Genomic DNA, 134,371 nt, shown 5'->3' on the forward strand with positions numbered 1-134,371 from the left:
CACTTGTAGCAGGTGTCTCAAAAGACAGTGCTTTTGCCCATTTCTTAATTGGGTTGTTTTGTCTTCCTGGTGTTGAGTTGCATTAGTTCTTTGTATTATTTTGGAGAATAAATCCTTGTCAGATGCACCACTGGGAAAATGTTCTCCCATACAGGGGGCTCCCTATTTGTCTTGCTGATGGTTTAAGCTGTGCAGCTTTTCAACTTGATAGAGTCCTATTTGTTTACTTTCTCCTTTGTTTTCAGTGCTCTAGGGGGTGTATTGGCAAAAATATTGCTATGTGGGATATCTGACAATTTACTGCTTATGTTTTCTTCTAGGATTTTTATGGTTTTGTGACTTACATGTAAGTCTTTTATCCATTTTGTTTATTTTTGTGCAAGGTTTAAGTTGGTGGTCTACTTTCAGTTTTTTTTGCATGTACCGGTCCAGTTTTCCCAACACCATTTATTGAAGAGACTGTCTTTACTCCATTGTATGCTCTTCCTGCCTTTATCCAATATCAATTGATCATAAAGCTGTGGGTTTATTCCTCAGCTCTCTCTTCTGTTCCATTGATTTACATGTCTGTTCTTATGCCAGGACCAGACTATACTCAATACAGTGGTCTTACAGTATAGTTTGATATCAGGAGTTGTGATACCTATCCTCAATGAGATACCACTGTACACTGTCAGAATGGCTACCATTAATAAATCAAGAAACAACAAGTGTTGGCGAGGATGTGGAGAAAAGGGTACCCTAGGGCACTGTTGGTAGGAATGCAGTATGGTGCAGCCGCTGTGGAAAACAGTGTGGAGTATCCTCAAAAAATTAAAAATGGAACTCCCTTTTGACCCAGCAATTCCAGGTCTGGGGATACAGCCTAAGGATTATGGAACAGCAATACAAAAAAACATATGCACCCCTGTTTATAGCAGCGCTATTCACAATAGCCAAGATTTAGAAACGGCCTAAGTGCCCCATCAACAGATGGGTAAACAGAAAAGCTGTGGTACATTTACACAATGGAGTACTACACAGCAGTAAAAAAGATAAATTCTTACATTTTGCAACAGCATGGATGGACCTGGAGCGTATTATGCTAAATGAATTAAGCCAGTCAGTGAAAGACAAATACCACATGAATCTATTTATATGTGGAATCTAATGAACACAATAAGCTAAGGAACAAAATAGTAACAGAAGCTTAGATAGATGAAACAGACCGACAGCTGCCGGAGGGGAGGGTGGGGAATGGGATGAAAGATGGGGAAGGGATTAACCAAAGAACATTTATGTACAACCCGTGGATGTGGACTTACTTGGGGAGGGGAGAGGGTGTGGCTGGGTGGAAGTGGTCAAAGGGAGAAACAGTGGGAACAACTATAACAGCATAAACAATTTTCAAAAACAGACAATGCTTGTCTTCCTAAAGAGCAACCCATACCTCCTCTCTTTGAACTAAGGCCTCAGCAACTGTGGTGACAGCACAGCACGGCCTGAGCAGAGGAAGAGAGTGCCTACACCAAAAGAAAACAGTCTTCTCAGCCAAAGGATTCTAAGACCTGAGCTAACATTAGGACCAGGAACTGAAGAAACATGTGGAAGTAGATCTTGAAAGTACTGGAGCAGCAAGACCCAAATAAGCCTACATAAAGAACAATTTATTAACACAGTAGCATTCTCTAGTGATTTAAGATGTAAAGTATTAGCAAGGAGCCCTGGAGGCAGTCCTGATATCCTCCTTGAAACTTGGTCTGGCAAGCTGTGTTCCTTGGGGAGCACATTTTAGACGGAGATGAACATGCAGGAAATGTATTAGTGAGTGCTCTTGGAATCAAACCCTTGTGAAAGGAATCAGAACTGAACCAAGGAAGTAGGTGGGTCACAGTACAGCCTAAACGAAGGCACCCTAAGGACCTTTGAAGATGGCATGGTCCTTCAGAGTTGCTGAGGTGGACTCAGACCGATCCTTTATATTGCACAGGTATTGGATGTAGGTGCCCCACTGGAAGGGGTCCTTTGGGGCTCACAATGCTGGCGTACAAAGATGCATCACATTGGTGTGAGAAGGTGTGGTTGTAGCTACACAACAGGAGGCAAGAAGAAACCCTTCTGGAACCCACGGGATGCACTGGGCACCTCTTTGTTCTCTTATGCCAGGGGATGAATGGGCTACTTCAGTAACCATTGCCCAAGAAGTATAAAAATTCTGTCGGGGTGAAGGTCTGAGTCACCCTTTCTTAGGGAAGCAACATAGACCCACTGATGTGTTGGTGCAAAGCTGAGTAAAATTTGGGGTGTATAATGGAAGCAGGAAGATGACAAATATAGCCTCAGAACCAGCCACAGCAGTGGGCTGTACCTTGCTCCACTAGTCCTCCATATTTGGTTGATGTTGTAGCCTGTCGTGGCCTAGATGGCTGTGATGAAATGGACTTAACAGTGGGTCCAAACAGATCCCAGTGGCACAAGGGGCACACTGTGGAACTCCACTGCCCGGCCTCACATGAATTCTCAACTCTTAACTCTCACCACTGTCTTAGAACCAGCTACACACAAATACAACTTAATAGCACTTTGCCTCAGCCACACTAAATGTGTTTTCTGCATCCCACCACCCGTCTCCACTATTATTGTATAGGACACCAGCAGGAACCTGCTTAGTGAATTTGACTGGTGCACAAACACGGACAGGGAAAGGCATAAACACACATGGAATACCTGTTTCCTCATGGGAGATGGAGCGTGTAAATAAATGCTTTCCTCTCGCATCCTTCATGAGAACAACATTCTAGTCTGCTCCTCAGAGGGTCTGTGGCAGCTTGATGAACCACGTGCCCACATGGGTGACCAGCTCAATAACGCACCCTTGACTTGACTTTCTCTCCTTCCCAGTTTTCTTCTTCTTAGTCCCCCACACTGCTTTCATGGGATCACTTCTCCAAATAAACTGCCTGCATTCAAGCCCTTGTCTTGGTGTCTGTTTTGAGAGAACCACTTCATGAGATTTAGTTTCTTATATCCATTTTACCCATGAGGATACATTTTGTCCAAGTCACATAATGAACTGCAAAGACACTTGGTGAATGGCATGACTGCCGTATCTTAGGAGTCTCTTCTTTATAAGGCAGTATGCTAAAACTTGGTTCCTTCAAGATCCACTTCAGGGGTGAGTGCTTCTGCTTTGTTAGAACTTCCTACAGGCTGGACAACATCAAGGCCTCTGTAGAGAGAAGGTCCTCGGGGTCAATGCCATGCTCACATTGAATGCTCGGTAGGGAAAACAATCTGTAGGCACAGAGCTTTCAGCCTCAAGATTTGTTGATGTCAGCAATCTGTTCCCAAGTCAGCTGCCATTATCTTCTGTAAGGACTTGGTAAACTGGACAGTTGGGTTTTTGTTGTTGTTTCACTCTCTTCAAGAATAATCTGGCCTCTGTCACACCCTATCTCAGAATCACAATTCAGCTGGATATCCCTACACGTAGTTTTCAGAATTCCTAATTATTTTACCATACCCTTCCCTTCCCCCTTCCAAGATTCTAAGACTTTTGATACCTTTACTCTGACTAAAACACTTCAATATCTTCTCCTGTGTCAGAGATAGAAGAGGGTTTGGAATGTGAATTCTTAGAAGACAGGGAGCTTCTCCATCTTATATACCCCAAAACACCTTGTTCACGGTAGATATTTGTTTGTTGAATGAACTTACTCTAGTCTTGGCAGGTTGACCTGTCGATAGTGGTAGCTCAGCAGATTTATCTGAGGATGTCTAGTGGTCAGGATGGCTAGATTATGCCTTAGTAACAAGCTTTTGTTGTATTAAGACACTACTCTTTTAGCAGTTATTTCACACACACGACACGTCCTCTGTAGGTCAGTATAGGAGGTCTGCTCATCAGTCACTCAAAGATCTAGGATGAGGTTTGATTTCAACATGTTTCTATGATCACCAAGGCAAGGAAAGGGAAGATGGCAAATTGCACACTGGTTCTTAAAGTCCCACTCAGAACTGACAGAGTTCCTTCTACTCATATCTCTTCGGCCAAAGTAAGTCTTCATAACATGACTAACTTCTGAATTGATTCTAGACAAAGTATTGCTTGAGTAATAATGTCATTTTCACCAGAAAAAAATAGCATAAATTTGTAATATTTTCCCTGAATTACCTGGGTTCGCCCTACTTTGTAAGAGATGTACTGACCTAAAGGTAGACAGTTAACTGCACACATGAAGAGTAAAAAACCAACACAAAGCTATGCAGTTGCAAAATGGCCATTTATTGCCTACAGGGGAAGAAAAGGGAGAGAAGGAGAAGTACACAGGTGCAAGGAAACAAGCATATATTTAGCCCTATACATCATGTGTGAGCAGTACCCAATCTCCAAAATGGAAAAAAGTATTTTGTCATCTGACATAGTAGTTAAGATTCTTAAGCACCTCCCTTCTGAGCTGCCACAGATTTAAAAGGCAGGACTGCTTTGTTTAGTCAATGTTCACATTAATGAAAAAATACTACCACCCAACTGTGTCCTTTTGCACGCACATTTTGTACAGTGTCTATTGTGAAAAACATCTCAGCTGAGCAGCGTGGTCAGGATTCAGACCTCATCAACTGTTTGACTGTAATAAATAGAAAAATAAATCAGCTGGTGATTTTGTCAGAGAGAATGTGTTCAAGAAGTGTGGAATCACTTTCTCCAGGGATGACAGACTGTTAAATGGTTAGAATACTACAAAACCAATCCATTAAACATTAAACACTAGTAAGCTACAATTACATGGCACTTAAAGTCTTCTAATTAAAAAAAATCTTAGATTTTAAGCTGATTATTAGAGCACAGAAACAAACTGATTTAGTGCGAGACTTTTTCTTAGGACAAAAGCAAAGTAAATACACAATGTAAAACCGATTTGTCTTGGAAAAATATCAATAGAAACTTCTATGTACTCAGGGAAAAAAATCAAAACAACTTGCTCAGTTTTAAACTCATGTGCTTTGCTTTCCAACCATTAAATTAGCTACAAAAATGCTTTATAGGCCACAGAATGACTCAAATGTATGCAAAACAATGAATTTAATGACAAGTATGAAAATAAATGAACCCTTCTCAATTCCAGTGGTAAACTGAGTAGAAGAGCAGGTCATCTCATGGACAGTGAGTTGGCACTTGTTAAATAGTTGAAAGAAATCGTGACAGAAGATACAAATTAATTCATGGTGAATTTGACCAACACCCTGACCCTTTCCTAGAGAAAAGGTGGTGTATACAACACTTTCTCTTAAAAAGCAAAAACAAAAAACCAAAAGAAAACAAAAAAGCAACCTCCGTTCATACCACCTCACTGGAGAGACAAAAAGCAAAGTTGAATGTTCATCCTCCTCAAAATATTCCAAGTACTTCAATAAACTCTATTCCTCAGCTTCTCCTAGATAAAAGAATTGCTTGCATTTGGACAACTGTACGAATGCCCATAGTGCACTTCTCAGTGCTGCTGGTGTTTAAGAAATTTGCCACTCAACACTGAACAATTCCCAATCCAGTGTGCGGTAACACAGCCATCCAAACCCCTCCCTTCTCTAAAAGTTGGCAAAGCACCGCTCAGGAATTTCACAGGTAAGGGAATATATTTTTAGCAAGTTAAGCACAGAGAAAGGACAGTACAGTTTCTGCATAAACACCCAGACTACTGTATCACTTACTGCATTAAGATTGAAACGAGTAGCAGGAAACTAAGCCAGTTCAGTAACAAGCAAAGCCATTATTTGACACATCAACACTGAGCCAATTGTATGAGTTAACTAATTAAACAAACGCGGTACGTATAACCACTGATAGCTTGAAACAAAACACAGTCATGTATCAGGAGTTAGAGATTAACACAAAACTGAAATGAGCAAGAAAGAACCACTTCCAAGGGGGAATCACCATGATTCTTATGCTTCAAAGTTAAAAGTAAGAAACATACAAACAGGAAAATTACCTAAATTCAGGGAGACTGTTATAATGAAAAGTACTAATAGGCACCAAACTGTGCCTCCTGAAAGTTTCTGAAAGCAAATGTACCGATGCCAAAAGAGTCATATCACTTGGCATCTGCACACCTTTTTCACAATGATTTATTTCTGATGACACAACTTCTAACTTCAATACAATGCTGAGTTAATACTATGTGCCATAAAAAATTAACATTTAATAGGCAAAAATGTCCTTATTTCATATGCTTTGAAAGTAAAAACTATTTCACTTAAAAACTTCCATTGCTTCAATGGCATCATGTTTGTTGAATAAAACCTCAACATGTTCATTTTCCTTTGGTTCCAAGAATAACCTAAGTCTAACCAAACAAGCTTATGCCAAATGAAATTACTAACTAGGTTAATAAAGCTTGCATTTCCTGGTATCTCCCTATTTCTTGCTGTAAGACTTATGATTTAACAGAAGGTATTTGGTTAAAACAAGGAAAATGTATGCTCTCCCTTACCACCTCCTTAAAAAGAAATGTTTGGGTTTTTTTTCCCCTTTCTGAGGATCTCATTTAGAACACCCTGCAGTAGAGCTACAAGGGTTTTCTTTCTTTTTACCTTTAAGCTTTAAGATGACAGTTCTACAATAAAGATTTATATATCATTCTGTAAAATGAAAGATGCTCTTAACATTCTGTTCTTAAACAGAGTACAACTTTTGGTGAATAAGCCAGATTATAGACGTACTAATTTACTTATGTTTGAATTCAAATTCAAAGGCGAAGAGGAAGCTATTACAAATCTTAAAGCAACCATAGTATAAGATTTCTCATCTGTGTACAATTTCAAAACTTCAGTTGAAGTTCCTGGCTTAGAAAAATAATTCTCATTTCCCTATAGTTCAGAGTTCTGCAACCATGACCCAGTTCAGAAGGAAAAGGTGAAATATATCTTCTACACGCATTCAGAAAGGTGATTTTTTTTTAAAGGAGAGAGTAGAGAAAGAGACTACCTTACAAATGTGAAAATTCACATTTCTGTCAAAAATATAAGCATGGATGAGTGTGCTATTTTGAAAATGTGCCATATAAACCATTTGCTTGATATAAACCATTATTCTCATGGCCTGCCAAAGGTATCAGAAATGATGATGTTGTCTGGAGCTACTGATCACTCAATGTATTTTATAAAGCCATTAAAATCCCTCAGAAACTCAGAATGTAAGACCTTAGAAATAAGTAAGTATTGGGATACAGTCAATTTTTATTGCTAGAAAGTCTAGCCGTGCATTAGGAATGATGAACCATGTCTCTGGTTCCATCAAAGAACACATTTAACTTATTTTTTCTTGTGCTTTCTCTATGCCTTGCTATTTGATTTGAAAGTAGAGCTGGCATTAGTGATTTTTAGAAACTCTTGGAAATTCAAATACAAACAACTTTTTACCCATTTAACTAAGGAGATACAATTTTAAAATGGAGCACAATATGTTAGCCCATGTTCCAGTTTTAATGCGCCACATTCTCAATTCTAATATAACCCACCATAGAATCAAGTGATAGGAGCCTTAGATATCTTTCAACTTTCTCCCTTGCTTCTCTGTGATTTAATATATGACTCTAAGACACCAAAGAAAAGGGACAAATTAGAAATGAAGCTTTATATTTCTGCAAACTACAACACTAAAACACAATGGTTCCTTCAATACATTCACACAGGATGCTTATTAGTAAAATTAAATATTTGCCTATGAATATCAGAAAAGTAATTTGAAAACAAAGAACTTGGAACAAGGCAAATGGGAGGGGAAAGCTGGTCTCAGAACCCATTGTGCCATACCTGACTTTAACATGTGATATTCAAACAATCGTTCACACGCCTTACATCAAAGAAATGAAACAAAAATATTTAGCTACGTTGTACAAAAATTTTTTTTACATAAAACATCATAAATCTTGAACAGATTTACTATATCTGAATTCTAAAAAGTTGCCTACAGAATGGTGCTGGGATTCTGTTCTCTGCTTGCTTTTAGGCAGTGCTGTTGCTTAAAAGTTGACACCAGGCACAATATTTTAAAACAAAGTCAACAAGCAAGGAGCAGTAAGTGGATCTGAGCCTTTCCCAGATGTCAGTCCTGAGGATGCTGCGATATTCCCCATCACAAGGTGTAAAGCTATGAGGCGGAAACTGATGCCTGAGAGAGTAGGTGACGACATGCACTTGCATGACTGTTGTAATGGCAAACAGTGCAGTTTTTCCTTCCTCAAACAACACTGTTTTAGTAAATTTAAAGAACACTCCAGTTCTTAGATAAATATCAGAAATCATATTTAACAGTTAACACATTAAACCACAATCTAAAAATGCCCAAATTTTATCTTCAGATAAAATATGCAGCAGCCCCATGGCATAAAGCTTATTAACTTATTCTGAGAACTAGAAAGTATATGAGCATAAATATTTTATTCTCGTTGAATATATACCATATGTCATTCACCTCTTCCTTTTGGCTTCTGACTGCCGAAGTTCCAAATGGCATGGTTTTTAACAAGACAATACTGAGGAGAGCAGCATTTCTGATCATCTGAATTGTCAGCTCAAAACAGATACCACTCCTTTTACAAAGGGAACAAAGGGTGAAGGGTGTGTGAAATTTGGGCAGTGGGCTAAAGGGAAACCGTGCACATGAAATTTGGGTCACCATGCCCCAAGTATGTGTGCCACCCAAAACATAACACAATTACCTACTTCAACAGAGCTACTGCCAACATTTACTAAAACCACATTAAAAATACACAGGATAATGAATGGTCTGAAAGAGTGCATTTGGAAGCAGAGAGAACCCAATTACACACCTTCCTGCAACAGAGTGCCTCGATCATACACAAAATAAACTTAAGCTGTTTACAATGTTTCCCAATTTTTTTTATTTTTCCCTCTACATTTAACTATTAAAAAAGTTTTTATTAATAAATGGGCTCCTCTGTGGTTCATATACAATCATAAGTGAACTTTAAATTCCATTTTATACAAACATCTCAAAAAATATTGGGAGTGAAGTATGGTAGGAAATATTGCTCACGTTACTAATTAACATGCGTATATGAAAGGAGGAAAATGTTTTGTTAGTGCATATACCTCCAGAGCAGAAAACCCACTGAAAACAAAAGATTTAAAATAAAACATACAGTAGCTGATTACAAAAAAAGGTAATGTCCACAAAATTAAGTTTTTCATGCTATTCTACTTTCCAGTACTATGCTTCAGGTAATCAATTTGCATGGCTAGGTGTTGAATGGTTGAGGTATATAAGAAGGGATACCTGCACATTGAGGAAAATCTGTCATCTTAAGGGTTGTCTCTTTGTGTGTTTGCTTATTCTGGTACTTTAACATTTTTAAAAGAATATTTTATTTACATCAAACTTCACTCAACTACAATGACATTCCAATTATAATAGATGACAAACAATGCCTCATCACTAGGCACTTTTAAAAGGGAGTTTAGGCTTTACAGAAACCTTCTGATGCGATCCCATATATGATATTACATCATCCCACCACCCTCATCCCAGTAAAATTACCCTTCAGGGAAATATATTATATAGCCTGATTAATTTACTATGGGAGAAATTAGTAAAAAATGACCAAAGGAAAAGCATCATTTAAGACTACTAAAACAGCCTAAGATGTCAGGTTTGAAAGAGGAGACAAATTGTATATATTTAAAACTAATTAAATAATTTAAATTTGACTTGTACTTTATATATTAGTGAGACACAAATATAGGCTATTTTCTTTTAAAATTTCATTCACATAATGGAAAGTTTCTTGTTTATTAAAAATATCACATTTTGAGACTAGAAACAGTAAAGTGCATGAAAAGTTAAAATATAAATTTCAGAAAACTCTTATAGCAGCAAAAAAGCAGAATAAAGAAAAACTTAAAAACACAGACACAACCTTTTCCTGTTACTTGTGCCATAATTAACATCAAGTAGCCAACCAATTTTTCCCCCACAAAACTGTATTATCATCACTGCCTCGAGTCACAGATTTTTAACTGGCCCCTGGGGCAAAAAAAAAAAAAAAAGAGAAGATTCCAACATATCTAAACAGCATCAACAGTTGGGAATAAACCAGTAGCTTCTTAATTCAACCCTGACAGACAATGAAAACAAAGATTTAAAGCATATAATGGCCATTTGGCAACTAGAGTCAGGAAAAATGATCCAAGGTTTTCAACTATTCCCTGTCCGCTCTCTCCCCAAATCCTTTCTATTGTCACCTCAAAAAGCCAAAACCAACAGCCACTTGACCTACTTTGGGAAACATATGGAATATCTGAATAGCTTTCCCTTCTAAAACTTTGATCAGGGACTCTTCATTGCGTAGTTGTTGTTGTTTCTTTAACATTTGACTGTAACAGCAAAAATGGCATAGATCATACAGTATGTTTCTCCAGCACAACCAGGCAGAAAAAGGTAGTTGGGAATAATGAAAAATACTGGACTCTAATTTGTGGGTCTCCTAAATATACCAAATTCTATTTGGAAGATGTGTGGCAGTAAAAATTACCTGCTGTTTCCCTATTAATAAACTGGAGAGACAGGCTTAGAATTAATATTTCCAATAAGGCTAAAACATACAGAACAAAATTCAGAGTGATTCCTTAAAAAACAAAATAAACAAAAAACCAACAAGTGCTTGCCCAACAAAGTATCATGTGCTATTAACTGTTTGATTCTGAAAGCATATTGTGCAACCATCTTTAATTTTTCAATTTCTCTTATTATGGCTAGAGGCTATATAATAGTTTGTGTACAGATCGAGTAAATTTAAGTGCTTTGTTAATGTGCAAATAGCTTTGGGAGCCAAAGATCAGTTTGTTATAATGGAAAACAGAAATTCAAGAAAGTTTTCCCTGTAAGGCATACCATCAAGTTTAAAATCTTACATAGTTTTTAAAAATTGCCTTTTACAAAAATGGTTGGGTCATTTGAAACAATTGAAATGAAAACATTTGTTTTTGGAAAAACAAAAACACTGTTGTTGGGCCTGGAATTGGTGATTTATCAGTTATGAATGCTGACTCCTAATACAATATGAAGAAGGTCCAATTTAAAAACATATTATAAATTTAAAATTTGGAAAGAGAGTAATACTTTGGTTCCAGCCCTAGTGCCAAATGATACCAATATGCACAAAAATGTACAAAATCTTATAGCAAACACATAATGAAAGGAACCTGAAGAAGCGGCCATACTTCACTCCTACATACTTTGATTTACAACTGTACAGGTCCATAGCAACAGGTCCCCGTCTTCGCGGGGCAGTACTCCACTACCTCCGATTAGGCAAGTGAACACCATTGACAAGAGGCAGGAGTGGAGGGTGGAGTTCAAGTTGTGTTAACAGTGAGAAGTGGTCTGAAGGGATGTGTGGGTGTGGACACCCAGTGATGTTGTTCTCAACCAGCCATTGAGGATCTAAAGGCCCCAGGACACCAAGCACGTTCATATGAGTCTTGGAATAGAAAATGTAGTCAATCACGCCCTGAAAAGAGATTGAGGGTTGGGGAAGAAAAGAAAAATATATGCTTAGAAAAAAGAAGAACTCAATATATATAAAGAACAATCCACAATTTGCAAAAGCCAACCTGAGTGATCTGTACTTATGGTTGTCTTGACAATGGGCAAAATAAGGCTCAAGTCTTCAATTTGTATTACATGAAATAAAGGTACCTCAAAAGGGAAACACAGTGCCCCACTGGAATCACAAAGTCTTTCACTTATTTATAAATGATAAGCACACTGAGAAGCTAAGCATATCAAATTATATCTAGGCATCTTTAGAATTTGCTTATTTGGTTAGTGAAATCTAATATACCAGTGTGGGCATTATGAAAATTGCACTGACTCTAACAGTTACAATAAGTAGAAAATAAGGATGTTTACATAAATATACAAATAATAAAAACATATGACTGATTAATTCCTTTAATGATAACTGGAAATATTTTTAATTGTTTGCACATCAAAATATCCAAACACATCTGAAAGAAGCCATGGTAAAACATGTTTTCAGACTTGCCAATCCTACTTCAGCCTTCCTGTCTATTACATACATACAAAATACTACATATAGTTCATTGTTCTAATCCGTTCTATAGTTTAGAATACTCATTTTCACAAATCTTCATATACTTTAAATTCTGGATTCCTCAATGCATAAATAATAATACCCTACCAAAAAAAATATTCAGCAGGGACCACATAGATTATCAGCTGTGTCACTCAGAGTTTGATCGGTAAGTTTCAAAACTATTGTGCTTTTACTGCCCAGACTGCGTATGCAAGGGTGAAGTCAAATTTTCTTCCTACCCACATCAAGACAGCCTGAACCCAAGTATGGAGAAATATTCCCAGATCTGGAAGCACCTACTTACAAATACTGTACACAATGAGTCCCAGCTAATATTTTATATGGTATCACAGTGAAATGGGATACTTTACAAAAAAATAAAAAAAATTTTAATTAAAAAATTATACTGTAAAATACTAGAAATAATTACCTTAGTTTGTTGATTTTGACATGACCAAGACCAAAATAACAAAACAGCTCCTTAACTTGACTTAACCATAAATTAATAGATCTACTTGAGTCCAGGGGCGAACTTTCTGCAACTAATACTCCAAGTCAAGAAATGCTATGAGTTACAGGTATTATCCCTTCATTTGGTTAATGCCTACTTTTGCAGTGACATTTTAGGAAAATGGTTAACTAAGGTCAGGGTGATCTTACTTTTCTTTATGAGGCTACCCTTTTCTTGAACTATAAAGTAAACAATATACAAGTGAAATATTCTCAATTACTTAGGTTCAACAAAACATTCTATATCCTATCACTTTATTAGACTGTCACTGTGCACATCAGTAGCTAGTTAGAATCCTTGGCAGACATAGGCCCCAGGAAAAATGTTGGGCACTCTGGAAAGTATGATGTATTTAATTGGAAGCAGTACTTGCAACTAATCTCTTGGTCTGAAACATCAGAGTACAAGTTCTTATCAAAACACTTAGCAAGGTCATGTCTGTGAACCTGCCCAAATATCTGTACATACACATGTACAGTTGTCCATTGTGTCATATTTGCAAAGGAGGTTATACACTAATGATTCTTAACCTTTTTTGATTCAAGCTATCTTTTTTTTTTAAAAAAGACTATATACTATGGGGAAGCAGTGTTTATATTAGTAAAGACTATAGTAAGTCTATAGAATTGTATTTGAGAAAAAAAGTAAAAATGATGAAAATAGTTTATTAGCTAATATAATGCTTCATTTATAAAAAAGGGGGGAGAATATTATATATCATAATTTAATGGAGAAAGGTTTACTACTTAACATAATAGGAAGACTGTCCTCCCTCCTTCCATTAAATGGTTGTTTCACCTTTAAATTTAGGGAGTGGGGCGAGGAGAGCAGCAGCAGAAATTCTGAATTAAGCTGTTTATTCAACTTATGGACTAAATGTATGTGTACCCCCAAAATTCATATGTTGAAATCCTAACTTCCAATGTGATGTGGGAGGTGGGGCTTTGAGAGGTGATCAGGTCACGAAGGGGATCAGTGCTCTATAAAAGAGACTTGAGAGAACACTCTCACCCTCTCTGCCATGTGAGGCTACAACAAGACAGAGCTGTCTACAATTCAAAAAAGGGCTTTTGCCACAATCGGACCATGATGGCACCCTGATCTTGCATTTCCAGCCTCCAAAACTGTGAGCAATAAATTCCTGTTGTTGTATAAGCCCATACAGTCTGTGGTATTCTGTTATAGCGGCCCAAAATAAAACACCTAGTCTGCAAGTAATTCTAACTGCTTCCCCTTGGGTTTCCTCCAAATCAGTTCTAGATTAGATAAAACTGAGTTCTAAATGCTCTTCTGCATTTTTAACTTACTCAAAGACAAGAAAGTAAACAAATGCTAAGTCAAGTGAATAAAACTTAACAACATTCCATTGATGCAATAGCAGGATACTGAATTGAATGCTAATCACAGGACATTTTTATACCTGATATAACCTATCCTTTCTTAAAGATTGCTTTCAATACTGGTACAGCATTAATTATTTCCTATACATGCCTCTTTCCCACAGATAGCCCTGCACTTCGTTTTCATCCTCTCCTGCATGTTCAAACAGCAAACATTCTCTGAGTCATGTACTTTTGGTTCTTTAACTGTACTTATTTGGGGATGTAAATGGCTCGATACGATTTTTGATTCAATTATTAACACATGTAAGATCTTTTGAAAAACATCAACAAAGGATTTTAAAAGAATACAGTTGACTGAGGAAGATGACTGAGGGTAATATCCCAAATTTTGACTTTATGACTAAGGCAAAAGTAACCTTTACAAAAGCCCAGTAGTGGTAGAAATGATTTGGTCTTTTTCCCTACATGTATACATACCAAACCAATAACTGTTGTGCAGTAGAATTGTTAAACACATATTTTGGGGAACTTCCTTTTAGGTTTACTGGGATTGTGCTGGCAGAGATGTATAACAAAGATGGATCATTTGTCTTTGTGTCTCTATGTATTTGTGTTTAGTATATTCCACTAAAGTCACAAAAATAGAAATTAAATCTATAGTAAATTGTGTATCATTCAACTTAGAGGTTTTCCTTTAAGCTTATACAAGAGTAACGGTATGCTAGAGTTGGCCAGTACCTGCTTTCTTAACACTTTGTCCCATCTCTGTGTTCAATGGTATCATGTTGGGAGCTTGAAATATACTACAGTGTGAATACTTATACCACAGAAATCAGTCAACACTACAGATTAGGGCTTCCTTTTCCCAGAAAGCTATCTATTAAATATTTACTAGCACATCACTACACATGGGCAATCTGAACAAAACCAATTATTGCTGGATAGTATTATCTAACAACAAAAATACTAAAAATCAGATTCAACTACTGAGCAATATTTTTCTACTTCATAATTACAAATGCAGACTAATTACATCAGTACATGAGTTTCCTTTCTTTTTCTTATTGTTTGTTTCTTGGAAAGTGGCTAACAAGCACTGAAAATGAAAAAAGGTTACTGGAGATGTGTAAGAGCCCATTTCATACATTTCCTTTGATATTTTACTAAATTCCCTGTAGGCTTCTTATACCAAACCACTTCCTAACATCTGCATTTTTTTCAGAACAGTACAAGATTTAGGATAGATGCCTGAAATGCTGGAAAATCAAGCAGAGGTACAATAGAAGAACTATGGGCAGGTAGAACAATCAGAAAATTAGCAAAGGGAAAAGGGTTAACTATAGGAAACCACTATAGTCAACCTTTCTAAAGAAAAACTGGCCTTGCATAATGGGCCCTCTACAGGACTGTCTTTTATTAAGCTGGAGTGTTCCACTGCCCAGGAATATCATAGTATGATATGACTACACGGATGTAAAACAGACCCTGACTACAACCATCTCTAACCCCATCTCCCAAAGAAACCTGGAAAACTTAAAGATAAGTAAGATATTGAGCAAAAATCCCAAGAAAATTTTGAGAGAACACTATATAAATTCATTCAAGGTGAATTAGCTATATCAGGTTGCTTATTATTTGGATCCTTACTGAAAGTTAGAGATGGTATGCACAAGTGAAATTTAATTCTATTAATAAATGTAAGTGCTTCCAATGCCTGGCACATAGTAAGCATTTTGAAAGTTTTTGCAATTATCCATGTAATTTGAAATTTGAACAAGGGTTTAAAAAGTATTCTGAAGTCAACACTAACAATCACAAAACCTAATGAACCTCCTTACATTTAGGTGTATACTTAACCAAGACATTCTGAGAATCTAAAAATTCCTGAAGAAAATGCAGTTAAGCATAAATAATTTAAACTTTCCTTGTCACATTTGTATTTAAAATAATTTTTATAGTAGCCCAGAGCAACCACTCACTTTGAAATCAAAGGTGTAATTGGTATAAGGCATCAAGTTATTTTCATAGGCGCTCTTCAGTTGGAAGCCATGTGTGATTCTCCCTTCTGAGCTTCCATTCTTTCCATTGCAGCTGAAGTTCATAAGACACTCATTGTACCTTAGTTCCTTGAAGTCTTTATGGTTGTCAGCTACTCCTCCATTACTTAAATATTCCACAACACCTAGGAGAATAAAGAAGACAGAAACACTACCATTTAGCATTTAGACCTTATATAAAATTTCATGTCCAAAATCCATGGCCATGTGAATGCACCTGGTTCAGAGTGCTTTTTATTAGGTCAAGCAATATGAAGGTGCCTTTTTGTTGTTGTTGTTGTTATTTAAAAAAAATCCAGTTTTATAAATTTCATATGGTTGATTCAAACTGAAGGCTATTTGCCCATTTCAGAGCAAAGTATCAGGATCACCCAGAAATATCCTCAGTGTTCTTAATGGTTCTTCAGGCTCAAGAATTCCCAAGGCTAGGATGGCATTCACCAGGAAGGTCTTGAACCTAGGTGTGTGTTTTTTTTAAGTTTGTTTGTTTTTTTTTTTTTTTTTAAGAGAGAGGGGAAGGGAGGAAGAAAGAGGGAGAGAAACATTGATCGTTGCCTTTGCTACACATCCTGACTGGGGACCCAACCCACGACTCAGGCACGTGCCTTGACCGAAAATCAAACTGGCGACCTTCTGCTTTGTGGGTTGACACCCAATCAACTGAGCCACACGGGTCAGGGCTTGACCCTAAATGCTTTTAGAATATTATCCCAAACCACCATCTTGTTAGTATTTCACCCTCTTATGTAGTCAGTCAACAACTTTGGGAATACATAAAATATAGCATAAATATAGTAATTTAAAAAAATCATTAGATTTTGCATTTTCAACATTTCAATGTCTAGTTCCATCCAGCTATACAATGTCATTCTTTATTTTAGAGCTACAGCAATTTTTTTCAGTCTGGTATTATAAGGACAAAAATAGTAGGTGTGTCTAAAAAGCCAAAGAGAGTAGAAGCATTAAAAAAAAATACACTGCTGATGCCCTGGCCAGGTGGCTCAGTTAGTTGGAGCATCGTCCCATACATCAAAAGTTTGTGGGTTTGATTCCCGATCAGGGTACATCATCCTACGTTGTGGGTTCAATCGATGGTCAATCGATTGCACACGGGAGGCAACCAGCCAATGTTTCTCTCTAACATCAATTTTTCTCCCTCTCTCTTTCTCTTTAAACATATCCTTGGGTGAGGATTAAAAAAATGAAAAAAGTGCACTGCTTCCACTGAATAAATAAATATAAAAATATTACAACCCATCTGCTCATGATGATGGTTAGTGAACAATGTTAGCCGTCTCTATTTGTGATCAGAAATGAGAGCAACACATGGTAAGTGATGAGCATATTATTCATATTGTGAATAACTGAAAGGAGCTACCATTTATCTACCATTGACTACACGCCAGGCACTGGTCTAAGAGCTTTTACACTTAAACCTCACAAACAACTCATGAGGCAGATAAAATAATTATCTCTTTATTATAAAATGAGGAGCTAGGTCTTTAATCGCATAGTTTGAAAGTGGCAGAACGAGGATCCAATCCTGACAGTCTAGCTTTAGAGTCAGCTCACTATGCTATGCTGCCAAGTAAATTCATCAGCTTAAACAAATCAAATAAGATGGGGAAAATCTGTACATGAGAGCAAATGTAATTTTAAAAAATTAGGAAAAGAGGACATGGTTAAGGTGCCAGTGTGGCTAGGGTGTAAAGACAAACATTTGTGGAAGGATGGGCTCAGCATTTATTTGTTAAGTAGAAAAAGTAATGTTTTTCTAAATTTGTGACTTCTGTAAATAGTTCAAGTATAAGCATTTGGGTTATTTTATATTTATTGTTGTGTGATATCCTAGAAGAACTCTGATCATGCTTCTGTAATATTAAACAGTATTCAAATTATCACTTAATGAGTTCACTTAAAAGTTGCAGCATTATTAAGCTAGATAGCTATCTGTGCTGAATATTTTCTGGCTGCCTCTTCAGATCTGTTTTCACTACACTCTGTGCCTGAAATGCAGGAACTGCAAACCTCACCCACCCCCACGGCTTCTAGTTAGATACTGGTAGGAAAGCAAAGAACAGGAACAGAGTGAGGTAGGGATACACAAGTCCACTGGCTCTCTTTTTGTTGGTTTGCCAGGAATTGGCCACATCACTTAATTCAAAGCTATTACCCCTATTACATGACTCTCTCATTATGACTACTCTTTCCAAGTTCTGATAACAGTTCCTATCACCTTCCCCCCAGGCAAAGGCATGGTAAATGGTCCCTAACTCCGTTAGTGGCAGAGTACTGTTATCATTCATTGTTTTGTTTCTCTTAATCCTGCACACACCTTTAGAAATAGTTCCTTTACTCAATTCTCTTCAATTACCCCATGTCCCATCCCTAGGATTCTTACTAATACATTCCCTAATTTAGAAGAGAAATTCTCTACTCACAAGTTAAGAGCTAGCTCGCCTTTCAACTAGAAGTAAAAGCAAAACTGAAAGCAATAAAGAAATGATGTTATAATACCTGAATCTGGCAATGAGTTAAGATCTGCACATAGCACCAGCGGGATGGAATTAGGATCTGCAGTTGGGCTGCCAGGCCTACTAGAGGCTTTCTCCAGAATGTTTTTAACCTCTGAGACAAACATCATGGTCTGGATGAGTTTCACATCAGAATATTCTGGGTCCCAATGCATGTGGGCATTTGCCACTATAAGCAGCTGTTTGTCTGCAGCATGAATAGGCTTCATACCTAAAACATTAGAAAAAGGAGGATAAAGTTATGCTTTATGTATCAAAAAGGTTTTCTCCCCAAACCTATAGCCACTTCTTTACTCTTTTCCATTAATCTATACCTTCTACTTTACTTAATAAAGTAGTTCTCAGAAGCTGAAATGCTGAGATTCTGGTAATCCCAACATAGGCATTCCCTAGATTTAGTGACAAACTGTAGCCATGGGTTAAATCTGGCCCACCGTTTTTGTGCAGCCTGTGTGAGCAAAGGCTGGTTTTACATTTCTAAATAGTTCTACAAAAAAAATGTTTACAAGACTGTGCTAGAAACCGTATGTGGCCCTCAGGACCTAAAATACTAACTATCTGGACCTTTACAGAAAGTCTGCTCATTCCAACTCTATATGCCTTAGTTAGGAATTTTACCATGATATAGTCAATATTTTATTATAATACCTTGATTTGCTGTCTTCTTAGTATAAAAAAGCACTTTAAATATCTCTGTCATTTAAATAAAAAGATAACCTAGTGAGGCAGGTTCTCATTTGAGTTACCTAAATCTTAATTTAAATTCTTCCTGCTGCCCAATACTCACTCACCTTGTATTGCCTGAGAACATCAGTGATAGGTTCCTAGTAAAAACAGGTGATTTAAAAAATGAAAATTAGGGAATAGTGTGCTCTCAAACTCTAGACACTTGGATTTTATTCCTGGCTTTGTTACTAATTATTTTGTATGGTCTTCAGCCACTTACTTTTTTGTTGCTTAGGTGCATTTGAACAATAAGACATTCAACTAGAAAATATCCATTTTTTTCCTTAAAATTCTGTTATTTAATTTTGTCATAATAAATATTAACATAGTATTTTCAAAATGGTGGACAGAATAATCACTTTAAAATTGTGAAAATTAAGCTTAGTTAACATGTAAGGCATAAAGCTCAATATGCATATTATGATTCCATTTAAATAAAACTATACATACATATATTAGTAATGTGTAAAGAAATGAACAAGAACTTCCTACAGAATATAAATAAGAAGTCCTCTCATTTTTTATTTATATACTTTTGTATTGTTGGAAAATTAGTGAACACACAAAATTAATTTTTCCTTTGAAAATTTTTTTTTGAAATTTCTATAGAAGTGTCTCAAAAATGTTTATATTGAAAAAATAAGTGCTGCAGAAAAGACATAATTTCCTAAGTCTACTATTTTTGTAAAGTTCCCTTCTGTCTTACTAAGCTATAATTATCTTTGATGTTGCATAAACAAGTAACTGATGCATCTGTCATATGTGACAGAAACAGTCATTTTAAAAGCAATTTGATCACAGAAGAAAAACCTGCAGCAGAAAGTCTCTAAGTTCTATTCTTTTCCTAGAAGTTTTATGTCACTTTGGCTGTAGATTAAATAAATATTCACTGTATTAAATATTAAAAACCTGCCCCTCCAAAGGAGTTATAAAGAACCTCCTCTAATATTAAACTCTTCTTCTAGGAGTACAAGAGTGACATAGTTCAGTATGTGAAAATGTCCACTGTATAATTTATAGTTACTCTTCTGCAAATTAAAGGAAGAGTAAAACTCCAAAAGAAATTCAGTTTTCATATTGCCCACTCCAAAATGTGCCAAACTTTTGAGAAGAATGAGACTGGAAAAGACATAAAAGTAGTAAAAATGGAGAGGCTAAAAAAAAGAAGAAAATTTAAAATATCAAAGATTGTTTTTGATGATGGATAAACTGAATAATGGTGAAAAAAGGAGGTTTGATAGATGTGTATGGTCTGAATAAGTTAAATAAATATTCAAAGCAAAAATATTTTCTTCTACAGCTAGCAAGCAGAAAAATGTACAAATAAAAGCCCTGATGTGTTCTTACAGCTTCTCCTTACTCTTGCCTAAAGCATAATTAAACAACAAAATGCTCAAAGGCAGCCAGGAGAATGGAGCAAAAAGGTCTGGATATGCAAAATACATAATAAGTTTCTGACTTTGATGGAAGCCATAAAAAATCCAAAATACAAAAGTAGCAGGTAGACAAAAGATCCAGCTCTTACCCTGACAATGACTTAGCTATAACAAAGAAATTAGAGAGAATGTGCCAAGTACTTAAAGACAAAAGCTTTCACTCTCAAGAAGCTAAAAATATGGCTGAGAAGCAACTCATCATAATTTCTAAATTCAGCCTAACTAAAACATTTCCTATTTCAAATAACCTTTTGGAATTAATGGCATACTAAAAACTTTCTTTTTACAGATTAACTGGTAATATCCCAAGAAATATATGATGCTTTACAAAATTAGTGCTATTTTTTCCTGCCATTCTCCCTCAACTTTCCACAAAAGACAAGGAAAAAACTGTGCAATAAATAATAGCAAGATTCTCAGTACTTGTTTGCAGTGGGAAAACTTGGGGTGGCGTTTATTTTTAGCAAGAATATTTTAAACTGCACTCACCTGCTCCAAATAGTTCTTTGTGGACCTCTAATACCACAGCAACACCAATATTATCCTTTGTCATCACTCTGTTCAGCATAGCTTCGGATCCATCTGAATTAGCCATTGCCACTTGGTTAAATTCCACTGTATGCTTCTGCACCAATGTAAATCTACAAGGTACAATACATTGTTATTATGATATTAGGTACTTGGACTATGGTAAAAGACATTAAATGGAGCACAAGATACAGACACTATTCACCGTCTCCCTAAACATTTTCTAGCTGCAAGGGGCCATGTGATAGATACAGTTCTGGATCAGATGTAAAAAGTCTGATCGCCATAAAAACTTTCTTGGAAGCACCACCTAGTAATGATGGCATATAAATCCCTTTGCCCTTTTTGTCTATATGGTGAGAAGCAGGAGGGCAAAAGCCAAACCACTATGGATGGGGAAGCAGCTGAACCAGTTCTGAAACTGTCATTTCTGGAGTTGCAGTGTGAGAAAATTACCCTTCTCCCATTTCTTTAAGCTACTGTTGGGATTTCTAGTATTCAAAGGTAAACAGAACCTTGACTGAGTCAGCAAGTTAATGAGAAAGAAGAGAATAAAATCTGTGTACCCTGTTTGCAGTTCTATTCCCACAACTTCAAGAGATTTGTCAAGAAAATACAGGGACACATCCTTATCTCAGCTAAGGAGAAGCCAGTTTTTCCCTCTGTCTTTTACTGAAAAGCTAAAATTAGATGTGTGTAAGTGATCAGAGAAACAGATTCTGTAAGATGAAGAATGGCTCTCCTTGTGATTATAGCTTCTGCACTAACAGTATTTTCTTTCCTTAGTGCCAAATTAAGTATTGTAGAGTTGTAGGGCTTAAAAGAACACAGTCTAGCACTGTCATTTAACAGCAAATATGACCTTGGTCAAGCTACTTACCCTTATTCATACTACTTTTATTAAGTATGTGAAATACTTATAAATGACCAAAACCTAATAAATATACTGTTTCCTTTTCACTAGGTGTCAAGTAGAGAGAAGACCTCTTTGTTTTTATAACAGGCTGTCACCATATCTTCCTTCTAGTTTTGAAATAGAAACATGCATACATCCCTCCAAAACTATTGACCAAAGTCTTATTATGCCATTAGGACACTGCGCTAGATGAAACGGTACTCATTCTCCCTGCTTCAATTCTGAATATCTCAGATGCTCTCAGAAGGTTGGGTCACATACCTAATTCTAACCTAGAGTGATTAAAGGGAGTATGGTTTCCACCCTTTAAAAAGAAACATGAAGGATGATGAGTTACCTGAGTGAAAAATGGGATTAAAAGCATTCCAGACAGAAGAAGAATAAAAGGCTCTGAGGCAGCAAGAGCTTTTTGTATGTTTACAGGTTGGAAAAAGATGAGAGGAAGAGGAACAAGGTTCTAAGCAAGGATGCCATACCGGATTTATATATTTTTAAGATCACTCCAGCTGCTTTGTGGATTAGAGGAGCCCAGAATGATAATTGTAAGATCGATTAGAAACTTTCTGAGGTTATTTGGATGACAGTTGATGGTGGCTTTGACTATGGCAACAGAAATAAAGAAAAGTAAGCAGATTCATAGGTTCCATAGGTAAAATCAACCATCCCCCATATCAGACTTTTTCAATTGTCTTTAAGCAGTGAAATACCCTTTTCAAACAATTTCTGGTAAGATAAAATAGATCAAAGAAGTATTATGTTTAAATAAATCAAGCACTAAAAACAACTAATGTGTTTTGAATATAAAAATATGAACTCAACCCTGGCTGGTGTGGCTCGGTAGACTGAGCACCGGATTGTGAAGCAAAGGGTTGCTGGTTCAATTCCCAGTCAGGGCATGTGCCTGGGTTGCGGGCCAGGTCCCCAATGGGGATTGCAAGAGAGGCAACCACACCTTGATGTTTTCTTTCCCTTTCTTTCTCCCTCCCTTCCCTTCTCTCTAAAAATAAGTAAAATCTTTTAACAAAATATGAAATCAGAGTGTATGCTAATTACTGTCTTAGTATCAGTATCCATTTTATTTATGTATTTTGTTTTAGTTACACGGTATTAATAAAAATCACGATTCACATGGACACACAGATACAAGTGGTAAATAACTGTTCTTGACCTCAGAAAAATAAAGCAAGCAGGCAAAAATTCAATTTGGAGGTCTGCACCAAATAAGTCAACTAAGCTGTATAATAGAAATATGTTATTGACTTCCAAAGTGTTAAAATTTGGGTTTAAAACATGTGAATGATCCTGTTATTTTTAAATTAGTTTAATTATTTGTTTTTGATTTTTAAAATATCCTATAAATATTTACAAAAATCTTCAGGCTCATTTGTAGGAACCTACGGTTCTGTGGGAAAGCCTGCAAGTCCTTCTTAATGATAATATTTTTAGTACTGAAATGTTTTACTCCTACTAAAATCTGGCCATTATCAGGCAGGGGGAAGGATGCTATCTAGTTTTTAGAAATATCTCTCTTAACTGAAATTTGGTTTTCTGTATCTTTCTTCCATTATACCTAGATCTAGATCTTTTCTTTAAAAGAATATAAAATAAATCTAATTTCTCTTCCACCTGACATTATAGTTGAACAGCATAGAAGTTAAAGGCACCAATTCCCAGCACAGTTGAAAATCCATGTATAATTTTTGACTCCCCCAAACTTTAGTTGTCCCTCAGTATCTACAGGGAATTGGTTACAGGATCTCCATGAGTACCCAAATCCATGAATGTTCAAGTCCCTTATATAAGAGTGTAGGACAATGAACCCAGCTGGCCCTCTGCATCTGCAGACTCCAACTGTGAATCAAAAACACTGTTAGTAATGTTTGAAAACACTGATTAAATCCATGGATGCAAACCCTGGGGATACAGAGTGCCTAATGTACATCCATTGAAAAATATCTATTTATAATTGGATCTGCATAATTCAAACCCCTGTCATCCAAGGGTCAACTGTACTTTAAATATACCCCCAAGTCTTTTCTAGAAAATAAATGATGAATTCCTTGTATGCTATAACTCAAGTTTACCCAAAGGTACACTACCTGGAATTGGGCATAAATGAATTACTACCTTTTTCATTTTGGACTGTACTTTTTTTTAATAAAAACTTGGGGACATTCATATTAATTATAAGTCAAATAAGAAGTAATACAGATCTAAAACTTTTTTTTTACATTCTTACACCAGGTCTCTTAGTCTTGCATTTACAGATGCTAAAAACAAACACGTGGAAAAAATGATTTTATTATGCTATATATTTTTATTATAGAGATTTGGGAATGAGGAAAAATATAAAAAAATTTAAAGTCACCTATAACCCAACTTCTCCAATAAGTCAATAACTTTGTTCCCCCAGACTTTTCTCCATGCATATACAAATATTTTATACACTGAAGGTAATACTCTAAGTTTATATTTCAGCTTATTAATGAACATTCTATGAGACATTTTCCTATAAAACTAAATGTTCTTCCAAATCCATTTTTATGATTATATTGTAGTTCACTATACAGATTCACCATAATTTATTTAACTATTCTGTGTTAGGCATTTAAGTTACTTCTGATTTGAGGTATTAATTAATTACTGCCATTATGCCATTATGAACATTTTTGCATATAAATATTTTTTTGTACTCTCAAATGATTTTATCCCTCCCTCTTTCTCATCCTTTAATAATGTAAGAGCAGCAGGCTTTACCTATTTCTGTTAAGTATCATTTCAGGAGCTTCTGCTCATTAATTCATCCATTCAGATATAAGGACACTGTGAAACTTCATTCCATTTTTCCAAAAGATTAAATAGCTCTGCCAACTTTTTTTTTAAGATTTTATTCATTTATTTTTAGAGAGGGAAGGGAGAGAGAAAGAGAGACAGACATCAATGTGTGGTTGCTGGGGGCCATGGCCTGCAACCCAGGCATGTGCCCTGACTGGGAATCGAACCTGAGACACTTCGGTGCGCAGCCCACGCTCAATCCACTGAGCTACACAAGCCAGGGCAACTTTTTCGTTTATATAAATCTTTTTTTTTTAAGATTTTATTTATTTATTTTTAGAGAGGGAAGGGAGGGAGAAAGAGAGCGAGAGAGAGAAACATCAGTGTGCGGTTGCTGGGGGTCACGGCCTGCAACCCAAGCATGTATCCTGACTGGGAATCGAACCTGCGACACTTCGGTTCACAGCTGGCGCTCAATCCACTGAGCTATGCTAGCCAGGGCGGTTTTTATAAATCTTAAATGAATATTTGTCTTTTTTGAAATAATCAAAATTCTAAATAGGACACAACAAATAATAAAATAAAAGCTGCCCATTGTTGAGGGTCTATGTTATATCAAGATCTGTGATAGGTACTTCATATATACTAGTCCTAAAATATGCAAAAGCTTTGCAAAAGGTGGACATGGAGGTATACTGCCCAGATTCCTCATCAATTTTTCAGGAATTGCTCTAGTTGCAGAGTACTGCCTCACCAAAGGGGTCAAGTACTTCTGGGAGTGGCCTGCATTCAATTACATATCATAAGGAAAGACAAAGGTCTGTGGATTTTGTCCCTGCCTGGGTTAATTCTCACAGGTCATTTCAGCTCCAAAGCTATAGGTGGGGCCAGTGGGGGTTGTCAGCTCTGCAACACATCTCTCTTCTCTGTGTCTAATTCTGCTTCTTCCTAGTTCCTTTCCACAGTTGTTGATCCCTTATAACTATTACTATTACTATTACTATTTATTACTATTTATTTCCATTACTATTTATTTCCATTACAAAGATGAGGAAAACTGAAGTTTGGCAATTCTTTTTGAAAAGTGAGATGGTTCATTCACCTCCAACATCCTAGAACTTCTCCTCAACTCCAATATTCATAATAGATTACTCATGACAGTTCTCTAATCATACTTTTACAAGATCTTTTAGTACCATGGGATACAATTATCTTGATTTGGAAACCTAACTAGTTAAGGCGGTTTAGTGACTCTCTTTGGATTACCAATCTCATGTTCTTGGTTTGCCAGTCTCCTCTTCACCTGGCCTTAGTCTTTCCACTTTGAAGATAATTCTAAATAGAGATCATGAATACAAAATAGAAGTTGCATACCTCCCAATCTCTGATTAATGATTACACAATCTAAGTGCTTCCGTAGCGTAGTGGTTATCGAGTTCGCCTGACACAATCCATAGTGGCTGTATCTATCTATCCCTCCTTCTTTACAGTGCATAATGTTATTTTAAATATCTTCCTGGTTATCTTACCACTTTCACCAAACCTTTGCTATCTCTTAATTTTCTTGGTAAAAATCTTGGTTATTAACTTTTCTTCATTAAAAAAAAAATCCCTTTAAAATGAATCCAGAACAGTTACTGAGTTTACTAGATGCCTCAACCAAATACCCCTCCAACTTTCTTCCTCATTAGTATAATCTATGATTGTATTCTCCAACTTTGACTTTTAAAAACTTCCCAGTCTTCTTGAGGTATTCTTTTGTTAATGTATTTGCTTTCAAAAAGTGCAGAAAAATAAAAAACAGTTTTCCCAGAGTACAGATGTCATCATAATTAACATTCCTTCCCTTAGCACTTAGCAACATTAAAAGGGATAAAGTCACACTCAAGTTTTACCATTTCAGCTTCACCAATACAGCCATACAGTGCTTAGTGACATGAATACATTCTGAGAAATGCCTAGTTAGGCACCTTCATTGTTGTGTGAACATCATAGTGTGTACTCACACAAACCTAAATGGTATGTAGCCTATTGCTTCCAGACTACAAGCCTGTACACTATGATACTGCATAAAATGCCACAAGATTAAATCAAGAACAAGAGAAAATGATGTGATCAAGAGACATGGTAAACATGAAATGTATAAGCTGCTGTATACTGTTTTATGGCAAACTTTTTTTTAGAAGTACAGAAAGTATACTCTAAAATAATGATAAAAAGTACAGTAAATATATAAAGCAGTAACAGTCATTTATTATCAAGTATTATGTATGTGCTAAATTTTTAGTATAGCACAACTGGTAGTGCAGTAGGCTTATTTACACCAGCATCTACTTTATTACAGCTGCAACAGCACTAGGTGATAGAAAATACTCAGCTCCCTTATAATCTATCAGACAACCATTGCATATGCAGCCCATTGTTGACAGGGACATAGGCAGCACGTGACTGTACATGCGGCTGAAAAACCAAAAAGATACTTGAGAACTAAGGAACCAAAGAAAGTTCCTTCTTTCCAGTGAGAATCAAATAAGAACACAGCTATACTTCTTGAAACTTTAAGAAGTTTTAAAGTACTCTGCTTTTAGAAAATGAGATTTCCAACACTTGGATAGGTAGCTGTAAGCTCCTACAACTTGTTTCTGTGTTTAATACTATATTTATCATTATAATACATTTATAATATAGCAAGAATTAATTATCTATATTCTACCTATACTACCTTAACAATACTTTATACTTTCACCTTGTACACACAACCAAATGCAGTCTACTTTATTTCTGCCTTCTAACAGATTTCCATACAGGTGATACTTTGACATATTGAGGTCTTCCTCCATTCCTTATGTTAGATATTTCCTTTAAATAAGACATACTGGTTTATAGTTACTTTCTATTTGTCAAGACTTGGTAATGTGTAAAATCTCAAGCCTGTCTATTTCAATTCACTTTATTATTCCTACTTTGTAGCAAGTACACAGACACTGTAAGTATTATTCCTGATGCTATTTTATTTTAGTCTAGTAATTCTTCTGTACTTTCTTCATCTTTTTAAAGATCTTATTTCACTGATGATTAAATGGATATGAGAGATCATTATAATGAAGATTAATATGACCAAAAAACAAAGAAAAAAGAACCCACCCTTCTTATATCATTTGAGAAAAATTATTAGGCTGAGTGTTTCAAATACAGGAAGAATATGTCCAAAACAGCCCTTCAAATAGAACAAAGAAATAACTCAATTTCTTATTATCTTGTGATACAGTAGTAATTTTATGTGCTGTGATTAAATTAATGCTAGAGACAGGACAGTGAACACCAACTATGACAGTATTATAATACCATATAATTTCACTTATATGTATATGGAATCCAAACAACAAAATGAACAAACAAAATCAAACAAACTCATATATGAGGGGGTTACCCCCCCAAAAAAACCTGGAATTATCTTCTGGAGGGCAGTCCCCTCGTAGTAGAAGCTTCCCCCACTAGGTGAGTGTTCTAGGATCCTATCTTTATCAGTGTACCAACTGGCATTGTTGTGAGAGGCTGCATTTGGCTTCAGTGAATTTCTTTGAAGACTTTTTCAATGTGTTTGCCCATTTCATGATGGGTGGTTTATGAGTGCACCTGTCCAAATTGTGCTTAGTGTTCAGCAGTTTTTAACCAAAAACAGCATGAACCCCACGCCCCATCCTCCCTATCCACCCTGATCTTACCCTGAGTGACTTTTTTTTTTTTGTTTCCCCAGATGAAAAGAGTCTTCAAAGGGAAATGTTTTGCTGTTGTGGAAGAGGTGAAACAAAAAGTGTCAGAAGCACTAAAAGTCATCCCAATCAACAAGTTCAAAAACTGTTTTGAGCAGTGAAAAAAATGTCTCGATAGGTGTACTGCATCAAATGGAGAGTGCTCTGAAAGTAACTGAAGTTTCAACATGCAAGAATAAATACACAATTTTTTATAAATAAATTCCCCCCTTGTATACAGAACAAACTGATGGTTGCCAGAGGGGTGGGGGTGGGAACTGGGTAGAAAAGGGGGAGGGAAATAAGGAGTACAAACTTCCAGTTATAGGTCTCAGGAATGTAATGCACGGCACAGGCAATACAGCCAATAATATCGTAATAACTATGTATGATTTATTGTGGTGATTACTTCATAAGGAATATAAATGTTGAATCACTATGTTGTATACCTGAAACTAATATGATATTGTATGTTAACTATAATTAAGGAGCAAAGACAAGTAATATTACCTCCTTGAATTCATTTATGAGTCAAAGAGAAGAAGGTAGTATATAGTCAAGAAGAGCATTACCACACAAAAGTTAATTATGACCCCTTCTGGATCATATCCTTGCACTCTTAAACCTAAACTGAACAGAAGTATTTATTGTGTATTCAGTACTACAAGGTGGTATAAAATGTGTTCTTGAGTCCCTTTAAGTAATCACGGGAGTGCCAGAAAATAATTTACTAGGAAAGATAAGCTTAGAGACTGGATAAATAGGAAATAAAAGTGGATATACACTATACTACCTGTATTTGTACAACTCTTTTAACTACTGAAAACACTTTCACTTTCTTGTTTGTTTTAGCCCCATAAGAAACCTCTGAAGTTAGGTGGAACCGTTACTATTATCCCTAATGGAAAGGTAAGGGAACTGTGGTAAAAGCAATAATTTTATGTTCAAGATTAAATTAATGGTCAAGTTAACATTAGAAACCAGATATTAAAATCTGTTTTTTAAAAAATCACATCGACAAATTCTAAATGAGACCACCACATAAAAGAGAGGAAATTAATAACTGAGAAACCAGTGAGACAGGATTATCATAACAGGTCATTTTGGGATGATACTATAACCTCTGTATGCCCTCTTCTCAAACACAAAACTACCTGTTATAATGTAGTAAGGAAAAGCAAAGACCTGGCTTTAGCTGATACCTCTAAGACTGGAAACAAGTTAGAAAGTAGAGGCAATACAGCAAGGACTAAGCACCACCACTGACTAGTTCCCAATCCTATTGGAATAGACAGCCTTTTCACAGTGTCCTAAAACTGCTGTTCTCATCCTTCCCTCTCTTACTGATTTTAAATAAAGCAGGATCAGATCAGAACTGCTAACCTTAGGAACAACAAGCAAGTCTAATCTAGGTCTGGTGTCATCTCCATTTTTCTCCACTTAGAGTTTCTGCAAATTGTGTATCTGGAAGACTCCACTTCTACTAACTCTTATGTCTACTCTATAGGACAAAATGTGCAAAAAGAAATTCAAATTTCCTAGTATAAAAATGTATCTATAACAACAGTCTCTCTATACACACATGAACAAATACATGTGCATGTATTTTATAAAACACTTTAGACTGAAGATAATACTTATTTAGGTAAAGAACAAAGCAAAAGCATTTTATCAATCCAATCTTAATTTCTGGTATCTCTATGTATCTACCAAAAAAATGTTTATAATGATGACCAAAAGGTACTGCCAAATCTTAAAGGCCCTCTGAATCCCCAAAGATTAAACTAGAATATGAATGGTTTAAAAAATATTTTATTGTATCTAATTCCCTCAATATTGTTAATCCATGCCCTAGCCTTCACTAGGCCATATCCTACCTTTTTATCATAATGGATGAGATCTTTCTTATGGCATTTGGCCAAAATAGTAATTACTACAGTTTCCATTATTGTTACCTCCTCTGTACCACTATTTTCATTGAAGTGAAACAAATGGCATCAGCAAAAATTAAGACTTATCAGGTACTCTGGTTTTAGAAGAGCAAGACTTTGAGAATGAGTATAGATAGTAAGTCCCTTCCATAGCTAATGTCTGACATGTTAGCTTTATTGACTATCTGTTATCTATATACAGAATTACCTTATAAGGTAATATACAAACATGTACAAATGAAGAAATAAGCCCAGAAAGGACAAGGGAATCATTCAAGATCACACATAAGTAAGTGAACAACCTGGCTTCAAAAGTGTCTTCCTTTGTACAGTATTGTCCCTCCAATTTGAAGAAATAATAGAATAAAGGCAAAGTAGTACACTTTGTGTTGAATTCCAAATAGTACGGCATGGTATAGTTTTAGCTAATATGGATGGCATCAATAAGTATTTACTTATTCACGTACACTTCATGTACTGTTCAAAAGAGGTAGAATGTAATAATGAATCACACCCAAAGTCTTTATCTGTTGCTGGATCCATGTTACTATTAAGGCAAAAAGATTTGAGGAAGGAAAGAAATCCAAATGATGCATCTTAGAGTTATCTATGTATTCATCTCTTAACTAATCAACAATTTTTTTAAAAAATTCAAGCATCAGCCCTGGCTGGCGCAGCTCAGTGGATTGAGCGGGGGCTGCGAACCAAAATGTCGCAGGTTCGATTCCCAGTCAGGCCACATACCTGGGTTGCAGGCCACGGCCCCCAGCAACTGCACATTGATGTTTCTCTCTTTCTCTCTCCCTCCCCTCTCTAAAAATAAATAAATAAAATCCTAAAAAAAATTCAAGCATCAATTTTCAAATCTCAGTTGTTTCAAGTTTCCTAGATAACAGGTTTGCTAGTTCAAAATCTTAACTACCTAGTAAAATCAGGGCGTTTTAGATTTTTCTCTCAAAACCATGAAGGGAATGATAAAAATTTTCTGTATTAGCTTCATCCAGAAAGAAACAATGGCAAATGGAAAAAGAGCTTGATACAGATATCTCAATGCTATTCACTACTTTTTTATATTACGGTGTTTTAAAAAACTTTGTATATGAGTATAGGCAACAAATACAAAATATAAGGCAACTTTCCTAATGAGGTAACCTTGTAAGAGGTACAAGTTAAATCAGGAGCTCAACTAAGAAGCCTAAAGATTCCATTTAGTACACTGGTTAAAAGCACTGACTATGAAGCCAGACTACTTTCAGTGCCTTGTTTTCCTCATCTATAAAAATGAGGAAGTGCTGGTACTTCCATTCCTACCTCTGAGGGTTGATTTAAAAATTAAAGATAATACATATAAATAAAAGACCTGACACATAAACACTATGAAAGTAATTGCTATTATGCAATTACTAGGTGAAAATTCTTCACCTAGAAGAATTTTGTATATTTTGACCTCAAATATTATAGGGCTGTGTACTAATTATTAACTAAAATCAGAATGTCTCTACTAAAAATTCACAGAAAAGATAGGGAGGTAGGTTCAAATTAATGAAAAGTAGACCAAATGTCTTTCAAATTCATTTACTTCATTTATTTAAAATAACATGCTGGTAATATACCTATATCAATAAAAACATTTAAGTGGCTTTGTTATAATAGGTATTAAACAGGAAAATAGTCGTAAGCATGTATATGCTTATCCTGTAAGTAGATGATTCTCTAACTAATGTATTAAACCCAAATTATTATTCATGAGGTTCAACCCCTATCAGACTTCACATATTTCAGTCTTCTATTAAAGGCCCCTCCAAATTTTCTACTCTACAATTGGCAGCCTTCATGAGGCAAAAATACTCTTCTCTCTTTCCTCATGATGATAACCAAAAGAATCTGCCTCTAACCATCTAGTCACTCATCCAACACTCAAGGGATATCTTCTAAGCATGTGACAGCTCTGCACTCTCAAGTAGGAAATGCAGTTCTAAATCCAGGGCACACAACATAATAAACCCAATAAGAGAGAAGTAATAAAAATACAAATGACTACAGAAACAGAAATATGATAACAAAAACATGTCCAGGACACTTAATAGTTTACAAAGTACCTAGCCCTTCATTACCTCATTTAATTCTTGTAACTACTTCTGAAGTAAGGAGGCTGAGTGCAGTTTTCCATTTTAAGCTCAAGAATATTAAAGCACAGAGGCCTCTACAAGATCATTTATGTATTTTAATAAGTAGATTCATAATATTCTCATTTTGACTGTATTGTAATCAACTATATTAACAGCCCCTCTACTACCCCCCCCAAAAAAGCCACAGGTCATGTTTTCTTTATATTTGATGACTGCTTTCCACTATCTTGTTTCAATCTTTTAATTCCCTATTTCCGTAAGCTCTGGGCCTCTCTTCTGTCTTGCCTTATTTTAATGCCTATTTTTATCTTATATACCATATTATCTTGTGATTTTCTTATATGCTTACCTTTTCCTACTAGACTACAGCTCTCAGTGGAATTAATAACTGTCTTATCTATATCGGTATCAACTGTGACTAGCACAGTACTTGTCACAAAGCAAATGCTCAGTAATCATTTAGTGGTTAAATAAATGTATAAAATGTTAACTGAAAAAGAAGAAAAGGTTGATAAAATGAATGATTCTGAAAAAGGCCAAATAATAAAAAAAAATCACAGGAAAAAATTCAAAACTTATTTCTAATTTTAAACTGTATTAATTTCTTTTTTACACCAAAACTAGTATTTTCCTTCATGTAAATATATTTAGGCATGATTATGACACCACCACCAAGTGTATGAATTTACTTAAAATTCAATTTTTATATCAGTTGTTTTCTAGCTCTTTATTTTAAAGGGTCAAATCAAAGACAATTTCAAACATGGAATAATTAAAGAAATAAGTTTACACTATTTTGCTTTGTTTCCTTAACTCACTTTTCTGTTTTGAAGAATATTGCACAACCATCCACATGCTTTCTCTCCTGCTCAGACATGATTTTGGCACGTGACTTTGGAGAAAAAAACCCATCATATCCACGCTCCTTCAATGCTGGCAGAAAGAGAGTGAAGTATTGCTCTGTTTCCACTTCCTGAGATAAAAGAAAAGTTATCACCCACATGACAGAGGAAAACGCTAATAAAGATATAAAAATGTTAAGCATTATGAGTAAGTTGTGACTAAGTTAACAATATTATCTCTTACCTTACTGCTAACACCTGCCACTTCACAATGGCAGCTTTGTAAGCCTGAAAGAACCAGGTATTACATGATTTTCTCATGCTCAAACAGCTAGTGGAACCCAAGCCTCTTGATTCCCAATATAGAGTTCATTCCACTATACTTCACTTCCTCACAACTGGTAATTAATCAAAGACAGTTGGTCATATTATAGATTAAGTGGTAGGGAATAGTAAATTTTATATATAGAAAGGTAATTTTAAGAATTTTTTATCTTTTTCAACTGTGATAGAAAGGAATAATACCCAAGAATGAGAAGCTTAAGATCAATCAACAAAATATTATGCTTTAAAAATTTTTAGGTACCTGAGTCCAATGGTCTCTTAATTTAGTAATTACTGCATTAGATTATTTTATTTTTGACCCACAAAATTTAACAAATCCTCCCAAATGAAAAAATCAAGTGTGAAGATAATGATTTATGTATGGTAATGCTCGTAACAACATACCTAAATGTCCAACAGCAAGGAAAATGATAATTTTCCTTTGCACTATAAGCAATTAATATATATTCATATAATTAATTTGGAAAAATTTTAGTAATACATATAGTGCATTAAGTACAATAAACAAGAATGAAAATGTCAATAGTGTGATGTTGACTTTATTTTAAAAATGTACCTGCAAATAAATAAATGCATAAGAATGTGTACAAGGCACAGTTTAGAAGTTCTAACACAGCAGCTATCTGTGGGATATGAAATTAGGTGTTTTCTTCCATCATATTTTATGTTTTTTCAAAATGTTCAACTTTTCTACAATTAACACTTTATATGGTAGTATTTCTTTTATAATAGAAAATATATTTTGGTATACAGTTGTATATGACCCACATTTGAAAAATCAATTCTTATTAACATATTTAGCCAAGGCTACTCCCCAGAGCAGATTTTAGAATAATTTTAATTTTTTAAATTACCATTTCTGATAATATAACATTTCTCGCTTTAAAAAAATTTTTTAAATCAAATTCATTGGGGTGATATTGGTAAGAGAATTTTTTTATTATGGTGTTTTTATCTCTCAAACTATACTTTTACTTAGAAGACTATAAGGCTGTTATTACTGCAAATACAAAATCAAAACAGACAATTAAGTAATAATAAGCCTAATTTTGTTTGTTTCCTCATCCCCCCCAATTCTGTGTCAGTCCTCAGTGTTGAAAATTTAATTTTTGAAGATTTTTATTTCTTATTATTTCCCATGAAGTCATATAAAATCATGGACGACATAAAAATAAATTGTCAAATTGTACTACAAAAAATATTTAAGAAGTAATAATTTCTTCTCAGGCTATGCTGAAAAGATTTTATATGCTTTGAAAGTTGCTAAGAGAAAAGTTACTAAAAATTACTATAAAACTTACTTGGCTATTCATTGGCTGAGTGTTGAAAAGAAACATATTTCAATGAAAGGCACTTCTTCATTTAAATTTATTGTAACAAAGTGTTATAAACAGAAGAACCTAATTTTCAGATATGGGTTTTAAAATAAGGCAAAATTGCATGATTTACACTACAATATTTTTAAATGTTTAAAATGTTTATCATTAAGGAACAAAAGTGGGAAAATTATTGTTTTTACAAATTAAAAGTTAAATTCATATGCATAAAAAAACACAATCTTTTGTAGTTTTTTGTTTTGGCACTACCAATAATTTGTGGATGAGATGAATTGTTGACATGAATAATATGTGAGATAATTTTCACTTAAGAAAATAGTAAATGAGTGTAAATGGATGGCTGTACTTAGCAAAACAGTTTCACTGTGCAAACTTCTTATGTGCTTATTAAAATTGTCTATTTTTGAAAATTTTGTGGCATGACTAATTATGAATAGTATGCTAATTTTTTCAGGGGTTAAGCTCATTGTTTTGATATATCAGTGGACTTGTAAAAGTCTGTTAAATTTGACAAATGATAAACAACTGTAAAGATCTTTCTATAAAAGCATATTTCAAAAAATAAAATAAAATAATCAATTTCTTTAAGAATAGAGAAAACAATTCCTTTTGAATTTTGCTTTGTACACAGGATCTCTCCCAGAAAATCTTTTAAGTTCACCTTTAACTTAAAAGACAATTTGATTTCTATTTTGTTACCTGAAGACTAATGATATCTGCGTCACAGTTAACAATTTCTTCCATAATTCCCTTTTTCCTGTATTCCCAGTTTAATGCCCAGGATGGGCAATAGCCATATAGCTGCCGGGTAGCGTATTTATCACATAACACATTGTAACACATAACCGTGAATGATGCTAAGAAGTGGGGGAAAAAAACAACAGACAAAAGGGAAAAAATTAGGCAACTTTTTATAAAGCAATTATAATGTGCAGAAGCACAGAGGGCACACAAATATACTCAAAATATCATCATTGTGAAATGCCTCAGGCAAGAATGTATTACATGATATCCACAAAAGCTACTGGAGTCCATCACACCAAAGCAATTTTACTAGAATTAAACTAACAGTTCACATTTGAGAGTTTTAGGAAATTTACTTCAATAAATAGAAATACAAATTTTAAATAAAAATGCTAATTTTTGCACATAATTTGTTGAGCAAAGCTTCTTTATAAAACTGAAATAAAAGTAAATTTTAGTTTTGTTCTCTTTAAAAGGTTATAATTTCATTAATTTCTATTAGTGAAATGTCCACACAATACTTTTTCGGACCTCTTACTACTCTCACTGCTCTGAACCAGATCAACATGGACTAACCAAGGGAAGTTATAAAAGAATCCTTGTTGCCAAATCAAGTTGTTCATTTCTGAAATTAGATTCTCATTTTAAAATGCCCCTGAACTATAAAAAGACTGTGAGCAAACTAATAGTTGGGAGAACCTAGTCTGTATTCTTGCTACTCAAAAGTGTGTACTCTAAGGACCAGACATCAGTTATCTTACAAATGAAGAATCTTTTGGTCCCCCAAAACCTATTAAATCAGAATCTGCAATTTAACAAAATTATCAGGTGATTCACATAACATGCATATCAGTTTGAAAAGCCAGTATCTTAACCAGTAATTCTTTGTCCTAGCTGCCTACTAGAATCAGTCTACAGAGCTTTAAAAACAAATAAACAAAAACAGCTGATACCCAGGGTTCTGCTCAGACAAATTAAGTCCATATAGTAGGATCTGGGTATTCATATTTATAAAAAGTATCCCAGATGATTAAAATGAGCAGACACAGTTCAGAATCACATATTTAAATAAAAGGTGAGAAATCCAAGTAATAAAGTAACATGATTAAAGTTGTTTCAGATTCAGATGATGGTAAAAGAATTAAGACAAACTTAGTTCAATGGTCCCCTAGGGACCTGACTGGTAGCAATTTTGTTACTGGTACCCTTTTCACTCTTTTGTATTTAATCTTACATAGTTTAATAATTATAATTTTGTAGTTATAGATTACCCTTAGCCATCATTGTTTATGATCCATATCTCCCTATACACCAGAAGTAAAAGACATTTTTAATATATTTTTTTAGCACTCAGAGTCTACTCAGTGAAGCACCATACATCTCAAGAAAAATCCACACTTGTTTTTCAATAAGAAAAATCCAAGAACACATTACTCTGAGAATTCAACAACCAACTGAAAACTTGTTTCTGTTGTTTCTTTTCCTAATGGAAACGTAGTTATGCAGTAACAACAACAATGCTTTCCTTCAAAATTATGTTCACTCATGCTCGAAAAGGGGTTGCTTTGACTAACTTTAAAATGGTGTTTTTAATACCAGAAAGGAACTAATTAATTGAGCATTAGGGAAGGCTAAACATAAAATCTATCTTAACTTAAGGCTAAACATAACATCTGCCTAACTTAAGGCTTCACAGAAAATCTTAGGTACTCTTTTTTCACTCCACCAATGTATATCCTGATAACAAAATGTTATTTGTGGCATTGACCCAGTGTCTCTTAACACAGGCTGATACTGTGGATCTACAGTGTGGTGGCTTAAAATGATTACTTCTGGGAGACAGAAATGTATTATAATATTTCTCAGTATTATTAAAAAACAAATAGAACCATGAAGATGTTCTACTGCCCACATTTCCCAATATCAAAGCAAATGATTTTTTTCTGAATCCTCTTACTTCATAACTAGAAAAACCCCCTCACAAACAGAAAGGCTTAAAAAGTACATAATGAACTCTGTGATTTACCCATCAAAAATCATTAAAGAATCAGTATTCAGAGATTGGTTTAATCTTCATATTAAAATAGTAAAATTTTTATTTCTAAATTTTGTAATGAAATTAGATACCATGGAAACTATTATTCTTGTGATTAAAGAGAAGGCAATTGGAGAAATACCAATTTATAACTTTTTTAAAGTAGAATTCCCAATCATAATATGTCTTAATGAGCAGTAAAAAACCCTATAAATGATGTCATATCATTATTGGTCTCCATAAAGAAGTAATAAAGGTTTATATTTTCTACATTACTGCAGTTCTAGAAGTGCTAAATCATATTTCTTAAATTGTTCAAATACTCAACCTGTACCATTTCTAAACCACCGGCCTGGCATTATATTTTGTTTCCAATATAGCAAATACCGATCCAGTCTAAATTATTCTTTCACAAGGGTTATAAGACTACCTTCTCGAGAAAAATTTAAGTACCTAAGCAGGTTACATTTTTCAGAAGATTCATTATTACTCTTTTTTTTTTCCTTTACATCTCCCAATACCCTGTGTGAAGATGTCATTCTAACACAAAATAGCCATTCTAACAGGAATCATTATAAAACCAAGAGATGCATCACTGTGAAAGACAGGAGATTCTTGTACATAAGACATCAATAAAATGAAGGCTTGTTCATTATACCGCAATGCTCAAATGGCATTTCAAGTATTCCTTTAAAAAGTCAAGGAAAGATAAAAACTACCTGATGGCAGAATTTGGTCTCGTTCTTTTAATGTAATCCATGGCCTCGGAGGAAGCTGCTCTGGATGAACTAAAAAAACAAAAGTTTAACATAAGACGATTACTAAAATCAGTATCATTTACTTTATAATATCAAATCAATTTGTTTTCTCTTCAGTTGTAATGACCCACAAACTGACTTAAAAATATAATGAAAATTTATAAGCCAAAGGAAGTTTAAGAAGAGCAATGCAGAAAACACATAATATACAAAAAGAATATTAAGAAACTCAATGGCACTTCCACTTATATTGTATTTATGAAAAGTAACTATTTAAAACCTTAATTGGGTTTTTACATCTTAATTACACATTGACTTAGCCTTGTTCCCTGCTAAGGAAATCAAAGCTATATGAAGTTCCAACATATTGGTGATTAAAATACTCAAATATCTTTTTTTTTTAAATCCTCACCCAAGAATGTGTGTTTACTGATTTTGGGGGTCGGGTGGGAGAGGGTGGAGAGAGAGAAACTTGGTATGAGAGAGAAACATTGATCAGTTGCCACAACCTTTTGGTGTGCTGGTGTACTGGGACAACACCCAACTAACTGAGCCACTAAGAAAGGCAAACATTCAAATGTCTTTAAAATAGAAAACAACACATATGAGTATATAGTAAAAATTAATGTATTTTCTTTGGTTTGCAGACCTCTGCTTAATCCAGAGCCACACCAGCTGGGGCCTATTTTCTAATGGGCCTTAATTTCCTAATTTAAATCTTTCATAACATCAACACAAAGCAAGAGATAAAAAATAACTAGATTGTACAAAAAATGACATTGGTTATACATTAAATGCTCAGATATGGTCATGGTATTATTAATACCATGGAACTAAATATTACCCAACTATCAGAAGAAAGAAAATTCATTAAGTTAAGATTGAACAACTCCCTTTTCTTCCTTCTTTTAAAAAATTTTCAATTACAAAACAATCTGAAGCAAGTTTGCAGATTTGCCAGGGGTATTAATGGCTGAGAAATGTATTTCTTTAAAACAAAAACATTCCATCTTCATCCAGCCACAGAAATGTCCACGAAAGCATCCAAGATTTTGAAATATCACCTTACTAACCATTCTTGTATTAAAAGCCTACCTAGAGGATGTCTGTTTTAGCTATTTGGGTTTTTTTGTGTGTGTGTATGTGTATGTGGTCCCATACAAATAATATGATTATTGTTCTAGTTCTTTGAAAAATGTCATTTGTAATTTTGATAAGGTTTACACTGAATCTGGAGATTGCTTGGGTAGTATGGACATTGTAACAATACTGATTCCTCCAATCCATGAACACAAAATATATTTCCACTTACTTATGTCTTCTTCAATTTCTTTCATTAGTGTCTTGTTTTCAATATATATGTCTTTCACCCTGGGTTAAATTTATTCCTAGGTATTTTATTCTTTTTGATGCAACTATAAATGGGAATGTTTTCTTTATTTCTCTTTCTGATACTTCATTATTGGTGTATGGAAATGCAGCATTTTTGTGTATTGATTTTGTGTACTTCAACTTTATTGAATTCATTTATTAGTTCCAATGGTTGTTTTTTTTTTTTTTACAAAGTCTTTAGGGTTTTCTAAATATAATATTATGCCATCTGCGAATAGTGACAGTTTTGCTTCTTCCTTTACAATTTGGATGTCTTTTATTTCTTTTTCTTTCTTAACTGTTCTGGCTCAGACTTCCAATATTATGTTACATAGAAGCAGAGAGATTGGGTTTCCTTGTAATGTTGCTGCTATTATAGGAAATGCTTTCGAATTTTCACCATTGAGTATGATGTTAGCTGTGGGCTTGTCACTTATGGCCTTTACTATTTTGAGGTACATTACCTCTATATCCACTTTAAGGGTTTTTATCATAAAATACATGTTGAATTTGTCAAATGTTTTTCTGCATCTACTGAGATGATCATTTGACTTCATCCTTCATTTTGTTAATGCAGATGGTGAACCACCTTTACATACCTAGGATAAATCAAACCACTTGATTTATCTCTTCTTGGGGCATTCTTGTCTGATTTTGGAATTAGGGTAATGCTGATCATAAAATAAGTTTGGAAGAGTTCCTTCATCTTCTATTATTTGGAAGAGTTTGAGAAAGATTGGTATTAAGCCTCCTTTGAATATTTGGTAGAATTCAATAGTGACACCATCTGGTCCTGGACTTTTTTTTTGTTGGGAGGTTTTTGATTACTACTAATCAGTCTATTCAGATTTTGTATCTCATCAAAATTGTCTTGATAGGGTCTATGTTCCTGGGAATTTATTTCTTCTAGGTTATCTAATTTGTTGGCATATAATTGTTCATAGTAGTTTCTTATGATCCTTTAGTGTAATTATTTCTTTGGCATGAAAGGCTCTCTCTGTATATATCAGTTAAGTCCATTTGATCTAGAACATTGTTAAATGCTTCAATATCTTTGTTGATATTTTGTTTGGAAGATCTATCCATTTTTGACAGTGGGGTGTTGAAATCCCTACCATAATTGCGTTGCTGTCAACATCCTTCTTGAAGTCCTCCAAAATTTTCTTTATGTATTTGGGTGCTCCTATGTTGAGTGCATATATATTTACAATGTTTATGTCTTCTTGATGGACTCTTCCCTTGAGTATTATGAAGTGACCTTCTGGGTCTCTTTTTCTGGCCCTTTCTTTGAAGTCTATTTTGTCTGATATGAGTATTGCTACTCCAGCTTTTTTTTTCCTGTCCATTTGCTTGGAATATTTGTTTCCAGCCCTTCACCCTTTAATGTAATTATTATTAGGCATGTACTTATTACCCATTTTGTTATTTACCAGCTACTTTTGTAGTTTCTCTCTGTTCCTTTCTTTTTTGGCAATGTGGGTGATTCAATGTTGCTGATGGCAACCACTCTAGCACAGCCCAAGAGAGCCAACCCATCCTGCACCTCACAGGGGTCAGCAGCACTGGGCATGGTGTGCTCACAGTAATAGAATCACATGAGCCTGGAAAGGCTGACAAAAACTATATGGTAAAACTAAACCGGGCAACTGCCAGCTAAAACTGAAATTTAAAAATCAACAGGAATCTCCTAACTTAATATTCCAAATATCCAGGGTACAGCTGAAAATTATTGGTCACACCAAAGATCAGGAAAATAATTACTTACACAAGACTCCAACAAACACCAACAGAGATAATCCAGATGTTGAAATTATCTGACATATTTTAGAGCAGCTATGGTAAAGCTGCTTCTGGAAACAATTACAAATTCTCTTGAGACAAATAAAGAAACCCCCAGCAAGGAAGCCTAAGTTACATGTTTTAAAAAGGACCAAACTGGGCACTCAGAAGCCATGTGACAATGGAATCAGAGATTGGGACAAAGCAGACACAAAGCAACAAATGCCAAGAATTTGAGGTGTCCCCAAAAAGCTCAGAGTGAAGCCCACAACAGATTCTTCATCGAGCCTCCCAGAAGGAACCAACCCTGCCAATATCTTGATCCCGACATCAGATCCCCAGAACCATGAGAATTTTAAGTGTTGTTTATAAAATAAATGGTGTTTTGGCCTTAAGCCTGGGTGTCTGGGACATTGGCCTCCCTCACTAAAACCAGAGTGTTTTCAGCCCACTGCATCTTGGGCAGCCAGAGCAGCAACCTGAATGGGGAGAAGTGTTCTCTCCATGGCCAAGGGCAGAGGCCATATTTGTGCCCAGTATGAGAAAAGGATGCATCCCATATACTATGCCTCTGATTCACAACCCTCCCAAGGTCCTGGATATCTAAATGTCTTGCTTTATTTTTGTTTACCTGAAAATTAAAAGGTCTTTCAAAATGAAAAATAAACATATAAAAATAAAAAGGACCAAACTGAAATTATTGAACTGAAAGAATACAATAAACAAAATAATAAACTCACAGAAAAAGCACAATAATGAAGATTTAAAAAGATAAAATGATTGAATTTAAGAACCAATAAAATTTATTTAATATAAAAAGAAAATAAACTAGAAAAATAGTAAATGAAGCTTGAGACCTGTGGGACTATCACAAAAGCTCTAAATTCATATATTCAGAGACCAGAAGAAGGGGAAGAGGAATGTAGATTTAAACACTATTCTTCAGAGACTATGACTAAAAATTCCCAAATTTAGTAAATGACATATGTCTACAAATTTAAGAAGGTAAGCAAACTTCAAGTAGAATATAAACCCAAACAAATCCACATCAAGACACATTATAATTAAACTGAAAATTAAACACAAAACTCTCAAATATATCAAATAGAAATTACACATTACCTATAAGGGAACAACAGGTTTCTTTTCTGAAAACATGGTGGCCAGAGAAATTGGTACACCATTTTTTAAGTGCTGAAAGAAAAGCATCAAACACAAGTTCTGTATTCAATAAAATTATCCTTCAGAAATCTAGGGGAAATAAAGATGTTATCATAAGAAAACTAAGAGACTTTGTTGCTAGCAAATCTGCCCTTGAGAAATGAATGGTAAAGGAATCTCTCTTAGCAGAAAGAAAATACAGAAAAATTAGAATATTAAAAAAACAAACAAGGAACAAGTAAAAAAATAGGAGTTAATTTAATAGATCATCCTTCTCCACACGAGCTTCTTAAAATGATAGTTGAAGCACAAACCACATCTGTGTGGCCCTCAGCATAGGTAGGAAAAACACCAGAGACAACTGGGAAACCCCAAAATACTGGAATTATCTTCTGGAGGGTGGGTCCCTTGTAGTACAGGCTTCTGTCGCTGGGTGAGTATTCTAGGAACCCATCTGTACCATGTGCCAGCTGGTGTTCTTGTGGGAGACTGCATGGGCTTCAGTGAATTTTTTTGAAGACTCTTCCTATGTTTGCCCATTTCATGATGGGCGATGTCTGAGTGCACCTTCCCACACTGTACTGAGTGTTCAGCAGTTTTTGACCAAAAAACAGCATGACCCCCCCCACCCGTGACCCACCCTCCCTATTCACCCAATCTCACCCTGATTGACTTTCTTTCCCGTTTGTTTCCCTGAATGAAAAAGTCTGAAAAGGGAAACATTTTGCCAATGTGGAAAAGGTGAAACAAGAAATGCCAGGAACACTAAAAGTCATCCAAATCAACAAGTTCAAATTAGGAAGTACAAACTGGTGGTTTTACAGAATAGCCCGGGGGGTATAAAGTACAATACAGGAAATGGAGTAGCCACAAAATTTATACACATGACCAGTGGACGTGAACAAAGTTGTAGGGATTGCCTGAGGGAATGGGGGGTGCTGGGTGGAGAGGGGAAAAGAAGGAAAAATTGGGATAACTGTAAGAACATAATAAAACATAATTATAAAAACTGTTTTGAGCAGTGGAAAAAACATCTCGATAGGTGTATTCCATCAAATGGAGAGTACTTTGAAGGTTATTTAAGTTTAAACATGTAAGAATAAATACGTGATTTAAAAAAATAAATTCTGTTTTTTGAGGGAGGTCCCCTCTTGTACATTTAAAAGTGGGAAGATTGTAGAAACATAAATGGAAGTAAGGCATCAATAATTCATTTATGTGATAAAATGCCATTATCAGTAGACTATGCTAAGTATGGATGTTGTGATATTTAGAGCAACCACTAAGAAAATTATAAAGAAAAAAATTATAAAGACAATGTACTTAAAAACAGCAAAAATAAAACAAGATAGAATCCCAAAATATGTTTAAGTAATCCACAGGAAAACAAGAGAGATAAATGAAGGAAGAAGAAAGACAGGAAACAATCAGAAAACAAGTACTAAAATGGTAAACTTAAGTTATACATATTTACAATTAAACTATATGTAAATGGTTTCGATACACAAATTATAAAAGTTTAATCTTGATGGAATAGATTAAAAAACATGACACATGACTAAACTGTATGCTGTCTATAAGTATGAGGAGAGAAAAAGACTATACCCACATTACACAAAAAAGTCAGAGTGTTTATATTATTATCAGATAAAGTATACTTAAGAGCAGAGTAAATACTAGAAACAAGAAAGGTCATTACATAATGATTGAAAAGATCAAGCCACAAAGAAAATGTAACAATCCTAAATGTTATCTACCAAACAACAAAGCTTCAAAATATAAAACTCAGTAAATTAGACTCAAACAATAATAAAATACAACAGAAAAGTAAACATTTGTAAATAATTTATGAGTCCAAGACAAAGAATCAAAGAAGAAATTTTTAAAAGATTTTATTTATTTTTTTTATAGCGAGGGAGTGAGAAAGAGAGGGAAAGACACATCAGATTCTTGCACACTCCAAATGGAGGCCTGGCCCACAACCCAGGCATGTGCCTTGACTGGGAATCAAACCTGTGACCTTTCAGTTCCCAGGCTGGCACTCAATCCACTGAGCCATACCAGCCATGGCTCAAAGAGAATTTTTTAAAAATATATTAAACAGAATGGAAATAAAAAACACAACATATCAAAATTTGTAGAATGCAACTAAAACAGATCTGCAAGGTACATTTATAATGCTATATGCTTATATTAATATAAAAGGAAAGGTCTCAAATCAACAATCTAAGTTGTTACACTGAATAAGAAAGAGAACAAAATAAACTTAAAGCAAGCAAACAGACGGAAATACTAACATAGAGGGGAGCAGAAAGGTTAAATATGAGAGAGCCGAAAAATAAAGTGTAAACTCTAACCAAAAGAGAAGTGATGTCCTGGATTCACAGCGGTCATTAACTAGCTGTGTTTAGTTGGGTAAATTGCTTTACTTTCTGTATCTCAGAATTTGCCTGTACAATGCCAATAAAAATTCCTACCTCCTAGGTAATCTTATAAAGATTAAAGGAGAGAATGAAACAAAAGTTCCTTACATACTGCTTGGTTAATAGAAAAAGCACTCAGTGTAGGAAAAGAATATCCCACTACCCTGGGATATACTAATGGCAGGAACGGCACACCTATAAGCACTTATAAAAAATGGTCAGATACTCTTAAGTAAAATGTGACACATTAGTTAATAGTAATATATGTAGAGTTTATTGCTTTAGCACTAAAAATTACCTGCAAGATTGTCAAGCATAAAGTTCAGTAGCTTTCGGGTTCCATCTGGGTCCTGGTATAAATTGAGAATATCCTGTGATAAAGGATTGCCTAAAGCAGAAGACAAAAATATAATATGTAAGACTTACAATAGTAAGACCAGACCAAAAAAACATAATTTTATATAGTGAATTTTACTATATTTAATCAAAACATAAATAACTTGAATTTAAAGAAATGCTCTGGTTTTCATAAAGAAAAACTTTAAGAGTTATTTTTCCCACATGCCACTATTTATATTATATCCTTATCATTTATGTTTGTGAAAATCACATGTATACATAATCATATAAATATTAATCTTGCTCAATTCTTAGGTAATATCACAACTTGGCACTTTAAGTAACCACTATAGGTTCTGTATTTGTCTTTGAGGACAGTATTTTAACTGAAAAACAAAAAGCCCTTATGAGAAAGAATGAATGATATAAAGGAGAGGGAGAGTCATCCTAGTTGGAATATTTATATTACAGATGAGAAAAGGAAGATATTTCAAGTGAACAAGAAAACCCGTTACCAAGATGAGTTAGTAAAATGAGAGATGAAAGGAAGAACTGAGGATAGGAGATAGGGTAGGTGAGGTGGGAGGGGAGGAATGGAGACAACTGCACCTGAACAACAATAAAGAAAAAGAATTTTTTTTTGCCCTGGCTGGCGTAGTTCAGTGGATTGAGCATGGGCTGTGAACCAAAGTATCACAGGTTCAAATCCCAGTCAGGGTACATGCCTGGGTTGCAGGCCACAGCCCCCAGCAACCACACATTGATGTTTCTCTCTCTTTTTCTCCCTCCCTAAAAAAATAAACAATAAATAAATACAATCTTTAAAAAAAAGAAAGAAAAAGAATTTTTAATGATACTGATCAAGGATATCTGAATACTAAGAATGCAGATTTATCCTACTCTTACCAAAAGATAAGATGTTGTTAACAGTCTATATATTCATTAAGAAATAAAGGTGGTATTTGTTAAGGCAAGCATGTAAATGTCTGGCAAAGAGAGCTGAAAAAATAAAACCCATAGAAATTCCATAAATGAAGGTTCTAGCTATTAAAAAACAAAGTCTTCAATGCAACACCCCACCACCAAAATGGATAAAATTACAAAGTATTAACCAAAGTGTTAAAAAGAAATGTGCAGTACTTGAAATTCTCAGAAATTGCTGGTGGGAGTGTAAAATTGTACAACTACAATGAAAATCTAGTTAGCAGTTTCCAGCAGCCTTGATAGTAGGAAAAGGAACTGTTCTGGGCTGACAAAATGTTTTATATCTTGAGTAAGGCAATGGTTACATATGTGTATACTTTTATCAAAATTAGTCAAGCTACATACTTTAGTATACTCAATAAAATGCTAGGGAAAAAATATGATGAATGAGTTAGGCAGATTACATACAGCTGAAAACAAAATTAGTGAAAAGAAAAAAAAGCAAAGAAATTACCCAAAAGGCATCACTAAGAATCAAAAAGATGTAAAACATGAAATAATAAGAGAATTAGAATAAAAAATCTTAATATACATTAATTGGAGCTGTAGACATGAGGAACAGAACTATCAGTAAATCAGTAAAGATGAAGACCAGAATGATACTGTCAACCAACTTGAATGATATTTACATAATATTCTACTCAAAACCAGAAAAATATGCATTCATATTTTTGCACAAAGAAGTGCACATGAATATCACACTTCTAAATTATCCATGGGGTCAAAGAAGTCACATGGGAATTTAAAATGTTATAACTGAATTAAAATAAAAACACATTATCAAACTTTGTAGGATGCACCTAACTTGGTGTTTACAGCAAAATTTATGGCATTGACGGTTACATTACAAAATAAAGACCTAAAATCAATGATCTAATTTCAATATTAAGAATCTAAAACAATAAGAGCAAACGATCCCCAAAGAAAGCAGAGGAAGAGAAAAAAATCAGTAAAATTTAAAATATAAAAACAAGAGATTACTACTGAACACAAAACATGGTACTCTGAAAAAGAGGTAATGAATTAATAAACCTATCTTTGACCAGAACAAAAAGATACAACCTATAAATATTAAGAAGCAAAGAGGGAACAATCCATTAGACAGTAAAAGAATAAGAAATATTTTAAAAATATGCCCATAAATTCAATGACTTAGAAGAAATTAACAAATACCTTGAAAGACAGAAATTACCATAACTCACTCAAAAAGAAATTGATAAAAAACTTGGAAAAATGGCAAAGTAAGAACCTTCAAAAATTTGTCCTTCCAAAAATTTGTCCCTCCACAAAAGCAGTAACAACAAGAAGAAGCAAAAATTGATTCTGATTGTCAGAATCAATTACTTCAGAACTCTGGAAATTAACCAAATGATTGCAGCAATCCAGGGAGTATTTACTGAGGAAGAAAGACGAATATGGGTAAAAACAGTGATTTGTGGAGTTTTAACTTCTCCTGATCCCTTCATTGCCAAAGCAGCTTGGAACCACTGGAGCTACCAAAACCAAGCTGGAGACTTTCTTTCAAAGACTGGCCTTTACCTGACCCAGGTACTGGTTCCTTGACTCTTGCCAAAAGACTTCTGCTAGAGAGGAGAGAAAGGTTTTGGGAGCATGTTTGAGGAAACCATTAATGAAAAATGTTTTAACTTTGTGACTACCTGAGGTCATGGAAGCAAATGAAGCACAGACCACCTAAACAGACCACCCAAAAAAAGCTTGGAAATAAGATACCAATAAAGGTTTTGAAAAGCTCTTACATGTTTTGGGGGAACCCAGAAGGCCATATATATATGAAGCACTATGCACATGCTTAGGGAAAAACTAAAAACAGCCTGACCTCTTGCCACTTTCTGACCTTCAGGCTATGCACAAATATAAAGTGAAGGCTAAGGCAGACTTATAAACTTCCTGGTTGAGAACTGAAGGTATACTCAGGTGTTCCCAAAACACACACAGAACCACTTAGCCAAGAGTAGAAAATTTATTGGTTCTGGGCATTTAAAAAAATCTCTGATCACCAAATTAAATGAAGGGCTTGCCCTGCCTGGTGTGGCTCAGTTGGTTGGGTGTTGTCCCACAAAGCAAAAGGTTTGATTCCTGGTCAGAGCACAAGCCTAGGCTATCAGGTTCAGTCCCCAGATGGGGCGAGAGGTAACCAATAGATGTTTCTCTCTTACATCGATGTTTATCTCCCTGTCACTCCCCTTCTCTCTAAAAATAAATAAATAAAATCTTTTAAAATAAATAAAGGGCTCAATGGCCATACATGATAAAGAATACAAACTTCACAGGATCAGTTATAAGGTCTGTAAAGCAACAAACAACAAAGTAGCAACAACAACAAACAACAAAGTAGCAACAACAAAAAACACTGGAAAGGAGAGAGATTTTGATTTCAGAGTTGCCACATTACTTAAAATGTCCAGCTCTTAAATAAAAAAAAAAATGAAGCATGCAAAGAAATGACAGAGTATGTCCCATACACACAGGGAGGGAAATGCAATCAATATAAATTGTCCCCAAGGACAATAAAAACCACAGCAAGGACTTACTAGAAAAGACTTTAAAATACAATATTTTAATATGTCCAAATAGCTAGAGAAAATCATGTCTAAAGAATTAAACATTTAAGAACAGTGTCCCACCAAAGAATAGTAAAAAAATAGAAATTAAAGGAACAAAATAAAAATTATGATGTTAAAAAGTACAGTAAAAGAGCTCAAGAGCAGTATTAGACAGGAAAAAAAAAGGATCTGTGAACTTTAGGACTGAGGTTATGCAGTCAGACAACCATCAAATGTACCAGCAGAAGCATAATAGAAGTCCCAGAAGAGGAAGCAAGAAAAATACAGAAGAATTTTTTGAGTAAATAGTGGCCAAAAGCATCTCAAATTTGATGAACAATATACACATCTAAAAGATGAACAAACTCCAAGTAAATTAAAATGAAAGAGATCCACACCTAGGCAAACTGTAGTAAGACTGTGGGAAGTTGAAGACAAAGAGAATCTTGAAAGCAATGCAAAAGGAGTGACTCATGATGTATAGATCCTCAATAAGATCAACATAGCTGATTTCTTATCAAAAACCAAAAAGGCCAAAAGACAGTAGAATGACATATTCAAAATTGAAAAGAAAAAAGAACTGTCCACCATAATTCTGTATCTAGCAAAAATAGCCTTCAAAAATAAAGAAGAAATTAAGACATTCTCCGATAAACAAGAATTGAGTGAGGACATCACTAGCAGACAATCACTACAAGAAATACCAAAGGGATTCCTTCAGACTGAAATAAAAGGACATTGACAGTAACTTGAATCCATACGAAAAAATAAAGAGTACTAGTAAAGGTAACCACATAGGTACATATAAAAGACAATTTAAATGTAATTTTTTTTTTTTACTCTTTTTATTCATATAAGAGACAACTTTACTCATGTAAGAGTAAAGTCACCTGGCCAGGGGCTTTTTAAATATTATTGATATTAAGTTGATATTAATCCAAATTAGATTGCTCTAAATTAAGATGTTAATTGTAATTCTCAGGGTAACCATGGAAAAAATAACTTAAAATAATATAGCAAAAGAAACAAGGGAATTTAATTGGTACATTGGAAAATATCCATTTAAAGAAACATAAGTCATCAATTGAGGAACAAAGAAACAAAAAGGATATCAGACATAAAAAACAAACAGCAAAATGTCGGACATACATCCTAACTTATGAGCAAATATATTAAAAGTGGATTAAACTAATTTAAAAGCAGAGGTTAGCAGGATAAATAATAAAACATAATTCACTATATGCTGTCCACAAGAGACACACTATAGATTCAAGGCCCAAAAAGGTTGAAAGTAAAGGTATGCCATGCAAACAATAACCAAAAGCAAGCCGTAGTGGCTGTACTAAGAAAAGGGTAACCTCAATGTCCTGTGTCAGTGAAAAACATTGAATTACTAGTTTAAAACATTTCAACAAAGAAAACTCCAGACCCATACGGCTTTATTGGAAAATTTAACTGATCATTTTAAAATACACTAATACAAATGTATGCAAACTCTTCCAGAAAATAGAAGTGTTAAAAACATTTTCCAACTCATTTTAAAAGGTCAGTAGTATCCTGAAATCAAACCAAAGACATTGTAAGAAAAATGTTACAGAATATGTATTATCATCATAAACGTATAAATTCTCAGAAAATATTAGCAAATCAAATCCAACGACGTATTAAAGAGAGAATACATAATGACCACATAGTATTTAAAACAGAAACAGAGATTAACGAAAGAACATTTATGTACAACCCATGGACATGGACAATATGGGGACTGGCTTGGGGAAGGGAGAGGGTGGGGCTGGGAGGAGGTGAAGAAAGGGAGAAAAATTGAGAACAACTGTAACAGCATAAACAATAAAGTTAAAAAATAAAATGGGGATAAGGGTAACAAAAATACAATAAAAAAAGGAATTTTAAAAAATAAAATGGGAATAGAAGGTTGGTTTAATATTTGAAAATTTATCAACATAATTCAGCACATAAACAAACTAAAGAAGAAAAGTCATCTCAAAATCTCATCATAACTGTATATGTCTGTCAACATTCACCAAAGGGGTGAATTTCACCAAATATAAATTATAGCTCAGTAAAAATGTTACTAAAATTTTTACTCTCAAAAATACATTCAAGGTAAGGTTTCAAAATTCATCACTTAAGAGTCTAGAAATAAAATGTACAAATTCCAAACCAATAGAAGTTATAGATTATCTAGAAAAAAACAAGAGGAAAAAATCCTATTTTTAGAAAAGCAAAAGAAAAAATCACAAAGAGTAAAATTAAAAGGTAAGATAGTAACAATGAAAAAATATCAACAATTACAATATAGGTAACATATTGTAGTATTTTTGACAGGTAATAGGTACAATATAGGTAAGGCAACTTGTCTGAACCGACATATTAAAAACAAAATAAAGTCAAACTGGATTATAAACAAAGTCCAGCTATATACTATTTGTAAGAGATATACCTAAGAACAAGTACCCAGAAAGTTGAAAGTAAACAGATGAGAAAAGATATACTAGACAAACAGTAACCAAAAGAAAACTTACATAGCTATAGTATTCATATGGACTATAAGATGAAAAGCCTAACAAGAGAAAAAGAGGCTTGCTACCTAATATCGGGTTTAATTCACCAGAAGGTATAGGAACATACAGAGTATATAGGTAGAGTTGCTACACTTAATAATCTCAAAAGCTGCAAAACAAAAGCTGACTGAATTACATAGGGAAATAAATCCACTATTTTAATGGAAAATTTGGCAAAAATATCTTAATTATTACAACATGGAGTCACTGAAAAAAACATAACTGACATGTCCCTGAGGAGATATATCAGAAAAAAGAACAAGAAGGCACATAAATAATCTTAAAAATGAAGAGAGGGTAATCCAGTTATAAACAGAACAGAAAGTTTAAAGCTATATTTAAAAATATCATAAACATTTTATGCAAATAAGTTTGAAAACTTAAAAAGCTGATAAATTCCAAAAGTACAGATACAGTCCAACAAAATGGATTCATTAACTATGAGAAAGCCTCAATAGTTCTTACAACTATAAATCCTACTAAATGAAAATAATAGAATCATCTCAATAGATGAATTAATGCATTTAATAAAATTTAGCACTTGAAAAAGAATTAGGAAAGCAGGAATAAAAGAAAACTTCTAGAAACTAAAAAAATTATAAAAATACAGAACAAATATAATTCTTAATAGAAAAACATATTTCCTTATGTTTTTCCTTAATAGAAAAAGTATTTCCTTTAAAATTGAGAATAGAAGAATGCCCAGTATTAAGGCTTCTATTTAATACTGTACTAAACACCCTGGAAATTAAATATATGAGAATTTGAAAGGAAAAAACAAAACTGTTATTATTAGTAGATGAAATTATTATTTGCATACAAAACCCAAATGAACTTGCAGACAAATTTTTCGAAAGAATGAGAATATAGCCAAGGAGGCTTACTATAAAACCCATTTAAAAAATTATATAATATTTATATAACACAAGAGCAACTAAGGAGGAAAGGCAACTTTTAAAATTAAAAAGACATGGTTTATAGTCAGAAAAAAATACTTATAAAGTGCCTAAAAACAAATCCCACAAAAGATGTGCTAGGCCAGTGTGCAGGAAGTTATAAAATTTTATTCAGAGACATTAATAAGATGTAAATAAATGGAGAAGCTGCACAAATTCATGGATAGGAAGACTCAATATATTTAAGATATAAATTCTTCCTATATTGATCCAGATATTCAATCCAGTTCCAAAGTCCCAATAGCTGTTATGAAAGGTAGCAAGCTGTTCTTATGCATGAGGAAGATCCAAGACACCCACACTGTCAAGAGTACAGAAGAAAAATAAGGGGAATTCCCAAACCAGACATTAAGTCTTAGTATAAAGCCATAATAATAATTATGATAATGTAGTAATTAGTAAACAGTTAGACAAATTGATTATCAGATATATGGAAGATCCTAGAAACAGACCTAGACATAGCTGATGTGAGAGGGTACTTTGCTGATCAGTGAGAAAAGGGAAAACTCTTCACTAAATGGTGCTTAGACGACTGGTTATTCAGAAGGAAAAAAAATTAAACCCCTCCCCAAATTAGATCCCTCATATCATATTAAAATTCAATTCCAAATTAATGAAAAAGTTAACTGTGAAGAGCAAAACTTCACAAAACTTTTAGGAGGTGATATAGGAAAATGTATTTCTGACCGGGGGAGGGGCAGGATTTATTTAACAAGACATATTATGCACTAACTATGATAGGTGTTAAAATTCAACTACAATAAAGATATCAAATCTATCCTTAAAGGATACCACTAAAGAAAGCTACAGAGTGGGAGAGGACATTCACAATACAAAACAGACAAAAGTGCCCTGACTGGTGCGGCCTAGTGGATTGAGTGCAGGCCTGTGAACCAAAGGGCTATCTGTTAGATTCCCAGTCAGAGCACATGCCTGGATTGTGGGCCAGGTTCCCAGTAGGGGGCACACGAGAGGCAACCACACATTGATGCTTCTCTCCTCTTTCTTCTTCCTCTCTCTAAAAATAAATAAAATGTTTAAAAATATAGACAAAAGTTAAGATCTCCTACAAATCAATAAGAAATATTCCAAACGAAAATAAGCAAAAGACATCAACAATAATTTCACAGAAGAAATGTGGTCAATAAATATGAAAAAATGCTCAATCTTATTAGCAACTGGGAAAATGCAAATTAAAAGTACAGCTAGAAACTATTTCATATGCAATAATGGGCATAATGTTTTAAGTCCGACAATATTAAGTGTTGAAAAAAAAAGGAAAATGAAAACTGCTCTGGCTGGTGTGGCTGAGTGGATTGAGTGCCAGCTTGCAACCAAAGGGTCACTGGTTCAATTCCCAGTCAGAGCACATGCCTAGGTTGTGGGCCAGGTCCCCAGGGGGGAGTGCACGAGAGGCAAGCACACATTGAAATTTCTCTCCGTTTCTTTCTCCCTCCCTTCCCCTCTAGAAACAAATAAAATCTTACAAAAAAAAAGAAAAATGAAAACTATATTACTTTTGGGAGTGCATTTTAATATAACTACTTTGTAAAACACTATGGTGTTACCTAATAAAGCTAAGGATGTACAGGTCTCTACAAAGCAATAATTCTACTCTTAGGAACTCTACAGGAGACATGCACAAGAATGTTCACGGCTGCATTGTTTATAATAGTCAAAAAGGGGATGGGGGACTAAGCATCTACGGTAGAATAAATTACAGCATATTTATATATCAGAATACAACACAATAATGAAACAAACTACAATTACATGCATGCATAAACATGGCTGAATCATAAAAAGGCTGAAAAGAAGCAAGTTATAAAAAATTACAGTCAGTACAATTCCATTTACATAAAGGTTAGAACACCTGTAACAGATACACACATAACCCCGGTATCTGGCACATAATAGGTGCTCAACAATATCTGTTGAATGACTGAAAGTAAAGGAACAGCTAACACACGTTCAGGACAGTAGTAACCTCTGAGAGAAGTAGTGAAGATGTTATTAGGAAAAGGCACAAAGGAAACTTAAAATGTACAGAAAGTCTACAAAAACGATGTGATTATGTCTACTTCCCAATAATCTCACCAACAGTTATTTGATAAAATTTTTGGAATTCTTCCAAACTGATAGGTGGAAACTGAGTACTGTTTCAATTTGCATTATTATTATGCATAAGGTTATCAACTGTCTATATTTTTATAGCTATTTGTATATCCTCTTATATGAACTATTAATATGCTATGTAATAGATTGTTCTCCTACTGATTTCCAGAAGCTCTTCGTTAATTAACACAGAAATAAGTACTTTGACTCTTTACGAATGACAATTAGATTTTCAAAGTGCATTTTAAAAAAAGGTACTGAGAAGGTCAGGTAATGAGTGTACAGTCATTCATCTTATTATTTCCTTTAAAATACATGTGGTTATTCTTTTATATATTTCATGAATAAAAAAATTTACAAGTAAAAGAATCTTCTATTCTTTTGGGCCACAGCCCATTTTATTTTAAAGGAGATAAGTAATTCTTGGAAGAAACTTGGAATTTTTCACAATTATTGAAGTTCTAAATTTTTTATGAATTGGGACATAGATGCCTGTGGACAACTCTTTCAACCATATGTCAGAAAAAGTACTGCTTAACCCATTAGGACATAAATTCTAAATTATTTAAAATAACTGTGTGAGAACTGCTCTTACACCTTTTGTCCATAAAATTAATACACTTCAGATTTTTCTGTTAAGAGACTTAAGAGAACACTTCCAATTGCCTGGAATAGCCATGTGTGCAGTTTTTATATTGGCCTTTTTATCCTAACTCTTCAAATACCTACCCTTCACACATATTCCTTAAATCTCAAAATAAAATTTCTAAAAATTATCTTGTTGAGCTCAAATAATCAAAGTCATTATCAAAATTTCAGTATCTGTGTTTCAGAGGTAGCCAAGAAAATAGCAAAAAGCACTCCTTATTTCAATTTTAAGACAAAAGGGAACTCAGAGGCAGATCATTCTCATTGTTTCTTTTATATATATATCACAGTGCTAATTTAAATGCTTCATTCCACTCCCTCCCCTGTTTTGTATACAAAGTACTACTATGTGGCTATTAAACCTGATTAAGAAATTATTTCAAGTTTTATCTTCCTAAGAATATAAAGCTGCCATTCAAAGAGGGGCATTTTATTCCTTCAACTGCTTTAATAATATTATTATTATTCCTGTTTTTTACCCTCCTTAACTTTTGAAAGAAGGCAGAAAAGGCTCTGATTATCTTTCATTTCTAAAAGGTCCTCACTCTTCCATACTGGATCATCTAAACAGAAAGTGGCAATGCCAGATAAACAGACTCTCATAGAAGAGAAAAGGGCTACATATAGGTATTTACCATAAAACAAACTAAAATTTAATGAAAAAGAATTTATCTATAGGCATGAACAAAGTGGAGGTAAGGCTGGCGAAGCACAGCTGATGCCTCATCTAAAAGACTACAGGTCTAAGAAGAGATTTTCACAACTGTACATCAGTAGACAAAAGGTCACTAGGATCAAAGGCCAGATAAAGACAGTACAAAGACCAGATAAAGACTCCCCCTATTACAGCTTCAGTGACGTGCTGGTAAACTGAGGTCCAAAAATATGACATGGAAAATTCTAGAAATAAACAGTTAATAAGTTTTACATTGCACACCATCTAAGCAGCAGGATGATATCTTGTGCTATCCCATCCTGATCATGAATCATCATTTGTCTCATGTATCCATGGTGCATCTGCTACCTGCCTGTTAGCAGCTGTCTCAGTTATCACATCAACTGTTGAGGTATCACAGTGCTTGTGTTCAAGTACCACTTATTTTACTTAAAAATGGCCCCAATGTACAATGCTCCTTACAATTCAGATGTGCCCAAGAGAAGCCATAATGTGCTTTCATTAAGTGACAAGGTGAGTATAGCACAATAAAATATTTTGAGAGAAACTATATTCATATAGCTTTTACTGCAGTGTTTTTATAGTTGTTCTATTTTATTATTAGTTGCTAATCTCTTACTGTGCCTAATTTGTAAATTAAACTTCATCACATGAATGTATGTATAGGAAAAAATAGTATACATAGGGGTTGGTATTATCATTGGTTTGAGGCATCCAAAGGCTACTGTAGTTTAGAAGACTAACATTTTGACCAGTAAAACAGAATGAAGGAATAAGAAGATAATAGATACTCAGAATGATTCATTCAGTTGATAATATAAATTTTCTGGGAGCATGTCTATATATGAGATAGAATGGAACAGAATTATGAAACAGTAATATAATACGTGCTTTTTCAAGAATGGTAAGCGCAGTACAAAAGGTCAGTCCACTGGATTCAATAGTAAATTATTCATTTATTACTGATGTGGTCTCTATCAATATTACAAGGGAGACAATGGCTGTTCTGATTGATGTTAAAATGGTTATTCTTAGAGACAAAAATAATTAATTATAATCAGTAAAAAAGTGTGACTTTAATACTTCATAAATCTAAGATTATAAAAAAATGACAACCATTTCATAATTATTTTTAGAAAGGAACAGACCTATTTCCACTCCAACTCTAGCTGGATGACTGTTTCAACCATATTTATAAAAATAAGATATAGAATATATGGAATTAGGTAAACTATCCCAACAGTTAAATTTCACATGCCTTGGGTTAATTCTCAAGAAAATATTTTTCCACTTCACATATAACTTAAGAAAATCCAAAATATTCTACAGAGAAACCAAGAAAATACGACTTAACCACTCTTATAATTATCTAATTTACAAAGGGTTAACTGTATAAGGAAGCTTAATAACATTTCTGTCATTTCAACCAACAATGTCAGCATTCTTTCCATTCTTACTCAAGCTTAACTTTTAATGCTCCATTATATGAATAAGCAACTGCAAACAAAACATGTTAATGGGCACTCAAATAATCTTTGAAGGAGAAAAACAAAATACATGAAAGTGTATACTTTATATGGCTTTGATTAATGTTCATTCCTCACATGCACAGAATGAAATATTTAACTAATACCGCTGTCACTGGGGAAGGAGAGGGAGAGACTGGGAGAAAGAAGGTGAAGAGATTAGCCAAAGAGCATTTATGCGTGATCCAGGGACATGGACTATGGTATGGTGATTGCCTGATGAAGGTGGGTGTCTGGGTAGATGTGGGCAAAGGGAAAAAAGTATGGACAACTATAATAAACAATATAATTAAAAAAAAAGAAAAAATGTCTAAGCAATACAGTATATCTGTACTTATCCTCTGAATTTATAGTAAACCTTTTTATGCCATAAGAGAAAATTATACAAATTTCAGTATTTATGTCACTATAAAATGAGTATGACTTTCATCCCAAACTAATTGACGTAAGTTTATCAGAGGTGCGTGTTGGATTAAAACATGTTGTTTAGAATAATTATACTTACTAGGTATAGTTCATTTTTACTGTTATAATGTTTTCCCTCATACGATCACGTATTTAATTTACAATTAAATGCAAATTGCAATGCAGTTTTATCTACTCTATCAGGACCTGGCATGAGCTATTCCAGCTAAAGTTAAAGTTTACTCTATTATGTCATTCTTTAAAAAAAAAAAATAGACCCTGGCTGGCATAGCTCAGTGGATTGAGCGCGGGCTGCGAACCAAAGTGTCACAGGTTTGATTCCCAGCCAGGGTACATGCCTGGGTTGCAGGCCATAACCCCCAGCAACTGCACACTGATGTCTCTCTCTCTCTCTCTCTCTCTCTCCCTTCCCTCTCTAAAATAAATAAAATCTTAAAAAAAAATAAAGACACCAGAAAAACTAGTATTAATTTGAAATACCTCTTCTAAGACATTTTAGGGTTAAAGAAAGTTAAAGGTAAAATATAAAAAAAAATTTCCCCATAAAAAGTTGTTAAAATGATGGCAGCATGTTGAAATCCTAAAGTTCAATTCAATACCAAGGAATCACTTTTCTTTCAAGAAAAAGTACTGAAACCTGACCTATATTGTAACTTAGTCTTTAAAAGACTCAAAATATCTCAATATTGAGTGTTAGTGCTACATTTTTTAAAAGTTACTCACCTTTCAAACCTAGAGTTTGTAGCTGGAAGAGCCGACCAAGTTCATAAGGCAAAACCCGTAACAGATTGTTATTTAAAAGCAATTCCCTGTTTAAAAAAAAATTGCTTTAGTTGAATTTGTCAAGCTTTATTAATATCTACAATTATTTTCTTAATCTTCTCTCCAATATACCTTGAGTGATGTATACATTCAAAGCATATTTCTATATGCTTATCTAAAACTGTTATGTAACACGAAAGTGCTACAAAATGTGTAGCTGCCACAACTGTTAACCATGTTTCTATAATTGACTCTCATTACCTAGCACAGGTTAACAACAGTGTAGGAATTGTATATCATTTTCAGGGTGAATCTATCCTTTCTCTCTTATCCAAATGCCTATCATATCAGATTGACAGATATTCTTATGGTCCAAAACAACAGATGTCCTTGAACCTAGTCTAATTAATAGAAAAAAGTAAGTTTTTTAAAGTTCAGAATGTAACTATAATTATTAGCCAATCACCTGTATCAATTTTTATAACTGATTACAAATATATTACATCAAGATTCTATGATGAACAATCACTGACACAGAACATAAACACAAAAAATAAAACATAAGGTAGTATGACCCTGGCTGGTATAGCTCAGTTGGTAGGAGCATCGTCCCATAGACTGAAAGGTTGCAGGTTTGATTCCCCATCAGAGCACATACCCAGGTTGCAGGTTTGTTCCCCAGTCGGGATGCGTACAAGAAGGCAACTAATCGATGTTTCTCTCCCTCTTCCCGCCCCCACCCCTTCCTCTCTCTCTAAAACAATGAAAAAAATGTCCTCATGTGAGAATTAAAAAAAACAAACAATAACAACAACATAAGGTAGGACAAATAATAAGATAGCATAGATAAGGTCTCAGTTTATGATTATAAAATTTTGTTCAGACTGTAGAAAAAATACACAGCTCTCTTATTAGATGATTAAAAAGTGTCTTAAAAAATAGAAAACCAACAAAAACACACAGTAAGGGGATGATGAGAAACACGATTTTAAAACAATGTTTAATTTTAAACATAGGGCAAAATTTTTTCAAAGAATTACTCAGCATATAAACAATACAGAAAAGTAATCCTTGTTTGTATTGGGAGTGTTTATAAAAGGTCTTAAGATTGCCACAAAAATTTCTCCTATACATTCTTAAAGAACCCTGAAGAACTAGAAATAAACCTATTTATCAGGTTTTAAGATTTCCTTAATAAGTTATAAGTATTATATAAAACAGAGATACGTTCCTAAAAGTCTTACCAAGAAGCGCAATATATTTTTCCAATTACTGCTGGTTAGTCTTATGATCATATAGTTGAGACTAAAGTCAGTATTTTACAACAGTTCCACCCCACCTCAAGTCTGTCAAAAGACCTTGGTAATACAAGCACATTTTTACCTCAAACCTCCAAGTTTAAAAGAAGAAAAAGAAATGTCAAGAAAGGCCAACTCAAGCACTGTGCCTGGGCAACTGTTATCACTTGATCTTGGAAACACATATGGAAACCCTACTGCAAGATGAGTAACATCCTATAATTTTTTTATTTGGTAAATTTAAAATTTCATATAGTGAGTCATATCTGTAATACTTCCTCACCTGAGAGACACCATGTTTCCTAGTTCTGCTGGTAAACTTCTGAGTTTATTGGATGACAGATCCAGGTAAACCAGATTATGAAGCTTGGCAATATCAGGTGGAATGCGACTAAGGTAATTGTCATTTAGGTGCAGCGCTGTCAAGTGTGTCAATGACCAAAGTGAAGTACTTAAGCTCCGCACTCTACCTAAAAGGCAAAATATTGAAGCATTAAACTCTCAGCCCAAGACAAAGACTGAAGTACAAGAACTAAAAAGTGGTAGAAGAATCTGCAAATACATATAGATTATTGTATCTTTGACATTTAATTTTATATTTAATACCATTTGACTGCTTCCAACATACCTGGCCCTTCTTCAATTTCAGGCCACTTTCACCTGACAACCATTTTTTCTCATGGACCCTTCGAGTATTAAATGAGATGTGGCATAATGAAAAGAATTAAGGTTATCACATGGTCTCAAAGAAAAAACATGGGCTGAATTGAGCTTTTGTGGTAAGACATCACGAATTTACTTTGAGTCATAGTCCTAACAAAAGTATTTCTCATATACTCCATAAAAATTAACTGCAAGATTTATCCATGCCAAGATTAGTTTGCAAACTTAAAAATAGGCAAGAGTAATTACTACAATATGGAACCAACCTTACATGAGCCAGAAGGAAAACCATTTTACCCCTAAAAGAGACTTCTTCCCCAGCTTTCTGATGTTACAATTATACATTAACTCTGGTTTAATATTGTACAGTAAGCAAACATACTAAAAGAAATAGTCACACATTAAGTTTTACAAATCAGCATCTTATAGCTATAGAGGAACACATACTAGAAAGTCATAAGACACAGTTCAGAGTCCTGATTTTTACCATTTATTAGCTATATAAGCCCGGGCAAATCACTTAGCCTCAGCTTCCATAAAATGTGATATTTATTATCTAAACAACTTGCATAAAGATTATTTTATAAACTTTATTTTTTCATTTTTCTCTTTTAAATTTTTTAAATTGTTGATTATAAATAAAAACATAATAAAAATAAAATAAAAAATAAAAAGACATCTTACTAAAGACTACACCATGAGATTACTTTAAATGTTTACTGCAATTTCTGGACTCTTAAGAAATTTGAATTCAAGTCCCAGTTTTGCCGTATACTACTTGATTGAGAGTGTGTGAGTTATTAAACACTCTGCCTTATGGTTTCCTCACTTGTATATATCAATGAAAATTATTATTAAACCTATATCCATTGGATTCTTTCAAAAAATATTCAGCTCTGTCTGACGTGGCTCAGTGGACTGAGTACCAGCCTGCAAACCAAAGGGCTGCCAGTTCGATTCCCAGTCAAGGCACATGCCTGGGTTGCGGGCCAGGCCCCCAATAGGGAGTGTGTGAGAGGCAACCACACATGGATGTTTCTCTTCCTCTCTTGCTCCTTCCCTTCCTCTCTCTAAAAGTAAATAAAATCTTAAAACAATAAATACATTATAAAAAAAGAAATTATTTTAAAAAAAATAGTGAAATGCAAGTAAAATGATTAACCCACCAAAAAAGATTATTTTATAAGCTTTACAACAGTAAAGTGATATTTTAATTATATATTATTTCAAACAATTGATTCTAATTTAAAAAGAAGTAGGAGGTAGAGAGGGCAAAAAATCTCAAAAGGGAAGTGTTACTTTTCAGGTAGCAATAAACTCAAACTTAGATAGTCTGTCCAGGGTTCTTTCTACCACAGACCTCTTCATGCTATCTACAATATAATCAGGCTTCAAATGACAACTAGAATTTTGCATTTTAATAGGAAAACAAAAATTTTAAGAGAAACTTATCTCGGTTTTACCCGGGGTTTAACTGAGTGGTTCTCACCTGGGGGCAATTTCAATCCCCAAGGGACTCTGGCAATCTGGAGACATTTTTGGTTGTCAAACTAGAGGTGTGCTACTGGCATCTAGCGGGTAGAGACCAGAAATGCTGCTAAACATCCTATAGTACACAACAGCCCACAGCCACAAAAGATTGTCTGGCCCTAAGTTTCAGCAGTACCAACTTGAGAAACCCTAGGCTAACCTAATATTTATATTCATTCTTTTGATTGTCTGTCACCTACTCACCCAGTTACCTTCTTAGCTAAATGTACGGGTAATTCTTGCTATTGACAATACAGTGTGGATTTAACACTCCAAATGAAAGCCCCCTGGGGAAAAAAACTACATTCTATATATATAATCTGTATTGTATCAATCACAAAAGAAAAACAGCACTCATATTCTATTTTTTTTTAAATATCTAATTGGCACTCACTGTTACTATGCAACAACCCCAAGGTTTCTTTTATTTTTTTTAAGATTTTATTTATTTATTTTCAGAGAGGGAAGTGTGGGGGGGTAGAGAGAGAGAGACAGACAGACAGACAGACAGACATCAATGTGCAGTTGCTGGGGGTTATGGCCTGCAACCCAGGAATGTACCCTGGCTGGAATCAAACCTGGGACACTTTGGTTCCCAGCCCGCATTCAATCCACTGAGCTACACCAGCCAGGGCTTCATATTCTATTTTTAATAACCTTTTAACTTTGTAATAATTTTAGATATATAGAAAAGTTACCAAGATAATACAGAGGTCCTATATACTCCTCATCCAATTTCCCCTAATATTAACATCTTATCTCACCATGGTACATTTGTCAAAACTAGAACTAACATTGCTAAATTACTGCTAACTAATTTAAGTTGTATTTCACCCATTTTTACAATTTTGTGTTCCAGGATTCAATTTTGCATTTAGTCATTCTGTCTCCTTAGTCTCTTCTTGTCTATGGCACTTTTTTCATCCTTTCCTTGTTTTTCTGACATTGACAATTTTGAGGACTACTAATTAAGTATTTTGTAGAATGTCCTTCAGTTGAGTTTCTGTTTCTCACTATTAGACTGGATTTATGAGTTTTTAGAAATCATATTCAATTTTACCAAATCCTAAATATGTAAGATCATGTAACAGTTGTCACATTTGTTGAAATAAACAGCCCCTAGCTTTCCTACTCTACCAACATTGTGATGATAGGAGGATGACAAAGGCTTCAATTTACAAAAATAACTCTGCAAAAGCCAAAGCAAAATCTATTATGTCAAAAAAATCTGATTTTAGCTCTGACTGATGCAGCTCGGTTGGGTATCATCCTGCAAAGCAAAAGGCTGCTGGTTTGATTCCCAGTCAGGGCACATGCCTGGGTTGCGGACCGAGTCCCCAGTCAGAGAGTGTTTGCAAGAGGCCACCAATTAAATAGATGTTTCTCTCTCATATCTCTCTCACATCAGTGTTTCTCTCCCTCTCTTTCTCCTTCCCTTCCTCTCTAAGAATAAACAAATAAAAACCTAAAATATTTTTGAAAACAAACAAACAAACAAACAAACCTGATTTTACTTAGAAAATGGACTCCCAATGTCTTCAATTCCAGATGCCAACTCTGGCTCCAAGTATTGTATGGACAAATATACTTAGTTATAGGTAAAATAGGTAAACATTAGTATCTCAGTATATTTTCTTGATTGTTTCATCTAATTAAAAATGTACAACAAAACAAAAAATATAACAATACAACTCTCATTCATTATACCCTGACTTAAATTTTTCAGATTCTACTCACCCGAGATTTCTAATTCTGCCCAGTGAGATTTTTTCCCATTGGCTACCTCCTCTGCTGACATGATGGTATAAATTTTGCGAGGATCTGGAGGATCATATTTTTCCTTTGGCATCCCTATTAGTCTGTAAGAAAAAAAAATCATTAGAGACTTATAAGAAAAAGAGGGGAAAATGGGATAGTAAGTTTTCTTTTTTTGTCTCCCCCTTGCCAGGCTACTAAGTGATTTTATACCACAAATTCTCACTAGAAGAAAAATACATCGGCAGTATGCTATGTTCTTGCAGGAACTCAATAAAAGATTCACAGTGGAAAATTCAAACAAGAAATGACACTGGACTTCACAATGAACATTGTGGTTACTTCCAAACATTCATTCCACCCATTACCTGTCATTTAGCTGCCCTGCTTTCCAAGACAGACTGACCCTACACCAGTTTTTGCAATGGACTCTGACTAGTCTAGAAGAATCAGGATAATCCTATCCTTCTTGCCTCAGTGACATTCAGATATTCCATATCTAAAACAACCAGCACACGACATTCCCCCAGTCACATAAATTAATTCAGAAGTATCTAACAATCACCAGGCTTGAAACTCTTCTGTTTATGGGAGAAGCAGGTCCCTTTCTCCCGCTGATCATAAATGATCAAATTGCTTTTGGCAGCCATCCAACAACTGTAAGGGAAGCCAGCCATAGAAGTCAGAGTCTATAAAGTACAGGAAGAAAGCCAGATTCCTCACGAATCCAGACCTGTAGTACTCCCAAACACTGCTTTGTTTTGTCGTTAGATATGCAAGGCAATACATTTTGCTTATTGTTTGAACTAGTTTGATCTGTGTTTTCTGTTATTTGCAATCAAAAGCTTACTAATTAGGATGATCATATAGCTTGATTTGCATGGGCCAGGCTTGGTTTATATCTGTTGTTCTTAGATAATTATTAATGCCAATCCTTTTCACTCACAAAAGTGTCAGATTTGGATGATGAGTTTACACGGCCACCCTCACTGAAACCAATATCATACAGTCTTTGTGTAATTAACAAAATAATCATTGAACAATCAAAAGTGATGACCAACTGGACATAAAACTCTTCTAGTGTGCATGTATGAAACAGATGACAAATAACTCTTAAAGTAACCATTAAAGGGATCCAATACAAGAATTACCGCTTGGTAACTGGTAGAAAATAAAGCCCAATTCAGATCTAACAAGAATAGTAAATAACAAAGGCCTGAACCTAATTAAACTCCTGCATGCTATCAGTAAATTTCCTCATAGTATTTATAGTTGATTCTTTGCTCATAATTTAACATACACACACAACACATACATGCAAAAAAAAGTGTCTAAATCTGGGAGTGATTCTAAGTAGAGTTCAGAATTTACATCTCAATGGAAGAGTTACTTGCAGGCGATCTGAAATTTGTTATGCACGGAGAAAAGAATTACAGGTATTCTATCATGTTTCAAGAAATCAAAGTCAGTTTATGAGTACAATTAAAGTTTCCCATACTGTAATTTTCCCTCTTACTTCCATAGTTAAAAACAGCCATTCTATTGCCCTTACTAAAAGCAGCAAAGAGAAAGTTTTCATTGATCTCTTATAGTAATTAGCTTCCAAATTTCCAGGTTAAAACTTTCTGCTTTAATTTTGTCATACAACTTGGGTGATAACAAGTCATATCTTATTCCCCATAACTGTCCTAGATCTTCAAACAGCACAAAGAATAAGATCATTTTCCACATGGGAAAAAATTTATTTCTATCACATTCAAGCTATGTGAAATACCTCTGAAAATAAAATTTTTAGACAACAAGGTTTTCAGAATTTCTACTGTGCATGACAAAGCACGTGTCTCTTCTGTGGGTACCTCTGCATACTAATAAAGAGTGTACAAAAACACATGATCAAAGCCATGATCAAAGCTAAATCAAACTGATCCAAATCCAAAGACATGCTATAAATCCATTACATGGATTTCTACAATGAGGACAAGTAAAAAACAAATACTACAAAATTTACAAAAATTTATGTTTCACTAATTTTAGATCCCTCTTATAAAGCATAATGCACAGGATTAGAGGTCTATTTAATTTGGCTGTTTTAATCATGGGCCCTCACTAGATGACATGTTTCTCAAGGGGACTGTGAGTTATTTCTGTGTGGATGCATATCCTTTTTATATCTCTATACAATTCCTTCCACATAGTAGGCACTTAATATGTATTTATGGAATGATTATGTTTTAAAATCCTAAAATATACCAACTTCCACCCACCCTTCCCATCCCACAGCCAATTAATAGTTAATGTTTTTCTAAAAATTAACCTCAAGAAATGGTAATAAATCCACCTGTTCAATTCCCCTAAGTTTTGGGTTTTTTTTTTTGGTTTTTGAACCAAAATGTCAATTTCCCTAAGTATTTTAAAAACTTCTTCAAGCAGCTTCTATATAAAATTGTATTTTTAAAATATGTCACAAGTTTCAATCTTTGTAGGTCCATTAAAATTTACAAAATCTGTTTCTGCAAAAGAGATTCATAACATGTTTACCAGTTCCTAGAATGTGTAAAAACCAAAGTAGTATTAACATTGTCACATAAGAGGTCAGAGGTCTCTCTGGATTTGATTAAGAAGCCAATAAAAATACAAGTTACTTAATTCTTCAAAGTGAATCCAGATTTGGACTGTCTGATTGAAGCTAAAACATTTTTCACTTGAGTCAACTAAGTACTTTAGTAGAATCTATACTTCTAGCAATCACTACTGTCCCAAACACACAGTTTTCAAAGTATTAACAACTTGGAGAACTCAAATTTAGAAAATTGATATTATTGACCCCTATTCAGTTTTATTTTTCTCTCTCGTTCCTCGGTATCAACCCCTTTGGAGGCATACTACAAAAATTTATTTTAAAATAATTAAAACATAAAATAATAAGCAAAGCTAATTTAAATCTCTAAATGTTACACTGATAATATGGTTTCTCATATATAGATCATGTGAAGGCTTAAATACTGAGGGACAGATTCACTTTTTTATCCAAGAAATTGAAGTGTTTTATTTTGGGAAGCATTAACAGTTACTTCCTTTCCTATCTTCTTTTTCAAATTTATGAAATGGAAGAAGTTTTTTTTCTCTACCATTTAAAAAGTGTTTATTTAATACTGGATAAAAATATACTGCCTTACCTTTGAAAACATAACTAAATAACTAGGAGGGCTTCAAAGCATCTCCTTCCTTCTTTGCTTTCCAGGATGAGAAATATTTTTCTTTTTTTTATTATTTTTTTTAATTTTTCAATTGCAGTTTACATTCAATATTATTTTGTATTAGTTTCAAATATACAGCATAGGGTTGAACAATCATATACTTTACAAAGTGGTACCCAATATTTCAAGTACCCACTTTCCACTGTACATAGTTATTATAATATTATTGACTAATATTATTAGTCAATAATAATTATTATTCCCTATGCTGTACCTTACATCCCTGTGACTATTTTGTGACTACCAATTTATACTTCTTAATCCCTTCACCTTTAACACCCAGCCCTGAATCCCCTCCCCTCTGGCAATTATCTGTCGATCTGATCTTTGTATCTATGAGTCTGTTTCTATTTTGTTCATGTGTTTATTTGAATGAACAAATGAAAAACCTGAAAAAAGCAGGTTTTTGAATTAGTTTTTCTAAGTTTCTAATTTCTACATCTTACATTAGTTCCCAAAGGGTCCTTCCATTACATCAACCTGATTTATACTGGGGATCCTGATCGCATAACAAAATAAACTAGAAGCCTCTTTTCAACACAACCTTTTAAACTTCCCAGTCTTTGACCCCATTTCAACACTATAAAAATACTCCACATAGCCCTCCAAATACTAACCACATAAGCTTCTTTGAATCTACTCTCCTTCACTCCTTGGACCTTAGCCCATCACTTACACAGGCCTCCTAGATTCTAGCACAAAATTCCTGAGAGTAAGCATCAGTCCTGAAAAAAACCCGATCATCTCCTATTTCTTAGTTCCTACACAAAGTATTCTGAAAATAAACAAGTTTTTTTGTTTTTTTGTTTATTTTCCATGACTGAAGGAGCCCTGGGAAAATTTAAGTTGGGAGTTTTCAAAACCAAACTAAAATACAAGATAACTACATAACATGCTCTTTCAATGAATAGCATATTAAAAAATATATATGAAATATAGCCAAATATACTACTGTTAAAAAATCCCAAATCTCAGGTTTCATGTCTGGGGCTAGAAAAATAATGCACCATAACTACCTCTCTCCCTACAAAAAATATAACAATAATCTGAGCCAAATCAGAACAATCTGTCAAAGGCTAAAACTATACTCTCAATATTGGTCATCTGAAGCAGTTTACTGAAAAAACAGCAGGATCTACAGTGCATATAGATAGAAGTCCTTACCGTGTTAAACCACAATTTCCCTCTCAGCACCCTATTTTCAGCACAATTCAAATTATTTCACTTTTAATTATTTTTATTAATTACAGTCTAGAATCAACATTATTTTGTTATTAGTTTCATGTTTATAGCACAGTGGTTAGACAATCATATACTTTACAAAGTGTAAATTTTTCCAGTATCCATCATACAAAGTTTTTACAATATGGACTATATTCCCTCTGCTGTACTTTACATCTGCATGACTATTTTGTAACTACTAAATTGTATTTTTTAATCCTGTCACCTATTTCACCCAGTCCTCCAAACCCCACCCCTCTGGCAACCATGTGTCTGTTCTCCGTGTCTATGAATCTGTTTAACTTTGTTTGTTTATATTGTAGTTTTTAAATTTCTTTATTTTTTATTGTTGTTCAAGCACAATTGTCTTCACTTTCCCCACCACCACCCTCTCCTGACCTACCCACTCCCACCTCCCAGCTTCAATCCTACCCCCTTTTGGCTTTGTCCATGGGTCTCTCATACATGTTCCTTGACAACCCTTCCCCTCTTTCCCCTGTCATCCCACTCCCCACTCCCCTCTGGTTACTGTCAGTTTGTTCTTTATTTCAATGTCTCTGGTTATATTTCACTTGCTGGTTTGTTTTGTCGATTAGGTTCCACTAATAGGTAAGATCATATAATATTTGTTATTTAGATTTCACATATAAGTGAAATCATTTGGTATTTGTCTTTCCGTGACTAACTTATTTCACTTAACATAATACCCTCTAGGTCTGTCCAAATTGTCCCAAATGGTAAGATTTCATTCTTTTTTTATAAATGATAATATTCCATTGTATATATACCACAGCTTTTTTATCTACTCATCCACTGATGGGCACTTGGGTTGCTTCCATATCTTGGCTGTTGTAAATAACACTGCAGTGAACATATGGTACATATTACTTCATTTTAAATTCAAACGAAGAAAGAGAGGATGCTAAAATCATCAAAGACTGCTTCATTATGAATCAGACTTCCAACTCAATGAATCCAACCCTAAAATACAAGTCATTAGAACAGACTTATTTCCATGGAAATATTAACTGATCATCTCACCAGCAGTTTGCAATCTTAAGCAGAGATGCAAATGCTGTCTGAGTCCCCCAAACTGGAAGAAGACAAAATTAAGTCTAAATTAGAAATTTCTGCTTACATTTTAGAGCATAAGGTCAATGACATTATATCTTTACACATTCTCAGATAAATCTGTCTTCCATTAACATTTATTCCCAAAGGTTATGGAACTCATTATTTTTTCATTTATTAAATGCCCACCTTTACTAACATCCATCGTTCCCATTTGGTCTTAACCATTAAAACCATTTTCCTTTCTGAGAAAATATATCCAAGTTTACCTCCTTTAATAAAGCAAAATAACCATACACTGCAGCATTTCTGAAGTTTCTATTTCCTCATCAATATCTACTTTTAACTGTACACAATTATGAATCATCATAAATGTCATATAAAATTTTTACCTTCCCTGAATGGGCTCATCAGCTGATAATTAAAAAACAGCACCTAGCAAATCACACTGCATATAGTAAGACCATAAAGACTGGTAGCAACCAAAGCTTAGAAGACACCCTGAGATAAATAACAATTTCACTAGTATTCTCACTCTACTGCTGTACCAAGGGCCTCTACATGGCATTTGTCTTCAATGACATATTCAACTAAAGTCCAAAGTTTTCATATTATCTCCTGATCTGTCACCACTCTAAATAAAAGGAAAGCCATGTTTTATGATGATAAAGTTACACATCATTGTGAAAAAAAATACCATAATATTCAGACTTTTGGAATTCCATGTTTCTGATCAGTTTAATAATTATTCAACAAATATTTATTGCAGACACACTATCATGTATTATACCAAACAGTAGGACTTCAACAGTGAACAAGATCCTTGCCCTTTGTGTAGTTTACACCCACTAATCATATAATACCTAGGACTGACAAGGATGCTGCCTACAACCTTCCAATATCCTTGTGTGGATGTTTACACACTCACACACATACACATGCCCATATTTTGCTAGTGGTAAAGCAAAATGGTATCACCACTTGGAAAACAGTTTGGTTGTTTCTCTTAACATTACAAATAGCACACATGCAAATTAGCAATCTCATTTTTAGATAGTTTCCCTAGCAAAAAAATTTAACTTATGATCACATACAAACCTGTACATAAACCTGTACATAAATCTGCAGCAACTTTATTCTTAATCACCCAAAACTGGGAACAACTTAAATGTCCTCCAACTGATGACTAGATAAACTATGGTTCAGTCATACAATAAAATACTACTCAGCAATAAAAAGGACTGAACTACTGATCCCCACGACATGGAAAATGGAAAATGCATTAAGCTAAATCAAAAGACACCTAGGTTGCTTCCAAGTTTTAGCAATTATGAAGAAAGCTGCTATAAACATCCATGTGAAAGTTTTTGTGTGACATATGTTTTCAATTCATTTGAGTAAATACAAAGGAGCATGATTAATTGTTGGATCATATGGTAAGACTGTTGAGTTTTATAAGAAACTGCCAAAGAGTCTTCCAAAATGGCTGTACCATTTTGCATTCCCACCAGTAATGAAAATGTTCCTGTTCTGGCAGGTATGCCTTAGTTGGCTGGGCATCGTCCTGCAAACTGAAAGATTGTGGGTTTGATTCCCAGTCAGGGCATGTGTCTAGGTTGTGGGTTCAGTCCCAGTTGGGGCACATAAGAAAGGCAACCAATAGATGCTTCTCTCTCACATTGATGTTTCTCTCCCTCTCTATCTCTCTCCCTGCCTTCCCCTTTCTCTAATTAAAACATTTTTTTTTAATTTAAAAAGAAAACAATTCCTGCTGCTCCATATCCTTGTCAGCATTTGGTATTTCCAATGTTTGGGATTTTTGGCCATCGTAATAGATGTGTAATATTTTGTTATTATTTTTCAGTTAAAACTTTAATTTTAAATTAAAAATCTTAAAGGCATTTGAACATGTATTTGAAGATATAAGCATATCTTTCACATTTTAAAAAGTAATATTTGCCATATTCTGATAATAACCTAATATATCATCAATACTGAAAAAGGGATATATTACTTACAGACATCTGTAAATTACCAAGATAAATAACAATCGTGTACTATAAAAATGAAAAGATTAATAAAATGATAAAATTCTGCCAATAAAGGTAATTTAAAAATACTTAGATTCACAAAGATCTTATAGAAAGATCTTAGTGTCCATTTAAATACTCATTTTCTTTGATCAAAGGCAATATATTTAAACCTTTTTGTGAAATGTTTAGTTATTATAGCTTAAGACTACATAAGTGTACTATGGTATATGATTCCTCTAAGGGTTATTCATCTGTTGCACCCATAATATTTTTCTTAAGTTTTTTTCCATATTCTGACTAAGGAAATTAAACTGATTTTGCATGGGTATTAATTTAAAATATAAAAGTAGGATATTTTCTTCTGTAAGTCACTCATTTACACATAAGAATACTTTAAAAATCATTTGGTATTATGAAAATATTTTAAGGCAAATTATGTCTAAAGGAAACATATTTTAAATTTATGGATTACAAACCATATTCTTCCCAGAAAATATACACATACACACATACATCTGAAGCATAAAGACTACATTCAAAAGCATGTTTTAAGAACTTAACTACGAGTAACACTTTATACTGTATTTGTTCTTTTGTTTTTCAATAATTTTAGTTCGAATAAAATACCCTGGGTTACTATTTTTTTTCTGAAAAGCCTAAAGTTCACTTATGACAGACTGCCTAAGGACAACAAACTACCTCCAAGCAATAATTTCCTATCTTGGCATACGAAATATTTGTTTTCCCAACCACCTCTGAACATAATGTAAGAAGTGAAATCTGTAAAATATGTGATTCTCTGTCTGTTCTTTTTGACCAAAGTGCAATGACATACAAAAAAAAAAAAAGTTTAGCCCTGGCTGGCGTAGCTCAGTGGATTGAGCGCGGGCTGGGAACCAAAGTGTCCCAGGTTCGATTCCCAGCCAGGGTAGATTCCTGGGTTGCAGGCCAGAACCCCCAGCAACCGCACATTGATCTCTCTCTCTCTCTCTCTCCCCCCCCATTCCCTCTCTAAAAATAAATAAATAAAATCTTTAAAAAAAAAAAAGTTTAGCTCTGGGTGTTATCCATTGAAAACTTCCCCAGATGCCTAAATCCATGGCATCTACACAGGCAAGAAAGGATTTTTTTTTAAAGCTGTCAGTTTGAACAGTCACCAATAAAACATGCTCTATTGACCAATCCCAGTAGCAGCAACTAAATCAAACAGCTATACTAAAGTGAAAGTATGAGAAAGATCTACTGAATAAAACTAATGGCAGTCTAAAATGTAAGTGCTGATTAATAAAACTGTCATGGCTTATTCAAAGAAACATTAAAATAACAAATCGCAGTCTCCTATTACAGCACACACTAAGTCCCCTCTAAAAATGTAGCTCTCAACCAGGTATCATTTTTGCCCCTCAGGACATTTGGCAACGTCTGGACATTTTTAGTTGTCACAACTTGAGGGAATGGTGCTAACTGCATCTAGTAAGTAGAAGTCATGGATGCTGCTAAACATCCCACAATGCTCTTGACAGGCCCTCACAAGAAATACCTTTTTTTAAAAAGATTTTATTTATTTATTTCCAGAGATGGAAGGGAGGGAGAAAGAGAGAGAGAAACATCAATGTGGGGTTGCTGGGGATCATGGCCTGCAACCCAGCCATGTACCCTGATTGGGAATTGAATCTGTGATACTTTGGTTCGCAGCCCGAGCTCAATCCACTGAGCTATGCCAGCCAGGGCACAAGAAATATCTTGCTCAAAGTGTCAATAGTACAAATGTTTGAGAATTCCTGCACAAAAATGATATAAGTGTAAGTCCGGAGTACATGTTAAATGAGTGATTAGAAAGTCAAGTACTACTGGGAAAAATATCATATGATAGAGGGAAAAGGGAAAAGGTATGAATTCTGTATGCCCACAAGTTCTTGACCAAAGAAGACATCCTGGCCAATTAAAATTGTCTCTAGGTGCTAAGACAAGCAGATAGGTATTCCACCAAAGGCTGAGCATCTCAGCAATTTCCAAATGGAGACAAATAACAGGATGTAACTATCATTTGATTAGCACCAACCATATTAAAACATTTTCCATAGTGTTTTACATGTATTAATTCACTTAGTAATCACAACTACTCTAAATTATAGATGCTTTCATTATGTGAGGGCTAAAATTATAAATTCCTAGAAGAATACACAGAAGAAAATCTTAGTGATTCTGAGTTTGGCAAAGATCTAAAATAACAAAACAAAAGCATGACCCATAAAACAAAAAATTAGTAAATTAAACACCATCATAATCAAGAACTTTGTACTTTGAAAGACATATTAAGAAAAAAAAACAATCCACAGAATGGGATGAAATACTTGCAAATCACACAATAAAAATATGTATGCAGCATAAATGACTCTCAATAAGGAGCTCTGACTGGTATGGCTCAGTGGGTTGGGCGTTGTCCCATGAACTGAGAGGTTGCAGGTTCAATTCCAAGTCAGGGTACATGCAAGGATTGCTGATTGGGGGTGTGCAGGGGGCAACCGATCAATGTTTCTCTTGCGTACCAACACTTCTCTCCCTGTCTTCCTCCCTTCCTCCCCCTTTCTCTACAAAATAAATAAATAAATCATTTTTTTAAATAAGATTTTTTAATGGAACATTTTAACATATACTTCACCCAAAATGATATGTGCAAATAAGCACATAAGATTCTCAATGTCCTTAGTCATTAGGGAAAAAAAATTAAACCTACTAGAATTGCTAAAATTTAACAGTAACCAAGTGAGAATGCAGACTAACTATAATAACAGATAAGAATGAAAAATAGTTCAACTTTGGACTTCCAGCAAGATGGAGGAATAGGTGGACACACCGTGCCTCATCGCACAACCAAGATTAGAAAACCAATAATTTACAACAATAATTTACTATCAGAATAACACCCAGATCCGGCAGAGGATTTATCTGAATGGAAGTCGGGCAGCCAAGGAGTTGAAGTAGACGCGTTCATCCGGACTGGTAGGAGAAGACCAGCCAGGCGGGCGCGGGGCTGGCTCAGGTCGGCGGTGCACGGAGGTCGGGGGAAGGTTTGGCGCGAAATCGGCGCAAAAGCCATCCGTCGCGCAAGAAGGCAGTGGTGATCCCTGAGTACGCAAGCTGTGGCTGGCAGACCCAGAGGGGTAGCGATTGTGGACCAGGGCAGAACTCGCGGCCCAGAAGCCCAGACAAGGGTCTGAGTCCAGGGGAACGGAACTACCGCCATTGTTTTCTCCCGCCCCGCTCCTGTGCCCGCCCCGCCCACACATATAACATCACAATCTAGCGACTGGGGTGCCCAGCCCGGGTGAGCACCTAAGGCTCCACCCCCCACCATAACAAGAGCAACCAGACCGAAAAAAAAAAAAAGGAGAGACAGGGGGAAAAAAACAAAAAACAAACAAAAAAAACCTATGTTTTCAACAGAGCAGATCAGTCCCTCAGGACTCATCCTTTTGAGTGACCAAGAACTAGCCAATCTATCAGATCCGCAGTTCAAAACACTGGTGATCAGAAAGCTCACGGAACTGGTTGATTTTGGACAAAATTTAGATGAAAGAATGCAGATTACCATAAAACAGATGCAGGAAGACACGCGGAGGAGAGCCAATAGTGAAAGGAAGGAATATGAGTCTCAAAACAATACAGTGGACCAGAAGGAAGATAGAATCAACCAAGCAGGAAAGCATGATGAAATAAGAATTCAAAAAATTGAGGAAAAGATTAAGAGCATCCAAGACACCTTTAAACGTTCCAATATCCGCATTATAGGGGTACCAGAATCGGAAGGGGAAAAGCAACAGATTGAGCACGTATTTGAACAAATGATAAAGGAGAACTTCCCCAATCTGGCAAAGGGAACAGTCTTCCAAGAAATCCAAGAAGCTCAGAGAGCCCCAAAGAAGTTGGACCCAAGAAGAAACACACCAAGGCACATCATCATTACATTAGCCAAGGTAAAAACGAAGGAGAGAATCCTAGAAGCAGCAAGAGATAAGGGGACAGTAACCTACAAAGGAGTTCCCATCAGACTGTCAGCTGATTTCTCCAAAGAGACCTTACAGGCAAGAAGGGGCTGGAAAGAAATATTCCAAGTCATGAAAGACAAGGACCTACATCCCAGATTGCTCTATCCAGCAAAGCTTTCATTTAGAATGGAAGGGCAGATAAAGTGCTTCTCAGATAAGGTCAAGTTAAAGGAGTTCATCATCACCAAGCCCTTATTTTATGAAATGCCAAAGGGACTTATCTAAGAAAAGAAGATAAAGAAAAGACATGTATAGTAAAAGGACAGCAAACTCACAAATATTAACAACCACACCTAAAGCAAAACCAAAAGAAACTAAGTAAACAATTAGAACAGGAACAGAACCACAGAAATGGAGGGCACATGGAGGCTGAGCAGCAGGGGGGTGGGAGGAAGAGAGAGGGGGAAAAGGTATAGAGAATAAGTAGCATAGAATGTAGGTTGAAAATAGATAGGGGGAGGGCAAGAATAGTACGGGAAATGTAGAAACTAAAGAACTCATAAGTATGACACATGGACATGAACTAAAGGGGGAAATGTGGGTGGGAGGGGGGTACAGGGTGGAGGGGAGAGAAGGGGGGAAATGGGACAACTGTAATAGCATAATCAATAAAATATATTAAAAAAAAGAAAAATAGTTCAACTTTGAAAAGCAGTTTTGAGTTTTAAAAACTTTAATATATAACTATGATATGACCTAGACATCCTACTCTTACACATTTACCCAAGAAAAATGAAAACATATGGCCACTCAAAAGCTCAACTGATCACAAATATTCTTAGTTTTATCTATAATAGCCAAAAACTAGAAATAACCCAAATATTTATCAACAGGCCAATAGTTGAAATGTGGTAAATACAAACAATAAAATATTATTCAGCAATAAAAAGAAATGACCTACTGATACACAGGACAACATAAATTTCAAAATAACTTTGCTAAGTAAAAGAAAACAATTGTGATAATTTCAGCAAACTGATTTTCAAAAAATTTACGTAGAAGTAGGAGAGTTGAGGAGTAGAAAGTCCATATAGGTCTTGATTTTAAAACAGCCCAATACAAGTCCTATATATTAATAAGTTGGTAATACAATTCTCATTTTTCTTCAAGTGTACAGGCCCATTAGAAGTCCCAAAGAGACAAGTACAACCCTAACTAGAAGGATATTTAAATAGTTTGTACAGAGACCCAAGAACACTCAAGTCCTAATATTATACCCTTAATATCCTGATTCCAAGTAACTCAAATGGGTACATAGTGATTCAGAAACAGCTCATTTTTATGACCCAGGAACAACACATGTAACCCTCATTACAATGAAGCTTACTATTCAACAAACTTAGAGATAATAGGGGAAACAATGTTCCCATTTCTCTAATGAATTTTCACACCAGTAATTCCTCTCCCCATTTCCTAATTTAGTCACTAATATATACCCTGACAAAGTAAGAAAAATGGTTTAGATTTTTCTATTTGTACTCCTGTCCTCCAAATTCTCTGTCACCCTAACCCAATAGAGCTCACATCCCTATGAAAAGGACAGTTAAAAGGTACCCAGGTGAGCAAGAAAAAAAAGCCACAGAATCAGAACAAAGTTTCCACCCTATTATGTACTCAAGATGCTATTATGTAGTTAAGAAGGATCCATCCAATACATCTGGCATGTATTCAAGGATAGGCATGCAGTCATTCATCTATTTTCCAGCAGTCTCCCTGACATAAAGACAATCAAAGGTTGCTGTATCTGACTGTAGCAAATTCTCCTCGAATCCTCTTTCCCACTATAATTAACCTACTAAAGTTAGTTGGAAGAGGGAAAAACAAAAGCAAGGATGTCTACAATCACTGCAAGTATTCTCCAAAAATTGCTAATCAATAACAAGTACTATCCAAAGAAAAGTATCCTCCTAAATGAATCGACTGTTATTCTGAAAGATGAGTAAACAGGAATTCAACACAGTCTTTCTTCGAACCCAGAAAGAAATGAAAACATCTCTGCTGAAATAAATTCAAGAGGAAATTCAAACTGAGACAAGTTACAAGGGCAGCTGTAAAAGGGTCACAGATCATCTAGATAAAATACAGTAAGTATATCAAGAGTACGAGAATTCCTATCACTCAAAGTAACAAATCCACTAGAAAAACTAGATTCAGTCCAACATGTTTAAGCGTGAAAAAACTGAAGTTATAGCCTAACATTTTATATGAAATAAAATACTTCCATCTTTTTCCCCCTCCTACCTTCCAATTTTAGGTTCTGCCTCTCTAGTGGTATATAAAAATAAAGAATTGAGTGATATTTCACAAATAGAATTTCTTAAGTTTGTTTATGTAAGCAAAATATGAGTATAAACTAAGAATGTTATACTGTCTCAAGAAAATATAAACACTAATTCAAGAAACTGTTTCATTTCTGTTACTAGAAAAGTAAACGATAATATCAAAAACTAAGGATTTAATTAATGAATCATTTTCATAATGAATAGCTTTTATAATCATTTTAACTTTTCTATTTTGGGGGAAAGTAACTGCATTAAATCTTTTTTTTTTTTTTTTTAAATGCATCCCTTTTAATGTACAGTCCTGAGTTTTTTGGGTTTTTTTTTAAAGATTTTATTTATTTTATTTTTAGGGAGGGAGATAGAGAGAGAGAGAGAGAAACATCAATGTGCGGTTGCTGGGGGTTATGGCCTGCAACCCAGGAATGTACCCTGGCTGGGAATCGAACCTGGGACACTTTGGTTCCCAGCCCGCGCCCAATCCACTGAGCTATGCCAGCCAGGGCTAAAATCTTTAATAGAAAGTTGACTGATTATGAAAGTCTGAGAGTAACCATTGCTGTCCCATACTTTTGACTTGAACCAAATAATACAATGTTTCAGTGCACAGCAAAATATACACAAAAAGGTGTTAAAACTTTTAGTTTATCTTAAAACCAAGGTTTAGAATTTGGAAAAGCCATAGCTAAACCTGTAAGGCTCCATTAAAAACAGTGGTGTGAAACAGAAAAACCTTCAGTAACCAAACTCTGTCTGGAATAAAACTTGATAAGGCACAAAGAAAAGCTCCATCCAGGAAAGGGTTCTAAGGTGCCAGCAACTTAATTATGAAAAAATTTAAAAGGCAGGGCCAATGCTGACTCACATTGATTCAAAGCAGATAGCATTAAACAATAGTTAACTTTTTGGCATGAATAAATGCCTAATGAGACTACCCACAATACTCATGCAAATGACAGCCAAAAAAGTGATGTTTTGTAGTGAGCGGAAAAGGTTTGAAGGGAATGGGTGTCAGCTTTAAAATAGTTCCTAAAATAGTTGCTTACCAGGCTAAAGAATAAGCGAACTTACAAAGGCTTTGAATCAAGCTTGGTTCCAGGAAAAGGATACTTTGGCCCCATGTGAAAGCAAAAACCAGCCATTGTAAAACACAGATACCTAGATTTCGTCAGCAGAAGGAAGAGTATTGTTCATCATTTCCCACAAAGGTGGCAGAGCCTTTAACTTAGATTCCTATTTTTTTCCTGGCAGGTAGATACTCTGCAAAAGCAACAAAGCAAACTAAATAAAAAAAAAACTCTTCTGAATTTCAATCCTACAGTCAAAATGCCAACTTCACAAACTCATCAAAGGTCATAGAGGAACAAATGTCCTGTTTTGTTACTTAAATTCATTACCTTCCTCCTAGCTAACCAATACAGAATTTCCTTCTTGTTTTGAGGCTAACAAAATGAGGACAGTATACTTACAACATACTAGGAACAACAGACAGTTACCCAGAGTCAAGAAACAAAGAGTTTGATATGATTTTCTAAAATAAAGTGGCACGTAATCCATGTTTTTATTTCTCCATGTGAATTAAGAGCTAAACAAACATTTTTCATTAACAATTTTTAAAACTTTATTTTGAGGTTGTTTTACAAAAAGAGAAAAAGAAATGTAATGCTTTGTGAGCATTTATCAAAAATTCATTATTTTTAATTGTTAGAACTATGTTCCTTATCCTAAAACTTTGGAGTCTAAGGTGAGAAAAATGTAAATAATGACTATTATATTATAAGCATTTATGCATTTCCCATTTCTAAATGTATTTAAAATTGCTTTCCACAAAGTATATGTAACAGTGCTTACAAAAAGTTGTAATTTAATAGAGAAATGTGTGTTAATTCCATAAAAGAGCTACAGAGAATACAATTGGAGCAGTTCTTGACTAGGTTGATGATTAACTGTAAAGTGTGCTATAAGTACTATAATTCATAACTAATAATAGCAAAAATGACTGAAGATTGTGTATAATTTATACACAAAATATAAATATACTACATATGTTACTACTGCTAACCCTATCCTCTTACTAGCATTCTAACAATGAGAGAAAAAATAAAACAGTAACAACTATTTCTCAAAGATACTATAAATAATGATTGATACATGTTGCATATGTACATATTATTCTTCCTGTATGTTATGACTTTATTTAGTCCTTACCCTATTAAAATAAGATCCCTCTTATCACTCTAATGAAAATATTCTCATGAAACACAAATACTTCAAATTACTAAATCAATTTTCAATCCTCTTTTCAGTATGTACGGCTTCTCTGGTTTTGAAAATAGTATTATACTCTATTTCTTGAAACTTTCCCTTCCCTCATCTTCTGAATCAGAATTTAAGTTGGCTGAAACATGAGAGAGTTCATGACTAGAAAAGAGAAGGAACCATGCACTGAATGCCCAACTGTGCCCAGATATTGTGCTAGATTATTTGCATGCATTATCACATTGCATTTCACTAAAATTATAAACTACATATTACCAATTGCCATTTTACTGATGAGAAAGTTGAAGTACATAGAAATTATGAAATATCCAATACCTCAGAGTTAATAAGTGACTGGAATGGAATTTGAACATGGGTAAGTCTAACCACAAAATCAAAGCTTCTTTTATTAAACCATGACAGACTTAATTTTAGACATTGCTAGAAGAAAATGCAAAACAATCACCTCATAATGGTGGAGGGCAGAAAATTTTTCTAAGACCTAAAGAAAAAGAATGACAGATTAAACAATATAAAAAATTTAATGTTTGTAAGAAAAAAGTCTCAAAGCCAATATGTAAAGAGGAAACTGAAGCAAAAAGTCTCTGTAATATTTACAATAGACAATAAGGTAATGTTTCTAAAATATAAACAGCTCTTACAAATCAATAAAAGAAATGTAAACACCCCAAGAGAAGAACTGGGGATAAAGGTCATGATGAGGCATATCACAAGAGAATACAGTGCTCAAAAAATGTGAAAAAATATAACTTCACTATTAATAAAATAATCATGAATTTAAATATATATATTTCTTTATTATCAGAATGGCAAAGATTAATGTAAGAGTTTCAGGAATAGGCATCCACTATGACACTGGTGGGAATATAATTTTACACAATGCTTCTAAAGGGCAACCTGTCAGGATGTATCAAAATTTTAAATATGCAATCATTTTAACACAGCAAGTCTACTTCTAGAAATTTATCCTTTAAAAAAGTGTGCTAAGGTATATGTGCATTAGTGTTGATAATTGACAAAACTAAGGAAATCTATTGCCAATCAATAGAGCACTGAATTATATATAGCACACCAATAAAATGGATTACAATTTAGCATTAAAAAGCATATTGTATGGAAATGTAAAATGATGTAGCTGCTGTGGAAAAGTGTGTCAATTCCTCAAAAAGTTAAATACAGAATTACCACATAACTAAGTAATTCTATTCCTACTTATATAACCAAGAAGTGAAAACATATGTCCACACAGTAACTTGTTCATGAATGTTTATAGCAGATTTATAATAGCCAAAACAGTAAAAACAACTCAAATATCCATCAGCTGATGAGCAAGTGAACAAAATATGGTATATTCACACAATAGTGTATTATTCAACCACAAAAAGGAATGAGGTAGTACCATACGCTACAACATGGAATAATTTGGAAACACTGCAGTAAATGAAAGAAGCCCGGCACGAAAGGTCACATGTTGTATGATTCCATTTATATGAAATGCCTAGAATAGGTAAATCCAGAGAAAAAGTGCATTGGCAGTTGCCGACAGATGGCAGAATGGGTAAACTGGAATAGCTCATAGGTGTGAGGTATCTTTTGAGGGTGACAGAAATATTATATAATTCAATAGTAACAGTGCTCACAACAGAGCAAAAATGCTTTAAAATGGGGAATTTTGTACTATGTGATATATGTCAATTTCAACACTAAAATTTTTAGGAAGGAAACTGACTTGGAGTGGTGAACACAATGACGTATTACAAAACTGTACACCTGAAACACATAAATAAATATAATTATTTTTTAATCCTCACCTGAGAACATGCTTATTGATTTTAGAGAGGAGGAGGGAGAAAAAGAATGAGGGAAACACCAATGTGAGAAAGAAACATTGATCAGCTGCCTCTTGTACACGCCTCAACCAAAGGCTGAAACCGCAACCCAGGCATGTGCCCTGATGAGGAGTCGAACCTGCAGGCTTCCAGTTTGCAAGATGACGCTTCAACAACTGAGCCACGTTGGCCAGGGCTAAAGCATGAAGTATTATCTACTGATTTTAAAAATGGCCATAATATGTTGTTAAATAAAAAAGCAATTTTAAAAAAGAGCAAACAGTATGATTCCACTTATGTGTGTTTACGTAAATAGTTATATCAGTACATACGTACTGCCCAGAAACAGATAATGGTACTATACTCATATATATACTACTAGCAGTCTTGATGACAACCAGAAAATTATACTCTTCAGTATCATTTTGTTTTTCTTACAAAGAACACATATTTTTTCCAAAAACAGACATTTAAAAAATTACCATCTACAAAGAAAAGTAGAGTACTATGACAAAAATACACGGAATAGATTGAACCCAGGAGACAATATAATAAGCAAAGATTTTAAGTCTGGGGTCCGTAAACCTCAGAAAATCTGTAAATTTGTATAGAAAAAAATTGTATCACTATTTTCACTAACCTCTAGTTAAAATTTAGTACTTCTTTCAAATAGACCTAGATGACCTAATACTATTAATAGTAACTGTGATTTTTGTCACTAACATAAATTATATCACATTATGGTTGTTACAGATATTTCAAAATATCATCTATATCACTACTTCAAATATATATATATATATCACTATATGTGTATATGTGTCACTACTTCAAAATCATGATAGTTAGACTCACTGCTTGATCTTGTCATTTAAATGCATTGATAAAGAGGCACATATCTTAGTATATCACAAATTTGTTTTTCATATATTCTAGTATTTCAGTATAAAATCTTATTTTTTTATTCACTCAAAATTGTTATTCTAAAAAGGCTCCACAATGTCCTCCAAACCACTAGACTGTTCATACCAACATCCACCCATATCCACCCATATCCACCCATGCGTTAGAGGCAAGAAGGGAAATCAGCCATGAGGATATTCTAGTTATTCAGGCATAAATTAATCAGGGACCAAATTCACAAAAAATAGAAGTCATTCCAATTTTAATCAATTTATCTAATACAAAATTCCTAATTTTCTTCCCCAAATTGTCTCCTTCTGGTATCTGTTATATCTGACTCTTCCTTCACATTCAATCACCAATATCAATTAAAAGCTTTCTTTTCTATCCCAATTGACACAAATCTATTTCTTGACTAATCACTTCACATTTAACTCAAATGTATTTCTTAACCCATCACTTCATGTTTAATTTGACTCTTTAAAAAAGAGCCTCCCTCCACCCATTCTGATCTTCACAACTCATTCTGCAGACCTCAACCAAGTTAACCTTAAATAATTGTTTTCAAACTACCAGCCTGCTCAAAATCACTCAGTGTTCCCAATGTCTTTAAAAGTAATATCAGTAATTATATGAATATAGAGACACATAGTAACTATTAATCAAAACTAAAATGAGTATGCCCTACAAAATATCATCTGAAACAATATAATATAAAACTCAGACATTAATAAGAGAACCTCAATTTATAGATGTAAAAAGACGCTGCTCTAGAGTTAAACTTAGTAAGAAACTTTAATTCCTTACACAGGCATTCTAACCCCTACATAATCGTTCCTCAATATGCCTTATCAGCCTTATTCCCACTGAAGCTCTGGAAATTAACCAGAAATTAACTCAATTTCCTTCTCATCCTTGAATCTAGACTCATGCATTTCTGCTACTACATAATTGTTCATATAATTTCTACTGCCTGAAATGCCATTTGAGTATTCATTTATTTAATAAATAGTTATTAAGCCCACAATATATATTTTACCAAACAGTACCTAGTAGGGGTTATATCAAATACTTGAGGTATAATGGTGAGGCATCTCTGCCCCTAAAAACTCAGTCTAATGGAAAAGCAGAGATATAAATCAGGCAAGCACAAGACAGCGTGGTAAATGTTATGAAAGAGGAATGCATGAGATGCTGCGGGAGCACAAAGAAAGAGCATAAAGCAAAGACTGGAAGTGTCAGCAAGGTTTCCTACAGCAGAGAGAACATGAGGTGAATTATCAAAGAAGTCAGTGAGGCCATAAAATATAAAGTATTGTAAGCACCAATAAAGCATAATCCAGGCTATAAGTCACTCAGTATAGCTAGGCTACGGAATATGTTGCATAGAGAAGAGTTATAAATGATAAAACTGGAGGGGTACACAAGGACAAGATCAAGAGGGGCCTTACATATAATGCTGTGAAATCTCCATTTTATTCTAAAAGCAATGCAGCAGCAGGATATCTTGGAAAGTACACAGGTTTAGGAATTCCAATAACCTAAATCTGAACTTGAGCTCTGACATTTACTTGCCATATATATATATGACTTTCAACAAATCTGCCTCTCTAAGCTTCATTTTCCTCAACTATAAAACAAGAATTAATATCAATTTTAATCAATATTAAATCAAGTAGAATTCTAAGAAGTTAATTCATGCAAATTGATATTAAATCAATTAGAATTCTAAGAATTTAGAGGTCAGCAAACTACAGCTTGGTTTGCCAGCAACAAATGGTTTTATATCCTTAAAGAATTGTTGAAAGACAAAGAAAAAAAATAACTACAATGAAGACACATAGGAGATTTTATGTAGGGAAGTTAAGCAGTGTCCAATGCCTTTTACAGATTTCTTTGGTGACAATGCATACAAAGGAAAAGAAGTTAAAGTAGCATTAATAGAGGCTGGAATATAAGCAAGGAGGATGATGCAATAATCCACTAATTGATCCTTTTCCTTCCTGTAAGGATAAATGTAAGATCAACTTCTATGCCTCTTCTCTGTATCCATCCCTATACAGTTACAAACCTGTATATACTCTATATGTTATAGCCTTTAATGTTCTTTGTTACTTACCATATTCTGCCTTTATTATTTGTTACTTATCAGGGTTACTCTCTAATTGCAAGTAGTGTTAAGAGTATTTTGGAGTCAAACATCCCATTTTAAATATTCGTTTTACCAACATTTACAACTTGTTATTTAACTTTATGTCTCCTAATAATAAAAAACAGTAATAGTTAACATATATGAAGTGTTTTAGTTTAGTTTTGTTTTTTACTACGGATGTGCCACATATTATTCTAAGCACTCTATAGGTATTATTTCCTTTAATCTTCACAACAATCCTGTAAGATAAGGGCAATTATCTCCCTATTCCAAATGAGGAAAATGAAGCAGGTATAAGTTAAATGAGTCTTCCAAGAGCCAGAGAGTAAAGAATCCAAAATTCACATTCTTAACCAGATACAGAATGAGAATTACACTAAATTACAGGATTTTCATGAAGACAAATTTAGATTACATATTTACAGCTTTTTAAATAAAAGTATGGCTTTTCACAGTCCTTAGTACTCAGCAGTCTAATAAATGTTAGTTCCATATGCTGGCAGAAAAGACCATATTCTAAATAACATTTTAGTCTCCAGAAACTTGAGTTACAATAGCTTATAGCTAGTTAACACTTAATAAATACTTATTAATATGACAGATATGCTTTTAGTCATTCTTACAGTGTTTCAAGGTTATTCTGTACACAATTCACAATATATTATTTTATAAATTTACATAGAGATGCTGCCGAAGCCTGTACTAAATACGAACCTATAGCAAAACATACCCTGTCAGTTTTCTGGTTTTGCTTTGTTTAAATATAAACATTAAGACCAGAAAGCAATGAATACACATGTAAAGATCCCAATAAAGTTTTTATGCAGACATTAAAGCTGGTATATACTAAGTTTAGTCCTACTCTCTTAACAGTATTTGTAACTGGTATTATATAACTCTGATCTATGTTACTCATTTAGGGAATCTAAGTTATCTGGGAAGAAAAATATAAGATTCTAAACTGTAAGACTAACGGAGAGAGGTTTTCTCTGCAAAAGACAAATATAAAGAAGACAAACTGTTATGACTTCTATTTTATGTCATTGGTTTCTATTGTTAGTAAATGAATATCGCAAATTACCACATATCTATGCAGTATAAATGAGTCTCTCACACAGCAAAGTGAACTACTTATTTCTTTGAAAACAATTAGAAATAAATTTTATCTGTAATGAGATTTTTTAAATGACAAAAAATTAATGAAAAGTAATAATCCTGCTACACAAGAGAATACAAAACAAAATTCTATTACCACTTTCCAAGTCTGTCTTAAGAGGACATTCGTAGCTAAACCCAAAGTTATTTAACTTCTGAGACTTATAATATGAAGGACATGAATATAAATTCTAAAAAATATTTATCTAATCAGAATGTAGCCACATGGAAAAACAAAGTTTCAAAAATTAAACAGAGGGTAATAACCACATCAAATGAAACACACATACCCTTGCCTTACAGAGCAAAATTTCCTAAGAAGAAAGCTATTCAATATTTTTTAGAAAACTTACAAAAATAAAACTATCAATACTGAAATGTTTTGGGGGAAAAAGTCAGAAAACAGCCAGGTTCAAAGTAAACATGGAATTCTTCATTAACCATACCACAAAGGTGTGTTCCTTTCTTTTACATTCTATGATTAATAGTTCATTCTTGATTTAGTAATCTCCAGGCTTCCTGTGTTCCCCCTCAAACCTAGCTATCAAACTAATCAGAACAAAATTCTCCACACTGTTTTTGTTAGGGTTTTTCAAAATAACCAATATTCTCCATTGCTCAAGAAATCTGGATTATTCAGAAAATCTTCAGTAAAGAATTAAGGGCCCGCCATATGTGTGTAAGCATCAGTGGGAAGACAATTAGAGAGCATTAAAGGAGTAGGGAGGGGAGGAAAAATATGAGAAGGGAAAAGAGGGGAGAGTGGGGAGGGGAGGCTAGTCCTTTCTCCTAAGCAAGTTAAGCATTATTACTGCCACTCATTAATGGACATAGTCTTCACTTTCCCAATCCATATTTCATACTTTCATCAATACTCAACCCCAACACCCCTTCATAAAAAAAAAAAAAAAAAAACATTCAACAAACTAGAAACAGAAGGGAACTTCTAAACATGGTAAGAGGTACCTATGAATATCCCACTGTTAACATCATACTTAACAGTCGAAGGCTGAAGGCACTCCCCACAAGATCAGGAACAAGACAAGGATATCTGCTATTGACACTTCTTCCAACAATGTACTAGAGGTTTTAGCCAGGGAAATTAGGCAAGAATATGAAATAAAATGCTTCCACATTGGAAAAGTACAACTATATTTATACCAAGGACATGATCCTTGGTATACAGAAAATACTACAGAATCCACTAAAAATCCAGTAGAACTAATAAACAAGTTCAATAAGGATGCAAAATACAAAAATCTATACACAAATATTTTTATACACTTAAAATGAACAACTCAAAAATGAAATTAAGAAAACAATTCTATTTACAATAGCATCAAAAAGAATACAATATTTAGGAACAAATGCAACAAAAGAATTATAAAACATAATATGAAAACTATAAAATATTGTTGAAATAAAGATCTAAATAAATACATGGAAACATCCCTGTTCATAAATAGGAAGACTTAATATTAAGATGGCAATGCTTCCCAAAGTGATCTATAGATCAGCACAATTCCTATCAAAATCCCAGCTGGCTTCTTTGCAGAAACTAACAAGCTAATTCTAAAGTTCATATAAAAATACATGAGACCCAAAATAGCCAAAACAATCTTGAAAAAAAAAAAAGATGTTCGAGGACTCACACTTTTCAATTACAAAGCTAGAATAGTCAAGACAGTACTTACTGTCATAAGGAAAATCATACAGATCAGTGGAATAACACTGAAAGTCCAGAAATAAAGCCTCACATTTACAGTTAACTGATTTTGGCAAGACTGACAAGACAATGCTATAGGAAAAGAAGAGTCTCTTCAACAAATGGTACTGGGACAAGTGGGTTCCACATGCAAAGCAATGTTAGACTCCCTACATCAGACCACATGTAGAAATTAACTCAAAATAATTAAAGACTTAAATGTAAGAGCTAAAACTGTAAAACACAGGACGAAATAGGAAGGTAAATCATTGTGACATTAAATTAGTAAAGGGTTTCTTAAATATGACACCAAGAGCCCAAATGACAGAAGAAAATATAAGTTAGACTTCATCAAAATGAAAAACTTTTATTCTTCAAAGGACACCATCAGGAAAGTGAAAAGACAACTCAGCACTGAATGCAGGGAAATATTTACAAATCATATATATGATAAGGGACTTGAATCTATTAATATACAAAGGACTCTTACAACTCAATAATAAAAAGATAAAAAACAATTTTAAAATGGTCAAAAGATCTGAATATACCTCTCAAACAAAGATACAGAAATGGCCAATAAGAAAATGAAAAGACATTCAGCATCATTAGGAAAATGCAAATCAAAATCACAATGAGATGCTACTTAATGCCCTATAGGAGAGCTGCGATCAAAAAAACAGATAACAAATGTTGGGAAGGAAGTAGAGAAACTGGAGCCCTTACACACACTGTTGATGGAGATGTGAAATGGTGAGGCTGCTTTGGAAAAGTCTGGAAGTTCATCAACAGTTTAAACATCAAGGCACCATATGATCCAGCATATCCTCAAAAAGAACTGAAAAAAACTATACACTCAAAAACTTACACATGAATGTTTTCTGCAGAATTTACAGTAGCCAAAAAGTAGAAACAATTCAAATATCCACCAGTTGATAAAATGTGGTATATCTACACAAGGGTATATTATACAGCCATAAAAAGAATGAAGTATATAACAAGAATGAACACTGAAAACAGAGCAATTGAAAGAAGCCCAGATAAAAGACTACATATTATATTAAGATTCCATTTGCATGAAATGTCCAGAAGAGGTAAATATATAGTTGGGGGGGGGGGGGACAGTGATTGCCTAGAAGTAAAGGTGGGGGAAAATGAGAGTTAAAGCTTAAAGAATACAGGATTTAGTTCAGGTGATTAAAATGTTCTAAAATTGTGGTGATGGCTATACAAATGAATATATTAAACACTACTGAGTTATATATTTTAAAAGGACTACTTCTATGGTAAGTGAATTATATCTCAAAAAACTTCTCTTTAAGTAGTCTCTGACCCACTCATTCCCTTCTGTTACTCACTTTCAGAATGTCTGCAAAACAGCTTATACTATAGTGACTTCCACTTGTTTATTGTTTTGAAATAACTAAATTGTTTTACCTGCCTTATTCACAAACTGTAAGCTTCACAAGGGTTTCTTCTACTTCTTTCTTACTTTTCTTTAAAATTGAGAATAGGAAAAAAACAGACCCTCAAATAAGGTTTTTAATTCTCAAAATGTAAAATATTAGAAATATTAACCATGCAGAAGTTAACCAGACTACAGACTACTCCAAAGTCTTCCTGTGGGTAAATACAGATATATATATCTATATCTATATATCTATGTATATATATGTAGATATATATAGATAGATAGATATCAAGAGACCTAAAATAGCCAAAACAATCTTGAAAAAAAATGTTGGAGGACTCACACTTTTCAATTATAAAGCTACAATAGTCAAGACAGTACTTACTGGCATACGGAAAATCATATAGATCAGCGGAATAACACTGAAAGTCCAGAAATAAACCCTAATAATATAAATATATTAATATTTATATATATCAATAAAATTCCCCATATTCCTAACCAAACTCTTCAGAATAAAATCAAGTATAGGTGAACCACAGAGCTGAGGTTTCACTTTACAAGAATGCTAAGAAGTAAAAGAATAAGTTGTGATTCAATTAAAAATAACATTGTCCAGAAATAAAATGCATTTAATGTATGAGAGGTTCAATGTTAGTACAGTTTAAGAAAGTTGTAGTATTTTCATTGTGAAACACTAGCACAAGTTAATAATTAAGCCTTTGTTGTTTACTTGATGATTTTGTTATTCTTTCTGGGTTAAGGCTCACATATCTTAATCTACAATGACTTTAGAATTACAAACACAGCAAACAAACATAGTAAGGTCTACCTAAGAGATATTTCTTCAAGTATAAATAATTATAATGTTCTATCTCAACAGCAAAAGAAAATTCAAAAATGTGTTTCCCATGAAACTGTACCACAGAAACTAAAACTCAAAGTCAACTGATTTCAAAGTACAGAGAGAAACAACTCAATCAGCCAGAACCCAGTACATCACGATGGCAATCAATAACTGGATAGTAAAGAAGAAACTCATTAAAGGTTATACAATTTAATTATATTCTCTCATTTATTTCTATCTTAAAATAGCTGAAATTCACTTGTCATTCAAACTTATAGAAGAAAGCTCCTGTTCCGTCCTCTTCCTCCTTTGGCTCTACACTCTTTTCTTTCCCCTCCCCACAATTTTACTCTTTGAAGATGGAAAGCAATTTTTAAGTATATAATTCATTTTTAGACATATTTTCAAAAATATATGCTATCATCTAAAATAACATCGTCAAAAGCCCCAAGCTGTCCACTCTCTAGAGACTACATTCCCATTCCCCTTGCATTCAAATAAGACTCTGACAAATTCTCAGCAATGAAATGTGGGCCAATGTTTGTCACTTCAAGTCTGGGGATTCTTAAGAAATGGTCTGTGGGTAATGGCAGGGCTCAGAGGCCTTAGGGAATAGTGGAGCTGTAAGATACAAGGAGTCTGGGTCCCTCAATTACCACATTCAGGAAAGCCACAAGCCTGCTAACTAGGCACACCTGCGCTGGACTGCTATGTGAGCAAAATGTAAACATGTATGTGTTAAGCTGCTGAAATTCTAGAGTGTATTTATTACCCTAATTAGCATTACCCAAAGTAATACATGCACAAATTCTTATGTATTTCAATTCCCTCTAGTTAAAGACATTTATAAGTGGTATTTTGATAAGATTGTTTAAAAGCCCATTTAAGTAACATTACATTTTAAAATCTAAACAATTTGCCACTTTGATTTTGATGTAACATAATTCCTTCAATTTAAACAATGATAGCATAAGCAGTTCCACTGTTAATAATTTTTTATTATCCACATATCTTAATATATTAGTTCAGTATCATCTGTATTCATATTTCAGAAAAATTTTTCAACTTTCCCAAATTAAAAAAGTATGACGTTTTAAAAATTTATAACTTATAATATTTAGTGAAAACTACCAAATACCTAGTTAACAGCAAACTTTATTTTTTATTTTTAAAGTATCAAAAACGACCACTTATACCTCTGGCTGGTGTGGTTCAGTGGATTGAGTGCTGGCCTGAGAACCAAGGAGTTGCCAGTTCCATTCTGGGTCAGGGCACATGCCTGGGTTGCAGGTCGGTCCCCAGTTGGGGCCATGTGAGAGGCAACCACACAGTGATGTTTCTGTCCCTCTCTTTCTCCCTCCCTTCCCCTCTATCTAAAAATAAATAAATAAAATCTTTTTAAGAATTATTATTTATAAAGCCCTGGCTGGCGTAGCTCAGTGGATGGAGTGCGGGCTGTGAACCAAAGTGTCGCAGGTTCGATTCCCAGTCAGGGCACATGTCTGGGTTGCAGGCCATGGCCTCCAGCAACCACACATTGATGTTTCTCTCTCTCTCTCTTTCTCCCACCCTTCCCTCTCTAAAAAAAATAAATAAAATCTTTTAAAAAAAGAATTATTATTTATAATGTTTAAGGTAAGAATTCTTCCTTTACATGTAACTATGTAGCAGATAATTTTATTCGTTGTAAATGTACACATACCCATAATACACTCACTTTTAACAAAACCATGGCATTTTACATTCTAATAATGTTGCACCTATCATCCTTCCCAAAAATCCTTCCCAAATTTGTTGAAATATTAATGCTTTACTGATTTTTTTAAAAAGCTCAACATTGCTGATATAAATAATGATATGAAGCGTAACTGGGAAACTTGGCATTAGTAAATAGATATTGCAAACTGAAACCAATAAAACTTCTCCCATATTCTCTTCGCCTTGCCTTCACTAAAATAAATAAAATCATTTACTTAACCTGTGTTGCCTTTTTCTTTAACTCCGTGTCATTGTTTTTTCCACAATTAAAATTAAGTGGACAGCAATTTATTGTACTACTCCACACAGAGTAATAAAAGTGGAAAATTATTCAAAGTTGATAGAAGATATCTTGCTTCCATTCAGGAAAATATTCCATGAGGTTTTGTTTACCAGAACCAGTCAACATAAACTAAACAAATGACACAGAAATTTTTGTGGCACTTATACTTTGTGGACCTATATAAAGTAAACTCTAGTTCTTTGATACCTTTTAATGCTTGATTGCCTTGGAACATGTATGTGATACATATAGCTTTATGTATGTATTTTTTCCAGTACTACATAACAAGAACTCATAAAAAGAATAACGAAGCTGAGAGATGGCCTATTTGAAAATATGAAAAAGTACTAAGCATGACTAGGCTTTATAAACTAGTACACTAGGTATTTCAATGACAGTCTTATTTCTAAAAAAAGTTCTAAAAATACATTTTTAAAAGTTGTTTACATATACCTTATGTATATCAAAGGACTGTGAAATGTTCTATTGCTTTGATTTTTAACTTAGATACACTGATATTGCTCTCAGTAATTAAATGAGTATTTGTACTTATGTTTTTCAATGCCCAATCAAGTCTGCAGGAGGAGGAACTAATATTTATCTAAGCATCTACTTACTACATACATGCCAAACATATGTTTCCTCATTCTACCCTCAGACAACTTTACTCTAAGTGTATTATCCTTCTTGCAGATGAGAAAACAGAGGCTTATAGACATTAAGTACCTTGCCTAAAGTGAAATAGCTAAGAAAAATGGCGCAGGCAGAGTTCTGAGGTCTGTAAAACAAATCGTTGTTCCATTCAACTGTGTGTTGTTTTCCAGTAGTGGTCACAGAAAACAGCTCTCCACCGCCCCCTCCCCATGCCACTCATTCTTACCCCACTTCGTAGTGAACAGCATGGAACATTTGTTTGTGAGACTGGATTTAGAAAGGACCAATCTCTGGCTATTATACAGAGAGCACGGCCTGCAAAGGGCCTAATCTACATCATGACTTTACCCGGAGGGTTTTAGATAGATGAGCTAAACTAGATGCAAATAGAAAGAGGGTGTTGTAGGAAAAGGAAATCAGCAAATAACCACCCAAATACCAATTATATTTAATTCTGAAATGCATTGTTCCCTATTGGCAGATTTCTCTTTAGAGTTTCGTTTTACTTAAGACTACTCTCAAAATAGCTTTTCGGGAGTACTCCAAGTAGACAATAGAGGCTGCTTGATCTAGGTTTTGAAGACTGAAGGAAAGTGTGTTTGTGCACAACTATCTGGATTGGCAATTAAGATAACTAGAGGTAACAAAGTAGTATCTCCTAAAAGGTAGTGCTGTGCTTCCAACGTGTACAAACAGCTCAGCTAAACTGCCAGCACACAAATCCATCTGAAGAGCCTAAGCTAAGTAGTTGGTGGAGTTGAGGAGGATGACAGCTCCAGGAACTTCCCCTTGCTCACAGGCCTGAACTCGGCGAGTACACGCCTTTCCCCCTAGGAGGCAGGATAAAACAATTTCAAATGCACAAAATCGATCCAATCTCACCGACACCACGGGACTGGGAGGCCAGCTTCCATTTCTTCCCTCGCCCCTCTAAGAAAATCTTTATCTTAAAAAAAAATGCATACATACTACCAACCACAAAGTATTTGTAAAGAAAAATGAAAATATGCACTTAGTTCCACCACACAACCCTTAGAAATGCATGAAAGGGGATCTCGACACCGCGAATTCCAGAGATTTACTGCTCTGATTCACTTTCCCTCAGGTCCCACCGCCGGCTAGGCTGGGGGGGAGCCTGCAGATTCGACGTCAAAATGTGCCTTCGCCTCTCCTCAGGGGACGCGGAGGCGACCTCCATCAGCACCTCCCGCCTCCGACCTCACCTGCCCAGGCCGGAGACAGCTCCTCGGGCCCGCGCGGCCAGGCGTCCCGGGAGGCAGGCGGGCAGGCCGGCGGGAGGGCGGGCGCTGAGGCGGTTAGGCCGCGCCGCAGGCCGGCGCGCTTCCTGCCGCGGCCGCGAGGACCGAGGCGCGGCCCCGACCCGCAGCTCTCCGGGCCCGGCTGCTAGGAGTGTGCGGCACACACGCTCACCCGCCCCGGCCCGGATCCCGCGGGGCAGCTCTCAGCTGCCAGGCTCCGGAGTCCCGGCCACGAAAGGGGAGGGACACGCTACTTGAGAGCCCCGGCCACACGGATCCCCAGAGTCCCGGGCCCCGAGCTAGAAACCCCCTCACCCGCAACACCCACACCCGGGAACCTCCGACGGAGACGCGGGCCGGCCCCGCACCCGACACACACCCACTAGCTGTCGGCTCCTCACCGCCGCCTCCCCGCCCGCCAAAGTCCCAACTCGCAACCCACACACACGTTAGTCCTTCTCCCACCCCATCTCCCCGGGGACGAGCTCCTCTTCCCAACACTCTCGACCCTACCCGGAGGTACGAACACACTCTACCTCATTCTCTTCTTCTGGCCCAGGAGGAGCAACAGCAGCCATTTCCCCGCGGCAGGGGAAACACACACAAACACGCGCGCGCGCGCGCACCAGGCCCCCACAGATGCTTCCCCTCCGGGGCCGCGGCCACGGCCGCAGACGCAAACACAAACACCCACGGGCGGGCCGCGCTCCCTCCCGCCCCTCCCGAAGGGCAGCCGCCGCGGCCGGCAGGGTCCGGAGCCGGGCTGGCCCGAGCGCGGAGCTCCGGGGCCCGGAGGGCCCGCGCCCTCTCCTCACCTGCATTCAGCGCGCCGGGGTCCGGGCGGCGACGGCGGCGGCGGCGGCGGGGCGGCTGGTGCTGGTGCTGCGGCGGCGGGGGAGGCGGTGGCGGCGGTGGCGGCGGGGCTGAGGGCAGCAAAGACATGCAGGCAGCCCGCCGGGGGAAAAGAGGCACCGGCCGGAGGGGACGCGGGGCGGGCTGGCCGGGCCGAGCCGCCTGAAGAACGGCAGAGGCAGTGGTGAGGAGGGCTGCTGAAGGGAGCTAGAAGGAGACGGACGGGGGCAGGGAAGGGACGAGGGCCGCGCTGCCGGGCTTCGGGGACGGTGACCCTGGGCGCGCAGGAGAGGTCCCGCGGCTGCCGAGGAGAAGGCCCCCGTCGGAGGAAGCTGCGCCCCCGCAGCCGCCGGAGCCGCGGCTACTACTACGAGAGCCGCGCAAAGCCTGGCCTTGGCCTTGGCCTCCTGGCGCTGAGGCTGCCGCCGCTGCGGGGGTTGCTGCTGCGCTTGCTGCTGCCGGGGCCGAGGCTGCTACACAGAAACGCCAGCTTTCGGTGTCTTTGCTCTCACACACGTTCACACCCCCGAGGGCCGGGGGAGAGGCGTCCGCGCGATATCCGTATTGAGATTAATAACAAGGTGCAGGGAGTGAGAGAAGAAGGGTTGATTGACGTGGAGGGCCTGGCGGGAGTCAGTCACTCCCCTGAGCGGAGGGGTGGGGTGAGGGGAAGAAGGCGGAGCCCCATCGCCCCGCCTCGGCCACGCCCCCTGGGCGCCGAATTTGGCACTGTGCGCGTGCGCGTGCGGCGGCCTCGGGTCCTTACTATTTTCTGCTTTACTCTTACTGCTTTCTTACTCTTTTCTTTGCTCGAGTGTCGAGCGGAGCTGGGAAGGCTGGTAGGGTGTTAAAAAACCCACATCCACAAATGCATGATGCGGGGAGAGAGAGACTGACGAGCCGCCTTCCCCGCGTTCTTGCGAGGACTCGGCGCTGTTTACTGCGCGTTCGCCAGAAGCTGACAGAAGCTGAACGTTGGTCTGGGTGACTGAGATGCCAGGTGAGGTGAAGTGAGCGAAAGAAGTGTTTCCTGACATCTTCAGTGGGTTTTTTTAAATGTGTAACGTCTGTAGGTTGTAAAGCGAAAGGTAAATAAAAGAACCTGTGACGCTCTGCGATAATCACGTCCTATTTATTTTGTCATTCTCCCATCTCGCGATATAATCACGTCTCTTTGGCTGCAGAATGAAAACATCAAAATGTAAACTAGAAATATTAATGTTTACTTGATGAATGTGGCCTTGACGTTTTAAGTTTCTGGAGCTTAATTTTGTTTTTGTGGGTCATTTCCATTCAGCTGTTGCAACCAGCAGCCCAAAAAAACAAATCATGCCAGCTCTAGAGACAGAATACTGCTGTTGCAATTTTGCACAATCTGTTTCTCAATGCATGCTCCAGGCTTGTGTACTTACCAGTGCTGGTCACGGGCATATTAGCAATGTTCAGAGTTTTTTTCCTAGAGGGGTGTTTAGCACACTAAGCACGTTGTGTTGGTTGCAGTTAATCTTAGGCCCTATTATTGAATCAAAAAATCTCAATTTAAACTCCTGGGGAAAATGGTGCGGTAAAAATGCAAATCACCATTTAGCCAAAACTGATCAGCTATTAAAAGAGTCCATCATTGCAGAAGAACAATTTCACCACTTTCATTTTTGTTACCAGGAAGTGTGAGTGAATGAGCAAAGAAGCCCCTTAACGGCTTAGCAGACCTCAGGCTGTTTTGTTTTCCACCTGTGCTAAGTTTCTATTTCTCTCCCTAGCAACACCACTTCCATACTAGCTTCTGTAACAGGCATCAAAATGATCTTAAACTTGGAAAAAGTCCCATTCGTTCTAAACTATCTTGAGTCTAAGCTGACATATAATGAATAATTATCATAGGCTTTGTAAGCAACAAGGCCAAACAAGTCACTTCAGGAACCTAGAATGGTAAACCTGCCTCAATAGCATCTTGCCACAGCATTTCTTCTTGGCACACAAACATTCTTTCTCAAGGAGAACTACTACCAAATGTTGAAAAAAAGAGGGAAATAAATATCAGATGATGGGGTATTCTCACAAATTTAAGCTTCTTCTAATACAGCTATATAGATTCCTGGCTATTCATTCATATACAACAGACTTTTATGGAGGCTGTATTAATGCTCCAGACTTTGTGTTTAGCATCAGAGATACAAAGATAAGCATAAGTAGTCCCTATTCTTCAGTAGCTCACAGTCATAGGGGAAGCAGACACATAAACAGGAAATTCTCACAGGACAAACCAGAATTGAAAGTATGAAAAGTAACACAAAATTAATAGTCACAACAATGCCCAGGAGGATAAGGCTGATAGCACTGGCATTTTCACTTGAGCGATACCTGCCATGTTCACAGGCAGACTTGCAGTAGTGAGGAAAGAGGGGAGAAGGGGAGAGCCTTTGTGGATGTTAAAGAATGACTAATTAAATGGTGAGGTTTGCTGGTCCTGAAGCTCCGATTTATATAGGGGATGTTCACTGTTGGCCTTTAAGTTTTAAATACTGAGTCACAATGCACCGAATAATTGTAATTGTGACATTCAAAGTTAAGCATAGAGGATTTTATTATAAAAAGGTCAATTGAATGCAGGTTAAAGTTAATCTCAGGGATGTTCTCTATGCAATACACAGCAAATGAATTGACTCACTAAAAACAAAAGGAAAGCAATACTTTTACATATTATATAATCCAAAAATAGATTTTTGTTTTACTCATTTGCAATGAGATTGAGAATTGAGAAATAATAATTTCAAATAGATTTTTGGTGCTATGAAAATACTGAGAACCCTTCACTGATGTAAAAACAAAAACCTCTCTCCTCTAAGAGTCCAATTCAAAAGATGTTCTAACTGAAGAGTAACACTTAAGCCATTTTAAAATGTAATTTTATAGATCAATGTTTACAACAACATTTTAACCTGCCTTTCATATTTCATCGGAATTTCCCATGTTTGTCAGGTAGTAACAATTTTTAATAAAGATTAAAAGTAAGAACACAGTAAGAAAATATCTTTAAATAAGCGATTTATACAAGTGAAAACTTCTGGCTTAGGTAAGACCTTTTGATCAAACTGGTTTAATAGCACTGCTGTGTAGATACAGGTTTTTTCTGAAGCAACAGTTGTGTTTATTTTTATTATTACAAAATTGGTTTATTCCTAATGAATTTTAAAAAAGTACTTCATGTTCTAATGACCTGTGTCTTTTCCAAATTAGCAATTAATATTTGAGTAAATCCAATCTCTTCATGTTTTTCCTATAGGTAGCACAGGTAGCTGGATCTCTAATATCCCTTGTAATTATGTTCCTTTGTCTGTTTTCTGAAATTCCTTTGAAAAACTTGCTCAAAAAGCAAGGATCTAAAAAAATTTTAAGAACATTATTACTATTTGATAAAGAATTAAATTTGATTTTACTGATGTCAATATACATTTTTATATTAGTAGCTATATAACTTTTCCAAAAAAATAATCACATTTAAATTATTCGGTAAGGTATAACTGGTAAAATAATTAAATGTAATTTACATAACTTTCATTAGTACAACTTTTAAGCAAGTATTAATCAAAATGATCTTGAATTTTAATGTCCCAGACTCCTGACAGGGCTATATATTCTATGTTTTACTTAACTACACTCCTCTGTATCTTCTCATATTTTACTCATCTTAGTCCTCTTTCTCTCTCTCCCTATATCCCCATTACTTTATTTCTAGTATTTTTGAGGTACTACTTACCATGGGCATATTTGTCCAGGAAAAGTGGCTTCACTCATTGCCTCTGTCCCTTTCTAGGTCCATCAACTCTCTTTCCATCAGCTTACCCTTTGTTCCTTTCTCTAGAATGACTGCTGATAACAGCAAGGGCCATCCCACTATCTTACCTAAATAAGAACATTTTTCCCCATTATTAATAGGGTGCTGTATGATATGTTAGCCTTAGATAAAAGGAGATTGAGAATTGTAGGCAAAGTTCATCTTGATGCCCTCCTGCCTACTCTTTCTACACTCTCTGTCTCAATCCTCTTGATCCCTGAAAATTCAGAATGTCCACCCCAACTCCATCAACATCAGAACCACTGTTTGTAGTATTTCCCTGTATTCCAGGAATTTTCTACTAGGTAGACACACCCCTGCCCTCAGTAAATAACTAGTGCTTTCATTTGTCAAGGACTTGCAGGTACCTGCCATGCTAACCAATCAATAGAATCCATTACTTGAATGTTATATTCCAAAGATCCTTGTGGGATCTTCAAAGGTATGCTTCAGAAGCCACCTAGGATACTCAAAGGGGACCATATAGGTGGGACCTCAGGTGAAAAGCTTGTGTTTTAGCTGTTTTACATATTGACCATCTGTCTGCCTGGTAACTTTCATTTTTCTGTGAACAATACTCCTTTTCTTTGGGGAAACTATTTCTGCCTGTAATATAAACATGTGATTCTAGTGCCAACTACAGCTCACGAGAGTCCCTCAACTTCTTGGCTATAGGGTGGGCAATATGACACAAGCTGAAGCAAGCATTCCCAGAATATTTTCAGGGAAAAGGGAGGGAAAGGCTATTCCATCATCATGGTAGTCTGAGACAAGAAGGAAGGAAAAAGGAAGTCTTGAGACTGGCCAGTGGCCACATACTACCTTGTGTAGAATGAAGCCATCACACAGAGGTGACAAATGTAGAGAGAAAGTCCTGGTGATGCACCAATCTCAGGTTTCAACCATCCATGGGGTCCAGCTGCACTGTTTCACATAGTATATATTAACCAGTGAATTTTCTTCTACGTGTAAACTAACTTGGGTTAGACCTCAGCAACCAACATATCCTAACACATTGTGTTTCTGCATGAAAGTTCTTTCAAAGAGCACTAACTGCTGCTAAGTACATTTGAAAAATCACTGAACTAAAATTAAAGTACAGTAACACAATATTATTGGTTGAATCGCAGTCTACCAAACATTGAAGGTCACCTGGTCTTACTTCCTCATTTCGCACAGGAGGAACCTAAGGCAAGGTGACTTGCTGAACACCATGCAGGTAGTCAAAGGCTAAGTCAGTGGTAGAAATTGATCTCCGGATAACTAGCTCAGTTTTTTTCTCTTCATTAAACTACTCTGTTGTCTATTTAATTTGTCCCAAAGGTATTTTTAAGAAGCAATTACTTAGAGATACAACCTTAACCTAAAGGAATAAATCACAACAATGGCAATATCAGACACTGACTGCTTAGTGGGAAGATATTTGGCAGCATGAAGGCCATAATAGACCTCTTTTCCTTTTTGAGCCTCTCACATTTTTTCATATTGGATCCAAACACACTCTTTGAATCTTAGACAGCCAGATACACAAATTTTAACTATAGGCATACCTCATTTGATTGTGTTCTGTCTTATTGCACTTCGCAGATGTTGCATTTTTCACAAATTGAAGGAAAGACCCTCCACCAGCAAGAGATTACAACTTGCTTTATTGCAATACTCACCTTATTAAAGTCATTGGGAATTAAATTCTCAATATCTCTAAGGTATGCTTGTACATCTTTACAGTTACTACTTCCAAATCTACACCTCTAATTCAGAGTTCTTACCACACATTGAAATTATATTGTCAGTTGCCTCCTGGGTATGTCCACCTAGAGTCAGTCTGCACATATTGCACATATTTCAAGATCAGTATATCTTAAACTGTGCTGATTGTCTATTCCTGACCTTGTGTGGCCCTCTGTCATTAAAAATTGTACCACCATGCTAATGGTCATGCAATCATATGAATGATCACCCAGTGTAGAATCCTAGGAATCATCCAAACTTTTCTCTCACATCCTCACCATAATCTAACAGTTCGATCTACTAAATATTCTCATTAACTGACTCTCTCCATTTTAATGTACTGCTCTCTTAGGTCAGCCTGTCACATTTTGCGTGACCTCTTGCATTTTGTCTATTAATGTATCCCTGGGATAAAGGATAATCCCAGCATCCTCCTAAAACATATGCTATTCATATTACTCTGATCTTTAAAATCTTTCAATGACTCCCTATAATTTGTAAACTAAAACCTGATTTCACAAGCATCTATGTCTCTTAATAAGCTGTCTCTGTTACCACCTCTACCTATAGCCACTTAACTACCAGCCTTTCTCTCTACTTCTCATTTCTGAAACCGGACATGCTCTCTTAGGTATCTTTGTACCTACTCTTTCTTCAGCATAGTATGCTGTTTTCCATTTTGTCCACCCCTTGAAGTCACCCTTCAAGATTTGGCTCAAGGACCACTTCCTTTGTGAAGCTTTCCTTAAGAGCCCTACTGTTTATTTCCTTAGCCCACTGTGCCCACCTCCATTATAATAAGTATAAATAAATTAATAAATTATTTTGTACATCTAAACTAATTTGAGTTAGACCACTAAAACCAAAACAGCCAGACTAATACATGTTTCTTCATGACAGTTCTTTCAAAGAAGGCTAGCTGCTGTTAAAATAAGTTTGGAAATTACTGAACTAAGCAACAATAAGGCACTGAATCTTATTGGCTGAATCTTAGTCTTTAAAAACGGACATCCATTTGTGATGATACAAGAGAAAAGTGTGCCCCTCTGGTGAATGCAGTCTGTCAAAGCACAGCCCCTACTCAGCTCTTAGCCGCATACCTTTGTGCAATATGGAGACTGAACAACTATGTTACAGTATACTGTAATTATCTATGTAAGTACACATGTGTCTTTCACATCCTAGATTGTAAACTGTCTTTATTGGGATATTACAGAGTATCTGATACATAATGCTCAAGGAACATTTGTTTAATTAAGTAATTAATAGTAGCACTTCTCAAAACATGACATGTGTTCTTAATTTACTAGCAATTAGCTGCTAGTGAAAGAAATCAAAAATAAGTGACAAACAAAAATTTTTTTTCTCATGCAAAAGGAGTCTGGAAGTAGCCCACTCAGGCCTGATATGGCACATCCATGGTCAACAGGGACCTGTCTCTTTCTCTTTTTAGCTTTGCTATCTTCAGAACATGCCTTCCTTTCCTGCCTCATAGTCCAGTGTTGCTGTCAGGACCACCTCATATGGTTGTGCAGTTTGTTTACTGCAAAGGCACCAGACCAAGAAGTGAGTGGGGTCTGTATAATATGATGTATTGCATATACACAGAGGAGGACCTTTTTCTAATTCATTTGCAAGGATCGGTGTTCTTTCTATTCTGTTCAAAGGCACCAAAAGGTTAGCAGAGATATTATGGGCATTGGGATTCCAGCTATCACATCCATTTTCCTGGCAGAACAAAAATCACCCCTACCACTAAGCACTTTCCTGGAAGGCCCATGCAAAAAAAATATTTACTTAGATTTCGTTGACCAGGACTTAATGACAGGACACAGCCAGCTGAAAGGGAAGCTGGGAAATAATGTTTTAGTTAAACACACTGCCACAGTAAATAAACTAGTGGGCAGTCTCGGTACAGGTGCAGCATAGATACAATCAATCCAGTTCTTCAACATTAGGTGGCTGATGAGTCTCATAGTTAAGCTTTATAACTAAAAGTTTTACCATGGCAAGGCAAACTTATAATTATATTTATCTAAATTAAAGCAAGACACTTTCAATAAAACTTTCATGGCCTGATTTTAGAAACCAATATTTAATATCTCTATCTGTCTATCCATCTATCTTAATGAAAGGCCGGTAGAGTTTGTTTTTGATATCCAAAGCACCATTTACATTTAAATTCAGAGTTGTTGAGTAGAAGGGTTTCCTTACTCTTTATAAATTAAAAGTGGAGGGGAACCTTCTCTTAAGAAGAGAATCATTCTACTTATTCAGATACCATTGAAATTTTAGGAGTGTGTGCTATATTCATACCTCTATTTCCAGGCCACTGGTAGTTAGTAAAGGTTCTCACTGCCTTTTGTTCAAGGATCTCTATACCTCGAACACCTTGCTAATGTAACACATTTCTTTTTCATTCACCCTAGGTTCCATCTGAACTTGTTCTCTACACATACTGACTTACCATCTCTGTCCATTTGTTCTCATTGTTCTTGGTTTCCACTTCTCAACCTTCCATTTCCAAATGATCAAAACAAGCACACTTTCAAGCACTAGCTCAAATGCTCCTTCTTTCCTGAAGCCTTACTCGATCCCTCTCCCAATCAGATATATTTTTCTTCCCATCTGAGTACCCACAGCACTTTGAGAGAAGGACATGTAAACTGGTGGAGTAGAAATCCTGTGGCTTTGGGAGTAGGACAGATCTGGATACAAATTCTGGCTCTGCCAGTAACTACATGACCCCAGGCAAATTGCTTCACTTCTTCTGAAACATAAGTATAATATGTACGTACTTGCAGGGTTGGCATGAAAACAAATGAAATACTAAATGTTAAGTCTGACAATAGGCAACAATGTTTCTTGTCTAAATTAATAAATATAGGATACAGGTTTCTACTGATTTATATTAACATTATAAAATTTTCAAAGCTACCTTCAAAGAGCAGCTACTGTGCTTTTTTTCTGTAAGATTTTATCAGAAGTAAAAAAAATTATAAAAACAAAATACATTGACATAAGGCAAAGACATAACTAGAAAATACTCAAAGCCTGTGTTTAGTTCAAGTAATCTCTCTACAAACCAGGGTAACCTAGCTTAAAAAAGTGTGAAAATACATAGATCTATTCTTATTGGGTGAGGAGGCAGGAATGATGCTCTCTATGACCAATTAAACAGTTTTGCTACCTTTGGCAGTTTGCTGGGATCTTCACTTCTCAGCTTCCTGATCTATCAAAAATTGAGGAATAAAAACAGGATATTATATGCTCCCTTTCCTTACATGCTTTCCTTTTATGGAAAGTAATAACAAAAATTGTTATATATTACTTTAGGTTTTGTAATTTTGTTGTTACAGTAAGACAAATAACTGGTCAAAAGTATATCTCTTTTGGCCCTCTACCTGTAATGAATTTCTTCCTTATCAGATAAAATGCCTTGTTTTCTGATAGCACAACTGTTCCCTAGGACTAACCTATCCACCTGCCTCACTCTTTTTCTCCCTTCCTTTATAGTGCAGGATTTATAATTGTCTGGTAAATTAAATTAATGTTTTTTCCTGACCAATCCTTTTGGTGGATAGAAGAAGAATATATGCTGATACACACATTGACACACATAACTGCTTTAGCAAAAATACCAAATGTCACTGTGTTCTCATGCTAAAAGCATTGAGGAAGGATATGCTTTTGTTTTTCTGGTTTCTTGTTTTTCACAGCAACTTGCAATTCTATGTAGCAAGAATGAGCTAGAGATTGTGACTCTGTTAGTAAAGTTATGGTTAGTTGCTATGGGGATAATTTTTCAGATAAGAAATTTCCATGAAATTCAAAATTTGCAAAAAAATACATTTGGATTTATTTTGTTTTTATTTTTATTATATGTCCTTTAGTTAAAATATCAACACATTCAATAAAGAACTAGAAGGAATGCCTAAAAAAGCAAAAAGGTAGAAATACATAGTACATTTTATAAAGATTTCACTATCTGGTATGTTACTCTAAAAGCATGTATCGTACCATAATTTTTGTAAAGTATTGTAAGGAATTGATATTTCATGTGCTGTAAATTTTCTATTTGAAGAATTCTTACATTTCTTTCAGAAACCAAGTACATCTTTCTGGAATTTTCCCCTGTCAACAAAGGACATTTATAATATAGCCTCTAAAAATATGTCCACACTGCTGAAGAGACTGTTGAACTAGCTACACTATTGGGCTGAGGTCAAAGTGAGGGATTCTTTCCCACAGAAATGAAGATAGCTGTTGACTGACTTATCTCATCACCTGTGAGGAGCTTAAACAGCAAGAGAGAGAATGGTGGACAGGCAGCTACAGGTGAAACAGAGAGAGGGCGGCAGGCCATGGCCTCATGGTGGGAGGCACAATGAGTTTCTGCTAACATAGTGATACCCAGCTAACATATTGGAACTAGACACGCAGTCTACCCCATCTGGTGTGGGAGAAAAAGTGCAGAGTTGCACTTTCGACCCAGCAACCTACCCATCAATAAATCGTGCTTCGGTCAATGTCAAGTTCTAGAGCCTATCAGGTTGGCCACTCCTCCCTCCTGGGGGGCTAGTGAGTAAGGGGCCCAGCAGAGAAAGAATTTCATCCAACACCTCCTAGGGTATGGTGAGAAGCTGAAGTCTTTTTTTCCCCCTGTCTTTAGGAGACAAGAAGTACTTACTCTCTACTTGCAAAAGAATCCCAGAAAGATGTGACTGATGGAGAAGTAGGGGGGTAGGAGTGGCATGGAGTGAAAGCATTTTTCAGGAGACTGGAGGCATTCACTCGTAGAATCAAGACCTGGCAAAACTTGGGTTTTGTCATAAACTCTTGCTAATATGCAGCCTGGTAAGTCACAGGGACACTGTCATTTCCTTGAAGGTCGTATATTTTGTTGTTATTCTTAACAGCCCTTTATTAATGAATTTACATTGCAGAAAATACAGGCAAGGAAAAATAAAAACATTTTTATATCCACTATATTTAACATCTAATGGTGTAATTTTTCTGGTTCTCTGTATTTTTTAAAACTAAATGAACTCATACCATATATGTTGTCTTATAACTTGCTATTTATCAGCTGATGATGTCTACCTATCTATTTTAGTAAATGTTTGTTTTACCTAATACAGAATGTAGTTTTAAAAATTCCTTAGTGACACAAAAATGTCCTTTAAAGCTAGTTTGTCTGAGTGAGCCTCCCATTCAGGACCACACAATACATCCAATTACTATGGACGAGACTCTCTTCATCTAGCACTATACTTTTTTTATGATCCTGACTTGCTGAAGAAAACCAGAACAATTGATCTAGAGAATGTCGCACTTTCTGGTTCGTTTACTTGCTTCCTTGTGTTGTCATTTAGTTTGTTCCACAGTCCCCTGCGTTTTCTGTAAACTTGATGTTATATCCAAAGGTTTGTTGGGTTCAAATTATACATTTTTGGCTAGAATACCTCATGAGTACATTCTACTTGTCATGTTGCCTCCTGTCAGAAGACACATAATACTGGGTTGTCTCACAGTAAATGATCCTGAATTTGGACCCTGGATTAGAATGATAATGAGTTGTGTGTGTAAAGACTTAATAAGTGTTTGGTAAAATATATACTTCAGTATTATTTATGCCTTTAAGGACTTTATATGTTTGTTAAGCCTTAACCTGGTTTCAGAATCCATTACCTGACTATTTAGTTTTCATTTTGATAGTAGAGTAAGTTTTACTTGGTATGTTATTCAAGTTAATTTTCATAAACCATCCTGTGCAGGAAACTGGTCCGGAAACACACTGTATGGCAGGGCAAATAAACTAGATGATAAAGTTTTTCAATAGATACTCTACTCATTAAATAATTTACATTTTGAAATGTGAGATTTGTATAATCTAAAATAACTTTAAATGTCAAACATTTAGTTTTTTCAAAACTAATACCAACTGCTGACACACCCATACAAAACAAATTTAGTGAACTTCTACTAACTGACCTTTAGAATAATCATTAAAGAAATTATGCTCTTTTCTGCAACAGGAATAATGTTACTTGTGTTCTTTCTAGAATTATACTCTACTTTTTAGCCCATCTATATTGGTGGCTTAATCTCCCCAAATAATCAATAAAACATAGTATTTCTAATATTTCAATCATCTTTCTTCCTATTTATTTTCCATATGTAATATTACATTCCCTCTATGTCTATACCAAGCTGTCTTTCTAAGGAGAGAGGGCTAGAAACCTTTTGCAGGAGACCGGAGGTTCAGCATTCAGTGGTAAAATCAAGACCCAGCAAAATATAGCCTTTGTCCTATACCTTTGCTCATATGCAACCTGTTAAATCACAGGGCTCATTTCCTTGGAGGTCATACATTTTGTTGTTGCTGTTCTTAATAGCTATTTATTAATGAATTTGCACTGTAAAAAATACAGGCAAAAAAATAAAAACACCTTTCAAAATTAATTATTTTGATTTAGTCAACCAAACATAGGCTTTTTTGGACAGCATTGTTGAAACAGAGCAATCTTTTGCTGTGAAAAGAACCTCTCTTTCACTCTGTAGTTCTGAAATGACTCATGCTCAGTACACATTTTAATTTGTATTCTTTTGTTAACCTTTCAGTTCCTCCTTTCTGTCAACCTGAACGTACAAGTTAGGATTCCACCATATGATGTGATTTAAGAAAATCGCTACACAGAACTATTTTCCCCATTGTTTGTTATAATGCCTGAAAATTAACCATGGGATTCAGTCCTTTGAAAATACAAGCTTTTCTAAAACACTGTATTAAATGTACATCATCTTAAATTAGTGTGTCCCAACAGCTGCTATGCAAAAAGCTACTTTCATGGGATTTTTGGGATATAGAGAGAGGAGGACATTTTGTGGTCTTTATATATATAAAAAAAATGCTGTCCACTATAATTCTCTTGAAAATTCACAATACTCTTGAGCTTAGCAAGGAAATTGAAATGTCTTACCTACAGAAACATGTTTAACTTCATTTAACCGAGTTTTTTCCCTCAGGTACATTGACCACAGAATCACATTTTCTTACACCCATAAATGTCCTAACCCAGGCATCCCCAACCTTTTTGGCATAGGGTGGGGGGAGCAGCTTGCCTGCTGTGGATGGATGTGGGGAGCTGGGTGACAGGAGGCAGAGCTCAGGAGAGCTTTGCTCCAGGCCCCCAGGCCCAGTTCCAAGCAGGCCTCGGACTGGTACTGGTTTATGGGAGGGGGTTGGGGACCCACGTCCTAACCTATTAGTGCTCTGTGAAGCACCCTTGGGGAAGCATTGTCTGAACCAATAATCAGCAGTCTTGATTTAGAATTAGAGAACCAGAAAGCTATAAATCTTGTGTTAATAACAGTATGTCTTAAGCCTCATGTTTTTCAGGTAATAGGCTAATAAAAGTAAAATGACTTGGCTTAAATAATAAATCCAGAATTAGAATTCATATTTCATTTCTTATCTGATTCCTGGGAACTCAAACAATATAGTTCTATAATTCTCCAACTGAAATAAACACAAATTCTTTGATCAAAGTGCTATAGAACTGTAGCGCACATGCATGTTTTTGTATGCAGGGCTTCCCTGAGAATTCTAGAATATCTAGCATCCCCAACCCCTGTCCACGAATCTCAAGTATCACTTCCCACTTCTACTGGCATGACTGTGATGTCCAAACACCTCCCCTGCAAACTCTCAAAATGTGCCCCCTTCATGAATGGAGACACACTAGTTAAGAACCACTGTTGTAAAATATCTTTTAAAGATTGCTTAGCCTTTCATTAAATTAATATGGCACTATTGGATTACTAACTATTCACTAAATTCAAGGATGCAGTCTCTTTAAATCACTTAATAATTATAGTAGGAACCACTTACTAAGAGCTCCCAAGGTCCCATTGACATTTTTTTTGTATTTTCTTATTTAACATTTATAATCACCATAAGTGGTAGTATCATTTTCCCCCATTTTATAAATGATAAACCTGAGGCTCAAAGATGTCAAGTAACTTTCTTCAAGGGAATCAGGACCCAAATCCAGGTCTTACTGATGTTCAAGTCCATGCAGTCATTTGTTTCCTATCCCATTCTTTTCCTACCTTCTGATGCAACTTCCCCTCGTAATTGTCTTTTCTTTTTCATCTTTCTGAAACAATTCTTTTCTGTGAACAAGAAGCTCTTCCCCATTCTCTCCTCCCCCTGCCTTTTAAAGTGGAGATCTGTGTTAGATTTGAATCTGCTACAATTGGTTCTAATTAATGTCCCAGCCCTCAGGCTGTCTCTGAATGAATGACTCAATATAACTGAGCAAATTCAATTTTTAAACAGCTTGAGATTTTTTAACATGAACGAACATGTTCAGGGAGTATACTATTACATGTCTATTACCTCTTTTTTCTCACCAGACACTTTTTAAACCACTGGATGGTTGCATTTACCCTACTGTTGTCATCTGAAAATATTATTTAATATTATTTCAGTGGATATGAAAGATGTCCTCATTAGTGGACTGTTTTTTTTTATCCATTACTAGAGTGGAAGTAATTTGTTTCTTCTATGATGTATCGTAATGCTTGTGCATAGTTAATTCACAGTAAATATCTATTGAGTGACTACATTAAGCTGAGTTCAATCCAATTCAGCACAATAATTATAAGCTAAACATGAACTGACTTCCTCACTTAGGTCCTTTGTGTTTTGTTTCCACATCTATAAGATGAGCTGAATTCATAGGGTTGTTGTGAAGACCCAATGAGATATTTATGAGTTTTGCTAAAACTATACTAGTACATAGGAAACATTTGAAAAGAGTAGCTTCTCTTTCTACTCTATCTTTCCACCACAGCTCCCTTCCCTTCACAGAGTGCTTTGAGCCAAGTTTTGAACTTGTGTGTACACAGGGTTTTTTTCCCCTCTCTGTGATATGAATATGGACCTTGGTTAGCTAGCCACAATTAACAAACTTTGTTCTATATTATTCTTATTATTGTAATGGATACAGAGCCCATTTCCCTATTTAGGAAATGAAAGAAGCAACTGGAGAGTATAGTACTGTCATGGTATAGACTAACTTTCTCACCTATGTGGTTACTATATGTGTGTATGTCTTGTGAGAATTTTCAGCTCATACAGCCTGAAACACTAGGTCTTTCTTGTTGATAACTGCCACGGAAAGAGGCTAGTCCTCAGATAGGAAAGTTTTACTGAGTGAGTGGGCCCAAAATAGATATAAAATGAGATTGAATCTCCAAAGATCAAATCAGAATGTTTGAAAAGGTATTCTTGAATAATAGCTATTAAAGATAACTAGATGATTCCCATGATCCACCATATGGTATAGGGAGCCAAGAAAAAAGAACATAGCTAAGATCTTTTGGGGGTTGTTTAAATAATTTATTTTTATTGTATTTTTTTCATTACCATTTATCCCCCTTATACCCTTATACCCTCTTCTACCTCCACCTCTTTGTTTTATAATTTTCTTCCCTCCCCATTCCCCTGCAGCATATGAGTTTTGGAGACAAGGTATAATTTCAACCCTGATTATCCAAATGCATGCTATTATTTACATTCATTTACCCTTTGTTATCTCCCAATCTTAACTAAACTGTTTTAGCTGTATTACAGGAAGCAGGGGTAGTGCCAAAAGGAGGATCTACACCTCCTCCAGCCCCCCATCCCAGTACAGTTGTCTCAGTGTCAATCAGTTTAAATTTAAATATCCCAATGACTAGGGAAAGTTAGCAGGGAAAGGCAGGGCCATGTGGTCCAACTATCTCCTGATTATCAAGAAATTTTTCTGATGCTAAACTTGGTGGATCACATTCTTGTAAAGAAAAATAAACCTAACATATGATCCATTGCTCTCTCTTCAGAGCTTTCCCAGAACGTGGTACTCACTAAGAATTTGTAGAATGAGTAAATAAGCCAGTATATACTTATTGAGATTTGTCTGACTTCATTCCTAGCACTGTTTCATAGTCTGCTGGCATAATACAGGTAACTTTTATTGAAATTCAACTCAGTACCCACTGAGTACCTTCTATGAATAAGGAACTTGGTAGTTACTCTGGGAGACACAAGTGTGAATAAGATATAGCATCTTGCTTTAAGGAGCTAAAAATCTAGTGACAGACATAGTCATGGACATAAATATCTCTTTCTTTAACATGTAACCTTAGGGATGTTTGAAGCCCCGTAGCTCATTAGCTTTCTCTCTTTTTGTAAGCATTTTCAATTTCTCTCTCCCTTAAGAACACTTGTGCTATATCCTCCTTGGATGGTTTACTCCCTTGACGCCATTCTTACAATCTTTCACACCAACAATTCTTATTGTCCTAGTAGCTCTTTCCTCTCTCTTATAAGCAAGCTCTCAGTGTATCCTTCTTGACTGGATGGAGAAAAGACTTTCCTGGAGGCTTTTCTTTGATTATCTTTCAAGTTTGTTTTTTTTCATTTTTTAAAAAGGTTTTCTATATTTGAAGATGGTCTTCCTAAATTTTGGTAGAATAGCCCTCTCTATATTTTCCCCAGAAGATATTTAGTAGATGTTTTACTAGTAAAGTAAAAAAGCTGTATCTAGTGTACCTTTTCCCATACCCCCACCTTAACATGTATTAGGAAGCTGATTGAAATTATTTTTTTAATCCTCACCTGATGACATTTTTTTAAATTGCTTTTTAGAAAGAGAGGATGGAAGAGAGGAAGGGAGAGAGAGAAACATCTGCGTGAGAGAGAAACATTGATTGGTTGCCCGCTGTATACACCCAGACCAGGAATTATATGAGACCCGACAGGGATTGAACCCACAAGCTAGGTATGCGCCTGACAGAGATTTGAACCCGCAGCATTTTGTACAGGGCAGTGCTCCAACCAACTGAGACACACTGGCTAGAATTAAAATTCTTTTTTTTAGGTATAAAATGGGATATTAATTTAAAATGAGAAAAGAAGTCACAAACTAGAAACACCACAAATATTATAAAATTCAAACAACATATTATTTTTATAAATTAACTTTCTGAAACATCCTTATGACACTTTATTCTCTTTTGTGTTTGCATACTGTTTGATAACCTCTTCGTATGATAATAACTTTATAATAGTTCTTATGGAGAGAAAAATATTTTTTCTCAAACCCAGATGGTCGAAATTTGTTTTTCTTATTATATTTTATTTTTAAATATATTTTATTGATTATGCTATTACAGTTATCACATTTTTTTCTCCCCTTTATACCCCTCCACCCTGTACCCACCTACCCTATTGCATTGCCCCTCCTCCTTAGTTCATGCCCATGGGTTGTACATATAAGTTCTTTGGCGTCTTCATTTCCTATACTATTCTTAACCTCCCCCTATCTATTTTGTGCCTACCAATTATGCTTCTTATTCCCTGATTACCAGTGTTTTGAACTCCACATCTGATAGGTTGAGTATCTCCTCATCACTTAGTTCTTTTTCTGGAATTTTGATCTATTATTTCATTTGGGCCATATTTCTTCTTCTCAGCTTGCCTGTTACATTGTAAGGGGCAAAGCCTTAGTTATTCACCAGGGCAGAGCTACCCTCTTCTGTAATTCTGGTGCTGTATGTGGGGAAAGGTCCAAGAGGGAACAATGCCACTTGCTTGGCTCTTGCCCCCTTTCAGTTACTTCCCCTACTACCCACGAGCAAATTGGGCCCTTCTGGTGCTGATTCTTGGGTAGGTGGGTTTGTGTATGTTCTAGGACCCTGTGGTTCTCTCCAACGAACTCTCTTGTGAGGCTGGGAGTTTCTCCCAATGCCACAACCCCCACAGATTTTTACTGCCAGAGGTTTCTGAGGCTTGAGTTTCCCATGCTGGAACCCTGGGTTATGCAGTCTGTCAGTCCCCAATTTTTCCTCCCAACTTATCCACATGTGAAGGTGGGACTGCCTGGTCCATTTGCTGCCAACTTGCCACACATCTTCTTCCCCCCACACCATAGCTGCCCTACTCTGCCCCCACACTGGTCTGGATGAATGTTTCTTCTTTAAGTCTTTGATTTTCGGACTTCCGTATAATTTGATTTTCTGGCAGTTCTGGTTGTTGTTGCTTTTTAAATTGGTTGTCCTTATTTTGGTTGTGTGAGGAAGCAAAGCATATGTATCTATTCCTCCATCTTGACAGAAAATCCTGATTAAAATTGTTAATGGGGAGGATGTATGCATGCTATCCTATAAACAATATTATCTTATCAAAACCAGATGAGACAATAAATATAGTTATCTGAAATTTGAGTTGTGGGTCAAAGGTTCAATAAAACAAATTAAGGCTATGTATGTGTGTGTGTGTGTGTGTGTGTGTGTGTGTATACACATATATAATGTCATTATAAACCTATCCAGTTTACTCCAGTTTGCATGAGACAAAAAAATAAAATATTACTTTGCATTTTTTTGCAAATATCTTAATACTGTATTTCTGATTTTCAATAGTGCTTTACAAAACTTTTGGATGTGTAATCAACCAATTTGATCTTTTCAACAATACCATTTTGAAGACATCAGAGTTACACTTATCATTTTTAGCAGATAAAAATAAAAAACTCAGAGTTACCAAAATACATCTCCTAATCCTGAAGATCTGCTTATGTGTGGCAGATATAGGACACAAATTTAGGCATTCTTACCTTTAGGACATAATGCTTCTGCCTCTTCATGATATACATTATTTTATCAGGCAATTTTTTTATACTTACATTTACATGTGTTCTAATTGTCTTGAAATTTCTAAACCACAACCCTTATTGTAGAAATATTATTCATTAAACCCTTATGTAGAAAATTAGTATAGATTATTTAAGTGATTATCTAGTAGAACTGAACTTTTCACCATATAAAGTCAAGGTAAACAAACAGAAATCATCAGAGATTTTATATTGTGATATAATTTATATATAACATTATGTTAGTTTTAGGTATACAACATAATGATTATATATATTTATATATGTGGATAATAACCACAGTAAGGCTAGTTACCATTCATCACTACATATAGTTATATAGTTTTTCTTTTTCTTATGGTAAGAACTTTTAAAATCTATTCTCTTAGCAACTTTTAAATATATGATATAGTGTTATTAACTATAATCACCATACTTATATTACACCCCAGGACTTTTTTATAATTGAAAATTTGTACCATCTTTACCCATTTGACCACCTTTCCCCATTTTGCTCTCCTAAGGCCCCTGCCTATGGCACCCACTACTCTCTTCTCTATCTATGAGCTTAGTTTTTTTCTTCCTCTTCTTCTGAGATTCCACTTAAGAATCTAAGTGAGTTCACATGGTATTTGTCTTTCTCCAACTTATTTCACTTAATATAATGCCTTCAAGGTCCATCCATGTTCTCATAAATGGTAAGATTTCCTTTGTTTTTATGGCTAATATCTCATTGTATATATGTACCACCATTTCTTTATCCTTTCATCCATTGATGAATACACAGGTTATCTCTATATCTTGTATATTTTAAATAGTGCTGCAACAACATGGCTGTGCAGATATCTGGTTGAGCTAGTGTTTTCATTTCCTTCAGATAAATACCTAGAAGTGGAATTGCTGGGTCATGTGGTAGTTCTATTTTTAATGTTTTGAGGATTCTCCATATTGTTTTCCATAGTGGCTATACTAATTGACATTCCCACTAACACTGCACAAGCGTTTTATTTTTTTAATTATTTTATTGTTGTTCAAGTACAGTTGTCTGCATTTATCCCCCACCATTCCCTGCTCCACACTGCAGCCATCTGCACCTCCATCCTCCACCCCCACTTGGTTTTGTCCACGTGTCCTCTATAGTTCCTAAAAACCCTTCTCCTCTTCCTCCCCATTATCCCCTTGCATCTCCCTTCTAGTTACTGTCAGATTGTTCTTAATTTCAATATCTCTGGTTATATTTTGCTGGCTTGCTTGTTTTGTAAGAGTTTTCTTTTCTCCATATCTTCACCAACACTTGTTATTTCTCATCTTTTTGGTAATAGCCATTCTAATAGATGTGGGGTGATACCTTATTGTATATTTCATTTGCATTTTCCTGATAAGTAGTGATGTTGAGCCCCTTTTTTTGCACCTGTTGGCCATCTGGTTTTTTTCTTTGGGAAATAATATCTATTCAAACCCTCTGCCCACTTTTAAATTGAATTGTTGGGGTTTTTCTTTTGAGTTGTATGGATTCTTTCTATATTTTGGATGTTAACCCTTTATCAGAGAGAATTTTCTAATAGAAGAATTAGATGGAAGTGACAAACTAAAAATGAAGATAAAATTAAAGACTTTATAATGTATTTCTTTCAAAAGCCTTTACTAGTCTCACATATGAGTATGTCTAAATCCCATCAGACTAAATCTTGTAAATCTTGTAAGTGCATAAGTCTCATAAGCCTGCCTAACTGAAAGGCAAACTGAAAATCAGAAAATAATTAGAGGATGGGGGAGGAGGTTAAAGGAGGAAAGAAGGGGACGGGTCTTCTTAAAGAACAAGTATAAATGACCATGGACATGGACAACAGGGTGGGGATTGACTGTGGGAGTGGGGGGGGCAGGGCAAGGAAGAGCAATGGGGGGAAATTGGGACAACTATAATAAGACCACAATGAAAAGAAAGAAAAAATTTGAAAGTTCTTTAAATGCCTTTCATATAAGACCAGACCCCAACTAACAAAAGTATTTTCTTTCCAAAAGTTTATTTTTTTAAATACTATAGTTGTCTAACAGTCTATTTTATATCCTGGGTATTTGTGAATTGGATATTTGTCACTCAGGGAGTGCAACAATGCCAAAATCAGGTAAGGAAATTCAGTAAGGTCGATTAAGATGTAGATTAAAATCACTATCACAGCTCTTCTTCTATTATATTTTTATTCCTAAGATTATGTATCTGCAGACTACAATGTTCCATAAAGAGAGCATCGGAATAGAAATATGTCAGCATACATTTACTCCTTTATATAATTTAGGAGACAGCCTGATCCAAGATGCTTAATTAATGCCACAGGCCCTTCATGTACTCCTAGAATTTTGCACGGGTTTTGTTCTGCCTGTTGGAAATCTTTTGATCTAAAACATCTTATGAGCAGTTTACATGAGCACATAGAGTGTTTTACTCAGAAAGGAGACTGAGTTGTTAATCTTGCCTTTGATGTTTCTTATATGTTGCTCTATTTTTCTGCTCTCAGTAGTAATTTCTTAGAAATCGTAAAGGACTGCTAAATACCAAATCATGCTACATCTTATATGTTTACCTTAAAATGTTATCTTTTGTTCTGTTTCCTTGGGGAGCATACATCTCCTAGAAGCTTCCTTCCCTGCTGCAGTTCCCTATCCTGGATACAGACACAGATCCTGAATTGACTCTTCTTAACTAGCTGGCTGTGTAATTTTGGAAAAATTCTTCACCTCTTGGACCTTAATTTTCTTACCTATAAAATGAAAATTTTGGCCTTGATGGCCTCTCAGTGTACTACTTCTTAAATGTTCATTGACATAAGGCAGGTGTTCAAAAATACTCATTGGAGAAACAAGTATTAACCTGTTTTTTACATGCATGTTTGGCCAGAATTATGAGGGTCTCTTAAACATCAATAGAATGAGTGTAGTAGCTGGGAAATGGGGCATGTTAAAGGCCTCCCTGCTGGTAATACTCAACATGTGGTGACATGAAGTTCAAGTCTAGGAATCATTAACAGGGTGTGCTAAAGCCTTGTGAAAGGTGATGACCAAAATTTGATACTGTGATTTGAAGTTTTCAACTCTTTCTTTTATGGACATTAACAGGACGAGGAAGGAGTTGGATAGATATGTGCTCTGTACCGGGCTACTCATATGCTGCTGTGGCAAAGAAACAGGACAGACCACTGATCAACTGAGGGAGGCATACAACGCTGGCGGTACACTGTTGGCAGTCTATGGGTAACTGAAGATTCTCTTGAGCTCTCATCAATTATAGAAGAGGTTTCACTGTCAAATTTCCCAGTACTTTGGAAATTTCTATTTTCTTGGGTCACCTATTATAATTTAGCATAGAAAAAGATCTGGATGAATAACCATGTTAATAGTGGTTACTCCAAACGAATGAAATTACCGGAGAGAGACTTCCATTTTTACTTTACACTCTGGAGTTATTTGTATTACTTTTTTATTAAAAAAACTTTAATATGTTACACGAATAATCCGAAACTGAAAATAGGCTTGTTATCCAGACATTTTAGTAAATGAGTGTGATTATGGGGCTGAAAAAATTATTCTCTATTTTCTAAAGTAAATTTTACCAATATAGCTTATTACATTTGTGGGCATTTGGCAGAAAATTATTTTCATTCACTTGTCTCCCTTCAACAGCATTTAATTACTTTATTGTGTCCAGAGCATTATATATGTCTAATTTTTCAAGGGATAGACTATGTTCTTGGCACTTAGCTGGTGATTATTAAATGTTTGTTGAATGAATACATTAAATAAACCTTAGTCCTAGTCTATTTTGAAGTCAAGATAACTTTTAAAATAGGATATCAGTTTGGGCTCTGAAACAGTTTTTTCTCAGTGACCTAAAAAATTTTACAATATCTCTAAGAGTTAATTCCCTAGTTATTTTCAGGGAATAGTTTACATAATCAAAAATGTGATTAACAAGTTATATATGATATTTCAATGTCTAAAGGAATTATTAAATAAAGCATTTTATGTTGGCAAAGCTCTTTCATGTTATTAAGTTAGCTTTTCCTTACAACTACTGTGGTGTCCATTTTGAGTTCAATGAGTGTGATTGAATGAATGGATGGATGTATGCATAAATGCTTTGCTTAAAATCCAAAGGCAAGGAATGGCAAAGACAGGTTGGTGTTCACTGACCCTGTCTCTCCAAACTACTATTTGGTCCCCTAAGCCCTGTTGTCTCCCCAGAACAAAGAAGTTTTGCAATACTTTTTTTTTCTATGGCAGTGAATAAGTGAGTCATTTGTTATAGTAAATGCTTGACAGGAAATGAAGCAAGACTAAGCAAGATAAGAAATGTCTGCTTACTACAGGTACAGTTTAGCATCTTGGTTTACAACCAACCTATAGTAAATGTTATGATCATGATTAGGAAGACTCTGTGATTTTTAAATATACAATCTCATATTTCTTGTCCAGTGTCAAAAGATAATTTCCCTTTGTTATATGCCTGGGAAGAGAGAGACACACACGCACAGAGGGAGAGAGAGAAAATAAAGTGTAAACAGACTTGAAATACTGAGATGTCTTTGCTATATTTTATTGAATTTCAATTTAAAAAAAGCGATTCTTGCTAAAAAAATATTGCTACTTACAGATATGCTTTGAAAAAAGAAAGGGAAATGTTACGTTTTTGGCAGTAGGCCTGCTTTTCCTAAGTCTGTTTTCCTTTCCCTATTACATTTTTATTGAATCTTTTTCCATAGTTTTTTGGAATTAAGCTAGTTGCTATAGAAACTTATTTGCATGTAGACATGAGGGTTTTTTCCCACTTCATTTAATGTTCACTTGAATTTTTATTGCATTTGAGTCAGGGGGAGATTTGGATATTTACTTGTCTTCATCTTTTGTGTTCTGAACAATAGTTTCCCTTCCACCTATTGTTCATGTGAATTAGGCACTCACAGTTGCATTTACAAACTGCTGTGGAAATTAAACATTTCCCCTTGTGGCATTTCAATCTTAGAACACACTCTACCCTTGATGGGTTCCAGTTATGCTGGAACCTCTTCCAGTCTAAGCACTAGTACAGGTGGCTGGCTGACACCAATTCTTAATTACAGCTTCTGATTAGTAGGCACAAAATCTCTCGTTTCATAGTTCCATGTAGAACATGAGTGTTCTTTAAATGGTTTCCAGTTTGTTTTTTCTATTCCAAATTTGTTCTTGGCTTTATCCACCTCTTTAAAATATTTACCAGTATTATGTCTCAGTATAATCCCTGAGAAATGTATATTATTATTATGCTGGCTCTAATTCTACTGAAATTTAAATATTTTACAATGTTCTTTTGATTCTTAGTATGGAACAAATCCTGCTGGATAATATTATACTAAACAGCAAAGTAAACCTAAGTAATGAAAATTCCTACCCCTTGGGCTTACGCATTATTTTAAATGTCATCTACCTAAAAAAAAAAACAACTATATGTACCTCCTAGGTAGTTGGTTACAACTAGAAATGAAAAAGAAGTTGAAATGTTTTTATTTAAGTATTGTTACACCATTAAATAAATTTGTCTTGAGTTTCTAATATAAAATGTCTAATAAAAGTCCCTCTGTACCAAAGAGGCAGACCACTTCCAGACTTTTGTTTGGATAAAAGATCATTTAGAAATAATTGCTTTTAATACTATTGCATTATTAACTTCTATTTTTCTATTTTTTAAAAAGAATGAGGCAGGTATCACTAACTTTTATGAGTGTCAAAGGAGCTTTGCAATGAATTTATTATAGTTTCTCCCCTGTCTTTGTTAAAATTCTTCGATCCCCAAGGACTAAAGTAAGTCAAGCTCCTTAACCTCCCAGGTAAGGGCTGCTTCTTTTGCTGGGTCCACTACAAGTCTTCTCTAGTTCCCAAAAACCTAAACCACTTGCTTTCCCGGAACCGTCTCTGACAGTCCTTGCTTTTGGAAATGCCAAACCCCGACCAGAATTCCCTTCCCCGTGGCCTTCCATTACAAAATCCTTCCATTACAAAGTCGGCTGTAAAGGCTTCCCAAATATCAATATCCTTCTCTGTTAGTTTGGATTGCTCTACGGCAGTGGTTTTCTAAATGTGGTCCCCTGAAGGTAGCATCAGCATCACCTCATCACCTGGGAACTTGTTAGAAATAGAAATTCTCTGGTCATACCCTAGACCTAGTGAATTAGGAAGTCTGGGAGTGAGGCCTTTTGTGTGTTTTAACAAGTTCTCCTGGTGATTCTAACCCACAGCCCTAGGGCAGAGATCAACTTATATTTATCTTAATATCCTCAGAGTATCACTTATTTTTATAGTAGGTGCTCAGTAGGCTTTTATATAAAACCAGTCCTTCTAAACAAACAAATAAAAACAGAACAGTCACCTAAAGTTGACTAACTAAAATATATTGGCCTGAAACCAATTTTTCCAAAACTTATTTACTTAATGATCAGGGCCAGTAATGACCAATTTACCTAAAATTTACCCCTCTTTGTGTTTTTTATATCCTTATCCATTTTCACACAGAGAAATTCTTTAAGCCACTTTGATTTGAAATCTGAGATTTTTCTGATCAGGCTTAAGTTGTTCTCTTACTTGTTCCCAAAGTGCATTAGCTGCAGGTTACTCCCATAACATTATGAATTTCTTCTGAGCAAAACTCTCTTATTTTTCTTATGTCTTATACAATGCCTAGTATGTAGTAGACATTTCAAGACTGCTTACTGATTTCAATGACAGTATTGTATAATATTTGAGAGTATAAACTGGAGCCAAACGATTTGTTCAAATGCTACCTGTTTACTTGCTAGCTGTGTGACTTTGCGCAAGTTTTTTTTTTTAACCACTCTATGAATCAATCTCCTTATCTGTAAAATGTGCATAATATAATAGTATGGGGTCATCATAGACTAAATGAGTTTATAGTGTGACGTGCCTAGTATAGTGCCAGGTTTGTAGTATTATAGAAGAATTAGTTATTATTTCTTTAGTTTCCAAATCTTATTTCTGCTTTTATTCAATTATCTGTTTATGTGTCTTATTTAGTTTTCAATGTTTTTTGTTCTTACTATACTTCCATTGCCTCTTTTGGATTTAATAGAATAATTTTATAACAGAAAATAAAATATTACCACTGTTTAAAAGTTAAGATGCATACTATAAATATTGGATTCGCCAAAAATTTCATTTAGATTTTTCTGTACAATAAAATGCACATTTTTTATTTTCATCAATAACTTTATTGATTTGGATATTTTGAGTATGTCTGCTATCTCCCATGTGGTATAATGTTGATTGTTCTCAATAAATGTCTTCATCTGATCACTATCAACTTCAACTGGCCTACCCAACCATGGAGCACTGTCCAGTGAGAAATCTTCACCACCAAACTTCACAAAACACTTTTGACATGTTGGATCAGTCATAGTACTTTCTCCATACACTGCACAAATCATTTTTTGTGTTTCAGTTGCATTTTTACCATTCTTGAAATAATAAAATGTAATATGCCAAAAATGTTATTTTCTTCCATCCTCAATATTAAAATGGCTACACAAAAATTTATCAATTTTGCCAAGATTTTTTATGTGCATGCCGATATGATGGCTGTCACAAGACAATCTAACAAAATTTTATCAAATGAGATTAAAGACAGCTGAGCACTACTAGAGCCATCTTACAGGAAAAAAACCAAATTTTTTGGCGAACACACAGTTCAGGGGCATCAAACTCATTTTCACTGGGGGCCACATCAGCCTCACGGTTGCCTTCAAAGGGCCAAAATAATTTTAGGACTGTATAAATGTAACTACTCCTTAACTGTTAAGGAGTTGAAATTACATTTGGCTACTATTCAGAAACACTTTTTATAGTGATTCAGTATTTTACTTCTTTTGATAGAATAAACTTTCTTTTGTAATCAATTGGAATCAGTGGTTGGTTAGTTAATCCATATAAAATGATAACTACATACCTTAAACATTTTTTACTTAAAATTTATATAACTCATTGATTTGCTAAACTCTGAATAGGGATTTTTGAATAGGGATGATTTTTTTTAAATTATATTTTTTGAATAAAACACACATACAATGCAAGGCCTGTATTATCCAGTATTTCAGCTAGAAGTCAAACTTCTTAGGTTTAAAGTTGGCTCCACCATGTAATTACTTAGAACATCTTAACCTCTCTGACTTTCATAAAATGAAAGTCATGATAGCACCCCCCCTATAAGGGAGAAAATGGGTTAATATATGTTAATCATTTAGAACAATTGTTTGTCACATAGTAAGTATTATATAGGTATTTGTATTAAAGTGGGACAAGAACTTGAGCAAGATCAAACTGAAGAAAGAATCCTTTGATTTTTACCTTTCCCGTATTTATACAGTTAGTTGGCTTGTTACCCGAAATTTGGCAGCAATAGTTTTTAGCAGCATGATTTATCAAGTCTTCCCAAACCACTCAGATTAATTTTCATATTAAAATAATTTTTTCTTCCTCTGCATATAGTTCATTAGCAAACATAAACAATGAACTCTTGAGTATAAAGTTCTACTTGTGGGAGAAATAGATTACAAGCCAAGATTTCAAGGTACCATGGGAATCAGTCAATGTTTTTACCAAAGCACTGGAAAGGTTCAATTAATTTGGTTGAATGATTACGTGGAAGTTGGTTAAGAAGGTGTCTACTACAAATGCAACAAGACCACCTTTTCTGTATCATTTTTTTTAAGTCAGCAGTGACTGGACCATGGCAAAGTTTAAATGGGCACTGTGAGATGCCCCAGTGCACAAACTAGTCTTAAAAGTTTTAGCACTTTCAAAAAAGTTTAAGCACTTTACAATCTGAGTGCAATACTTATCTAATACATTAAAAAGTGTTCCATTGTATTTTCATATGTAATGCAGGAGGTCAAATTTAAACAATGGGTCGGAATGGTAGTGAATAGGCTTCAAATGAGAATTAGCACCATATTTTCTGCAGCATAAAACTCAAATTGGACAAAAACATATATGATGCAAGTGAAAAATTCTTTTAGTAATTCACTCATTTAAAAAGCATAATTGAGTGAGCTTAGACTAATTTACTGAAAGCTAGTTTACCTCAACCAATTTGACTAAAGTGTCTAATTTGTTCCAGTATATATGATGGAAAAGACAGCATGGGGGTGCAAAACATCCACCACTTACAAAAAAACTAGCCAATTATATAAATAATTATTAAACATCAAAGTTGAGATGGAAAGACCCTTGGTGAATTGCCTAAAATAATGAAAGGCAGATGGACCTCATCTAAGATTTTAGTCAGAGACTTACAAGTGGTAATTTCAAAGCTTTAGCCTCGTGTTTTTGCTAATGCAACCATCACTAAGAGGTTTATTCTTCAGCAATAGGCCTATTTCTTGTTCTGACAGACTCCAGAGGACGTAATTTGAAAAAGAGTGGGAGTAGTGGAGTAGTGGTTGCAAATTCAAGTGTCTGCAGGGCATAGGCAGACACTGCAAATGAGTGAGATGCTTAGAGAGGCATTATGGAGTGGTGCTGACGGTTGTACATGGGGCGCATTTAGATGCCCCATCTAAAAATTGCAGTGCCTATTCAGCTTCAGTGGGTCATGGCCATGTAGAAATACGGGCCCAGGGCAGCTTGGTCTGCTGATTACTTACAAAAGGAGAAAGAAGTCTAGATTTTTACCCTAATTAGTTGCCAGTTTAAATTTAAAAAAATGTGTGGGTCAATATTGTTTTAACAAAGTATTGTCTTTGAGAATTCACATTTCTGCTTAGGAAGGAGGTGTATGTGCGTGTGTGTGTGTGTGTGTGTGTGAAAGAGACAGATGTAATAGTTATCTGCTAGAGAATTATAAGAACAAAGAGGTGTTTTTGCAACTTGGAAAAGTAAAGAGGATCTGACTGCATTGCCATTGTTCTCCAGGGCTTTTCTATAGTCCACGCAGATTGCTAATGGACATAAACTGTACTGCTGGATTCTCTTATTCTTGACTAAACAGTTCCAAACACTGGATGTTGGAAAGGTTGTAAATCATGGAGTATGGCTATCCATTTCATGTATGGAAGGGGTTTCAGGAAAGGCTGAAAGTGTAGCATTTTACATTGGAAGTACAATGAAGGTGATGTACTTACAGGAAGATACAAACCTCAGGACAGAGTTAAGAAGTAAAGCCAACCACAAGAGCAACTGCTGTGAATGGTTTGACTGATTGCCCACATTTCTTTTGCACTATGGAAATTGTTATTGTTAGGATAGAATTTAAATTTTTTCACCAACATATATAATACTCTTTGTTTATCTCGGCCCTTCAGTTCAAGTCTGACCTAGCAATATATTGACTAGGTGTCTATTAGTCAGGGGCTCAGCAGGAAACAGATGGCACATTCAGAGTTTAACTGAAGAGAGTTTAAAATGGGGACTATTTACAGAGGTGTGGGCAGGGTTCAGGGCACCAGCGAGAAATGCTGATACAAACATGGGTGAAATGTGTCGGTGCTACAACCACACCTAGGCTGGAAGGAACAAGGCAAGATGTGGTCTCAGTATTGGGTTGACCAAAAAGTTTGTTTGTTTTTTTCCATAAGATGGTTCTAGTAGTGCTTAGTTGTCTTTAACTTCATTCAAAATGATTTTAGGTTGTATTGTGACAGTTGTTATATCAGCATGCATTTTTTAAAAAACTCATCAAAATTGATGAATTTTCATGAAGTCATTTTAATATTGAAGACAGAAGAAAATAAGCAACATTTTTGGTATATTATGCTGTATTACTTCAAGAAAGGTAAAAACACAATTGAAATGAAAAAAAAAAAAAGATTTGTACAGTGTATAGAGAGGATGCTATGACTGATCCAATATGTCAAAAGTGGTTTGCGAAGTTTCGTGCTGGAGAATTCTCAGTGGACAATGCTGCCTAGTGGGGTAGGCCAGTTGGAGGTGATAGCAATCAACTCAAGGCATTAATTTAGAACAATCAACATTATACCCTGCAGGAGATAGCTGACATACTCAGTAAATCAATAAAATTACTGTGAAAATGAAAAATGTCTTTTATTTTATGAAAAAAACCTTTTGGAATTTTTGGTCAACCCAGTAGCACCAGGTGGGAACTAGATCTATGAAAGCGGGGCTGTCTGGAAGAAGAGGTGACCATGGATGCTTTTTGGGGGGGCCACAGCCAGACTGGCGAGAACAGGGCAGTGACTAGCCTCTCTTTCTTCCTGCATTCTTGCAGAAGCTTTCTACCAGCAAACCCAGTGAGAAGTCGGGGAGCAAGAGAGCCTGGGTAGCACAGTTTAAAAGGGTCAGTCTCCAAAAGGTAAACACACAGCAGGGTGGGTCAGTGAAGATTGTGGTTGGTGGCAAACAAAGTATATCCAGTCCAGTATTCTTTTAAAATAAGAAATCACCAGTTGTTTACCAGAATATAGCAAGGAGAACAATCTGTTAGGAAAAAAAATAAGTAAAGACAATAAAGCCCTTTTGTAGCAGGTAGATTTATGGCAATATGATAAGGACAGAATAGTTTCCTAATAGTAGATTCCTTCTTTAGAACTAATTTTATATTAAGTCACTTAATATTAAGTTAAGGTATAAAGTACATTGTATCTTATTTTAATTCATATCTGGAATTGGTGCAAGGAAAAAAAACTGGTAATCTTGGCCAAAGAAAATTTAGGAAAATTAAACCTTCAATAAGAGCTAAAAAAATCTTTATAATCAGGCAATATTATTGTAAAAAAAAAGCCACAATCATACTTGCTTGTCTTGGTAATCTTGGCCAAAGAAAATTTAGGAAAATTAAACATTAAATAAGAGCTTAAAAAACCCTTTATAATCAGGCACCATTATTTAAAAAAAAAGCCATAATCATACTTGCTTGTCTTATTCTCAGATGGTTCCCCACATCTGAGAATAAAAACCTGGTGTTTTCCAGACCAAGGGTGAACTAGAGTCTCAGTATTTCATTACCTTTAGGACCCCACCAATAATTTCTGGCTCTACACTTGACCCTAAAGTGCTCCCTATCTCTGGATGGGTGGATCTGTTATACCCAGGGAGAGTTTCGGTGAGTGTTTCCAAACACATTTGCTACTGAATGGCATGAGCCTTTTTTTCCCCTTTCCTGCTGTTTTTGGTTTCTTTCTGTAAGAAATTCAAGAATTTCTCTCATGTCCTCTTTGTTACCTGGTTTCTGTAAACAAGAAGTCCTGCTGTTCACAGGTCCCTCAGAGGTTTCAGTGAAATTTCTCTTTCATGTGTTTTCCTTTTGCCTCGCTGCCCAGCTGCTAACTCACCCTTGGAAGACAGTGCCAAGAAGCAGGGCCCTGAGAAACACATTGGGAATTCCCTTCCCTTTCATGCTAGTCCTATGCCCTTGAATGTTCTCACCTCCCTGTGGATAAGCAACCTCTCTTCAGAGCCATGCAAAGACACCCTGCAGGTCCTCTGTATGTCCAATAAGTAGCTGAATCTGAGGATGCACACAGCTTGGGCTGAGTAGAGCCTTCCTAATACATAGCTGCTACTTCCTGAATCTGGTCTGTGAGCTGTTTAAATGGTGAGCTGTGGTAACACTGCAAAAGTCCCCACCCTCACTGTCACCTACCACAGAAGGCATCAGGCCTCTTCCTAGAGCAGAGAGACTTGAGAACCAGAGCATCTTACTCTCCCTCACCATCTGTACAACCTTCCTTCTAGAGAGGTAGCCATGCATTCTTGTATTTTCTGGAAGAATTATGTGCTTTTATTGTTGAAGGCCCAAGATGGAGCTGCTCCAGCCTGGGGTGCCACATCAGCAAACCGAAATTTAGATAACTTTCCTGTCTCAGTAAATACTCAGCTTGACCAGAAATGCAGTATGTATATCCAGTCAGCTAATCCCCTAACTCTAAGCCAGCTCTGGGCCTTCTCACCCCAAATTGGCCTCAGCCAATCAGATATTATCTATTTTTCTCTTCCTTTGTCCTATAAAAGCTTCCTGCCTTCTGCCCCATTTTGCATTGTCTGCTTCATGTAGTTTTAAAGTTTTTGTTTGTATCACCTCAATTGTTTTCTTTATGATGCTGCAAAGATTATTTTATAGATTTTATTTATTTATTTTTAGAGAGAGGAGAAGGGAGGGAGAAAGAGAGGGAGAGAAACGTCCATGTGTGGTTGCCTGTCACGTAACCCCTACCAGGGAGGGACCTGGCCTGCAACCCAGGCATGTGCACTGACTGATAATTGAACCAGCAACCCTTTGATTTGCAGGCCAGCACTCAATCTACTGAGCTACACCAGCCGGGGCAGTATAATACATATTTTAGAACATAGATTATTATAGCTAAATAGAAATTGTAGCTAGGAATCCTTTTATCCTTATCACTATGCCCACTCATTATTGTTTTCCTTTGACCTATGGAGAAATCTATTAATTTTTCTAAATATAATCTATTTTTCCTGATGGGTCAGAATGCTAGTTACTCCTTCTCCTTGGGCCACTGTATATCCATTTGACCTTTTCTTCTTTTTTCTTTTGTTTGGATTAGAGCTCTTTCATCTCTCCCAGAGAAATGGAAAAAAAAGCACCTTTTATTTATCTATTAAAAATTAACCCTTAACAAGTATCCATAGTTGTTTAGCATAAATTAACAAGATGTCACTGGAACTGAGGAAATGCAGTAGAAAATCATGTGCCACAAAAATGTTGTCATTCCTGTTTTCAATTGGAAAAACTGAGGTACCAAGTGGGAACATAACTTTGTTGGGGTTAGCTGTGCAGGAAAGCCTGACATGAACCTCTGGCTTCTTGATTATTATGGGGCCCTCTACTATGAGTCTCTTTTTCTTCCCATCTCTCCCCTTATTCCCTCCAACACTACAACTATTCTACCTTTCCTATTTGAAAACTATAGGAACAACAACTAGAAAAAAAATGCTAACCCAAGAACAACAATAGGAAAATTTTCAATGGAGTAGAATAACTTAGACAAAGATGAGATGCTACTATACATGGGTGAATATTGAAGTATTTGGACTCAGTATTTTTCAGATAAAAATGACTAAGAAACAGTTTCCAAGGTTCCCAAAAGCCTCAGGCTCATTTCCTGAAGCAATAAAAAGGAGCCAAAGAGCTTATTAACTCCTAAGGCTGGATCTTGGTGAGGAACTCAAGCTCAGTTTGAGTTAATCTAAAAGAAAGACAGGACCTAAAAGGAGTACAAGAGAATTTCAGGTTCACTTCCAAGTCTACAAAACAAGAAAGCCACACAGTACAAAAGGGAGGAAGAGAGTCACATCCTCTCAATTGCTAACAGCCTCCTTTTGTGAGTTGTGTACACTCTTCTATAAAAATAAAACATCTTCCTGGAAATGGATTTGTTGGTATATTTACTTTTCTCAGATCTATACGTTTTTTTAAATGCATTTCCATATTTTAGATAAATATTTCAAACAAGTTTTATTTACCCCTGGCTGCATTAGAGATAAAAAATAAATGGACTCTAATTAGTATTTTTTAATGCTGTGATTTACATGCTTGGCTTTGAAGATCAAAAATAATGTACATGTGCTTACATGTTATTTACTTTCTCCCACATGCTCTGATATTATCTGGCCATTTTCTAATTTAAAACATTGGCATCAAAAACATTGAGTCATGGGAGTGTATATATAAACAACAGAGATTTGGAATGGCAGTAAAGCAGGAAGAGTGTACAGTGATGAAATGCACTGGCCCTTTTATTCGGCTCTCACACTAGTTGTGTAGCATTGGAAAAGCATCTCTGTGGATCCTCAGTTTCTTCATCTATAACATGGGAATTAAGCAGGATATATATATATATATATATATATATATATATATACAGTGCTTTCACAGTATCCAGCATGAAATATGTATGTGATACATGTGTAACAGTGATTAAGACCATAGTTTCTGTTTTGTTTGTTTTGTTTTTGTTTTTTGTTATTTTTAGAGAGAGAGGAAGGAAGCAAGGAGGGAGAAGGAAACATCAATGTGTGGTTGTCCCTTGCATGCCCCCAACTGGGAGACCAGCCCACAACCCAGACATGTGCCCTGACTGGGAATTGAACCAGTAATCATCTGGTTCGCAGGCCGCCGCCCAATCCACTGAGCCACACCAGCCAGGGTGGAACATAGTTTCTATAGTCAGGCATCGTGGCTTCAAATCCAAACTCAACTACTTATTTATTGTGCAAGTTACTTAACTTCTCAGTACCTCTATTCCTTCACCTGTAAAATGAGAAAAATTATAGTGTTTATCTTATGGGGTTATTGTGAATATTTAAAAAGTTAAAATATGTAAACACCTTAGAAAATCACCTGGCACACTGGATATGTTCAATAAGCATTAGGTATTATCATTCTGAAATTGTGCTGTCTGATATAGTAGCCAAATATGGCTATGGAGCATTTGAAATGTACTTAATCTTAACTGTGATGTGCTTGAAGTGTAAAATACATGTCAAATTTCAAAACTTACTATAAAAAAGAATGTAAAATATGTCAGTGATTTTTATGTTAGATATTAAACTAATAATAGTATGAATATACTGAGTTAAATAAATTATTAAAATTAGTTTTACCTGCTCCTTTTTGCTTTTTTAATGTAGCTACTAGAAAACTTAAAAGTATAATACATATGTGATTTGTATGGGACAGAGCTATTCTAGAATATAGAAATCTTTTTTTTTTTTAGTTTTTTTTAAAGATTTTATTTATTTATTTTTAGAGAGGGAAGGAAGGGAGAGAGAGAGAGAGAGAGGGATGGAAAGAGAGGGAGAGAGAGAGAGAGAGAGAGAGAGAGAGACATTAATGTGCGGTTGCTGGGGGTTATGGCCTGCAACCCAGGAATGTACCCTGGCTGGGAATCGAACCTGGGTCACTTTGGTTCCCAGCCCGCACTCAATCCACTGAGCTATGCCAGCCAGGGCTAGAATATAGAAATCTTACAGCAAGAAATTAATCAAAAAGAGCCTTACCATTTAGTTTAACTAAAAATCTGGAATATTGCAGTAAATCAAAGGAATAACAAAGTAGTAAGCGAAGCCATTAGAATTGACAAAGGAGGTACTGCAATTTTAGGTTGCATTGACTCTCCCAGGAAAAATGAACTATTCCTGTTCCTTTGGAGTGTGTTTGTTTGTTTTAGGATTACATTTTAGAACAGGTATAGGCAATCTAAGTGTATTTTTGGTACGTCTGCTAGGAAGATGAGTTGTTCTCTTCACCATGCCATGGAAGGGAGCAACTGTGCGTGGATAAGGACATGAACCTACTCAGCCAAATGAAAAGACTGAAGGGCGTGATAGCTGTTGTCTTTACCAGGAAGTCTGCCGTGTAAAAATGGATTTGACCCCAAAGGGTTCAATTAGGTCCAAGTTACAGAGAAGATGATTTCAGCGTTAATACCTTGTGGAACAACTTTAATATTTAGAGTTGTCCAAAAATGGATGCAACTACCTTACAGAATATTTAAGAGTTTGTCACTAACAACTTAAGCAGGGAATTATGAAAAGGGTTATACATGAGGTAGGTATAAGACCTTCAAAAGCTTTTCAAACACTGAAATTCAATAATGAAGGCTTTATTTACAACCAATTCTGGTGGAAAGCTGCCAATTCATGCATTACGACCAGAACAATTAGAGTTCAATGATTTAATTACTTTTTGTTTGTTTATAAGCTATCACAATTTACTTGCATTAGCTCAAGAAAACAGGTGTTATTGTAGGAAAAATATATGGTAGATGGGGATCTCACAAGAGGCAGGAAGAGGGACAGTGATATATCAGACTTGACGGAAACTGTAACAGGAACTGAAGCAGCATCTGCTATCTTCCTCTCAGAGGCTGGTTGATCTCTTTCTTCTTCATGGTATCTCTGCTGCTGTTGACATTCTTGCTCCATTCTATTCTTGGTACTGACTAACTTCATGTAACTCTACTCATGCATCATTTCTGCTTGCTAATTAATTTCAGCTTGACTTTCAAGTCTTCTCTAGCCTTGAATCTACCCCATGACCTTACAGCATGAGTCCTCCTACAACAAAAGAAAATGTTATCTCTCGTTTTTTTCCAGTCTTTCATTTTCCCAATTCCATTTTCGTGAGAACAATTGGCTTAACTTTTCTTTTCAAGCCCAGGTCACTGGCTACAGAATGGATGGACTTTCCTTGGATCAGGTGGCTTCCACTGATCCAAATAGCTGGAGCTGGGGAATTTTACTTATGTAGGAGAAGGAAGTTTCTACTGGAAGCAGATGAGGATAGGGAAGGAAATTATTGATATTTCTAGAATCTCCACTGAAAGTTGGAGGTCATGGAGGTTATATCTAGAAATGTGGGGAACTGTTTAAGTTTATTTTTTGTATGAGGAAGAAAGAGCCTATTCAAAAGGTCCTGGCTTGGGATGAATGATAAAAATATGAATTTTGCTCTAGAATGTATTCAAGGATCCTGCTACTTAAAAGTGTGACCCATGGACCAGCAGCATCAACATGACTTAAGAGTCAGTTAGAAATCAGAATCTAAGGCTCCATCCCAGACCTACTGAATTAGAATCTACATGTTAGTAAGATTCCCAGGTGATCTGCATCCACAGTGAAGTTTGAGAAGTATAGCTGTAGTTAGGATGAGAAGTGTAGCCCTAGAGTCTAGGATGAATTGATTTGGTTTAGTCCTTCTGAAAGTTACCAAAGGCTTTTACCAGCAAACTCCCAGTAGTGTGCTATAGCCATGTGAGAACCAAGTGTTGTCAGAAATTTTGTGTTAGCTGATTTTATATTTGATAGCTTGAAATTAGCTGTTGTGTGAATATTTACACCATGGAGATGGGCAAATGCTACAAATTCAGTTCTTTTGTACTGGGATCCAGTTGTTAAACATTAACCAGCAATTCCACTGTACAGTTCTAAATCTCCCAATTTAATCTGGAATGAAAATAGTCTCCCAGGGGTATTTGAACAGAGTATCTCCCATATATGGGGGTGGGAGGACAGACAAAATGAGTTCCAATTCCTTCTAAACTTTCTGCTTTATGACTAAGAAACCATTATTCTAGATAGTCATTTCTTTGTGAAATAATAATCTGAGTCTGAAGTAAATCCCAGGAAGGAAGGGAATCTAGGAGTTGGTAATACTCAAAATCCAGATAGGCAGACAGGTAAACACTGGAAATTTGTCAGCTGACAGCTGGACAGTTTCAGAGCTGAAATCCAAGTGTAGAGTAGCAGTTATTGTATAGGGGAGAAGATAAGAGCTTTAAAGACACCATGTGGGGAAATTCATATTTTTACTGCCTGTGGTATATGGAGCATTAAATTATTAAGCAAAACAACAATTCCCCCCCCCCAAATTAATGGTAAGTATGGATGAAAACATTTCATAATATTACATAGGGAGTGGTATTTAAAGTGTTGTCCCTGGACCAGTACATCATCATCACCTGAAAACTTGTATATAAATGCAAAATCATGGGCCCACCCTAAGCCTACTGAATCAGAAACTCTGTGGAGTGAGTTTTAACAAGTCTCCATGGTGATTCTGATTCGCACTACTGAAGTAGGAAGTGTTGTGGAATTCCTTATTTTTATCCAATAAGAAAACCCATTGTAAACCTTAAGCTCAAGTGAGAAGTAACTCTTCTTGCAATGAAGTTTTCAGCTCAACTGGAAAATTGTTGAGGAAGACAGAAAACGCAGATCAAGAAAAACACAGGTCTAGGCAAATATTTAAAAGCTTTTCTTAGCCAAGCAGGCAGGCAGCTGGCATGTTGCCAAGACTCCTGGAAAGTATAAGCCTCCCTAGAAACCAACTGGTAAAAATTGTTTTAAAGTGAACTTTCAGGAAGTACATAAACACAGTCCTAAGATTTTCTGCAAATAGTTTTGATATAAAGAAAGTGACATCCTAGCACATTTATGGACAAAAATGGCATGTATCATATTAGGAAATAAAGAAATATTGGAAAAAGGGATAGTAGGCTGGAACAACTTACTCATTTTGCCTTTCTAGTTAAGAACTCTCACTGGTTCTTTACTAATAACAACATCTAACATTAAATGAGTGTTTATTCTGTGCTGGATAATGTAATAAGGACCTTAATAAATTATCTCATTATTAGTCCCATATCACAGATGAGGAATATGAAGCTCAGAGAGGTATAGTAACTTGCCCTAGGTGGCATGGCTAGTAAGTGATGATACTGGGTTTCAATTCCAGAAAGTTTAGCTTCAGAATGCCACTGCTTAACCAGAATGTTCTACTGCCTCTCTTCAATGAGAACCACATTATGTATTAAATATTTAGTGGCTCAGAGTTCCCATTTCAGAGGGTGGATTTTTGTAGTTTTTATAAGTCTCAAGCTAAATGATCTCTTTATATATTGTTATATATAGATAACTGGACTCTGGACACAGTCATGAAATTCCGGTGTTCAAAATGGGCAATTAGATAAGCTGTACTTCTATAGGACATTGCTTTAATAAGGCTACTACTACTACAAGCACACCACGAGAGTTCCAATGTCTTGTTTTATTAGGAGACATAAAGAAGTACACAGATGGAGGCCAGCTGACTGCAGCTACAGAAAGGGACGGATGTAGAGTCTAAGGACCAGTGCTTCAAATTTGGGTGTTTGTTTTTGTCTGAATGAATTTGGCGAATTTGCTCCAATTCTGGTATACCCTCAAATGAAATTCATCTTTAAGTATCATGTGAGCAATGGTTGTTTTGGTTTGTGAAAAGAAGGAAGGGAAAGAATGAGGGAGAAAGGGAAACCATAAGGGTAGATTTAAGTTGTTAGAATTTTTTTTTGGTATAACATCCATAAATGGGTGTACAACGTTTGTAGTGACTGCTTAGGTGTTAATAAGACAGAAAAATAAGTTAGAAATATTATTCTTCATGAAGATAAGAATAGTACATAAATATGAAATAAAGCATTTGTCAAATTCCTAACTTTGGCCGAGTCTAATTTCCTATAGGCAGCTTCATGGAAGCAAGTTAGTTTTTTTCAGGCTTGCTATTCTAAGTGAGTTACTAATTCATGGATGTGCATATTCATTTATTCAAAAACATTTATTGAGAACCTCCTATATTCCAGGTACTGTAGAATGTGCTAAGGTTAAAAAAATGAGTAAGACATGATTTCTGCCCACAGTGAGCTCAGATTTGTGGGAAAAACATATATTGTGGTGATGGTTGCACAACTTTGAATGTTTGAATTGTACAATTTAGATTGGTGAATATTATGGTATGTAAATTAAATCTCAATACAACTGTTTAAAAACAAACAAAACCAGATATAAGCCCTGAGTACTGTATAACATCATGAAGCAATGGCCGTAACTCAGCCTGGGAAGGGGAGGGAGGCTTCCTCAGTGAGAAAAGTCTGAGCTGAAATCTTTTTTTTTTTAAAGGTTACCTAGGTGATGTGGTACAAGATATTCCAAACAGAGGGGACAGAATGGACAATGTGGTGATGAGAAACCCTGGGGGAATGGGGGAGGGCAGGATGTTGGCAGGAGGATTGACGCTGGGGAGGTAGGTGGAGGCCAGAAGCAGCTCCAGAGGTAGTCACTGGAGGGTTTTATTTAAACTCGGAAGTGATACAATCTGTCACCAGATTTGTTTTAGATAAACCATACCAACAGCTGTGACGTAATGGAAAGGATGCTGATTCTTTTCTGCTTTTTCAGTCAGAACCACCTGTGCGTAGG

At 35.4% G+C, this 134,371-nt stretch overlaps 2 protein-coding genes across 6 annotated transcripts; one reads left to right on the forward strand and one right to left on the reverse strand.

The window, feature by feature from the left end:
• Window positions 1-4,243: 4,243 nt before the first annotated feature.
• On the reverse strand, window positions 4,244-95,565 carry CNOT6L (CCR4-NOT transcription complex subunit 6 like). 5 transcript variants are annotated; one of them, XM_036022548.1, is made up of 12 exons: window positions 95,314-95,565; window positions 64,338-64,459; window positions 60,691-60,877; window positions 59,071-59,156; window positions 45,830-45,919; window positions 38,759-38,827; window positions 35,960-36,117; window positions 33,555-33,709; window positions 21,195-21,346; window positions 18,527-18,754; window positions 15,932-16,134; window positions 4,244-11,510 (listed from the first exon to the last, which is right to left on the reverse strand). In XM_036022548.1, exons 2-12 carry the CDS (start codon window positions 64,447-64,449, stop codon window positions 11,298-11,300), a joined length of 1,653 nt encoding a protein of 550 aa, XP_035878441.1. In that variant the 5' UTR covers window positions 64,450-64,459; window positions 95,314-95,565; the 3' UTR covers window positions 4,244-11,297. The 5 variants fall into 5 exon arrangements, with proteins under 5 accessions (XP_035878441.1, XP_028362766.1, XP_035878439.1 ...); XM_028506965.2 differs by lacking the exon at window positions 95,314-95,565 and adding an exon at window positions 95,035-95,139; XM_036022546.1 differs by lacking the exon at window positions 95,314-95,565 and adding an exon at window positions 94,964-95,139.
• Window positions 95,138-106,215, forward strand: LOC118502034. The gene is made up of 3 exons (XM_036032705.1): window positions 95,138-95,377; window positions 95,554-96,350; window positions 105,589-106,215. Exons 1-2 carry the CDS (start codon window positions 95,138-95,140, stop codon window positions 96,199-96,201), a joined length of 888 nt encoding a protein of 295 aa, XP_035888598.1. The 3' UTR covers window positions 96,202-96,350; window positions 105,589-106,215.
• Window positions 106,216-134,371: the final 28,156 nt, after the last annotated feature.

The sequence above is a fragment of the Phyllostomus discolor genome, chromosome 1 (assembly GCF_004126475.2).
Source record: "Phyllostomus discolor isolate MPI-MPIP mPhyDis1 chromosome 1, mPhyDis1.pri.v3, whole genome shotgun sequence".
Taxonomy (NCBI): domain Eukaryota; kingdom Metazoa; phylum Chordata; class Mammalia; order Chiroptera; family Phyllostomidae; genus Phyllostomus; species Phyllostomus discolor.

Bases quoted from the DNA above. Each gene is read 5' to 3' on its own strand.
- CNOT6L (XM_028506964.1), bottom strand. From the start codon at position 64,479: ATGATTTTTTTTTCTTACAGACTAATAGGGATGCCAAAGGAAAAATAT. The intron at 33,710-35,959 runs GTAACAAAATAG...CTTTTATCTCAG, and splicing joins CAGATATCATTAGTCTTCAG to GAAGTGGAAACAGAGCAATA. The intron at 18,755-21,194 runs GTGAGTGCAGTT...CTAATGTTTTAG, and splicing joins CAAAGAACTATTTGGAGCAG to GTATGAAGCCTATTCATGCT.
- LOC118502034 (XM_036032705.1), top strand. From the start codon at position 95,138: ATGCTTCCCCTCCGGGGCCGCGGCCACGGCCGCAGACGCAAACACAAA. The intron at 95,378-95,553 runs GTGCTGCGGCGG...GGGCTGCTGAAG, and splicing joins CGGCGGGGCGGCTGGTGCTG to GGAGCTAGAAGGAGACGGAC.